Raw genomic sequence first — 144,179 nt, 5'->3', positions numbered from 1 at the left:
ATTCTGTTAGTAACGTCCTCAGTAAACTCCAACAGGTTTGTCAAACATGATTTTCCCATTCATAAATCCATGTTGACGGTGCCCAATCAAATCATTATTATCCAAGTGTCCATTTATCACATCCTTTGTAATAGATTCTAGCATTTTCCCCACTACTGATGTGAGGTTAACAGGTCTGTAGTTTCTTGTTTTCTCTCCCTCCCTTCTTAAAAGTGGGGTGACATTTGCTACCTTCCAACCTGCAGGAATCGTTCCAGAATCTATAGAATTTTGGAAAATGATCATCAATGCATCCACTACCTCTACAGCTACCTCTTTCAACACCATGGGATGTGGAATATCAGGTCCCAGGGACTTATCAACCTTCAGTCTCAATAATTTGTTCTATACAACCTTCTTACTAATACTAATTTCCTTCAATCCCTCATTCTCCCTAGCCCCCTGGATCTCAAATTCTGGGAGATTTCTTGTATCGTCCTCAGTGAAGACAGGCACAAAGAGCGGAATCGTCCCAGATTTGCACTAAGTGCGGTAGCGGGTGGATAAAATGATGTTTTATGATGGCGAGTTTTCACACCGTATTGTCCCACACCTGCCACATGCACTCCTGGGAATCACACTTTTGATGGCAGGCAGGGTCTCATTCACCTGCCCGTCATCACCTCGCCGCTTCAGCATGCCGGGCGCCATATTTAAAGTCGAGGCGTGCGCATCGCATCTCAGTGCTTCCAGCCCACAACTGCTGCAGGGAAGATGTCCATGAAAGGCAAAAAGACTGCAGCCCCCAGGTTCAGCAACGCATCACCGGACTCCTTTTGGATGCCTTGGAGGCCTGCTAGGATGTCCTCGACCCCTGCTCTGGCTGCAGGCTGGGCAGCGGTGTAACTAACCAGGCTTGAGAGGCAGTGGCAGCGGTGGTCAGTGCCAATGCCCTGCAAAAGAGGACAGACACCCAGTGCCGCAAGAAGGTGAATGATCTCCTCCGTTCCACCACAGTAAGTCACTCTTCTCATCACTCTCAACCCACACACTCACAAACCCATCACAAATCCACAGGGCCCTCACTCACTGCCAGTTCAAGGGACATCACCATTCACTCTCTCACACTCACCTTCATTGTCCTCATCCTATCCATGGGAACACTCACCACCCACACAAGCCAGGCATATACAACATCTGGCCTGGCAGGCATCCTGCTTACACTTTCTCCATCTCTATTCATGCAGGACAAGCTGGCACACAACAAGAGGGAGAATTCGCAGACCGGTGGAGTAATGCCTGAAATCAAGGTCTTCACGGACTTTGAAAACAGAACCATCCAGCTAGCCAGCGATGATCTGGACCGGTCCTGTGCTGACGATGAGGTCGACACTGTTCTTCCAAGTGAGGGTCCAGCAATGCAACATCCATCAGACAACCGTGCTGTGAGTGATGTGTCCTGTCTCACAGACCACTGCTATGCACTACTTATCTCTCCTTGCTTCCGCAGGCACATCTGGGAAACAGTTGCCGGAGTCAATGATCCAGGGCCTTCCATCAAGCCCCAAAGAAACCACTGAAGAAGAATCTGGAGGAACCCTCCTTGAAGTCCCATCAAAGCACTCACTCACACTCTACACTAGTGCAGAGATGCACACCTTGGTGGGACCTAGCTTTAGAATAGACTTGGGATCACAATCTGGTGAGCACATCACACTGTCTGATCAACAGCAGGAGGCGGCAGGGACTTTCCAGGTGTCCGGCACTCGGAGGGCTGCTGGAGGTCAGAAATCAAGCCTCTGGACTTGATCATGTCACAGTTGCTGGAGCTGCAAAGGCAAGCTCGGGAACATCAGGAAGGGATGTCCGCTGCACTCCTCAGATTGCAAAGCACAATGGAGGAATCCATTTGCCTTCACTCTGAGGTGATAGTGCTGGCACACCAATGCACTGAGGTCAACACTGGTAGGCTGGCAGCCACCATGGAGACCTTGGTCCAGGATGTCGCTCCTGCACTGCTGTGCAGGCTCAACTCCATTCCTGATACCTTAGTTGGCCTCCAACAGTGTCAACGCGAGGGGGTTGCTGGGTAGCTAGATCTCACTCCAGCTACCCCTTCTTCTCAAGGAGTCAGTCTGGGGACCTCGGGCACCCATAGGGAGGAGGATCAACAGGTGCAAACCCCGGGGCCATCCATCCAGGTGACTCCAGGAGTGTCCGGCCCATCCGAATCCCCTCTTCCTGTGACCTCAGGAGCTCCAGCTCCAGCCTCAGACTCCCTGGACACATTACTGATGCCTGCACCTCAACAGTGCTTGGCATTGCTGCCAGAATGTAGTGGGCAGGCATCACAGAATTCCATCATTCTCTCTGTGTGCTCTCAGCACCCTTAAGATGGGGCTGGCCCCCATCTCTTCAGCATCTATGAACAGTGATGCTGTGCTCCTGAAGGGTTCAGGTGCTGAAGGCGGGCAAAGACTCAGATGCTTTTAAAGTTTCATGGCTGTGTCTCTATGATATGACCCTGATCACAGACCGCAAGCGATCTGCCCTCGGCCAGACAGGTGTCAGACATTCTCAGAGGCTATGTGAAAGTCTATGGAGTGTCCTCACTGCATGTCATGATCATCCTCCTGCAATGGATTGACTATTAGGACCTCCACTGCGTCTTCTTGACAGGAGCATTATCACAGAGGGTATGCGATCTGCCATAAGCCAGACTGGAGTCAAATGTTCACAGATGCAATGTGAGGATCTATGGGGTCTCCTCACTGCATGTTGTCATTATCCTTCACAAATCTAGCAGCTATGAGAGCCTCCCAAGTGCGCCTGTCTCATCTGGCCAATGTGACGGCCCCATCACTGTCATTGTCGCCTTCGAGGACCTCCTCATTGGAGGAGACGTCTAGCTCCTCCATCTCCTCCTCAGCCAGCTCCTCTCCCCATTGCAGTGCCAGGTTGTAAAGGACGCAGCAGACGATGACGACACATAACACCCTCTGTGGACTATATTGCAGGGCTCCACCAAACTGATCCAGGCACCGGAACCTCATTTTCAGCATCCCGATGGTTTGCTCCACCAAGGTACGAGTTGTTGCATGAGTCTCGTTATACTTTCTCTTTGCTGCAGTCTGAGGCTGCCACACAGGTGCTGTGGGTAGCCCTTGTCCCCAAGGAGCCATCCCTGTAGCCTCTGTGGACCCTGGAAGATTTCAGGGATCCGTGACTGACTCAGGATGTAGGAGTCGTGCACACTCCCTGGAAACCATGTGCATACCTGCAGAATGTGTTTCTGACGGTCACACACCAGCTGCAGGTTCAGTGATTGGATCCCTTGCAGTTGATGTAGTTGACCGCGTGTTGCAACGGAGACCCGAGCACCATGTGAGTGCAGTCGATGGCCCCCTGCACCTGTGGAAAATCTGAGGTCAGGGCAAATCCAATGGCTCTTGCATCCTGGCTGTCCTGATCCCGGGCTAAATGCACAAAGTTGTGTGCCCTCGCAAAGATGGTATCTGTGACCTCATGGTTGCATTTGTGGGTGGAGGCTTGTGAAGTCCCACAGAGGTCACATGCGGAGCCCTGAAAGGAGCCAATGGTGTAGAAATTGAGCGCCGCTGTCACTTTCACAGCCACTGGCAGTGGATACCCCCCATGTCCCTGTGGCGCTAAATCCTGCAGCAGCTGGCAGATGTGACTGACAAGTTCCCTAGACATGCGCAGTCTTCAGCGATACTGGTTCTTGGTCATCTGTGGGAATGAAAGGTGGCGTCTATAGACCCTGGGTGTCGATAGGTGCCGACCAGCGACAGCTCATTGTGGCTCTTCGGCGGCGTGTGCAAGAGCCCCAGCTTGCCGCTGGTGCTGCTCCTCCCTCTGTGCAGCCAGGAGCCTCATTCGCTCTCTCCTCCATCGTCTTCGCTCTCTGTAGGCCATCAGGCATACAGCTACTTCACCAGGCTCCATGCTCCTGATATATTCCTGCAGGATGAAAGAGAGAGATGCGTGGGTTAGCATGGGTATACTAAGAACCTGTCCTGGTTAAATCTGAAGGCCCCTTAAAGCTTCCTGGAGAATTCTGGCCACCACTTGGATGGCCAGAGGTTAGTGTGCTGCATGGTTGCCCGAGATCCCACCCACCTTGGACCCACTCCATCCGGCCGATCGGCTGCAGATTTGCCCATTGGACTGCATTGGACTGTGCTCTCAGCTCAGGCACAGTCATTCTCCTAACCTGCACTGCAAGGTTGCACAGTTGGTTTGAACCATCGGGGAGACTTGTCCAAACCGGGATGATGACGTTGCAAGGGGCTGTGAGCGCCTCCACCAGTGACTGCTCCATGGCCAGCTTTAGTGAGGAGATTGTACAACACGTGCAGTCGTACAACTGTTCTGTAGTACACTAAACACTCATGACTTTGCAGTTTGTGCTGGGGGGTGGGGAGGGGGGGGTGGGGGATGGTGCGTGAAAAGCTCTGGAGCACTTGGTGGCACTTTAATGTCTCTGCGTTGCTTGAGTGGGCAGATAAGCTAGAAGCCCAACGCCAATCATATCAATGGCTGCGCTTGAACTGTCTCAGTTGCAGAGGAATGGTCACTTTATATAAGGTGTCCCTAATGCATGGCCGCTTCCCTCGCCCACCCTATCCCCATCCCGAATGCTTGCGCGCTATATTCAACCACAAGGCAGCCCTTGCCCTCCCCATAACAAATTGCCTCAATGGTAGGGCTGCCCTTGCCCCCCCCTCCGCCCCCAACAAGCTGTCTCAATGGCAGGCTGCCCTTGGTACCCCCCACAAGTCACCTCAATGGGCGGGGCTGCCCTTGCCACTCCCCCCACAAGTCGCCTCAACTGTAAGGCAGTCCTTGACCATCCCAAACCCCTAACGCGCCTCAAGCTTGAAGTCCAACAGGCAACCCTGGTGATGCTGCACATCATTGCTGTGTACTCACCTCTGAGTGCAGCCCACCAAGTACAAGCCTTTTACATGCTGCTGTGAAACACGTCAGCGGATGGACGATCCAGCAGGGGGGAATAATTCCAGTGGGCTGGCCTAATAATGATATGCAGATATATTACAATGAGGTTCCCAATGTCTGATGGCGGAAAATGCGGATGATCGCAAACTGGTTTCACACCATGCCACCAAACACACCCGATACTGGCAGGCATGGAAAATCCCGGCCAAAGGAATCATTTAGCTTGTCTTCCATTTCTCTATTCCCCATTATAAATTCTTCTGACTCTGCCTGTAATGGGCGCACGTCTACACTCAGTTGAGTTTTTTCAATAGCAGGCATTGACTCAATCATGAAAACTAGTGGTATCATTTCTTGGTACTTTGTTTATCTCCTCCTGATATGATCCACATGTCTCCGTATAACTCAGTCATCCACTTTCATATGGTAAGAAAGAGGTCCAGTCACTGCACTTATTTCGCCCAATAACCACTTGGGTCCTTCTCCAAAATTCTTCACATGTTCAGTTTTCTGACTTCCCTGACTCCTTTCCACCTTCCCCCCTAAATTTGGCATTATTAAGATCAATCTCGTCCTGAGATGGTGTTTCAGCAACAATTCCTCAGGTGTGACACCTGTTGTGTGAACGGTGGTCCTATAATGGAAAAGAAAACGTGCTAGTTTGGTTGCTATTGAATCTCCAGTTAATTTCTTCATGCCAGCCTTGAACGTTTGAACCTCTCTCTCAGCCAGTCCATTTCAGGAAGGGTGGTACGGTGAAGTTTTTATAAGTGATACCGTTGCGGCTTATAAATCGTTGAAACTCAGCACTTGTAAATACCATGCTGTTATCTGGTACAACCACTTCTGGTAGTACGTTGATGGCAAAACTTTAACATGGCTTGTCAATTGTAGCAGAAGATGACAGTGACTTCATCTCATATGTGTCCATCTATTTTGAATGTGCATCAACAATAAGCAGAAACATTGTTCCCATAAAAGGTCCCATGTAGTCAATGTGTAATTGCACCCATGGCCTTCCTGGCCACTCCCAAGGGTGTAACGGAGCTGCTGGAGGTAACTTTTGGACTTGCTGACACTGCATACAACTTCTCACTAAGCTCTCTATTTCTCCATCCTTCCAAGCCACCATAGATAGCTGCATGTATGGTCTTCATTTGGGAAATTCCTGGATGTGCACTATGTAGTTCAGTTAACTATGGCTTTTGTCCTTTCGGAGGAACAATCTCTTGAGCTCCCCACAATTATACCCTCCTGGCTGGTTATTTCATATCTTCTGTGAAAATACAGTTTCATTTCGTCGGATTCCTGCTCTTGTGACCAACCATGAAGAACTTGTTCATGTACTTTGGATAAGACTGGGTCTCGACTTGTCCAATCTCTGATCTGTCTAGCACATACCGGTGATGAATCTAAGAAGTTCAATAATAAAATGAGTTCTTGAGGGACTGAGGTGTATTTTTGTAGTAGCTCAGGTAGCCCACTGACTCTCAGCTGGAAGATTTCAGCTCATTCCAATTTAATTTCCTTTAGCCGATTTTGTCCAAGGAGGCTTGGCCTCTCGCCTGCTACCACCATCAAGGGTTGTCTTACCGATTGGCTTCCATACTGTACAGTAACCTTGCTTATGCCTTTGACTTCTTCTGTGTAAACTTTCAATTTGGCATCTGTTCCTTCCAAGTTTAATTTACATTCCCCATAATTCAACTATTTGAAAATATGTTCACCAGTTACCGTAGTGGAAGTTCCTGTGTCCACCTCCATTCTAATAGGTCTAGCGTTCACTCTCACGGTTACATAGATTGGTTCTGTTCTCCCCACCTTCAAATTATACAATGAATAAATATCTGAATCTGTTACTTCAGGCTCTTCTACATTGTAGTTCTCACGGGGTATTTTCTTTTGTTTGGAAGTCTGCCTGATTCCATCCTTGCAATGTCTCATGAGGCGTCCATTTTGATGACAGTAAAAACATTTGATTTTTTTTAAACTTCCATTCATTATAAGGTTGTCTGTTTCCACCTCTGCTACCATTATTCCATGTTTTCGCTGCTAAGTCATTTCTTTTTATTTGTTTGCTAGCGGTGGCTGCTTCCCACTTCTCAGCAGAGCCTTGCATTTTCACGCCCCTTTTGGCTGGGGCCTCCTGCCAAACGTGGAGGCTGGCACCATTTTGCACTTTCCATGGCCAGTGCTATCTCTAGCACCTTCTTAAAATCCCAATTTGTTTCAGACAGTAACCTCTTCTGAATTATATCTTAATTTACACTGCACACCAAATGATCATTTATAGATGTACAAAACTCACAATGTTTTGTTAACTGTTTCAGACTTGCCACATAACAAGCAACTATCTCCCCCAGGACTTTATTTCTTGAGTTAAATTTGAACCGTTGCATTGTTACAGAGGGCTTTGGCTGGTAATGACTCTTTACAAGGTTTACTAAGTCATGAAAACTTTTGGGTGCCGTCAAACTTCGAATCAATCCATAAGTCTTACTCCCACACATGGAAAAGAGGATCGCTTGCCTCTTCTCCTCCCCCTCAATGTCGTTCACTTGGAAAAATAATGCGAGGCGTTCAATATAATGAGACCAATCATCCGCAGCTGTACATTAGTAAGGGAGGATCTCAGGTCAGAAGAACAAAATGTGGAATCGGTTTGGGTAGAGCTAAGAAACAGTAAGGGCAGCAAACATTGGTAGGAATTGTTTATACGCCACCAAACTGTAGTGGTAGTGTGTGGCATGGATTTAATCAGGAGATTAGAGAAATATATAGCATGGGTGACTTCAATCTGCATATAGACTGGGTAAACCTAATGAGTACTAATACTGTGGAGGACAAGTTTCTGGAGTGTGTTAGGGATGGTTTTCTAGAGCGGTATGTTGAGGAACCAACTAGAGAATGGGCTATTTTAGATCTAGTATTATATAACGAAAAGGGGATAATTAATAATCTTGGGAAAGAACTTTTAGGGATGAGTGACCATAATATGACAGAATTTTACATTATGTTTGAAAGTGAGTGTGGTAATCTGATGTGTAATATACCTTTATGAAGAATGTTATAATGGAAGATCACATGATCTTAGTATCCAATAGCAGAGTAGCACAGATTGGCAGTATTATAGCAACATTTTAAGTACATTATTATGAAACGTTCCTTGTATATCATTTTTATCATTTTTGCATTTTGGTGAAAACTTGCGCTTATCAAAGTGAAAGGTGTTAAAACTTTGGCTCTGAGTATTAGCAGTGAGAATACATATTTCCCCATGTCAGGTGTAGGATGGATTAGAGGCAGGTTAAAATTTCCTCTAAACTGTCCCATCTGGTCAGGTGTAACAGGTTAGGTTGGCTGTGGAATAAAGCTCCTCCTACTGTCCTTCAATAATTCAACTTTACATCAAACCTTAGAAAATCTCCCCTGCTTATTGAGTATGTTATTTTCATATCCTGCTCATGTTTTTTGGCCTCACTGGGTGACTTTAACTTTGCTACCATCCTGGTTACTTCTTATTCTTGAAGCTGACTCTTCTTATTTGTTTCACTGATTTTCCACCCATCAGCCACTATCTTTTTTTCTCCTTGTTTTCGTTCCCTAATTTTTGCTGAACAGCGACTATGACTCATTCCTGCTGCTTTATTTTTCCTCTCCCATACTGTTCATCACCACTGAGGAATTTGGATTCAGGTAGAAGAGGAACTTATGTGAAGCCAAACTCTTTTTTGAGCATCCCATGGAAAAATCTCCATTCAACCAAACTAAGTTTTATCTGCTGAAAGGGAAATTACCACAGAAACCTCAGCTTGTGTCTATACTTTGTGAGATGATAGCAGATGCTGCTCAACAAGGCTCCCCCACACATAAAATAACATTTGTTCAGACAGATGGCCAGAAGCTTTGCCAAAACTTTTACATCTCAATTTAGTAAATGGACTGGTCCAGAGGAGCCAAATTGGAATGGTACCTAATTTTTTTGAGAATTCGGGGGATAATTGATTCCCACTTGTTGGATATCAAAAGACGTGGAGCTGAGATGGAAAATGGAGTTGAGGTACAGATTAGCCATGAGCTAATTGAATAGCAGAGCAGAACTGAGGGGCTGAATGAACTGTTGCTGTTCCTTTATTCTGATAACCTTGTGGTTATCAAATAGTGAATGAGTTTGAGGTGTAAGAGATTAGGTGATGAGTTGTTACAGAAATCAGTGAGGAAACATGTAAAACATGGGTCTTGCTCACCAGTAATGTAACTCGATGGTTTTTAAAATGTTCACCAAGGGGTGGAATAAGTACGGTAGCGGGTGGGAAAAAGGACGTTTTACCCGCTGGCTGCAATGGCAGCTTTTCATGCCATATTGTCTCAATCCCGCCTCATTAATCATACATTTCCGGGAAACATGCCGTTTCAATGCCGGGCAGACTCTCATTCACCTGGCACGCCATGACCTCACCGCTTCATCACACCGGGCACCATATTTAATGCGCAGCCGCACGAACACCTCTCAGAGCTTCCAGCCCACAGAAGACATGGCCTTGAAAGGCAAGAAGATTGCCGCTCCCTGGTTTAATAGCGCCTTTTGGATGCAGTGGAGGCCTGCTGTAATGTCCTCTATCCATGCTCTGAATGCATGATGGGCAGCAACATCACTAATCTAGCATGGGAAATGGTGGTGGCAGCAGTGGTCAGCGCCAGTGCCCTGCAAAAGAGGACAGCCACCCAGTGCTGCAAGGGGATGAATGGTCTCATCCGTTCCGCCAGGGTAAGTCACTCTTCTCATCACTCTCACAAATTCATCACACATCCACAGGGATCTCATACCTCAAGGGACAACACCACTAACTCTCACACACACCCTCACATCTCCATCAGGCTCATATCCTCTCAAGCTGGTGTCCTCACCCCATGGTTCCATTCACCATACAAACATTCCACGCAGTGCCATGTGTCCTGCTCACACGCTCTCCCATCTGTTTTCATGCAGGAGAGGCTAGTTCACAGCAGCAGGGAGAGGTCCCAGACCATGGGTGGAGTGGCCCAATTAGACCCCTCACTGACATTGAGGGGCATGCCATCGTGCTGACTGGTGAAGACGTGGTCTGTGCCTGCGGTGATGGTGAGGTCGGCAGCCAACACCCACCTGAGGATCCTGCATCATATCATCCCTCTCTCAACGCAAATGTGCATGGTCTCTCTCCTGATTTTGCCTCTGCTGCCATGCATTAATTATCCCTACTTTAGTTCACAAGGAGCTTTGCCAAGCCACCAACACCCTCAGCCAGCCAGTCCCTCGGCTAAATCCATGTCCTCACCTCCAGCCAAGGTGACTCCTCCTCCATTGAAGGGCTGGAAATAAGCAGCATGGAAGCCCCATCACAGCGCTTACCCATCCTCTGCACCAGTGCAGAGAGACACAGCTCACTGGGGCCTAGATCTAGATTAGGTTCGGGTTCAAATCTGGTGGTCACCGCACGGACACATGTCTGCAGCAGGAGGAAGCAGGTTCAGCCAAGCTCCCTGGCACTCAAAGGAGAGCTGGGAAAGAAGCATCTGTGAGGTCTGTGTCAGATGACAAGCCTCTGGATGTGGCCTTCCAACTCATCCTGGAGAGTCAGCAGAAGGTGGGGGAACATCACGCAGAGCTGTTGGAAGCTCTCAACAGAGTGGCATGTGAGTGGGAGGAGTGTGTCCATCTGCTCTCTGATGAAGTGGTGCCTAGATGTGTGAGTATGGAGGTCTCCATGGGAAGGTTGACGGATGCCATGGAGAGCCTGGTCCAGCAGAACGTAGAGATGTGCGCAGACCTGCATTCCATCACAGTAGCCATGGATGAATTCCTGCAGTGGCAATGCGAGAGAAAAACGGGGCAGCTTGACATCCCTTCAGGTGCTCCTTCCCCTCAAGGAGTCAGGCTGGGGTCCTCGGGCACCCGAAGGGAGGAAGAGCAGCAGCTGGACACCTCTGAGTCATTCACTCAGGTATCTCAGAGGCTGTCCTCTCCCCCTGAGTCCCCTTTGCCTGTGAGCCCCTCAACCTCATCCTCTGTCATTGCAGAGGGAGCAGCTGGCCCACAGGAGGACAGCCAAAGCAAGCCAGGGCCCCCAAGGCTTTGGTTCTCCAGAAGACCCATGCTGTAGTCATCAGAGGCATCTGGGCCAAGCATTGCACAGGCTGTCTCCACCCATCCTGCGGATGTCAGAGCAGCACCTAGCAGTCTAAGACGTTCAAAAGTTAAGAAATTCTGATCACAGTTGGTTGCATGGGTGAACACATTTTGTCACTTTACAATCTGAAAATATATTCACTTTCACTGAATAATGTTTAATGGTGTCTTTCAGCTTCATTTACAGGCTTCTCGAAACCTCCCAGTGTATCCCCCCCTCCCCCCCGGCCCCACTAGCAGTTCAGCTGCACGCAGCCAGCCCATGCATGATTCTGGAGGGAGAAATGTGTGTGTGTGGCAGGGCCTTTCGGAGCCTTGTGCAAACACTCTCCCAGGCATGCGGATCCTTCACGTTTCACACTCATCTCAATGTCCTGGGAATTTTGAATGCTGCCTGCTGGGGTTCACTTTCAGCTGTCCATCTGAGCTGACCTGCATTTCCGCCCACCCACTGATCACACTCCCCATGCTTCACCTGATCTCACCCACCATGACTCTCGTTTCAGTTTTGATTTAGCAAGCATAGTAGTGCTACAGTTTTTCTTGAGGTCCCCCATTCTTTTCCTTTCCCCAGTCACCCATTTCCTTTCCCCTATCATGGTTGCCCCCACCCCCGCCGATATCACCTTCTACCTCCCCTCTATCAGCCACAACCCTTTTCTTTCAGTGGTGTCGAGGTGAATGTACACGTTCCCTTTCTTTGCAAAAATCCCATCCCCATCCACATTAATCTCCCCAACTTCCTCCTTCCCAACCCCAGGGTCCATGTCTGCCTCCAAGTTCCCACCAACCATCCTCGCTGTCCCTTCTACTGATACCATCACACCTTCACCTTACCATCCTACCACCTCACTCTGCCCACGGTCACTCTCACTATTCCCTCCCACCACACCTACCCTCAGTTTGCTCCCCAGGAGGCACTCATTGACTCAACAAACCCCTCCCTTGCACGTTCGCCTGGACATCATCCTTCCGAACTCCTTCCCCTCTTGGAACTCCTTCCCCTCTTGGAACTCCTTCCCCTCTTGGAACTCCTTCCCCGCCCAAACTCCAGCTCCCCCACCCCCCACCCTCCCCACAACACTGAACTCACTCTCCCCTTAGTCCTTTTCCATTCCTGACTCCTTCCTCCACCCATGCTTCTTCTGCCACCCTTATTCTTACCCCTCTCTGGACTCCTTCCTCCACCCTTGGTTCTTCCTCCAGTCTTACTCCTTCCCCCTTCCCGACTCCTTCCTCCAGCCTTACTTCTTCCTCCACCCTTACTCCTTCCCCTTTCCGGACTCCTTCCTCCCCCTGGACTTGTTCCCCACTCCTGACTCTTGCCTCCCCTGGACTCCTTCCCCTCTCCGAAATCCTTCCTTGCAACCTGGACTCCTTCCGCCCCTCTGGACTTCTTCTCCCAACCCCCACCCCGGACTCCTTTCCCCACCACCCCCCCCCCCGAACTCCACTCCATACACCTTCCTTCCATCTTAACCTACCTCCCCAGTTGCCGTCTTCTCCCCTGTTATCCCCTCCTCCCCACATACTCCCACCCCCACTCCCAACATCACCCCCCCCAACTTCTTCATCCCCCCCTCCCAACCTCACACTCCAACACACCTTCCTCTCCCAGGCGAACCTGGACCTTCCTCCCCCACCCCCAGTACGTCTTCTTCTACAAAACACAGCTGGACCTTCCTCTGCACCCCCTTGACGATCATCCATTGTGAGCAGACCCTCAACGGTGACTTTCCACCTTTCGTGAGCTGCTTTACAGCAGAGCCATGTCCATGAGAATCCACCCAGCATGCAACGGATGTTCCTCCAGGGTCCTGTTGCTGTCCAGCATCTTCTGTTCCTTGGATGCCTGTGATGTGAGCAAGGCCCTGACGATAAGTCCTGACTTCTGCATGTTACACTTGTCAAGACATGTTCTGCACTGGTGTGTTTTCCTGCTGACATGGGTGGATGATCCAATGTGGAGGGGTGATTCTGGTGGGCTGGCCTTATAATGATATGCAGATGTATTAATGAGTTTTCCGAAGTCCGACGGCAGGAACTGTGGCCTGCCATTGATGGGAAGAGTGGACGATTTCAAACTGGTTTCAAACGTTGTGAAACCAATTTTAGGCCTTCTCGCTATATTATCTGCTCACGCCCGCCAAACATGCCGGACATCACCGGGCATGGAAAATTCCATCCAGAAACTGGATAGCCTAAGATTGGCTTTTTTTGATGTTGGTCCTTTGACATTAAGATGATATGTCCATCATTTGGGGTGTTTGGTAGGGTTCCAGTGGGTATATGTAGGTGACTAATAAGGCTGATCTGCGCTCGGAAGCTTCTGCTGCAAACAGGACAGGATATTGCAGGCAATTGAGTTTTGGACAAGTTGCTGGCTAGAGATTTCCTCTCCTTGAGATTTCCTCTCCTTCAGCTTTCTCTCTGCCTCTGATATGCACTTGCTTTCGGAGGAGGTCGCACCCTTTTTTATTTGGATGTGCCAGATGCAGTGATCCTGGGTGAGCTTCTCCCAAGATTCAGGGTTGACATCAAAACTCCTAAGCAAAGCCTCCAGAGTGTCCTTGTGGTACTTCCTTTGACCATCATGAGAGCACACCCCAGATTCAAGATCCCCATAGAAGGTTTGCTTTGGTAAGCGAGTGTCAGACATTCTGGCCAGATGACCAGCCCAACTCAGTTCAACTGTCTCAACATGGTGTGGATGCTTGGCATAACAGCTCGGGTGAGTACCTCAGTGTCTGGTATTTTGTCCTGCCATCTGATCTTCAGAAGCTTCTGAAGGCAGCTCAAGTGAAAGTGATTGAGCTTCCTGGCATGATGCTGGTACATAGTCCAAGCCTCGCATGTGTAGAGCAGAGTGGGCAGGACTATTGTTTTATGGACTTGCAGTTTGTTTGGCAAACTTACTCCTCTTTATTCCCAAATTGATGTTTGAAGTCTACTGAAGGCTACACTTGCTTTGGCAATTCTTGTGTGGTCTCATCTTTGATATAGACAGCTCAAGAGAGTGTGCTACCAAGATAAGTGAACTTATATGCTGACAAGTCTGGTCATGGCTTGAAACCTTGGGGGCTCAAGATAGGGCTTTTCTGGAGCAGGTTCCTACATTATTTCAATTTTCTTTGTGCTGGTCATTAAGTCAAAAGTTGTCACATGCATTGGAGAACAGGTCCATGCGACGTTGCATATCCAACTCTGCAATGGCACGAGTGCACTGTCTTTGGCAACCAGGAAATTGCAAAGTATGTCCTTGGAGACCTTAGTCTTTGCCCAGAGATTGAGCAGCTTCCCATCCAAGCAATATCTGATTTTGATGCCAGGATCACCATGGGTCATCATCGATGTGGAGAAAAACATGCTGAAGAGGGTTGGCACACAGTCCTGTTTAACTCCATTAGTGACTGGGAATGGGTCAGAAGAATCACATGGACATGTGCAAGCATGACGTCATGGAACTGTCAAACCCTTGTGATGAATTTCTCAGGGCCGTAGAATTTCTCGATTGTCTTCGAAAGGCCCCCAAGGCTGGCTGTGTCGAAGGCCTTGGTCAGGTCAACATATGTGACATGGAGGTCCATGTTCTGTTCTTTGCATTTATCCTGGAACTGTCTAACTGTGAACACTATATCAGTGGTCCCATAACTGTTTCTGAAACTATACTGACACTCTGGCAGCAGATCATGGTATAGATGTTGCGCTAAGTGGTTTGGAAGGATTCTCATGAAAATTCTGATGGTGATGAAGAGGAGTGAGATTCCTCTATGATTGTCGCAAGATTGATGAGTTCCTTTCTGCTTGTACAGTTGGACAATGGAGGCATCTTTGTATTCTTGCGAGATGGTTCCTTGCTCCCACATAGACTGAAACAGTTCAATGAGCTTCTTGATCAGACATTGACCTCTGGCCTTGTAGGCCTCAGCTGGGATAGCGTCAGCTCCTGTAGCTTTGCCACTAGACAGGAGTTTGACAGATTTTGTCGTATCTAACAGCGTGCGAGGGTCATCAAGAGTATACTTGATGGTAACCTGTGGCAGCCTGTTGATTGCTTCTTCATTGATGGATGAAGGCTGATTGAGGATGTGGTTAAAGCGCTCTGCCCAGCTTTCTAGAATTTGGGCTTTTTCTGTGAGCAGTTTTAACTCGTCCGCATTCAGGATTGGTAATGAACCAGTAGACTGATGCATGTGGATAGATTTCAAAGCATTGTAGGATCTGTTCCAGTCTTTGCTGTTGACATATGATTGAAGTTTGTTTGCTTTCTGATACAGCCAAGTGTCTTGCATCTCTCTGAGCTTGTATTGGACAGTCCTGCGGATGTTTTGGTAGGCATTGCGCTTAGATAGTGATGACTTGTCATTGAGGTAAACCCTGTAGAGGTGATGCTTCTCTTCCAGTAGTTTCTGGATCACCTCGTTCTTTTCGTCAAACCAATCTTGCTGCTTATAAGAGGTAGGGACGAGGGCTTCTAGAGCTGTGGAGTACACTGTATCCCTGAAGTTCGCCTGGTCATCCTCAATGCAGTGGGTGTCCATTTGCACTGTACACAGGCAATTCCTAACTTTCTTTGAGAGAGATTCCTTCATGATTGCCTGTTTGAGCCTTAAGACATTGAAACATTTCTGGACCTTCATGTCTGGGGGCATTGTTGGTGATTAGGAGCTCATTCTTAGCACACATCCTCAGCAAGAGAAGACAATTGCTGTTACAACTGCCAATAGTGTTGTTTCTAATTACCCCTTCCCAAGCCTGGTGATCTGGAACAACTCTTGCATTGAAGTCACCAAGAATGACAAGCTTGTCTGACTCTGGTACATCAGCAATCAAGGAGTGGAGATCATCATGGACTTCATCAGGGTTGATCATGGTAGGGGCATACACACTAATGCAAGTTGCTTGCCTTTTGCCATGCTGGCGAGTTTAAGCACCATCAGGTGATCTTTAGCACTCTTGGGAAGGCAGGTCAACATACTAATGTGATGGTCCACGACAGCAAAGCTTATGCTAGTTTGCACCATTCTTCTTTTCTATGGCCCCTCCATAGGCATGTGTAACCTGCATCCATTTCCTTGTGGTGACCTTCCTCAGGCAGATGAGTCTCACTGAGGGCGGGGATCTGGACATTGTACTCTCTGCCAACAAGAACAGCTCTTCACGCAGGTTTGACGGTTATGGTGTTGTTCATGCGCATGCTCAATGCACCAATGGTTACCAGTGCTTTATCTAGCTGAGACATAAAAACACAGCTCAAAGAACTCAACTCTATCTGGCATAGAATACTACCTGATGAATAGCCTCTGTGAATTCTGAGTGCATTTCCAACTGTGCACCATTTGGATAGCTCATCTAACCTGCTATTACAATGATCTCACTGTTGTATTCAATTGTTCAGTGTTTGATCATGTATGTCTGTGTATTTGTGTCCGTTGACTCTTCTCTGTTCTGTGTGCTATTAGTCAAGCCTATGGGTGTGGTTAGAGAAAGAGAAACTGAAGCAAGAAGCTTTAAGTATGAGAGCAGACATTTTAAAAGCATTATAAATAAAGCTCCTATTTAGACAAAGAAGAGATCACAAATGGTATAAATCAAACCTTACTTCCTGCTTATTTAAAAATAGACTTTGCTGGACCAAAACATGGCTGCTACATTCAAGTGGGTTCAGCTGGTTGAAAGCAGGAGTTGCCAAATTCCTTCAAAGATGGTGATGACGCAGAAACATGAAATTGGTATACAGAGACTTGGTCCGCTTTACAGGCGATGGGAAGAATCTTCCAGAGAACCAGGCTTCAAAGAGGTTTAGACTTGAGGCAGGCTTTGTTCTCAGTCTGGAGTCCTACTAATTAACAGACTTCCCTGGGAGTCCAGGAATGTAACATTAAAACTTTCCAAAATTCAGAGGAGCTTAGGTCATGTAGTGTTGCCCATTGATGAGTCAGTTTCAGGTTAACAAACAGTTTCTATGCCTCTGGTCCAAATCCACTGTTCACCTTAGGAGTTACAACAATTGTAAAACTCTTTTCTCTCCTATCACTTTCTTGTGCGCTTGAGTATGTGTATGTAGTAGCTATGACCATTCCCCAGGTTTGAATGTATGAATAAACAATACTTCTGATTTAACCCTAAAGAGAGTTTACTTTAAAATTGTCCCTTTAGCCCCTTTAATAGTCCCTTTAAAATTGACATCACAAACTGAGGGTTTGGGGGAAAACACGCCACTGTTTCTTCCAAAAATTAAAACACGTCTACTTGTGGATAGACAGCGAGAAAAGTAGAGCAGTTCAGTTTATCTCTCTCCTCCATCCATAACATCTGCATATTTCTGAGGCATAAAACAAAACAATTAATGAAGAGATGGAGAACAGTTTAAATTTACCAGCTTCAGCATCTTTCCTTTCTTCACCGGGAGATCCACCCATGCCATGGGATTGATGGATTTCGGAGTTCAAGAACACTTTCTCGCTAGAGGGATGGACTGTCTGGGTATAGCAGTGACTCGTAAGAAGGCAATACTTGTACATTGTCTTGGAGCAGAAGACCAGAGAATATTCGAGTAGCTCAAGAATGACACGTCTACGTTTGATACAGCAATAAGTGTTCTCGAAAAATACTTGGGGCCGAAGGAAAGTGTAATGATCAAATGACATTCATTCCACCAGAGATGCCAGGGAAATGGTGAGCCCATAAAACAATACGTGACAGCATTACAGCAGTGGCTTCCACATGTAAATTTGGCACACTAACCAACAAACTAATTTGTGACCAATTAATTGAAAAGACTTTCACAAATTAAGGAACACCTCAAGAGGATGATGATTTAACCTTTGGGTACTGTCATGCTCCTTGTAATACATTAATTCTACTAATTTCACAAAATTTGAGATGCCATTTGCAATCCATGCTGAAGTGTCACAGGAGCTGAAATGACTTGAAGCAGATGGTATCATTGAGTGAATCACTCAACACCATAAAAATTGAACCTAGTCATTGCACAACGCAAAAATGATGAACTTAGTATGTACACTGACTTTAAGGCAGTCAACAAATCAATCACTCCAGACAACAATTCCTACATTCCAAGAACTATCAGCATCATTTCATGACCTCACAGTATTCGCAAAGCTTGACATGCAACAATGCAATCTTCAGATACCACCAGCACAGCAAAGCCAATATCTTATAGCTTTGGTTATTCATGCAGGTGTGTTTCAGTACTGCAGAATGTTCAACATCTAGCACATTCCAGAAGATTATTTCTTCAGTCTTGTCAGACGTTGAGGGGATGCACAACCTACTTGATAATGTCATTGTCCATGGAAGGGACAAAGCAGAACACAATCAGTAGTTATCAGCAGTGCTCACTTGACTCGCACAACACAATTTGGCACTCAACATGGACAAATGCATATTCATTGCATCTGAGATTGACTTTCTAGGGTACAGAGTGACAGCAGCTGGACTAAAGCCTACACATGACAACATCAAAGCCATTCATGCACTTCTAACCCTGTCTAATGCGAAAGAGTTGGCATTGTTCCTCAGTGCTACCAACTTTTATCAGAAATTTGTTCCTAAGTATGCAGAGATCGTGGACTGTCTTTGAAAGATGCACATTGGGAATGGACAATCCTACAGCAAACAGTATTTGACATGTTAAATGTGAAGATAGCGTCTCCTCCAGTCCTCATGCATTTTAACCCACATATGGAAATGTGGATGCATCAGGAAATACAATGGGAGTTGTGCTCTCACAATACGTTGGAGAAGCGAATGACCAATTGCTTATGCATCATGCTCAATGTCAGAAGCCAAATGTAGATAGTTTACTAGAGAGTGGAAGCACTAGGCTGCATCAATGCTTGTGAACATTGACACATGTTTATCTATGGTAGAAAATTCACTGCACTAATGAACAAGCGCTGACTATGTTGTTACACATCAGGATCTAGCCATCGACCCCTACATATCTAAAGATGGTCAGAACATCTTCATCAGTACAACTTCAAGGCTGAGTATTGAAGATGCAGAAAATTTGGATTTATTTTAAAGTGCTAGCCAGGACCAGCAGCTAAGGCACCAAAGCATACACAGGCAATCCCAGCCTTACAAGAAAGCTATAAACTTGTACAAAGGGCTCAGCTGTAAATTTGCAATTAGGAAATGGGAGACACACGGGCGGGGACATGGGATAACTTAATCAAGAAATGGGGAAGGCCATTTTGCACCGTCTGATAGCCATCTTCAAAAAAGGCAATGCTTAGTCTCTGCACTGCAATTACTATACAAGAACACAATTATCAGCCCACCGGGGGGTCATTGTGCTGTGGCCTTTGCCTAACTAATACCATTAAGTTGTAACTGATAAGAAAAGATACATAAACTCTGCTCATTTGAACCTCGGTGGAGAAGCACCTGGATTGCCCAGTGTTTGCTCCCCGCATGCGTAATAAAGGAACCACTTAAATATTGCATCTGGACTCCGAGTGTTGAAATTTTGTACCAGAGTATTCCTCGGACCTTTCAATTGGCGCTTCGAGCAGGGTACAAAGGACGCAGGACACCGAATGGGAACCGGGACGAGTCACAGTGTGAGTACGTTTTTATTCATACTAAATCCAACTCCGTCTGGACCCTGGAAGTGTCAGGCACCCCACGTATCCGAAACCTAGGCTCCAGGCAATAGTTCAAGGGGTGGTAAGGGTGGGGTAGAAACGCTTGTATTATAGATTGTTATAATTACATCTGGTATTAGTCGCAAGTAATGAGTTCGGTCAGAAAGGACCCAGGTAAGTACCGTACCGCTGACAACAACTATACCCTGACCGTCTTACCCAGATTTGGCCAGCAGTGACAAACTCGAGAAGGGACTAGAGGGATCCCTGACACAGCATTTAGCTGACAAAATAAGAAATTGATAGACTAAATGAAAAAGAACAATTGGAACTCATTTGACTCACCCACTGATCAGAGAAAATGGTGGGATAATCTAAAAAAAAGACAAAGATGATAAAGCATGGATCCTAATGTTAAGGCAACACTTAGAGTTAAGTAAGAAAGTAAATAGAATGTTGGCCAACAAATTCCAAAATGAAGAGCCAGTTCAGGCAAAAATTCTCATGTCAGTTTCACCAGCTTTAACACAACTACCAACAGCTCCACAATACGCAGATAATGTAGATTGGAATGGGCTGGTGGAACAGACAGCAGGATATGAGGAACAACGGGAAGCAGGTTGGGAATCAGCACCCCCATATCCCATGGCCCCAATCAAGATAGAGTATGTGCCACTGGTGCTTGGACAACCAGGTAGACCAGGCACAGGAGCAAGCCAATTTCTGAGCCTTTAGAGCAGAAATAGCACAAGTCTTAGGGCAAGCCCCAGTTAATTGGAATATAGCGACTGGCGTAAAACAAGAAAAGGGTGAGGGTGCCCTTGAATATGGCAATCGGAAGTTTGAGGCATATTGTAACTACGGGGGTGTAGGTGCTGCGCTGAACCGAGACAATGTGCAATTTATGCAATTGTACAAGGATGGCCTTAGCCTGGCCCACCAGGCAATCCTAAACACCGGGCTAGTAGACAAGAACACATATGATGAGCTAGAAAGATGGGCCACAGGGGTAGATAACCACATAGGGAAAACTAAGATAAAGGTGTCGACAGTGGAGGTTACAGACCCCACTGAAACGGTGGCCACGGCGACAGCTGTCCCTAAACCCGAGGTGTGCTTTAATTGTAAAAACCCAAACATAAAATATTTACAGTTTTAGATGTAGCCAACAGATTTTGGTCGATACCACTGGACCAGGAATCCCAAGATAAATTCGCTTTCACAGTGGGAGGAAGACAGTATACATGGGCGAGGCTCCCACAGGGATTCCACAACAGCCTGAACATCTTCCATCGGGCCACGAGTGAGAAGCTGAGTCAGTGTGACATAGAGTCTTACAACAGTACAATCTTATAATATGTAGATGATATCCTAATAGCGTCAGGATCAGAAAGGGGCACATCGGAGCCATCTAGGTAGTCTTAAGGACACTGAAAAATGCTGGATTTAAGATAAGCCCTAAAAAGGCGCAAGTAGGGCAAACACTGGTTAGGTACTTAGGGCACGAGATCAGTCAGGGAAACATGATTCTACCACAGGACAGGAAAATGGCCCCGAATTGTATACGATACATGGTGTTGAAACTGTATCACGAATCAGACCACAGCGGAAGGGGCAGTATGCTCAGTAGACTGCTTCAGAACTGGTGGTGGACTGGCATTGGCAGGGATATAGCCAAGTATTGTCAGAGATGCATCATTTGCACCGATCAAAGTAAGGCTATCACACCAGCCGCGCCCCAAGGGCCCATGGGAAAACCTACAGATAGATTTTACGGGGCCCCTTCCCGACAGCAGGGGAAAGAAATACTGTCTGGTCATAATTGACCAGTTCACTAGATGGGTGGAGGCTTTCCCCACCAGGGACTGCAGCGCCACCACGGTCGGAAAGATCCTCACTTTTAAAGTAGTACCAAGGTGGGGAATCCCTTTACAGATGGATTCGGATCAAGGAACGCATTTTACGGGCAGTGTTATGAAAAGGACGTGTGAGCTGCTCGGGGTAAAACAGAAATTTCACATACCTTATCATCCACAAAGCTCAGGAATGATAGAACATATGAGCCGCACATTAAGAAACGCTATTGGAAAGGCAATCACAGCAACTGGTAGGGGATGGGTGGATGTGCTCCCCTGCATATTGATGCGACTGAGAGCTACCCCCAATAGGACAACTGGGTTAACCCTTTTATTAGTTAATGACCAGGAAGGCATAGCCACCGGAAGCGAGGATATGGGACCCATCAGAGATAAAATTAAAAACTATATTAAGCAATTGGATAGACAGCTAAAGGAATTACAACAGGAAGTGAAGGACCAACAGGCTATCAGGGATTTAGCAGAGAGGACAAAACGGGGGCCCCCGTCACCACTGGCTGAGGTCGGAGACATGGTGTTTGTTCAAATCACCCCGAGCCAACCAGGTTTTGCCCCTAAATGGACTGGACAGTACGAAATTATTTTGACCAGCGATTCGTGTGCCTGCATCGATATGAAGGGAAAAGGTAGGTGGAAACACTGGTCCCAACTGAAAAGGTATGATGTAAGTAAGAAAGACTGAATTACCGGGCAGTGGGGGGAAAACGGGCAACGAGCAGTCCATACTGTGTCAAAGGGGGAATCCTCAACTATGGGGAGGGTCACTGTGGGCTGTGCACAAGGAGGGGTGAAAAGGTGAAAGCTGCCTCTTATATACGACCTAACCCCTGGTGATCACCAGCAGTATACTTCATTACAGAAATAGCAATAACCGGGTAACCTCCACGCCAAGATTGAAAAAAGCTGGGAGTCGATAATCATTACCAGGGCCCTGGCTATCGCAGCCACCGGCATGCAGAACATAAACCACAAAGCAGCGGCCGCTATGGGCTTATACTACAAGAATGTCAGCGACGGATATTGCGTGAAAGGAGGTGTGAATGTCACAACGGAAAGGTCAATGCTCTTCACGTGTGGCACTGGGCTTATGCAACTATCCGTTGGAATGAACGATGGAGAACGCCTAGGGCAGAGCTCGGATATGGGAATGGAACTCCGATGGAAAAATGAGGGCCCAACATGCTTCCAGATCAGCGATGGTTCGGACAGACCCTGGACATGTGCGAAGGGGGCACAGGTCCAGATACAATGTGTGAGGGATTTTTCGCAATTTACCTTCACACCCGGGACAACAACAACTGTAGTCACTGCCCCGGGGTGGAGGGAATGACAGATACCTGGCATTGGATCTTGAGGCCCAAACATGTGGAGTTGACTACAACGGCGGACCCTGGTCCGACACCACCCCGCTATCATAGGACACAACGACACCACAGAGACTAGCTTGCCCAGACATGACCCCTGGGCCACAGAATGGACTGGTACTGTATACGGATGGTGAACTATTGTATGATTAACGTTAAAAATGAAATTGTACCGGTAATTGTGAACCTGGCAGGTATACAACTGCCTGAGTGTTGCAGTAACCAAGCGCCCCTACGAAAACTATACAAATTACTGAGTAAGACTGTGATTAATCAGGCGGCCGACGCCATGGGCGCCACTAGATTCAGGGGACATGCTGCTTTCCACAGCCAGAAGACAGGGTTAGTTAACAATGTATTGACAGGGGTGAACACAGGGACTTCCCTGATAAACTTTCTCGACATTCAAGGAATCAACTCCGAGATCACGAATCTTAAAGGGATCATGAGGCAGTTGCTCATAAGAGCAGCGAGGGGCAGAGAAACGGCAGCGGCCCTAGGGGGCAAGAGTGTGGCATCTCTATTGGAAAGCATACACGTTACAGAGGCCCATGCTAAAACCACCAACCAATTAATAGAAAGGGAGGAATGACAAGAGGACAGCACCCAAAAAAGCCAGCTGTGCCACGCTTACGGCCAGTGGATGATCAGGCAATTAAGATACAATCTGGCCCAGATCCAAAGGGGGGAGGTACTGGGCTGGATCAACAGTACTCGGTTGCAGGGATGGCCAAGAACCTAGGCGTCATCGACGCCTGTACGTTGAAAGGAATGACCAGGGTGTATCTGGTGATTCAGAAGTGCATCACAAACCAAATGAACGTGATAGGCATGGTATTGGCAATCCCCTCAGTCACAGCAGACATGGGCCCGTACCCCCAGTACCAAGTGGAGAACATTGGGTTAATCCGAGACAATGACTCGCTCCGGTACTACCCCGTAGACATGCATGCCATACGCAAGAATGAGGGCATACACAGGGTATCACCGAGCGGGTGCAGGAGGAATTATAGCCTCACGATTTGCCCCCATCCAGTCGGAACGGGGGGGGGGGGCTGGACGAATGCGGGTACAACCGAACGGAGGGTTGAATGTTAGAAATTACCCACAGAGAAAACCATCACACCCGCTCAGGATACAAGGGAAAGGGGGAATACTGTGTGACAACTACTGAGCAGTCATACATGAACGGGAGCCTACATTGCAACATCACCACCCCAACTCCTGCTTTAAACTCCAGCTCCCAGTTACTATCGGACACACGCGAATGGTGTGCGTCCAACAAAGGGGTCAGGTCTTAGTCAATGCCTCTGACACACTCCACTATACCCTGGAACAGTATGAGGAACCTAAGCAGGCCCCAATTCCCCACCTTCCCGAAAGTATGACAAAGATTAAAGGTGACTTACAAAAGGTGATGAAACAGTATTACGTGTTACTGGCGGTGTTTAAAAGGCTAATCAATGATACGGAAGAGCAATTGAGAGATCCGACATGGTGGGAGCAAGTGTGGGACTAGGGGCTGAATGTGGATATACACCCTTGGATAAGAATAATCTCTCTTATACTTGTCGCTGTGCAGCTAGTGTTAGCATTGGTGTGGGGAATTGCAGCAAGTTGCACCTGTAAGAAGAAAGCCCTTAGACATAGGACAAAAATAATGTTAAAGGAGCATCAACGGCTGCTGGGACAGGACACAATATTAATGTAGTAGGGTCCTAGCCTCCCATCTTGGTGGCCGCGCACCACCGGAAAGACAGGAGTATCGGACATTAGGAAGACCATCGGACGCAGATTAATTGGCTAGCTTAACCTAACGGTTATGCACCCAAAAGGGAGTACTGAAGATGCAGAAAATTTGGATTTATTTTAAAGTGCTAGCCAGGACCAGCAGCTAAGGCACCAAAGCATACACAGGCAATCCCAGCCTTACAAGAAAGCTATAAATTTGTACAAAAGGCTCAGTTGTAAATTTGCAATTAGGAAATAGGAGACACACGGGCAGGGAAACGGGATAACTTAATCAAGAAATGGGGAAGGCCATTTCGCACCGTCTGATAGCCATCTTCAAAAAAGACAATGCTTAGTCTCCGCACTGCAATTACTGTACAAGAACACAATTATCAGCCCACTGGGGGGTCATTGTGCTGTGGCCTTTGTCTAACTAATACCATTAAGTTGTAACTAATAAGTAAAGATATATAAACTCTGCTGATTTGAACCTCGGTGGAGAAGCACCTGGATTGCCCAGTGTTTGCTCCCTTCATGCGTAATAAAGGAACCACTTAAATATTGCAACTGGACTCCGAGTGTTGAAATTTTGTACCAGAGTATTCCTCAGACCTTTCAGTATCATGTAGGTTCACACAATCGTGTAGCTGACATGCTTAGCCACAATACTATTGCAGACAGCATTGGTGATAGCGAAGCGACTTATGACATTAAAGATTATGTGACCACAGTGATCTCACACACGACTGCAAATCTTGTCATACAAGAGTTGTTGGAAGGCAGAATCTGTGACAGATAGTGTATTGCAGAAAGTAAGCCGGTACCTAAAAACTGAGTGGCTTCATGAAATATAGAAAGAACTGGTCCCGTACTATAGAGTATGCAATGAACTCACATCCTTCGGCGACAACTGTATCACATATGAAACTTGAGCGGTTATTCCAAAAGTACTACAGCAACGTGTTTGCACCTTTCTCATGGAGGACATCTGGGTGTTGTTGAGATGAAACAACAATCTCGTGAAGCAGTCTTGTGATCATCAATAGATCAGCACATAGAAGAGTCAATTAGAAACTGCGTAGCTTGTACACCCAAGTGAAAAATCTGTTGAACCATGTCCTGCACCTCTACAACTGACCCCATGGTCAACAAAACCATGGCGACAACTCCAAGTAGATGTTTTTGGAGAAGTGCAAGCAGCCTCTAGCAATCAACGTTCTTTGCTTGATGTTCATGATCTACATAGAAAATGGCCAGAAAATCACTACGACAAATTCCATAACCACCACTTCAGTCATTGACACTTTAGACAAGTTGCTTGCAAGAGACCATCACTACAGACAATGGACCGTAGTTTGTTTACAGTCAGTTCAAGGAGTTCCTTGCAAGCTATGGAATTCACCACTATCTGACATTGTGATACAACCTGCAATCGAATAGTGGCATTGAACGAATCAACAGGGTAATCAAGGAGAATCTGAGAGCTAATATGTCAGAGGAAAGAAACGTTTGAGCAATCCATTCATATCCTATTTCGAACATACTGATCCACCCATGCTCTCTGACCAGAAAGATACCGGCTGAACTTATGACTGGTTCCTACAACGTCACTATGCATGCTGCTGACCATTCTTAAGCTATCGCCACTATCCAACGAGAATGTCAGAGTGAAGATGGACGAAATCGCAAAGTGACAAGGTAAATTGAAAGCATATTTCAACAAGCAGACATGTGCAAGGGAACCACAATTTGATGTTGGAGATTGGATTTGCGTCAAGCTGCCAAATTGTGACCACAACCTTGCATCATCTGGATCAGGACCAAAGCAGATCAAGCGGTTGCTCGGTACCAACGCTTATCTGTTGGATGACAACACAAAGTGGAACATGAGACTCTTGATAGGGAGAAGAGCAGGATATTTTGAGGACAGCGATTATGAGAATACATTTCCTTTTCTAATGAGCTAGGTTGTATCCGATTGTTCACTCAAGTCAAACTGTCACACACTTTGGCCTCTAGTGCCATGTGGTCCTTAAGCTAATCATGCATTCACCTGCCTAGCCTAGTTGCACACTCGCACAATACAATGCCTGATGCCCACATGAAAGACAATCCCATGTCACCATGACACTTACTCAGGCAGATCGAAGGAGGTCATTGACCCTTTTCCAGCACTGTACCCATGATCTTCGGTGGGCCCACGGTTGCCAACCTCCTCTGTGATCTCTGTCCAGGCCGCCTTGGTCAGGCAGGAGGGTCTCCTGTTGCCATCACTCAGGAAGAGCACTTCCCATTGGAGGAGAATTTGCAGGGAGACATTGCCGAACCACGGGACCAGTCTATGTCTTTGCTCTGACATTTCCAAAGTGACGTGTAAGGGGCTTGTATATGATGGGGGTTGGAGACCCAGGACAATAAAGATTAATGGGGGGGGGCAGTGATGGGGAGAAGTTTCAGAGGGGCTTAGGGGGATGAAGGGGTGCACAGAAATATGGCTTAGACTTCTGACAAAAAGGAGGTAGACAAGAAAGTTGGAACCTTGATGCAGAGCCTCCTGACTTGTCCAGGTGGCTCTTTTGTAACATGCCCAGACCTCCTGAATTGTCACATGACAGAGATCCTCCAATGGAAAACTGCCCCTGTCATGCAACTGCATTTGTTTCACCTGCCCCTCGCCATTCCCAATACAAAAGTGGAAGTGCCACCCACCTCTGTTTTCACTATCAGGAATGGCACGTCACTAATGAAATTCCGGCCCCAAGCAAGGAGCTATAACCATGAGAGCAGACATTGCAAAAATATTGGAAATAAAACTCTTGTTTAGACATTGAAACTGGTGTCATCTCTGCATATCTCTGAGGCATAAAGCACAACATGGGCAGATTCATTCGGTCCCACTGGCATCGGGCATCATGGCGGGCGGGCTTTCAATGCACTGTCAGGGCAAGGGCTCCAGTGCGGATCAAGCCAGGGGTGGGGCGGTGGGGGCAAAGCAACACAGACTGAAGGAAGTACACAAGCACATGCCAAGGGATGGGAGGTAGGGGGCAGTGAGGGAAGCAGTCACGCACTTGGAAAAGCTTGACAAAAGTGAGCATTCTTATGCAGCTGAGGCGTTCAGCTGCAGCTCCATTGACATGTTTGGAGTCAGGCCTCCGAAGCTATCTGCCTGCTCAGCCAATGCAAAAGCATGAAAGTGCCACCAAATGTTCTAGAACCTTCCCCCCTCAGGCACAGACTGCAAATTAATGTGCATTTTATGGGGCAGCAGAACAATTGGCCAACTGGGCAAGTTGTACAATCCTCTTGCGAAAGATGGCTGATGGCGCAGTCACTGGTGGAGTCACTCACAGCCCCTTGCAATGTCTTTATTAAGGTTTGGGCCAGTATCCCTCATGGTTCAAGCAAACAGTGCAGCCTTGCAATGCAGGTTAGGAGAATGACTGTGCCTGAGCTGAGAGCACAGCATGCAGTCCAGTAGCCAAAGCTGCCGCCAATTGGTCAAGTGGAGTGGGGCAGAGGTGGGTGGGGCTTCGGACAGCCATGAAGCACGCTACATACTGGCCATCCAAGTGGTGGCCAGCATGCTCCTGCATACATGAAGGGGCCTTCAAATTTAACCAAGAGAGATTCTTAGGACACCAATGCTAACCCACGCATCTCTCTCTTTGATCCTGCAGGAGGAGAACATCTGGATCATGGAGCCTGGTGATTTAGCGGCATGTCTCCTGGCTTACAGGGAGCAGAGAAGAAGAAGAGAGTGGCAGAGGTGCCTGGCTCGGCAAAGGGAGGAGCACCACCCTCAAGATGAAGGGGCGGCAGGACCTGCTGCACACACAGCTCATAGGTACCTCACCAGACCCAGGGTCCATTGACGGCGCTCGCCATTCCTGCAGATGACTGAGAACCAGTATTGCCGAAGACTGCACTTGTCTAGGGAACTGGTTGGTCACATATTCCAGTTGCTGTAGGATTTGGTGCCACAGGGGCTGGAGGGCATCCACTGCCAGTGGCCGTGGAAGTGACTGTGGCACTCAATTTTTACACCAGTGGCTCCTTCCAGGGCTCCGCAGGTGACCTGTGCAGGATCTCATAAGCCTCCGGGTGCAAGTGTATCCAGGAGGTCATGGACACCATCTTTGTGAAGGCACAGAACTTTGTGCATTTTGCCTGGGATCAGGAAAGCCAGGAAGCAAGAGCGCTGGGATTTGCGCAGATCTCTGGTTTTCCACAGGTGCAGGGTGCCATTGACTGCACTCACGTGGTGCTTAGATCTCCATGGTAACAAGCAGTCAACTATGTCAACCACAAGGGCTTCCAATCGCTGAATGTTCAGCTGGTGTGCAACCACCATAAACATATCCTGCAGGTCTGCGCATGGTTCCCAAGAGTGTCCATGACTCCTACATCCTCAGCAGGTCTCAGATCCCTGACGTCTTCCAGGGTCCTGAGAGACTGCAGGGTTGGCTCCTCAGGGACAAGGGCCACCCACAGAGGATATGGCTGATGATGCTCATGCAGCGGCCTCAGACTGCAGCACAGCAACGGCACAACAAGTCTCATGCTGTGACCCAGTTTTTGATGGAGCCAATGATAGGCATTTTGAAAATGAGGTTCCGTTGCCTCGACAGGTCCAGTGGAGCACTGCAAAACAGTCCACCGAGAGTGTCACGTATCATCATAGCTTGCTGCGCACTCCACAACCTGGCAGAGGAGGAGATGGAAGAGCTGCACGTCTCGTCCAATGAGGAGGACGTCAAGGGGGTGATGGCGATAAGGTCCTCGAAGGGGAGGATGCCGGCGATGGAGTCGTCGCAGTGGCCAGATGAGGCAGGCGTGCTCAGGAGGTCCTCATACCCACAAGATTCATGGAGGATGATGATAAGATGCAGTAAGGGCAGTCCTAACATCCTCACCTTGCATCTGTGAACACTTGACTCCTGTGTGGCTGATGGCAGCTCATATACCCTCAGTGCTCAGGCCCTCAATGGAGGTCCTAATAGTCACCAGATTACAGGAGGATGAGGACGACATGCAGAGAGGACACTCCATAGATCTTCACATTGCCTCTGTGGACATCTGACTCCTGTGTGGCTGAGGGCAGCTCGCTTGCGCTCTGTGAACACGGTCATAAGATGGAAATGCAGTTGTGAAACTTTAAATGCACCTGATCCTTTGTCACCTTCAGCACCTGTCCCCTTCAGGAGCACAGCATCATTGGTACGGATGCTGAAGAGGTGGGGACCAGCCCTACCTCAAGGATGCTGAGAGCACACAGAGAGAATGATGGAACTCTGTGCCACCAGCCCAGGACATTTGGACAGCAATGACAAGCACCATCGAGGTGCAGGTATCACTACTGTGTCCAGTGAGTGTGAATCCGGACCCTCATTTTGGTCTGCGGTTTCACACTGCAGAGGGAAGAGGCCCAGTACTGAGACACCTGCCTTTGTCTTGTGCAGAATGGTTTCACATCTGACTGACATGAACACTGCTCATCATAACAAGGAGCCAGAGGCAAGGAGGCATTCTTGGGAGTTTATTTACAATGGTGAACATAATGAACAAGTGATTAAAACCCAGGCCACGCAACTACATCTCCTTAACCTTCCTAGCCCTGCCGCTACATCTTGGTGCTCCCCCGACATCCACAGCAGAGGTGGAGGCATCCTGCTGACTGCTGGCCCTATCTGTGATGTCCTTGGTGGGTGTCTGGAGGTTCCCGGCCTGCATTGGGTATCCTGCTGCGGGCCAGCTTTGCCCTCATCAGCCTGTTGAGCTGGAGCTGCGGGGCCACAGGAAGAGGGAATTTGGATCGGCTGGACATTCCCAGAGTCACCCGGGTGGATGACCCGGAGTGTCAAGCTGCTGGTCCTCCTCCCTACGGGTGCCCGATGGCACCTGGCTGACTCCTTGATGAGAAAAGGAAGCTGGAGTGAGATTGATCCACCCCGCACCCCTCTTGCGTTGACACTGTTGGAAGCCAACCAAAGTGTCAGTGATAGAGTTCAGCACACACAGCAGTGCAGGACCAATGCCCTGGACCAAGGTCTCCATGGCGGTTGCCATCCTGCCAGTGTTGACCTTAATGGGTTGGCATGCCAGCGCTATCATCTCAGCCTGAAAGCAGACAGACCCCTTCGTCACGCCTTGTACTCTGAGGAGTGCAGTGAGCATCCCTTCCTGATGTTCCTAAGCTTGCTCTTACAGCTCCAGAAACTGAGGTATGACCAAGTCCAGAGGCTCCTCATCTGACCCAGACTCAGCAGATTTCTGGCCTCCAGCAATCCTCCGAGTGCCAGAAACATGGGCAATCCCTGCCGCTGCCTGCTGTGGATCAGACAGTGCGATGTGCTCACCAGATTGTAACCCCTAGGGTACTCTAGAGCTAAGTCCCACCGAGGTGTGTGTCTCTGTGCTGGTAGAAGGTGGGGGTGAGCGCTGTGACAGGTCTTCATTTAAGGTGTTATCAGATTCTTCTTTGGAGGTGTATTCAGGACTTGAGTCAAGGACCTGGCTTGTGGATCCCCCTCGGCTGCTTCCCAGATATGCCTGCAAAGCAAGGAGAGATAATTAGTGAATGGCAGGGGACTGTGGAACAGGGGAACTCATTCACAGCATGGTTGTCTAATGGGTGTTGCACTGCTGGACCCTCACTTGGTTGAGCACCACCGACCTCATCACCAGCACAGAAAAGGCCCAGATCATTGCCGGCCAGCTGGCTGACTCAATTTTCAGTCTGTGAGGACCTTGATGTCAGGCTTTGCTCTGCCAGTTTGTGACCTCTCCTTTTTGTTCTGTGCCAGCTTGTCCTGCATGAATAGAGATGGAGAGAGTGTAAGCAGGATGCCAGCTAGGCCAGGTGAAGGATGCCTGGCATGTGGAGGTGGTGAGTGGCACCATGGACGGGGTGAGGACACAATCCACAGAACAGATGAAGGTGTGTGTGAGAGAGGGAATGGTGATGTCCCTTGAGCTGGCAGTGTGAGATCCCTGTGGATGTGTGATAGGTTTGTAAGTGTGTGAGATGACAGTGATGAGAAGAGTGATTTACCCTGGCAGAATAGAAGAGATCATTTATCCTCTTTCGGCACTGGATGGCTGTCCTCTTTTGAAGGGCGTTGACACTGACCACTGCTGCCACTACCTTCCACGCTGGATTGGTGACCTTGCTCATTGGTTTTCACCCAGAATGGGATTAGAGAACTTCAGAGCGGGCCTCCAATGTATCCTTTAGGTGCCCAAGGGAGGCATCACTAAATTTGGGGGCAGCATGTTTCCTCCCTTTGGCAGCCATGATTTTCCGGCAGCTTCCGATTCCTTAGAGAGTGCTGGCTCTGTGCAGGGGCGCCCTTTAAATATCACGCCTGGATTATTGAAGGCCTGAGATGATGGTGGGGTGGATGAATCAGAGGCTGCCCCACCAGCCATCTGCAGTGTTTCCTGTGAATGCATTATTAATGAGGCAGGATGCGCTGGGAATGGGACAATACAGCACGAAAACCTGCCATTGCGGCCGGCGAGTAAAACAACTCTTTTCATGCCCACTACTGCACTTAGTGCAAATCTGGAATGATTTCACCCTCAGCATCTTGAGCAGCCACTGTGCATCCCCCCCTTAAGAGATGAGGCTAGCTTTAGTGCTAGGCACTCATGTTATTGGGTCCCTTGCTGATGTGTGTAGCCAATGACCATTGTGGGTAGCGCTGGTTATGTGCAGGAATCACTACAATGAGCATAGAGTTGGCATGTTGTCTGCATTCTACTGAGCAGGTTCTGGTTCATCACACATTTTGATTCTGTGCCGGTTTTCAGGGGTTAACTAATTTAATCCTCATCAAATCCAAGACTAACATCAAATGAAACATCATAAAAAACTGAATAAGCAAAAATTGTGAAAACAAGAGCATTAGCACACCCTTAAATCAGATGAAGTGAAGCAAATACATCAATGACAAATACTTGTAAGTGCATAATGCTCCCCAAGTCAGAAAGACACCTCATCAAAAAAAGAACAGGAAATCACTGAAATGCAGTTCAACCCTTGCTGCAAGCCTAAGTACGTCTTCCCCATCCTCAACACCTGGATACGCAAATATACACTGGTGTGGATCCTTTGCTGCTCTCTCACTCCAACACAGCCTCCCCATTCTTGAGTAATTTCTCTGGAATAAGTGGGCAGTCATTAACACAAGTAGTTGATCCTGCTTTAATTCCTGTACATGGCACAATGGCTAGCTGGAAGTCCATGGATTACCAACACTTTGGAAAGGTGTGTCTGATAAGTCCTTTACTCTTGGGATTCTCTGATATTTTCAGCTCTTACTTAGTGAAGAGACTACAAGGGCCCTACTTTATGAACAGCAAAGCTAACAAGGATCCAACTGTTGGCTCAGAGTGACTGCCAATAAATATAACTCCAAGCCAAATCCAACCCCCAAATCTTCCCTGTTCATGAGCCATTTTATGAGCTTTTCATGAAGGAATCCAGTTTTCATTTGCCAGAAAATCTCATACCTGAAAAGCTAAGTAGTAAAATTAAGTAGTGAAAAAGAGATGCAAAAGAGAACATTAAAAAAAAGAGAAGGCAAGAAAACTGGGATAAAAAAAGTCTATGCCTGATGATCATTTATGACTACTGCGGGATTTTAAAATTTCTTTCTTGGGATATTGGTGTCGCTCACAATGGCAGCATTTAATGCCCATCCCAAGTTGCCCTTGAGATGTTGGTGGTGAGCCTTCTTCTTAAACTACTGCAGTTCATATATTGAACGCACTCACACACCACTGTTAATTAGGGCTTTCCAGGAATTTGACCAAGTGACAATGAAAAAATAGCAATATATTTCCAAGTCAGGATGTTGTGTGACTTGCAAGGGAAATTGGAAGTGATAGTGCTCTCATGTACTTGCTGCCCTTGAGCTTCTAGGTGCTGGAGGTCATGAATTTGGGAGTTGTCAAAGAAGCCGTGGTGAGTTGTTGCAGCCATCCTATAAGTAGTGCACACACCTTGCATCGGTTGTGGAAGGAGTGAATGTTTAAGATGGTAGAAGCATTGCTTATTAAGTCCTGGATTGTGCTGAGCTTCTTGAGTGTTATTGCAGCTGAATTCATCCATCTCACTCATGACTTGAGATCTGTAGGAATCTGCAATGTTAATGGTTCGATGATTAAATGTGTGCACTAGATGTTGGAAAGCTGTAAAGTACCTTGACAACTGGCAGTCTGAAAATAACAACTTTAAACAACTTGGACCTGATCAGGAGGGAATTCCTCTTTTAATAAAAATAGGATGATGCAAGTTTCCACTGCAATAATGATCTACATAAGACAGTTTTGAAACATTTAACTTAATTGGTGGAATTTTTAGCTATAGAGAAAAGGAATCCCTCCCCAACATGCAGAAAAACAAGAAAATACTAAGTTAGTATTTAGTATACAAGTCACTTTTGTATTTCACTTTAGGAGTATCCAGCCTCTATCTGTGCTTTTACTTCTTTGGAGACTTATATTTATGATGCATGGAATTAATAAGCAATCCTATGTGGAAGGGTCTTGTTTCAAGCAAGGTGCACAAAGTGGGGTGTTTCTGCATAGTGCTTGTACCCCTTTCCAACTTTCCCAACCATGACCTCACAAAAGTGCTTGTGTGAGATCGCTCTGCAAACACAATTGGGCGACTCATTTCTACTCATCAGCCAAAAGGATAGAATTGAAATGTCAACGTGATGCCAGAGGCTTTTGCTGTTTGCTAGACTAAGCAACTGAAAAGGATGACATCATTAACAGATTTTGAAAAAAAAAATTCTGTACAGGCTTTTCTTCAAAAAAATTACCACAGAACTTTCCTCAGGTGATGAGGTGGATGTCATGCAAATGAGAAGCAGAATCAGCTGATGAGATGAGATCTGGAACTTTATCTGACGTGAATAATTGCCAGAAAATCACACGTCAGCCCCTACATTTCCTCTAAGTTCTCTCTCCACCTTCTTGATTCTAAGGATTACATTTTATACAAAAATAGATGCATATAAATAGGGGTGCAAGGCCAGTTAAAAAAAAAATTGTGATAGACATTTGTCTGTACTGGTGCTCTAAGTAGTTTCCAGCTTAAAATAGGTTCAAAAAATAGGTAGAACGGGAGCTTTTTGCATGCTAAGGGCGAGTTAAAGAACAATCACGTGAAATACATGCAGGATTAACAGGGATGCAAGTATGAGGGGGATAAAAAAAAACTAGAATGATTATTGAACTCCAGGTCAAAACTGGTGTTAGTTAGGAATTATTTGGTCCATGGCTTGGGTGCAGGGGCTATTGTCAGGTATCAGTTAGTGTAGTGGGAGAGGGTGGCCTGAGAGCTCAGGGGGCAAATGTGCCACGTTACTCCTATTGCAGGCAGCCATTGTGCCACAACAGAGCCAACTACCTGGGATGAAATGAGAATGGCAGGGCCAATGCAGAAGCTGTGGCCAAAGTCATCTATCTGATCCATGGTGCCTTTCAGAGACACCATCTATCTGCACTGCTGTAGTGAAGGCTACTGCCCGCAACCTTTACGCCAAAGGATCCTTCTAGACACTTATTAACGTCACTACAGAAGTTAGCTGCTTTTCTGTGTATAATATTCTATTATGAATGTAACTTGAGGCTCTGTTCCATCAAGCTCCAACTCTTATTTATTTCCACCGTGACCAGCTGCAATAAAAGGGAAATAAGGAATTGGACTAATTTGGTTTCTCATCCAAAGTCCAGTGCATCATTGGCTTTAGCACAAAGTGCGGAACTTTTAATTTCCACAGTGGCATAAATTGGGTGTAGTATATCAGATGGTAAATTGGTGGTAGTGGGTCAGTTGGTAAGTTGGGTGGTAGTGGATTAGTCAGGAAGTTCAATAGTAGTGGTTGGTCAGTAAGTTGGATGGCAGTAGGTCAGTTGGTAAGTTTGATAGTAGTGGTCAGTCGGTAAGTTGGATGGCAGTAGGTCAGTTGGTAAGTTTGATAGTAGTGGTCAGTCGGTAAGTTGGATGGCAGTAGGTCAGTTGGTAAGTTCGATAGTAGTGGTTGGTCGGTAAGTTGGGTGGTAGCGAGTCAGTCGGCATATTTCACACCCTGCTTGACTTTCCTTTCCAGTGAAGTCAATGATAAAATTTCTAGCAGTAGACTTTGATTTATTTACCAACAATCCTATAATATGGACATATAACCAAGAAGGGTTATTATTATGTCAATGTATGTCATATCTTCCCAAAACCATGTAATAATGCACATCAATTGATGCTTCTAACAGAATATGCCTGATATTTACATTCAACCTCCCCCTCATCCCACCATCTCTTATTTACAAGCTGCCGATGGAGTAAGCTTGTACCTCTTGCTTTCCCTGCTTCCCTCACCACAACCCTACCTTTCTGACTTTCTCCTTTCAGATAGCTGAGAACTGCTTGCTGGTCAGGCAGCGGTGCAAGCACAAGAAGTGTGTTATAAAATCCACGTTTAATATCAAGAATGACTTTATTTATTGAGTGAGTTGAAACCACCCGATAAGTAACAAAACAACAACAGCATTTCAAATGACTAAACAGCAGCTTCTAAGATGGCTGACCGTTTGCATAATTGTATCCTACAAATACCAAAGCCACTAGAATAAGGTCAGGCTGTCTAGAGATAGCCCACCAGAGACAATCAACTTAGATGAGTGTGAATGATCCATCCCCTGACCCATTCACAAAACATTGAGGCATCACCTAGCTGTATTTAGCTGGGTGTGGAACAAGATTAGACTCAATCATTTTGGACAATGGACCCTGACTGAGAGAGTAACTGCTTTTCTCCAAGCTAGTCAGAAGAAGAACAAAGAGTGCCTGAGTGTGAGACCAGAAAGACCCCAAGTTGGCACTCTCTCTCCAGTCATCCTGCAAGCTCGTGCACTGTTTGTTGTTTGACCAGCCACACGCTATGAGCAGCATCTTCAAAAATCAACTCAGCAGCTGCTGACTCCAGAAGAAAAGATGCAAATCAGCTGTCAACTTATTTGAATTGTCTCAATGCAGAGTTCATCAACTATCAACCCAAAATGCAAAACCCTGCTATTGATTGTCATATGCCTGGTGGCAAGGGCTGTGTATTTCTGTTGTCAAGGTTGTGCAGCATGGATGGATCTTGACATGCTCTTTGCTGAGTACTGGAGGACAATTCCAGAGCAGTCCAGGCACAGGGAGCATTATTGTCGCATTTTGTGAGGCAGAATGGCTCTTGTTATATGCATGCTGCCAATTTGTGTGTGGTTTGTGTATCAGAATCATGCATCAGTGGATGACCCTTGTTGCCGATTCTTCTTTTGCAAAACAGAATGAAATGTATTCAACTCTTACAGAAAACAAAACCTTGTAGTGACCTCCCCTATGCAACAGTGAATGGCAAACAGTGAGATGTTGCAAATATCACGAGCCTGGAAGGAGCCAGATGCATAAAAGGTCATGGCTATGATCAGATTCACAGCAATTGTTAATGATATCCTTGCCTCACTCTGAGGCTGCAGCTGGTGGCAGATTTCAGTGAGCATCTCCTTAGTGAAGTGGAGATGTCTGGCAAACTGTTCCTCACTGAGGTTCCGGTAGGAACATTACTCCTTGAAGACTCTGGTTGCTGGCCTCCTGCTGCCAAACTTTCTCTCCTGACTCCTCCCTTATCCAGCCACTTTTCCTGCTCTGTGCTGCCTCTGCTCATTTTCTCTGACGTACAATAGGCCAAGACATACTGCAACCATGGCCAGAATTTTCCCGTTGGCATGTGGGGGCGGACCCCTCATGCCCGCATGTTAAATGACGTGCGGTGACGTCAGGCGAGAGTCCCGACGTCACCGCACGCAATCATGATATTTCGTTGGGCGGCCGCGCATTGATCTCCGATGCGCGCCAACCATTAATTAACGAGCCACTTAAGGCCCTTGAGGCGCCAATCGACGGCGATTTTTCGGCGCCCGTGCGATCTTTGAGTCGGCGCATGGGCGCAATGGACAGGCAGGTAGGACACATTTGCATAAACCTCATCCACGGGTGGGATAAGAGGGCTCAGTGGGGTCGCGAGTGTGCTCTGTCAAATATTGATTTTTCAAAGTTACTGATACTTGCCTGTGTGATCTGCAATACTTCAAAATGCATACCAGCTGCTTGGTCTGGACTCACAACCTTCAGGTCAGCACTCTGCAGTGAAAAATCTTTTTTGGGCCTACAGGTTTCAGGAAGCCTTCCCTTAGCCTGGGAATGGGAGCTGAACTCTCCACCTGAGGCAGTTCCTCTGAGGAGGAAGGGAGGGCTAGAAGGGGGAGGGGGAGGAGGCCAAGAGTTCACATTCAGCCTCCAGGGGAGCCACCTTTGGGAGGACAGGCACAGGCTCAAGGGGTGCAGGGCCAAGAGGTAGCCCAAGGTGGAAAAGGCTGCAGAAAATGCCACTATCCTGCTGCCAGGGTAGACAGACAGCGAAGCAGCTACCTCAATATGTCTGAGGTGCAGTGCCGAAGGAGGCTCCATCTCTCAAGGGAGACAGTCAACTATATCTGTCAAATGATTGGGCCTGACATCTCCGCTAACTGTGTGGGCGGACATCCCATGCCAGTGGCTCTGAAGGTCACAGCTGCCCTCAGTTTCTATGCCTCTGGCTCCTTCCAGGGCTCAGTGGGTGATCTTCGCGACGTCTCCCAATCAGCTTGTGTCAAGCCGGTTACAGACGCTCTGTTCAGGCGTGCATTGACCTTCATCCACTACCGTTTGGATCAGGCCCGTTGCCTTCATCAACAGGAAGGGCTTCCACTCCATGTACATGCAGATAGTGTGTGATCAAAGGATGCAGATTCTACAAGTCTGTGCAAGGGACCCAGGCAGCTCCCACGACGCCTACATCCTCAGGCACTCCCAGGTGCCGGGGCTCCTCAGTGCTCCAGCCCAGCTTGATGGATGGCTGCTGGGTGACAAGGGCTATCCCCTCAGAAGGTGGCTCATGATGCCTCTCCGCCATCCAAGATCGGAAGCTGAGCAGTGATATAATAGGAGCCACGTCGCCACAAGGGCTATGGTGGAGAGAGCTATCAGTCTTCTCAAGATGCGTTTCCGATGCCTGGACCGCTCAGGGGACGCACTCCAGTACCCCCGCCAGATCGTGTGTCACTGATAATGGTAGCATGCTGCGCTCTTCACAATCTTGCGCTGGAACAGGGGGCGTTGTGGACGATGAAGACGTAGACGCAGTGGCTGCGGCTGTACACGATGAGTCCAGCAGTGTGTCCGAGGATGAGCACACACAGGAAAATGCTGAGGGGGAGACACTGACCCGGGCATAACCCAGGGAGGCAGGGACACCCGGGAGGCTTTAATCCAACGAACCTTCAGCTAGCACAACACATATGGACCTCCAGGACAAGCCTGGGCTGCAGGCTCCATACTCGATACCTAAGTGCAAAATCTGCCGGATAGGATCATTAACTAAGGGCCTTGTTAATAAAGCTGAATGTCCCACAAATCACTCATAACATTTTTGAAAACCATCCACCTGCAGGAGAAGAAATGGTGACATGTCTGAATTTAATATTACAACTAAAGAAACTTAAGAAAACAAAATGACAAAGATGTTAAAAATCACACCAACTCAAAGACCTCATTGCGGGCCAACACAAAAGCACCAGTGATAAACCCATGGTGTGCCTAAGGTGCCTTACGTTTACATTTTTGGGTGCTACGTCTTGGTGCTGCCCCCTCGCTGGGAGTGGCATCTGAGACAGCCTGCTGACTCTGTTGTCCTTTTGGCCTCGATGGCCTTGGCGGTTGTCCTCTGGCCCGTGGAGCCTGTGCTGGCCCCGCCTGGGAGGGAGCTGCCAGTTCCACAGCTGGCATTTCCCCAGATGTCATAACCTCACTGGATGCAACGGTCACTGGCAGAGGGGCGGAGGAGCTGCCAACCTCGTCCAGAGCGCCCTGAGAGGAGCCCACAGAGATGACAGGGAGCTGCTGTGCCGACATGAGGTTGCTTCAGACCTCCCTGCTCACCATGCATGGATGGGCACCGAGCTGGGAAACTTGGTGCCCAGACCATCTCCCACATTGGCAATGATCAGCTGAGGTCAATGCCGATGTGAGGGCTTACTGATCAGAGCGCATCCCCAGGAAACCCTGATTGGTCTCCTGCAGGAGCCTCTCCACGAGACTCGCCACTCTCTCCATGGAGGATGCATGGCGCTCAGCCATAAGGCTCATTGCTTCGGCAATAGTCCACGTAGACTCCTCCACCATGGACACCAAGCCAAGCATTGCCTCATGTATCTCTACCAGGTGCTCCCGCACACCTGGCCACATTTCCTGCGTTTTCTGTGACGCGGACGACTCCAGAGGCACATCATCAGGCACCGACTGTGCATGTGCCTGGTCCCCTGCAGTTCTCTGACTGCTGGCACCATGGGCACTCTCTGTCTCTGCCAGCTCCTCCAGCGACTGTGAAGTGCCCTCACTACTGTGCCCTGGGACACTAGCCGATGTTCTAACTCTCGCCGAGGTGCTAGTATCTGCGCTGGTGCCTGCCTGACAGAGATGGTGTGACGCTGGTGAGTCCGTGACTTCAGGGCCCTCAGGTGTGAGAGGGGGGCCCTGCTGCTCCTCCTCCCAGCTCTGCTCCGCTGATGCTGAAAGGAAAAACAAGGGCTTTTGATCAGTTAACATGGAGACAATGTCAATGTGCATCTCTGTCCCCAGGATCGTTATGTGCTCATCCTTCCATAAGCAATGGTCAAGCCATGTTGCAAACTCCAATCACTGAACATTCAGCACTGCCATGGCTATTGGGAGAACAATGGTGACCTCACTGCTGGCCAAACATACCTCCCCGTGGCACCCCAGCCTCACCGACACTGGTGGACCTGGGCACATGGCGTCTCTCCAAATCTAGGGCCTCCTGCTCGAAGCGGCTGAGAATCACCAACTGGGCCAGCCTGCTGCCAGATCTCACCCACTCTGCGGCATTATGTGTATTCTTCTCCTGAAAAGGAGAGAAGAGCATTGATTAGTGCTACTTGTACCTGGACTCTCTTCACATCGGCCCACCTGAATCAGAGTGGGACATTGCAGGGCCCCAGTACCTCCTCACCCCGCTGCTGCCGAACACTCACACAAAGATGCTAGGCCTGACCCCAACCCCCCACCCTCTTGGCCAAATGCTGCCTACATCACATTAGGCATCACACTGTCCAACCTTCCATAACAAGGAGGCGCAAACACGTGGAGCGCAGAGGACAGCAGATCGATCGGTGCCACGACACCTTGAAGCTCCCCTCCCAGCATGTCATCACCTTGACTTAGACATGTCCTGGAGTTCCAGCTCTGCGCCTAGGTGCAGCTCCTCCAGGTTGCCCCCAAAACAGTCATGTGGGTCTCAGTGTACCACATGCTGCGGGTGCAGAACCCATCTCTTCACCACCCTCTCAGGGTCACCTCGTCATAGGCAATATCTGCTGGCCCACCCCGTGAACGACACATGCCGTCAATGATTCGATGCAGTCACTACACTCAGACTTGGGGGGTGGCGGTGGTGGGGGGGGTGAGGGAGGGAGGGGCAGGGGGGATAGCCTACCTGCTGGGTTAAATGACCAATGCCAACATTGTACTCACTCTTCCTGAGCACAACAGGTCGTTGAAGCGCTTGCGACACTGGATCCAGGTGCGCCGCACCACGTCTCAGGAGCTCACTACCTCCGCCACCTCCTCCCAGGCACTTTTGGTCATCTGGGGGGGCCTCTTCCTCCTGTCCTGGGGTACAAGGACCTCCCGCCGTGCTGCCACCTCATCCCAGAGGGCAGCAAGGCAATCATCAGAAAAATGAGGGGCACAGTGCTCCCCTGCCCTACCCTCCTGTCTGGCCTGCTCACTAGTAGTGCTCAGGGGAGCCCTTCCACTGGCCATGATTCTCAGCCTTTGAAAGGCTGCAGCAAATTATTAAAACAGGCCGTCGGGCCACCATTGGACCCGGTGGTCATTGCAGTCCCGCTGCCGCCCGCCCACTCCCGCTGTCTTCGGGAGCCGCGATTCACGCTGGGCGGACCTTAATTGGCCCGCCCACATAAAATGGCAGCGCGGACCCGATCGTAGGCAGCGATTGGGTCCGTGCCCGCTCCCGTACTGAACACCTGACAGGCAGAAAATTGTGCCCCATGTCTGGGTGCAAGTGATTTGTGCAGGATCCTTGAAATCAGGACAAAGTCCTTCAGCATGTGCCACACCACTCTCTGTAGACTTTAGCAAATTTAAACAACCCTAGAATCTTCTACAATCAAAGCAAGGACCAGCAGAAATCAGTCAGCAACTAACCTGAAATTAGTTAATGATCAATTTAAATAACATTGGTGGGGTTTGAGTGATGTGGTGATGGGGGTCCTTCCTGTTGCTGAATGCAGCTGTGAGAGAGGACATTAGCTAAAGTATTGAGGTCCAAAATATTTGCATTGGCTCCAAATCAGCTTTCCAGGCTGAATGATGTCATGATCCAATTACTCTGCGTACTTCTGGCGAACTCTCCCTTTGTGTGCACTAACACCCTCACCAAACTGGCATCAAAAGTGGCTAGTACAGGAACTATGCATGCGCACCACTTTGTAGGCATTGTGGCACCCATAATATTGAAAAACTGCCACCTATAGAACCTAATTTTGTGACCTCTATGTGTAAGCTGCTTTGTATTTTTAATGTGTATTTTGAAACATATTTTGAATACTATAAAAACAGCTGTGGGATAAGGCATTACTCTTGTTAGTAACAAAATAAATGCATTCATAAGCAGCTCCTTTGGTCGGGATTTCTGGTAAAATCATACATCTTTTTGATCATGGAATATCCAACTTGTATATCCTTGGACACAAAAATAATGGACCAGATCTTGCTGGAAAAATAACAGCGGGCTAACTACATATCGTAACTAATACGCAAATCGGTCAGCATATTCAGTCAGATTAACATATAAAACTGAATTATGAATCTCCAGAACTTTCTGATTGATTTATGCCACTGCTGCTTTGCAAAACTAGCATCTCACCCTTAGCATCCCTGGGGCAGAATTTTCCGCTCGGTGTGCGGGCACGCGCCTGACACACTCGAGGGTGAAATAGCGCGTGATGACGTCAGGCGAGCGTCCCATGTAAAATATGAAAGGTGGTTTGCCCACTGCCTTCCTGGCCATCCTTGACCCAGTCTCCATAACATGTTCAGTGGGTGGGTGCTGAAATCAGCAGCCCGCTGATTAATGCTGCCCATACTATAGGACAGTTGGTGTGAGTATGTGTGAGAGCCTAAGACCTCACACTGTACATTTTTCATGAAATATATATATAAATATATATCCCCATTGCTAGTTCTAAAATTTTAAAAACTGAACAAAGATCCTTAAAATAGCTGACCCTATGTCTGTCTGTGACCCCTGAACAAAAGAATCCACATTGCCATTTCAGGGAAACTCACACCTTGTTATCTCTAAGAAGCAACTAACGACCATCTGCAGACTGCATAGCCCAACTTCAAAGGGAGCTACACAAAAGTGTTGTATTTGATAACCCAGGCTGGCCAGTGGAAACGGAACATCTACTAAAACAATGGCCTCTCAAGGAATACTTTTAACCCATAGTGACTGAGATGTTATCAGCCTGGAACACAAAGCCAATTTCTGGACACTGGATAAACATCCTTTGTTGAAGACATCATGGAGAGGTAAAGTCATGTGACATGGGCCTCTGGCTTATGGTACAAGTAATAATGCGTTGCTGAACTGCATATAGCTCAGTCTGCTGTTTAACATCTGACCAGCAGGCCACATCGAAGGAGCTCTGGCCCAGATTGGACACCTGGCCTCATCTACCTTGCTTTTGCTGGAAGTCTGTGCTATTGCCTACAAGACTGATTCATTTCTGCATGCCTATCTCATTGTATGAAGTCAACACCACTGGAAAAGTGAATTATCTAGCATTGGTTTTCAACCCACCAACCTCCGTGAAGGAATACCTCATTGGGACTTTGATTCTGGACTCTGGAAGCCACATGAAACAATATTTATTTTCTCGATGGTCTCTGTACAGTAATTCTTTCTTTTCTCCATCCCTCTCTTTACTATCTGAATATGAAGGGGATGTTGCGAACTCTCTTTCACGCTTTGAATGTGTGCAAATAAAAAACCCTTTGAATCCATCCTATCTCGAGTTTACTGTGGGGTTATTAATAGAAAATTGGCTCACACCAAAACCAAGGGGTTGGGAAATACGCCACTGCTTATAAAGAGGAAAACAAATCAAAACATCTTTCTGTTTACATAAGAGTGGTAAGAGGAGAAATTAGTGCTGTTTAAATTAATCCCCCACCCTCCATCCCCCACCCCGTCCAAAACAGTGGGCCATTTTTTAAAGAAAATTGTTACAAGGCGGGAATTAAGGGGGCCTACATCCTTTGGGGGGTGCTGCATGCCAATTTGGGCACTCCCCTTCAAGCTGTTGCCCCCACTCTGCTCCTCCCCACCTGACCTCCAAAACCTGCTTCCCACCCTCTCCCCCTCCCTAGGCCACCCGATCCCTCCCTGTCCAATATCCTCTTCATCCTGGGAACTATGTGCAGTCCCAGCAGCACCCACTACTGAGTTTTAGTGCTGCTGGGACTGCTAGAGCTGATGGCCAATCTGACTGGCCAGCAGTTCTCGACAGCGAGACTTCCTCCCACTAAGGAGTGGAAGTCCCATTCTCACTTCATTCATTCCACCAGCAGCGCTTTATTGCTGTAGGGCAGCCTCATCACATTGGACTGCAATGGTTCAAGAAGATGACTGACTCCACTTTCTCAAGGGCAATAAATGCTGGCCTTGCCAGTAGCGCCCACATCCTGAGAATGAATTTTTAAAATCCCCTATCGTATTGGTTGATGGTTACAATTAGACATTAACATTCAGAGGTGGCAGCAGATATAATGAGGCCTATGGAACAACTGGAACAATACTTGAACAGACCATTGAAATCTCAACATCTTAATGTGCTGCAATTGACTGCCACTTGCCTACAAAACAACAATGATGTGACTTCAAAAGTGACAATTTGGCTGTGAATTGCTTATGGTGTTTCTGATGGTGTGAAAGGTGCAAGTTTGTTCTTCATGTGCTAGCATGAAAAAGGGCTGGAAAGATGAAGGTTCACTGTTATGACCCTAACAAACAGATTCATCTGAATTTTTTTTTTTTGCAAAAATATACTTTATTCATAAAATACCTTCAACCACATTCCAAACCATTTCAAAAGCACCATTACAAAGGTACAATCAGGTTCAACTTTTACAACATGTATCACCAGGTGCATCAGTACAAACAATATTACAATCATTTGCAGACATTCATTTTGAGTTGTACAGCCCGAGGGGATTTAAACAGTTCCCAGTCTCTTGGTGCACTGTGGCAGAAAGGTCTTAGACAGCGACCCTTCCCCATTGCGCCTTTGCGGCAGCTGCCCCAAGCTTTAGTGCATCCCTCAGCACGTAGTCCTGGACTTTGGAATGTGCCAGTCTGCAACACTCGGTCGGGGACAACTCTTTGCGCTGGAAGAACAACAAGTTTCGGGCAGACCAAAGAGCGTCTTTCACCGAGTTGATGATCCTCCAGCTGCAGTTGATGTTTGTCTCGGTGTGTGTCCCTGGGAACAGCCCGTAGAGCACAGAATTCTGTGTCACAGAACTGCTCGGGATGAACCTCGACAGAAACCACTGCATCTCTCTCCAGACCTTCTTCGCACAGGCACAATCCACAAGGAGGTGAACAACGGTCTCTTCCCCACCACAGCCACCTCGAGGGCAACGTGCCGAGGGGGTGAGACTCCTGGCGTGTAGGAAGGATCTGACGGGGAGGGCCTTTCTCACCACCAGCCAAGCTACGTCTTGGTGCTTGTTGGAAAGTTCTGGCGATGAGGCATTCTGCCAAATGACTTTGACAGTCTGCTCGGGGTACCATCCCACAGGATCCACCCTCTCCTTTTCCCTCAGGGCCTCTAAGAGATTCTCAAAGGGCTCTCAAACAGATTCATCTGAATTTCAACCTGTCAGGGCAGGTGGGTTTCTGTGCAGACAGCAGTCTAAAACACTAGAAACTGCTGGTGACCTGCTGACTTCCACATTTAAGTTGAGCGTGTTTGTTCATAAATAAGAAGCCCCCTTGGGAAGGCGGGTCTGATGTTTACATATGTTAAAAGGCAACTGAGTGGAGTTTTAACCCTGAATTCTGTCTTTAACTGAGTGCCTGGGTTTTTGGCCTTCCTGGCACTCGCCAGGCTGAACAAGGTGAGAGGACAGCGGGGATTAACGGTGCTGAGCAGACACGCAAGAAAGCCTTTAAGTGCTGAGATTTGACAGCTGCTTCTTTGCCTACGTGAAAGGCCTTTGCTTATAGGACTTGTTTTGACTGTACTTTCACTGCTTTGGAGGTATTTTCCCATATGTTGGAAGTCATTTCTGTTACCTTGGAGTTTTTGACTTTGATCTGCATGTCCTTGCTGTCAGTCCTCTCATCAGCATGAGAGCAGCTTATGCAGGAGCAGCAGCCTTCTCCTCAAACCCCTATGGGGGGATGAGCCAATGGAGCTTTCAAGCTTATGGTTAATAAACATTAATTTGAAATGTAATAATGTAGCACAGTGTTTAGTGCAACTAAAAATGATTTTTCTTCCTTTTCTTATCACACCTATTCATGACAACACCTGTGGCTTCAGCAGCTAAAATCAGGCTGCTTGTTTCACTACTTCAACTGCTCAGATGCTCTTGGCTAACGTCCTTTGGGTTTTGGAACCCATGAGGGCCTCACCAAAGTCCACCCCACCTTTATGTGAGCAGGGGCAGATTCAGCCATCAGGATAGTAAGCAGAATGTGCGGCTCAGACTGAGGAGGGAGCAAGGGATGAGGAGTGGAAACATCCTGAACAGAGGCCCCACTTTCAAGTGCCCTTTCATAATCTTCCTTCTCATGGCTCATCCACACTTCCCTGCTTAACCAAGAGCTGGAGGGCACTTTACTGCTGAATGGCTCAGGTGAGACTAAGGTGGCAGTGAGTGTGTAGGTTATTGGTGAGGGCCAACATGTGCAATGCCTCTGGAAAAGCTGACAGAACCTCACTTTTTCCATTGCTGCTCCAGAATAGTCCTCTTTGTCGATGACTCCGGAGGATCAGCATCTGTGTCCAGCTAAGCAGTGCTTGAAGCGTCCTGAGTTCTCCGACTCTCCACTGCTGTACCTGACTCCACTGCTGTACCTGCTGCTGCTCACTTGTGTGATACAGCGTATGATAACCTGTATTAGAGGTCCCACCAAGGTGTGTGTACCTGAGCTGATGGAGAGTGCACATGAATCATGTGACAGTTCTTCTTCAAAGTGAGTGACCTTTGCTGAGCAATCTTCATCCTCCTATGTGGCAGCTTCTTAGAGACATTTGCAGGAGTTCCTTACAGCCTGCAGCATAATGTCCAGGGTATATCTAGAACCTTTGTACATTGAAACTTCATTTGCCCAGTTGCTGGCTCAGTTCTAGAACTTCTAGAATGTTCTCATTCTGACCCCTGGAGAGTCCCTTTAAATAGCACAGCTGAAAGAGATTGCAGCAGGTCGTCAGATCACACCTATCTGTTCTATTTGGTTGGGAAATCTGTAAATCAGATGCAAATACTGTGGCCGGGTTAAAAGGCCACTGGCAATTCAGCTGCTGAAACCTCCGAGTTCCCAATGTGCTGTCTGCCTCCCCAGTTGCAAACAGATCACAATGTAAAAATTCATCCCATCATTACCACACCTTGCAGCTCATTAGGACTGGTCATGGGCTAATGATTAGCGTGATAACAATCTATATAGTCCCAGTTAAGTACTGAAACCTGTGAAATGGTCCTACTAAGTCTATCCCTTTAAGGCACTGAAGTAGTTGTAGCTGCCACACCCGAAACCGCTACTGTCATTAGAAACTTCTCCTGATGATTTGTTATTGCAGATATTTCGTGAACTGTAGAACTGAGCAGATGATTTTCACAGCCTGGCATGCTTCCTGCATAGAGCTGCAGATGTAGGAACTTACTCTTTCAATTTATCCACCAACCATATCTCAACTGGCAACAATTTCCACAGCCTGTAAATGAAATCAATACTCACTTATCATAATTTTAAAAATTCTTTCATGAGATGTGAACATCGTTGGCAAGGCCAGCATTTGTTGCCCATCCCTAACTGTCCTTGAGAAGGTGGTGGCTCACCATCACCTCCTTGAACTGCTGCAGTCCATGTGGTGTTGGTACACACACAGTGGAAGCGAGTTCCAGGATTTTGACCCAGCAACAGTGAAGGAATGGCTATATAGTCCTAAATCAGGATGGTGCGTGGCTTGGAGGGGAACTTGCAGGTGGTGGTGTTCCTATGCATCTGCTGCCCTTGTCCTTCTAAGTGGTAGAGGTCACGGGTTTGGAAGGTGCTGTTGAAGGAGCCTTGGCGAGTTGCTGCGGTGCATCTTAAAGATGATACACACTGTTGTCACTGTGTCGGTGGTAGAAGGAGTGGATGTTTAACGCAGTGGTTAGGGACCCGCCAAGCAGGCTGCTTTGTTCTGTATGTGTCGCGCTCCTGGAAGATTTGGTCCTGGGAATCTGGGTTCCTACAATTCCTAATATGATGATTGTCCACAGGAGCAATGACTTTCCCAAAGAGCTTAGCATTTCTTTCAAAATAACTAAAATTGAACTAAAGAAATGGCCAACAATCTACAGATTATATCGCAACCTGAGTAGCTGCTAAGCATATTCCTGTCAATCATCAAGACTGTTCACAATTAGTCCATTCCTTTAAAGAATTCACTGGTTCTTTCTTAAGACTGGTAATTATAATAATTGCTGTCACTCAAAGAGGAATGTGTTGCAGCTTGTTACAGTTAGTAGAAACATTTACTCGGTCATGTGTGAGGACAAGATTGTTGAAGTTTCCATCTGGTGTGACACTTCAATGTTGAATCATGGGTAATGAGCTCTGTTTCCTCTCACTGTGGCAAATGTGTACAGGATATCATTTCATAAAACTGAAATACTAGCCAGACAACTTAGACCTGATTATAATTTGTTTACGGGCAATAACTTCAAGTCTTCTTTGAAGCTAATTGCTAATGTAAGAGAACATTGTTTAATGCTTCAACTGCAATTCTAAGGCAAAAGAAGTTATTTCCGAAGTACAGCAACAGCATTTAATTAAATATTTACAATACTTGGCCGAGCTGAAAGTTCATACAGTGTTATAAGATATATTTTACAAAGTCTCATGCTATATTGATTTCCCAATTGTTACAAGAAAGATTTTAAAAAATCTGTATTAGACTTTCTATTGGTTCTTTTTTATGCTGTCCACAATATAAGTACAGGGTTCATATGGTTTATGTGAACTACAGGAATACACATTACAATCTGGACAGAAGAGGATCAATTCAGATGCAGAGGATGTCATAGTTCAATTTGATCAGTGAACAGACAGTGGGAGAGATATCTTTGTACTTGAATGGTGACCCGTTTAAGAACAGGCTTTATTATGTTAGCATGTTTAAATGGACAAACTATTTAGTTCATGTTTACTGACCCACAGGAGATCTAGCCTTGGTCTACAGTACTGTCTGTACTTGATGCCTGAAGATATAGGTTAATCTAATGTATTTATGAAGCATACAGTACTTTAACATTCTATCGTTTCTATGTATTTTAAAGGAATTTGAATGGCTGACTTTGTATGCCACTTGATTTGAAATACAGTAGCAATATTTCCCTGTTTAATTCCTTGATCTTGCTACACTTTATTCGATATTGCACAAATGAAAACACGCTATACAGGACATAAGGTCCACTTACTGGTGGTTACTGATACCAAATTAAATTGAATATCGAAACTCCAAAATGTATAATCTACACTGACCGTGAATGAGACTCCAATGACAATGTGGAACCTTGCAAAATTCACCCCAAAATAATACACAAATTTTATAACATGAAATTGATGGAGCTCCGAATCCATCACAATGACACCATTATTACTTTTACATAGGAGACTGAACTTGGTAAAGAAAGTTGTCAACCCTAAGTAAAATGATATGAGGGAAATAATCAGAATGCCACTAACAGAAGATGTAAAATCTTACCTAAAAATTGGCCAGAGAAAAAGGGTGAGCTGTGGCTTGGATTGAGAGTGCTGTAGGCAAATAAATTTCGTAAAGCCTTGAACATATTTGAAAAGTTGATTAAGAGAGAATGCAGATTCCAAATGAATCACAACATGTTGAGAATTGGGGTCTTATGCCAACTAATTTATATTAAGGTTCCAGTGAAAAGCACCCTTGACCTCATAAGATATATGATGGTAGCAGCATATGATTTGTTGGATTGACATTAGTCTTGGGTAAGTTTAATGAAATACCTAAGGAAAACACTTGCTGAAGAGAAATGCTGACTGCTTCTACCTGAGGCATCTGCAGGTACACGCCTTAGAAAGTCTTCATGTCTTACTCTTAAATCCACAACTTTGACAGAATTGAAAAGGGCATGGAAGAACATTGAAGAAAAGCAAGTAGGGAATGGTGAAATAATTTGATTGTTAAAGTTTTATGTGCACAAAACCTTTTATTTAGAAGATTAAAAAATATAAAGAAAAGAACTAATAATGTATTCTTCTTCGAAGCTTGTTAATAATTTAAGCGGTTGCAGGTTAAGATGCAATTGTTGCAATGTGCTTTGATAGCAAATGGTAAGGAGGAGATCAGGTCAATATTTTGTGATGTTAGTAGTTCACTATTTTGTTTGTAGTATATAAAACCTGTGTGTGCATTGAGATTAAGGTCAGGTTTTGGAGGTAAAAAAATCTCATTTCTTGAATGTTGACAAATTTTGGATTTGTCCAATTGATGCATGGAATTTCAAAAAGCTCAACTCAAACATTTGCCTTTGATAAACTGAATACTTAAACATTTTGGGAAATACTTGAAATTATTAATCATGGGTCTTGTCTGGTGATTTTAGACAGCATAGAATAAAATAAAGCTTTTAGACCCATCAAGCATAGTCCTTCTACAGGTCATGTGCAATACTAAATGCATTTAATTTACTGATGAAAAGTTCTACAAAACTCATTAAGCAAAACATCAAAATATTTATCTATCCCCACAGGTCCACTATTCATGTCCCACTGTCACCCCAGACAAAGTTCCCACCAACCCTGTCGCTGGCAGTAAAGTATTATTATGTCACTCAGAGCATTCGACCATCTCGGTCTGTCCCTATAATGTTCAGCCTCATTCCCAATCAGGTATTTATTTTTCTGCTTCTTGAACAAGTTAATTAATATGTTGACAACTGATTTTGCTGGAAGTTTGTTCCTCAAAAAAGAGCTGCTTAGCTGTCATGACTATAACAACAACTATGAAGTGAAATGTTCTTTGACTCTCATTGTGCCTCTGTTTTAATTTTTAGGAGGACTGATTGCAGCAGTTAACAATTAAGAGAAATAACAGTATACCTGTAACATATATGTGAACCACATGGAACACGTTGATTGTGCTGTGCTTGACTTTATATTGTCATGACGATGTGATGTGTGAATGTGGAATATTAATCTTTAATTTCATTGACTGGTCAGATATATATTGAACTTCTTTAACAGGACTTTTTTGCCAAACAAAGATGGTGACTTTAAAATGGCTGCAGAAGCCACCTGACCCACAAATTGGCCAGGTCTGGAAGCTTCTGAACATGGATTTGCCAGTAGAATAACTATAGGAAATTCCCCTGATGGACCTCAGACTTGCCATTGTCTAAAATCTCTACAAAACATAAGGGCAATGGGCCTCTAGACTTTATGACTATGGAAACTACCAGGAACAGTGAAGGACTAACAAAGCTATTATGCAAAGACGGTGCTGAGAACCCCTATCTGTTTCGATGGCATCGTGATAGCTTTGACAATGGGAGATCAAAGCTCTTTCGTTAACATGGGTCACCCTCCATTGTGTATCAATAGCAACTGTCACATGACTGAAACCCCCTTGTAAAAAGCTGTGATTATAAGCTGGTCTGTGGAAGAAGTAGTTTGCAGGATGGAGCAGTAACACCATCTCTCTCCCTGCTGTCTCAAGTTTGGAGTCCTTTCTCTGTTACATTTTGGAATACATCATAGAGATAGAGCATTTTAATCGAAAGGAACTCTGCCTGCTTACATCACAGTGGGATATACAGACAGAGAAGTTCTGAAAGATACTTCAAAATTCCAAAGCAGCATTTCCAGGGGAAAAAAAAGACAGGGCCATTGTTTAAAGAACTGCCTCAACTACGAACAACAGCGAAGGACTCATTATCAGTGAACTCTATTATTTTTATCATTGTATCTTAATTTGGCCAAAAGTTAACCTTCTCTACTATATAACTTATAATTTTGCATGTTGTGTGTTTGTGTATGTGTGTGCATGTGTTGTGACAGTTGGGACATGTGTTTACCTTTTTAAATAATTTTATATCTTTACCTGGGTTATCTTTTTTATACTATGAACTAACCCCTTTTATGTTTAAACTCAAGAAAGCCTGTCAGACTGAGTTCTTTGTAATCAGCAAATAAACAATTAAATACATACACTGAATTGGTGCATTCATCCATATAACTTTCAAAATCCCTATTATGATCAATAAAGGAGTGGAAAGAAAGGACAAGTCCTGAAATTTGCCCTCGCCCGGTCGTAACAATATATCTGTGGAAGTAGTATACATTATCAGAGTACTCAATACTCACTGTTATCTACCAAATTTGATTAGACCACCTTGAAAAGTACATAGCACACAGTTGCACACTAATTTGATGCCACAATATAGACAGTATGAAGTTCTGTTGAATAGCCTGTTACACAAATGCACAAACAGCATTGACAGTACGTTAGGTGCTGTGCTTGATATTAGGTGCTAATGGTACAGATCAAGTGAATATAGGACTAGAGGGAATGCTGTTGAAATTTGCAGTCGATACCAAAATAGGACTTCTCTTAATTCTCTACAAGGCCAAAGGAAACTGCAATGGAATAATGATAAGATGACGGAATGGATTAAAAAATGGTACATGGAGTTTAATGTCAGTGAGCATTTTTGTAATTATATTCTAAATGAAAGTAGGTTCGATGCTGTGGAAGAGCAGGGGGTCTGGGGTACAAGTTCACAGAGCATTAAAGGCAGCACCTTGGCTTGATAAGGCTGTTAGAAAATGCTAATGGAATTCTGGGTTTCATCACAAGAAGTAAGAGACCAGGGAAACTACAAAACAGATGTTTGGAGTGCAAGTTCCTTACTTTGTAAATGTGGGCAGAAAATAAATTGTACTTGTAAATTTGGGCCATGGTGTTGTTAGTGACCAAAATACAATTGACTCGTGAGATGCTAATTTTGCAGATGGACAGTGAGAATGTGTATTTGCTCAGCATTGTGTGAGCGGTGTAGATCAATACTGTTTAATAGAAATTGCTATCACAGGTGGGGCCATGGTGACACCATGTTAGTCACTTACATTAATTTTAGTAGAATTCTTTTGTATCGCATGCAATATAGATAAATGTATCTCTCATGTGTATGTTTACTTACCAAATATCTGCCACCATTCTGCCAGCAAGTTAAGCATTCACAACAATCAAAAAACACCCTCACTCTCTGCTTTTCACCTTACCGTTTTACCAACAAATGCACAAAAGGGTTAAATTATATGCTCACACACTATGCAAATGTGAGTATTTAAATCACATGTCCAACTACCATGTCTATTATTTATTTTTTATTTATTAATCAGAAATGCAGTTGGCCACATCTGGATTCCAAATTAGCCACATGTGGCTACTGAATGGGCAACACTGGTATAGATTGCACAGACTAGGCTGTACAAAAAATTAAAAATGAAACAATTCATCCTTTAGAGCTTCGAATGTCAGCTTGCCTTAATCAGAAGTTGTGGGTTCAAGCCCCACTGCAGAACTTGAGTGCATAAACCAGGCTGATACTCCAGTATATTATTGAATTGATTATCAATAAGATGTTACACTGAGCTCTCAGCTGCCTGTTCCATTGGTTCAAACAGACATTACATAACAACTGAGATGCTCTGAGGTGTTTCTCAGATTGGATAAGGTGCTAGGTAAATGCAGGTTATTATTTTAACTAACTCAAATAAAGCATATTTAAACTTTGAAATTTGATTAAATAAACTCATCTGCATATCACTCGTTAAGATGGAGGGAAGTGAGTTGTTATGAGAAATAGTTTCAGTCTTAACAAAAAGAATTTCATTTTCTGAGAATGCTTTTTTGATTGAGTCTTGCAATACTTTGATGCCAGTTGATCTTGTGATTTTTTAAAATCTAAATTATTGGTTTTTATTTAAAAACATCACCCGGGAAATTTCTTTCATTTCAATCAATCAGGTCATAAAAATTCCAGTTCATTTAAAAGAAAAGAAAATTCCCCAACTGTAGTAAAGTACAGCCAGGATTAGTGTGGTCGACTTGCCACTTTCTAATAGGTTGAGTGCTGACTGGGCTAACAGAGGGGAAAGTGTCGGGAAATGCTCCAGATGAGGTGACTTTCAATTCCACAGCCTCCAGTTTCATGTCAGACATACACAATCGTGATATGAGCAGTGTGGGGCTGTAGGCACGTAGTGTCCCAGAGTGACTGGGGCAGCCCCAGCACTGACTAACAGCATTTCAGCAGCCTTTGAACAACTCAGGGGCTGAACCAGGGGATTTCACCCAGCTACAACTGACGTATTAATAGCTTGACTCAGGGCTGTTCAGAGAGATTGATGTACAGTAGAACAGCAGTCTGGCTAACGGCTGCTTAGAGAGAAAGACATAAGACAGTATCTCTGTTGCCTCCTGCTCTGTTCTGAATCAGGCTAGCTTGCACCTACTGAATACTCTCTAGCTCCTGCTCTGGGCTTGGAGCTTGCTTGTCACGAGTGAAAGATCGAGCTACTGCTTTGCTCAGTGTATGTCTAGATGAGAGGCTCATCACTGGAGTCAAGATTGAAGATGCCATCTCCAGCTGAAGACAACTAACGCTGAACAGGTATATTATAATTCATGGCTAATATTCTTTCAAAATAGCAAAAATGTAAAAATTTACTTCAAGTAAAAAGGCACGCATCCAAGTTTTAGTAAATGGAGGTTTTGCTAAAAATGAATTTGTTCAAGGTGACCTGATCAGTTTTGTTTCATTGTTGTCATCTGGTAGGTTATGGTAGACTATTTTTCTATTTGTAATGTATAAATATAATTTTTAACTTAGCTGCTTCAGATGTATTATTCATTCAGTATATATGACTATCTGTGTGACATACTGTTCCGTCTACACAGCTTTCCTGTTCAGTCCAAGACTTCAATTGCTTGACAGACCTTTCAGTCTGCCTAGTTCTTCAGTGTAATACCTTTTAGTCCATACTGCTTCTTTGTATAAAGCATTGTCCAGTCTTTACACCTACCTTTCCTATGAGTTTTCCATATGTTTGTGAGCTTAGCTCTATGTAACAGGAATAGCTCATTACTTATTAAGCTGCCCTGATTTAAACATACAGATAAAACGGTTAAGAATATTGGTACGATATTAAATCAGAAGGGTAAACATGGGCAGCTGTTTTCTGTTTGTGCAGTAAGTTCAGGAAACAGAGGGGAAGCATTTTCAATGAAGAACTATATTACACGTCTGCCTCAGACAGCCACATAAACCACAAACAGCATCTCGACACCTGCTGACATAAACAAAGCATTCAGCAGGCTAGCTTCATGCCTGGTTAATGAGATGCTGTGCAGTCGTGTATCAAAATAACTAGAATGCAATCCACTGTCCCTTCTGAGCACATGCAATTTCTTTCTGTTTATCAGGCACCTAGCAAGTTTACAATGAAGAAAAATATAGAAATAGCTCCTGGTATACTAATTCATTGATCAAGAAATTTCACTGCATCAGTAGCTATGGTAGTTTATGAATAGTTATTCGTCAAAAGTGCCAATTATATTCGTTAGGTGCCAGTTAATGAAGGATAATAAAATGCTAAACTGGCTCCTGAGATGAACAACTATTGGGGATTCATATTGCTTAAGGAAAAAATATGGAAAAAGCTTTTTAATGATGTTGTATCCAATTATTATTTTGCTACACAATAAGCTCTTTAGATGGAATGATGTAAATGACATTCGAGTTTCCAAACACTGGGGAAATATATTGCTTAACAACTGTTTTGAGCAATACTCTCTCTTTAAGAGAGTAAAGTCATTCCATGAATCTTATGTTGATGTGTACTGGGTGCTTTAAAAAAAATAGGTGTTGAATTATATCTTTAGGGGAATGAGATAATACTTATGTCAGTTATACTTTCCAGAGTTTCTGCAAATATGAAAAGACTACATTAGTACAAATGTTAACTAGTCAGTAATAGCAGCCCTTAAACCCAACACAGTGGGCTTAGGACAGCATTCCTCATCCGTGCCACTAGAGTAAAATTTCATATCTCATTGGGAGACATCTATACAAAAGATCAATTCCCAAGATCGATCAAACCCATTCACTGCAATAACAATGGGGTGAGGGGAAGACACCCACCTGGTCCTGACCAAATTCTGCACCTTCCTGCACTCTCAGAGTTATAGTAAGACATAGTGACCAGAACAATGCTTTTAGTACTGAAGGGGTTTTGGGAGGGTCTTGCGGAAGGCAGAGAATGGTGGAAGCAGCAGATGGCAGGGGAGATCTAAGCTTTACTCCTGGCTCCATATGAAAATTTTTTAAAAAACTTACCTGTTTGGACCTCTTCTAGTCTCAGGTCTTATTTTGTCTTCACAACAGTTTTCCTGCACAGGCCACTGTTCAAATTGCAGTTGGAGCTCAATGTTATCATCTGCGTATTTGTTGACGGTCTCTACAGGCAGTCATCCTTGCCCCTGCTCAGAAGGCCAGGTTAAAGTCGATGGTGAGATCCATGCGATTTGTCAGTGGTTAACTCATCTTGATTTTAACTACCCAGGCAGGTAGGGCTAAACTTGCTCCTGTAATTGATTATTTTCCTCCGCGCCTATCTAACGTATCCATGTAAGGTAACTGTCAGGCTCCGCCACTGCTGGCATCCTGTTTTCATTCTTTTTTTTATTGACAGCTTACGAAACATATCTTGTTTTCTAGCTCTCATTCTTTTGATTTGCAGTGGCTCATTACAAATATTGCAGTTATGGCCAGAAAAGTTCCTTTGTAGCATTTGCTGTGGTAAAATCAGTTTCTGCGAATAAACAAGAGCACAAATGTAATAAATAATTTTTTGTTCATTCTCATTGGAATTTACTGGGCTTCCACAGAAAGTGAGGCAAAAGCTGAGTAAAACTATAAATTAAAGAAGGGAAATGTTGCATTTCAATTTGAACCTGGGAGCTAACAGCTGGTTCAAACTCTCAGGCAATTGCATTAAACTGGCAGAATAGTGCTCTTCTGTGACTGCAGGCTATCCGTGAATGTGACATGTGGCGGTATCTTTATGCATCATTCAGGGGTCCAACTTTTGCAGCCTGTATATAAGCTGGTAAATGTTGCATGTGCAATTACATACAGGAACTGCTTTGTAGGCTTATTTTGACAGTGATCTTCCAACATCTGTCTCACTTTGATCCCAGCGGCCTCAGTTAGCCATTTAACTTTGCTTTGTTACAATCTATTCATTGTTCCTTATGTATTTTCTATTTTTATTACAGGGTTACATGAAACCCCAGCCTGGTTCTGCGGAATGATGATACCTAAATGCTGGATAAAAGATGTCAATCAGTTGCTCAGTAGCTAGTGTAGGATCTGTTCCACAATTATTACAGCTACATCTGGTTACTGGGTCTCTGATGACATTGTCAAACTACAAAAATTGTTTATTAGGAATGAGGAGTCAATGGAGACCTCACAACAGTGTTGGGCAAATGGCAGTGCCAGTTTTCTAAGTTCAGTTTCATACTTGTTTTTGCCAGTTTGAGAGCATTTAACTGCATTTTATAATCTGGCATTCATGCCATGAATCATGAGGTTTGTCTCCTTCTCATTGTAATCAATGGTTCAAACACCAATATGTTCTGACTCGAGTATGCCAAATGTGCAACCTATCCCATGAACATCATTAATTATTAGAAGCTTAAGTCTTCTCATTATCATACACAATTGGTCAGATTATGTTACAGTATGAATGCATTAAAGTATGATATAATCAATGAACACTGACAACAAACCTTATAAATAGAATTTAAATATAGTGGAAAACTAAATAGAGAGAGAAGTAAGGAAATGCAGGAAAGGAAGACAGAATAGCAGAAATATTCAAGAAGTGTGAAGACAGTGAATATATTTGCATCATTCAGTGTTATCTAATTAACTTTCAGGGTGCTGACAAGTCATGATGACCCAGGCCTTCATAGAATATTCACAGATGCGGGTTTATGAAACATATACATTTTGTTTGCTATCAGCTGAGGAGCTTTCAACCAAGCCAAAAATAAGTCAAATAGCAAGTGCTATTTAAAATATAAAAACAAAGAACAGGACTGCAAACATTTTGATGTTAGAAACTTAACATTAAGAATGTTGGAAAATAAGATGATTTGCTAAAGAACAAGATTTATTCAGCTCCTGCAATCCTGCACTGAGCTCACTAACTCCTGTAGAGTTAGTGATTCACTACAATCCTGCACACATTAATCCCCACGGTGTCACATCCTGCACCAAGCTCTCTATACCCCAAAGGTCAATGTATCAATCTAATATTGTACTAAGCTCCCTAACCAACACAATTATTACTGTATTCTTGCATCAAACTTTCTTAACTCTACAATACCATTATGTTGCAGCAATCCTGCATTAAGCTCTCTAATACCCACATTTTCACTGTATCACTGCAATATTGTACAAAGCTCCCTAACTGCAACACTTAATATGCTATTGCAGTCCTGCAGATAGATATTAATTTCCCATACAACTTAAGTTATGTTACTGTGCCCAAACATCTTTGCCTTGTGAGCCCAGTAGTGGCCATTAGACCTCGGGAGTATTCCCTGGATAGACTTCTCTGATTCCTCCCCAGTGCTTACTCCTGAGTTCTGATGGGATGACTCTCCATGTTGTTGGGCCACCTCCATGTTTGGCTTATGACACTTCATGTTATTAGACAGACACATCATTTACATACAAACAGGAGAATTTAAAACTCGTATTGCATAACAGGATGTAACATTTACCTAATAACAAAGACACATTCTAGATCATGACAATTCATGTGCGAACAGTCATTGTTTGCTGATATAATCAGAACTCCTCGGTGCCAGAGTAAGGAAAACACATCAGTGGGTAAGAGGAGACAAAGTGATAAAGTTTATAAGGAAATATATTCAGAAATGTTTTAAAACCTTATTCCTTAATAAATATTCTTAGAAACCAAACATGCTTTGTGATGTTGATCTTATTTTGAATAAATTTTGAAAATTCATAACTTGCAGTACACATATGTATAGTATAAAATTCTTGTTGTCGCTCCATTCTCCCTATTGGCTTCTGTCTCCCTGTTGCAATCTCAGTTTCTTTGACTGCCTTCATTTCCCAATTATAACATTGTTGGCAAATAGTGCAAAGGACTATAAAAATACAATAATTCCTGAGTGCACAATATTACTCCAATGTTCACTGGTGCTCCTACATTTTCTAAATGTAGGAAACAAAATGATAGATGTGAGCCTTCTCCACAGCTTCATTTCATCATCAGAAACACCAAAATTCTTCACAAGATATATGAAATTATCAAGCCTTTTCATTTTTATTACAGGTCATACAGAGGGGCAAATTGAGTAATGGAGCAGAGATCCGTCTTAAAGGATCCTCTCCTATTTTGAGACTGACAAGCCTTTTCACTACAGATTTCTGGAAGCACTGATGAATTCAGCCATAAATAGTTAGAAGCTTCATTATAATATTATGTGGTGAATGTGACCTTGTGTAGACATTCATTTATTTTCCAGACTTTATACTCAAGGATACATTATCAAAATTTTACCTATTAAATTTGGTCATCCAGAAACTCGCAGAAGAGATTATTAATAATCTTTAGTTTTGCTGTTTTTTTTTTGGAATCAAATCTGTTGGTGTAGAAAGTTTGTAGGATGACTTCAGTGCATCTATTTTTCAAAGCAAACTAATCTTTCAGACAATGGACATATCTAATGAAATCCCTCTTTATCTGTGATAGCTAGATAAAGAAGACTGGGATGAAGAGTGCAATGAAAAAAGCAAGTTAATTAAATCATAGGAGCATTACATCTGTCTGTTATTGCTCTCATAATTGCTTATATAGACAAATGGTAGATTTACATGGATTACTGTTCCATGAACCAACCTTCCAGCCATTGGAGTCTAACATTCATCTACGTTTAGTGCTGCCAACCTTGCAGTGATCTGGAGACAGTCTGAAAGTCAGTCAAGGTAACCAACTTCACAACCAAGATCTACAGGTTAAATATTCATCATAGCCAGCTTGTTAGCCACATGTATACAATCAGAAGAATCAATCTTCCACCAGTTGAAATTAGCGAACTGCCAGAAGTTGCATAAGAAATCAACATTTTAGTTGTTGGAGACAACCAGGATCTAGTGCTAAAGTAATTAATCTTTTACTAAAATCTATTCCCAGTTTAGTTGTGTTTCTGTTCAGCTGAGTCAGCTAGAGTAATTGACCATTCACTTGTTGCACAAGGTAGCTGGCTGAGATCTATAACCAGAGGGACCAATATTCCAGTTACTGGAGCCGCACTTTTATTCTTGATGTACAACCAGAAAACCTGGCTTTCAGGCATTACAGTCAGCTTGAAAATCAGCAGGGCAACTGCCCTTCAAGCGAGTCAGTCTTTTGGCTATGATCCACACCTGAGCTAATTAATTGCAGTCAGCTTAGTAACTATAACCTAAACTAAAGGAACCAACTTGCTTGTAGGATCCACAACCAACCAGAATCTACAACTTTAAAATCAAAATTTCCAGCTACTGAAATCAGCCAGGATCAACACCCAGAGGAATTAACTTCACAACCATTACATAGGGCCTACAAATAGGATAGCTAACCTGCTGGTCATTGACATAAGCCTTACAATAGTTATTAATGCATGTGGAATTACATTTCTAACCAATGAAGTCGGTTAAGATTTTCAACTAAAGTAACCAACATTTCAGTCATTACAGCCAATCAATCTTTCTTCTAAACCAGATCTATATCTATGGTAATTATCTTTCTATTCATTCCTGATATCTTGTCTTCATATCAATCTTCCATCTATTGAAGCTGCAAGGTAAATGGGGGAGACATTAGAGGAGGATGATGTGGATGGTTTAGGGATGGGCAACAAATTCTGGCCTTGCCAGCGATACCCACATCCCATGCAAAAAATAAAAAAAATCATGTCAAAAACTGCAGAGAGGTTGAGGAGGGATAGTGCACCATGATTGAAGAGAATGTAATTTGTGACTTTTATTAGGGCTGTCTCAGTGCTGTGGACCTGAGAGAATCCATTTTCCAGTGGGTTTTTAGTGCTTGGACCGGGAGCCCAGTGGCTGGGGTTCGTTCACTTTCTTGACAATTAGTTCATAGGTTTTCAGGTTGGAAAAATTACTTTAAGAGGAAGACTTAGTTACTGTGAAGGTTACTGTCTCCCTCCCACGTCAGGTAAAGCAGCAGGAATAGATGGGATTTACCAAGACTTCCTGAAGAACATTGGATCACAGGGAAGGAGATTGTTGGCAAAGCTGTTTACCAAAATCCACAACACTGGCACCTTTCCAAACATCTGGCATCAATCCAAGATAGTGGCTAATGCCAAGCCAGGGAAGTCACTTGCTGACCCATGGAGTTACCACCCCATCGCCCTGCTCTCAATAACATATAAGGTCCTGGAATGCATCCTGCTAAACAGGCTGAGCCCCTCCCTGCCACACCCACATCCCCACCCTCCCACAACATAAGGCAGGTTTCTGCACAGGCTGCAACTGCTCCAAGCAGGTCCTGACAATGATGTCACATATTGAGGTCGGTTTCCAGAAAGGCCAGAAGATGCCCTTGCTGACTTGTCCTGTGCCTATGACATAGTGTGGCACACAAACATGCTGCTGAAACTCTCCAAAATAATCTGCTGTGTGAAAGCACCACAACTAATCAACTTCATGATCAGCAACCAACAGTTCTATGTGCACCTTGGAGATGAAATCAGCTGCCCACGCGTAACCAAAAGCGGGCTCCCACATGGATTATATACTCACGTATATACATGTGTAAAGTCAAGTTTTTAGACCAAATTTTAGGCAAAAAGTAGGGTTTTACTTATACATGAGTAATGTTTTCAAGTGATTGAAATCCATGTATGTTGGAGGAACAACTGTTACCTTAAAACATGAAAAACATTTCCCAATTACTGGTAAGCTATGCCATGCTTTCAGTAGGCTAAGCAGCAATAGCCATAGCCTCAAACTCTTCTTGGGCATGACGAGGGCAAAACCACATTCAGTTGTCATATTCCACTTTAAATCCACAAATAAAGGTTTATCTCACACTTAAGTTAATTGTACGGCCATCCTCTCCCATCGTCTCTTGCAGTAGAGGAAAATGTGAGGAAAACGTACATAATCCAGAAGAATTAGTAGATACGTTCATAAAATCAGGAAATTAAAATTACTGGTATTTATTTATCATAGCATTGGCTGGTTTAGAGGGCAGGCTTGATGGAAATACAATTTCTGACCTGGCAACTTTGTTGGCAGCATCTGCTGTTGTTTTGCCTTTGAATGGATTCCTATCTGATGGTATTTCTCATCTCAAATAGCTATATAAGATATAACATGGAGCATGGTACCAGGGGATATTGTAATTAAAGTGTAGGTAATCCATTAGTATTGGCAGTATGACAATGACATCAGGATATTATAATTACTGGTAGTAACTTGTGTTTACACTATTCTGATGTAGCGTCGTAGACCAAAACAAAAAAAAACGTATTGCTCTATTATCCATCAAAAACTAGGATCGACGCACAGACAATATGAAAAATTAAGGATTTTTTGGCCAAAAGTCAGGAGTCGACTTTGCATGAGACCGACTATTACTCAAGTATATACGGTGGTCCTTGCACTGACTCTCTTCAATGTATACCAGTGACCACGCTCCCACAAATTCATGGCTCTTCACATAACTTGATGACTTAGCCCTGGTTTTCCAGACTAAAGAACTTCTGGACATTGAGGAAACACTGTATGTTCTCTGGAAACCTACTTCAGAAAATAGACATTTTGGCCAAATGCAGCAAGACTATAGTTTCAGCCTTCTACCTGAACAACACAAAGGCCAGGGAAGAACTTCATGTCCAGTTCTGTGGTTGACCACTCACCCAAGACTCAACACCTTGGCATCGGTCTTGACTGTACATTGACCTACCAGCAACAGATCCAGAGCACTGGAGCTGAGGTCAAGACAAGAGTGAATCTCATACAAAAACTGGTGGGTGCCACCTGGGTACAGTAAAGCCTACACACAACACATTGCTTCATTCACCCTGGTCCACCCAACAGCAGAGTACTGCTGCTCAACCTGGCTCAGGAGCCACCACATAAACGAGGTAGATATCCACCTCCAGGAAGTTGTGAGGATTATTTCTGGGAACACAGCTCAAGTGACTTCCTGTGCTAGCACATATTGAACCTCTTGACGTTCACACAGACAATATTCTCCTCAAAGAACACCACTGGCTGACAGTTAATGAAGCAATTTTATTGACACAGGACCTCAAAAAAACTCCATCCACTCATCTGAAATCTTATAGTCCCTACAGGAAGACACTCCACACCCTACAAACTGACGACAGCCCCACTTCTCGATGACACACCTCCTGATTGACTGCAAACATCACCAACTGCAACCTGGTAACTGACCCAGCAGTGAAGTCACAGGTTTCAACCTTTCACAGAAAATCTGGACAACTCTCAACCGTTTGAGGACAGACCAGGGAAGATGTGGCCACTTGCTCCACATGAGGAGCAGTTCAGATTGTGACTGTGGCCATACAAGTCAGACCAGTGCCCACATACTGAACTTCTACCCTGAGAGATCCATTCCCAGTGGCATCACAACCAATTCACACTGCGTCAGCTGAAGCCGTTGAATGGATTATTAATCTTGACGTTGAACAATAATTGCTTTCCCAGCCATATGAATTTTTAAGGTGTGCCGTGGCAGTGGTGGAAAAATAATTAGAAAGATTCAAAGGTGGAATTGTGAAGGCACACTTGGGAGGGGAGAGTAGCTGTGGAGGAGGAATCATCTGCAGCATCAGCGGGCAAGATAGGTAAACATTTTTATTATTGGAATTATGACTGATCCCCTATTTATAACACAAATCCTGAGATCAATGAGACTAATTGTTCTTTGCCATATCCGCAAATCAATTGTGGCTTGTGAACTTGCAACTGTCCTAAGGCCAGAGGATACCACCACAGTATAACTGGCAGTTTTCCAAGGGAACTTTTTTTCAACTAGAGTAGAAAATTTGAATTTGTGCCAAATAAATAGTAAAATATTTGTACATACCATATCTTCTCCAGTATTAGTGATAGTAAATCAGACAATACAATACTTCTGAACCAAGGCTGTAATGGTCTCTGGAGCTGAGTGATCCCGGCACCAGTAAGCTGGTTATTGGTGAGTAGATGCAGCTTCACAGCTTCATTGATGGCACTTCCATCACTTTGCTAATGATTGAGAGTAGACTGATGCGGTGGTAATTGGCCAGATTGGGTTTGTGCTGATTTTTTTGCGGGACAGGATATACCGAGGCAGTTTTCCACTTTGTCGGGTAGATGCCAGTGGTGTAACTGTACTGGAAAGCTTGGCTATAGGCACAATTAAATCTGGAGCACAAGTCTTCAGCTGGACGTTGTCAGGAGCCATAGGCTTTGCAGTATCCAGTTATTTCTTGATATCATGGGCAGGAATCTACTTGGCTGAAGACTGGCAGCAATAAGGATGGGGACCTGAGGAAAAAGCCAATATGGATCATCCCCTTGGCACTTCTGGCTCACGATGGCTGCAGACACTTCAGCCTTGTCTTTTGTACTGACGTGCTGGGCTCTGCCCTCAATGAAGATGGAGATTGTCCACCACCATTCATGACTGCATGTGCCAGGACTGCAGAGCTTTGATCTGAACCATTGTTGTGGAATCAGTTAGCTCTATTTTTAGTATGTTTTGTGCTACAGCTTCACCAGGTTGGCACTTCATTTTTAGGTATGCCTGGTCTGTTCCTGGCATGTTCTTCTGCACTCTTCATTGCAGATGGTTGGTCTCTTGTCTTTATGGTAATGGTAGAGTGAGGGATATGCTCTGCCATGCAATTACAGATTGTGGTTAAATACAGTTTTGCTGTTGCTGCTGATGGTCCATAGCACTTCATGGATGCCCAGTTTTGAGCTGCTGGACCTGTTCTGAATCAACCTCAGTTAGCATGACAGTAGTGCTACGCAACATGATGGAGGGTGGCCTTAGTGTGGGAATGGGGCTTTGTCTTCTCAAGGACTACGTGGTGGTCACTCTTACAAACACTGTCACTGATAAATGCATCTTTGACAGGTACATTATTGAGGATGAAGTGAATTGGGTTTTTCCCTTGTGTTGGTCCCTTCACCATCAGTCTGGCAGTCCTTCAGGACCCAGATAGCTCGGTCAGTATCGGTGCTACTGAGGAAGGAATGTCTTCTTTCTTCCTTAGTCGAGGTTCCCCCCACACTGTGGTTGACAGGTCCTTCAGCCGTGTCCGACCCATCTCCTGTGCCTCTGCCCTCACCCCTTCCCCTCCCTCTCGCAGCCATATTAGGGCCCCCTTGTCCTCACTTTTCACCCCAACAGCCTCTGCATTCAAAAAATCATCCTCCGCCATTTCCGCCAACTCCAGAATGATGCCACCATCAAACACATCTTCCCTTCATCCTCCCACCCCTCCATCAGCATTCCATAGGGACTGTTCCCTCCTTGACACCCTGGTCCCCTCCTCCATCACCCCCAACATCTCATCCCCTTCCCATGGCACCTTCCCATGCAATCACAAAAGGTGCAACCCCTGCCCCTTTACCTCCTCCTTGCTCACCGTCCAAGGGCTGAAACACTCCTTTCAGGTGAAGCACTTCACTTGCACCTCCTTCAATTTGGTCTACTGCATTCGCTGCGCACAATGTGGTCTCCTCTACACTGGAGAGACCAAACGCAGACTGGGTGACTGCTTTGTGGAACACCTTCAGTTTGAGCGCAAGCATGACCCAGACCTTCCTTGCCATTTCAACACCCCATCCTGCTCACATGCCCACATGTCTGTCCTTGGCCTGCTGCAATGTTCCAGTGAAGCCCAACGCAAACTAGAGGATTAGGCACTTTATAGCCTTCTGGACTTAACATTGAGTTCACAATTTCAGAGCATGAACTCTCTCCTCTATCTTCACCCCTTTTCTAATCCCTTTTTAAAAATTTATTTTATTTACTTACTTTCATTTTTATTCATTGTTTTATCCTTTTTCCCCAACCACCACCCCCTCCCTTCACCCTACCCCACCCAAAAGGGCCATCTGTCACTTGTTCTATGTTGTTCCTTCACAGAGCGCTGGCCCTTGTTCTGCTATTAACACATTCTGCTTTCCTACCTTTATGCCACTATCAACACCTTCTTTAGTCTTCAGCATTACCATTAACACTCCATTTGTCTTGTGTCCATTACATCTTTGTCTATCTCTCCTTAGCCCCCACCTATCATTGACCTTCTATCCTGCTCTACCTGCTCCACCCCCTTAAACATTATAAATTCCATTACATTTTTACTTCTCTTTAGCTCTGAAGATGTCATACGGACTCGAAATGTTTCTCTCTCCACAGGTCCTGTCAACCTGCTGAGTTTTTTCAACATTTTCTGTTTTTACTATTATTATTGGTGCTACTGAGCCATTTTTGGGATGGACATTGAATGTCCTCCCCACCCCACCGTGAGTGCATTCTGTGCCCTTGCTGCGCATAGTGCTTTTTCTAAGTGGTGTTGCACATGTTTGCACAGGATTGTCGATCATGTTTTTTGTGCTCAAGTGGGATTTGAACCCACAAGATGGTTAGATAGGTAAATACAGATGATGACTGGTTAGAAAGACAGGTAGATACATTTTCAATAAAACAGATGGTTAGATAGGCAGACAAAAAAATACATTGTCAGATAGACAGAAGGTGCAGGGCCATTTTCCAAAATGGAATTGGCTATGTACTGAAAAAGAAAATAATTTATAGGGCTGTGGTGAAGAGAAAGGAGTGTGAGTGTAATGGGAGAAGTATTTCAAAAGAACTGGCATAGGTATGATGAGCTGAATGGCCTCTTTTGCTGCACAATGAATCAAAGAATTGCATAGGAATTACCACACGGAAACAGGCTATTCAGCTTTTTGCTACAGGCATTTTAATTATGTGCATACATATCTTATGTAGCATTGTATATCAACAATGTACATCACTAACAATACTGTATTATATATATAACAATACTGTGTTATATATTGTGCATCACTATCATTATATATGTATATCTCGCAATATATATTAACAATCAACGTAACCGATAACTTATGGAGGTCTGATTCTTTAATCAAAATGTATTAGATGTAAGAAGAAAATTGCAAAAACTGTCTCTGTTCTTCACCCACTATCTGCAGCTGCAGAGTGACCCTAGCAGACCAGCCATAGCCGATTGACCCTCAGCCTGGAGGATTAACAGCGCGTGCGCCTGAACGCGAACCAGGGAAAGGTTCGATTACATAATTTCCGCTGGCGTGGGTGGACCGTTTCCGGGTGAGAGGGCAGAGCAGGATGGCGGAGGCGAAAGGTGAGAAAGCGGTACGATAGCTGGGTTAGGAAACTGACGTTCGTCACACGGACAGAGAGACCGCAGGGGGTAAATGAGAGGCGGCGGGTAAAGATCAGAGGGCAGGAGGCTGACAGTGTGGGAGTTAAGTTAAGGTTACACCGGCAATCTCACCATGGACAGGCCTGGTGTGGACTCATGTCCATGTCATGTCCACTATTAATATATAAAAACTGTACAGTAATGTCAGTTTACATTATAGTGTCTGATACCTTGTAATAGTGTCAGTGATAAACATTATTAATCTATAGACGCTGACATACAGTAATAGTACCTGATCTCCAGTGGGCAGTATTCTGCGATTAGGCGTTAACTGTTAAACCTGTTGGATGAGACATTAAAGCGGGGCCCTTGTCTGCTATTTCAGGTGGAATTGAAAGATCTCATGGCACTATTTTGAATACGAGCTGGAGAGTCAATCCAGTGTCCTGGTCGATCTTTATTCCTCAGCCAACATCACAGAAAACAGCTTATCTGGTCATTATCACATTGCTATTGTGGGAGCTTGCTACGTGTATTGGCTGTTGTGTTTCTTACATTACCACAGTGATCACATTTCAAAAATACTTCATTGGCTATAAAGTGCTTTTGGAATGTCCTGAGGTTGTAAAAGACACTAATCAAGTGCAAGTTCTATCTCTCCCTCGCAAATGATGTGTACCATTTAGTACAAAGAAGAATTGATTTATTTGGCCAGATAATGTCATCAGTCTTCAAATAATCAATTCAAGATATTGGTGGGGAAAGCCTGAATTATAATGCATGCACCTCTAATTTTTCTTCACTGCTTATTGCACTCTGCAGTCCCTTTGCACAACCATGCACACAAGCATCCTAAATGGAAAACAAAAACAGAATTACCTGGAAAAACTCAGCAGGTCTGGCAGCATCGGCGGAGAAGAAATCAGTTAACGTTTCGAGCCTTCATGGCCCTTCGGCAGAACTGAAGCATAGTTAGGAGAAGGGAGAAATATAAACTGGTTTAAGGTGGTGGGGGGGGGAAGAGAAGAGAGACGTTGAGGGTGTGGTGATTGTGGAGATAAGCAGTGATAGGAGCAGATAATCAAAAGATGTCACAGACAAAAGGGTCAAAGAGGTGTTGAAGGTGGTGATATTTGTCTAAGAAAAGTGCCAATTAAGAGTGGAAGACAGAATATTCAAAGTACAGCTCTAGTGGGGGTGGGGTGGACAGACTAACAAGGTTTTAGTTTTAGATTTAAAAATAATGGAAATAGGTGGGGAAAGAAGAATCTATATAAATTATTGAAAAAAAAGGGGGGGTGGGGATGGGGGGAGGGGGAGTTTAAGATCTAAAGTTGTTGAATTCAATATTCAGCCCGGAAGGCTGTAAAGTGCCTAGTCGGAAGATGAGGTGCTGTTCCTCCAGTTTGCGTTGGGCTTCACTGGAACAATGCAGCAAGCCAAGGACAGACATGTGGGCAAGAGAACAGGGTGGAGTGTTAAAATGGCAAGCAACAGGGAGGTTTCTCCACCCCCCCCCCCTTTTTTTTTTCAATAATTTATATAGATTCTTCTTTCCCCACCTATTTCCATTATTTTTAAATCTAAAACTAAAACCTTGTTAGTCTGTCCACCCCACCCCCACTAGAGCTGTACTTTGAATATCCTGTCTTCCATTCTTAATTAGCACTTTTCTTAGACAAATATCACCACCTTCAACACCTCTTTGACCCTTTTGTCTGTGACATCTTTTGATTATCTGCTCCTGTCACTGCTTATCTCCACAATCACCACACCCTCAACGTCTCTCTTCTCCCACCTCCCACCTTAAACCAGTTTATATTTCTCCCTTCTCCTAACTATGCTTCAGTTCTGCCGAAGGGCCATGAAGGCTCGAAACGTTAACTGATTTCTTCTCCGCCGATGCTGCCAGACCTGCTGAGTTTTTCCAGGTAATTCTGTTTTTGTTTTGGATTTCCAGCATCCGCAGTAGCTTTTAGCTTTTTGTTTTCATCCTAAATGGAATGTTGATTGTGGGTAGCCTGTTTGTGGCACTGCACCACCCTGGATTACTGTGCAGTTACACCACCATGCAGTTTAGAGAGAATATCGGTTATAACAGATTGGTTGTAATAAGAGATTTGTGAGCAGCCAGGTGCTGTCTGACCTGTTGTATGTTTCCAATTTCTTTTGATTTTTAATTTCAGATTTCCAGCCTCTTCAATATCTTGCCTTTTGCCTATGTTCTTTGTTGACTTTACAGGAGGTTGATTGGTCCTTTGTTAGCTTCCTCAGAACAATTGAGAAAGAAACCTGACTTCAGGTCAAACAGAGTTCATTAATTGGGCTACAATTGGCTTTTGTAATAGACTGGTTTGCATATGGGTATTTTGCCTGTTTCTATGGTCTGATTCTTTAGGCAATCATTTGTTCTGATTGGTTGCTGAACAAGCTTTTGTGTATAATTTTAGGATAGTTAAATGCTGTAGATCCTGAATAATATATGCTGCTAAACTTTGTAGGCCTGTACTCAGTTTAAGATGAAACCAGTGCTCTTTCTAAGGGAGTTGCATCCAGTGGTTAGTGCATAGTTGCCTTCATGTCACTTATAATTGCACATCCAAGGTACCAACAGCCAAGCCTTTGTCCTTCCATTTTCCATATTTCTGCAGCGGTCAACCTGCTTAATCAATCCCTCATCTCCATTTATAATGCCCTTGTACCCAATAAAACCTTTACTCTCTCCCATTCTGGTTGTTTCAACTAACATTGCCAACATCAACCCCCAGTTCTGTATTGAGAAGATTGAGTCCAATGCCATCAGATCCACCAAAAACTCCATACCCTTAGCAATGACTCTATCACCTTCCTCGACCACTACCTTGAGTTGAACCAGAATGAGTGCAAACTCTCTGCCCTATTAGACAATGAGGTGAGCTTCTAATGCTTTCAAAATTGGCTATTCCAATACTTCCCTCCTATCCTCTCTCCTCTCTAAACTCCATCTCACCCAAAACTTTGTTGCCCATATTGTATCACAGGGGGATGGCAGGAATGTTGCATGAGGAGAGGAGAGATTGATTCAACTGGGCCTGTATTCACTAGAGTTTAGAAGAATGAGAGGGAATCTGATTGAAGCGTATAAAATTCTAACAGGGCTAGACAGACCAGATACAGGGAGGATGTTTCCCCTGGTTGGGGAGCCTAGAATTAGGGGCCACAGTCTCAGGATACGGGGCAGGCCATTTGGCACTGAGATGAGGAAATATTTCTTCACTCAGAGTGGGGGCAACCTGTGGAATTCTCTACCACAGAAGGCTGTGGAGACCGGGTCACTGAGTATATTCAAGAAAGAAATTGATTTTTTAGGATATTAGGGGCATCAAGGGGTATGGAGAGAAAGCGAGAATATGATGTTGAGCGAGAGGATCAGCCATGATCATATTGAATGGCGGAGCAGGCTCGAAAGGCCAAATGGCCTACTCCTGCCCCTAGCTTCTATTTCTATACATAACAGGTCATATTGCTGTTGACCTTGCTGGCTGACATTGGCTCCTATCTCCCTAAAGAGTTTAACTTAAAATTCTTACCCTTGTATTTAAATCCTTATGTGGCCTCATCCCCCTGCCCTTTCACTATAGCCTCCTTCAACCCTCTAACCCCTTCACTACCAACATCACCACCACCCCCATGCTCCCACCCCCCTGCTTTCCCCCCCCGATCCCCCCCACCCCTGCTCTCCCCCCCACCCCTGCTCTCCCCCCCACCCCTGCTCTCCCCCCCACCCCTGCTCTCCCCCCCACCCCCCCTGCTCTCTCTCCCCCCCACCCCCCCTGCTCTCTCTCCCCCCCACCCCCCCTGCTCTCTCTCCCCCCCCACCCCCCCTGCTCTCTCTCCCCCCCACCCCCCCTGCTCTCTCTCCCCCCCCACCCCCCCTGCTCTCTCTCCCCCCCACCCCCCCTGCTCTCTCTCCCCCCACCCCCCCGCTCTCTCTCCCCCCACCCCCCTGCTCTCTCTCCCCCCACCCCCCCGCGCTCCCTCCCCCCACCCCCCCGTGCTCTACCCCCACCCCGTGCTCCCCCCCCACGCTCTCTCCCCCCACCCCACCCCCACCGCTCTTCCCCCCCCCACCCCCGCTCTCTCCCACCCCCGCTCTCCCACCCCCCCGCGCTCTCTCCGCCCCAGCTCTCCCCCCCACCCTCGCTCTCTCTCCCCCCACCCCCGCTCTCTCCCCCCCCACCCCCGCTCTCCCCCCCCCCACCCCCGCTCTCTCCCCCCCCCACCCCCGCTCTCTCCCCCCCCACCCCCGCTCTCTCCCCCCAACCCCCCCCCGCTCTCTCCCCGCCCCCCCCCCAAAAGCTCTCTCTCCCCCCCCCCCCCCAAAAGCTCTCTCTCCCCCCCCCCCCCGCAAAAGCTCTCTCCTCCCCCCCCCCAACAGCTCTCCCCCCCACCCCACAGCTCTCCCCCCACCCCACAGCTCTCCCCCCACCCCACAGCTCTCCCCCCACCCCACAGCTCTCCCCCCACCCCACAGCTCTCCCCCCACCCCACAGCTCTCCCCCCACCCCACAGCTCTCCCCCCACCCCACAGCTCTCCCCCCACCCCACAGCTCTCCCCCCACCCCACAGCTCTCCCCCCACCCCACAGCTCTCCCCCCACCCCACAGCTCTCCCCCCACCCCACAGCTCTCCCCCCACCCCACAGCTCTCTTCCCCCACCCCACAGCTCTTCCCCCCCGCCCCCCCCCACAGCTCTTCCCCCCCGCCCCCCCCCACAGCTCTTCCCCCCGCCCCCCCCACAGCTCTTCCCCCCGCCCCCCCCACAGCTCTTCCCCCCGCCCCCCCCACAGCTCTTCCCCCCGCCCCCCCCACAGCTCTTCCCCCCGCCCCCCCCACAGCTCTTCCCCCCGCGCCCCCCCACAGCTCTCTCCCCCCCCCCCACAGCTCTCCCCCCCCACCACAGCTCTTTCCCCCCGCCCCCCCCTCCCCACAGCTCTCTCCCCCCCACCCCCCCCTCCCTAGCTCTCTGTTCCTCCAATTCTGACCTCTTGTAGACCTGTGCCATCAGTTATGTAGGCTCCATGCTATACAATTTCTCCCTAAATGCTTCACTCTTTCATCAAACTTTTGATCACCTCCCTAATATGTCCTAATTTGGCTCAGGATCCGTTTTTGTCTGATCACAATTCTGTTAGTGCTCTGGCCTAAGGGAGAAAAGTCAGCTGAGGTTACTGATCTTGATGACTGTCAGATGATTTGTACTATAAAGCGTAAAGGATTAGACTTGGTTTTCATCTCTTCATTGTCTTGCTTACTAACACTTGTCTTCCTCATCTGCTTTAAAAATGGGCACATGGGGAGATGCTGGATTCTAGGATAAAGGGATCATTGGTTTGGAAATAAATGGAGCACTTTTTGTAGCTTTTTTGGAAGGAATTCTGGAGCTGACACAAGAATTTCCCAAGAAACATTTTCACCCTACCCCCATCCCCACATTTGATAACATACAAACATATGTTCAAAAAGCAGCTGCGAATGTCTGTCACTTTACAGTTGCTGGATTGAAATCCTGCAAGCATTCCTTTCATGGTTTGTGCGTGTTGAAGTGACAGCTAATGTGGGTGCAAATCTTGGATCCTGATTTATGATCTTTCCCTTCAGTAGACCGAAATGATTTGAGACAGCTGTTTGGTTTGTGAACTTTTAGAAGTGGAATGGATGACATGAAGACTGTAGGGTCAGTGCACCTCAGGCTCACTCAAGTGGTATCCTGTCTCTAACATGTAAATGTTAGCAGCTGATCAATAAGTATAATTGCCTCATTATTTTTGTTTTCCTTGTTCAGTAATTTTACTGAATAACAATTTTCCACATCTGTTGCAACCTCGGTTCTTTTTTGTTGTCCTACCGTTCAATTGCAATGTTATGTAGTGTCATGGTATGATACCCTAGCTGTGTCTGTGTGCTCAAATTGCAAGAAGAATGTAAGAAAAATTAGCAAATATCCCAGCTGATAACCCATCAGCACTTCTGAACTGAGATCCACAATGTGACTGCCACCAAGCTGGCCTTTGTGGCTATTTGTTTCTCTTTTGATGTAATTTTGTTTTTGCTTTCAAAACTTTGAAAAGCTCAGAGTTAAAAATATGAGACTGAAAATGAATTCTTGTGAAGTGTATTAATATCTCTGGTTTTATTCCATGATTGTGCTGTCCTGGATTCAATAACCTGTGAGTCTATTGTGACGACCATGGTGCAGTATTATAGTAGTTATGGCTCAACATGGGGAAGTTGTTTAGAGCGGGCATTCCCACGAAGGTTTGGGGGTTTATTGGCTGTTAATTATCATATATTCAACTAAAAAGAAAAACTGGTTTGCTGTGCAAATGCCACAGAGTTTCTGTCACGTGTTCCGCTGAGCACTGAACCATGACTCAACGACGCAAACACTTCTCAAACAATTATTAAGTAGTTATTTTGGCAACACTGGAAGTTAAAAATGTGCTTCTTGTATCTCCTCAAATTTATATATTGGGATGTTGCACCTTCAATGTTCCCAACACTTTTTGGGTATAGGAGAAAATGTGCCTTTAGGCCTGTTTGTAGTGACTTTGTACAATGTATCATGATGGAGAGAAGGTCAGACACATAATATTAGAAGGGAAGAAATGTACAGTTTTAAAAATTCTTTTAGGGGATGTGGGCGTCACTGGCTAGACCAGCATTTTTACTACCCATCCGTAATGGCCCTTGAGAAGGTGGCGGTGAGCCTGCCTCTTGAACCATGGAGTCCTTCTGGTGTAGGTACAAACACAGTGCTGTTAGGGAGGGAGTTCTAGGGATTTCACAGCGACAGTGAAGGAATGGCGATAAAGTTCCAAGTCATGATGGTGTGTGGCTTGGACGGGGACTGGCAGGTGGTGGTGTTCCCATACATCATCTGCACTTGTGCTCCTAGGTGGTAGAGGTCGCTGATTTGGAAGGTGCTGTCAAAGGAGCCTTAGTGAGTTGCTGCAGTACATCTTGTAGATGTGACACACTGGTGCCACTGTGCGTCAGTGGTGGAGGGAGTGGATGTTGAAGGTGGCGAATGGGGTGCCAATCAAGCAGGCTGCTATGTGCTGGATGATGTCAAGCTTCTCGAGTGTTGTTAGAGCTTCACTCATCCAGTGAGTATTCCATCACACTCCTGAGTTGTGTCAAGTAGATGGTAGTTGGGCTTTGGAGAGTCAGGAGGGGAGTTACTCTCTGCAGAATTCCCAGCCTCTGACCTGCTCTTGTAGCCACAGTATTTATATGGCTGCTGTAGCTCGGTTTCTGGTCAATGGTAACCCCCCAGGATGTTGATAGTTACTGTGTTCTTTGTTCCCTTCTAAGATATCTGATTCACTAGGTCAAATGATCTTATGGGCATTTTGTAAATTTATAAACCAAAATGCATTTTTTCCAGGAAGTATTAAATCTGAACACCATGCCATAATAATTAAGGATGTGTCTATTGACCTGAGGAGTAACATCATCATATAGCGTTTCTTTCCATTGTTCAGAATGATTGGCAGCATGTGCAGTGGTGCTATCTGTACCAATGAGAAGACTGTCCATTCAATAATGCATGTGAGAGGATAGCAACTATCAGAGTTGCTACGTTCATTCATCATTGTAATGGATAACTGTGCAGCCTTGAAGAATATGCCTCAGATAGTGGATGACATATCTGGATATGCTCTGCACAAAAAAACTAAGGTCTCCTTGTTTCTTTTCAGATCAGGGCAATGATAATGGACAGTTTGAAGTGTTGGATTTAGCTGAATATGCCAAAAGACAAAGATGGTGGAACCGATTCTTTGGAAGAAACTCTGGGCCAATTGCTGAGAAATATACAGTAGCAACACAGCTGATGATTGGAGGAGCCAGTGGTTGGTGAGCTTTCCATTTTTAATATTGGCCTTAAGCAGAGGGTATTGTTTTGCTCATTGCGTATCGCATTAACAATTTGAGCAAGGAAAGTAGGCAGAAGTTGTGATGTTGCTGATTGTATTAGAAAACCCATGTCGCCTGGTAGTAGATTAGTGTACGCTAATTGTAAAGAAGTATCATTGTTACCAGATGAGGTTGCTTACTTTTCAAGAAACATTGAGACCGAACCTATGTAAATTCATTCTGATGGTGAAGTGAAATGAGAGATTTCCTTTCCACTGCAATATCCCAGTGAATGGATTGCAAGTGTAATGAAGTATTAAATCTGAACACCATGCCATAATAACTAAGGATGTATCTGATGACCTGAGGAGTAACATTATCACATAGGATGATTGGCAGAATGTGCAGTGGTGCTATCTGTACCAACGAGAAGACTGTCCATCCAATAATGCATCTGAGAGGATAGCAACTATCAGAGTTGCTACGTTCATTCATCATTCTAATGGATAATTGTGCAGCCTTGAAGAATATACCACGGATATTTCCTCTTAAGTCTACATATATTGAAGAAAGTGCCGAGTATCATATCCATTGTGATCTGCACCAATAGAAATGAAGATCAAGGCAGCTCAAACAGCTATTGGCTATGTGAATTGAATGGAAATAGATTTTAATGAAACTGAGAACTGCACATCCCCATTTGAGTCCCTAGCTGTTCCTTAAACCACTTCTAAAAACTGGTGTGTTCCCAGCAGATTTCATTGGTGTAAGCATTTAGAACAGATTCTGAATTACTAGTTGAAGAGGAGTGGTTTCAATACTTTTCGTATTTAGTATAAACATGAAGTACTCTCAGGTCAAATGCCCAACCTCAATCGCCTCCTCTAGCAGCCTTCCTTATTAACTCTGAGTGAAGCTTCAAATTTGTGTCAACCTTTGGATAGTTGGTGTAGGTCCATAGTGTTAGATCCCCAGCTGAAGTTATCACTGGACAAGCCTGAACCCAGGGCGGAAGCCAGCTTGAGAGATCCTAATGTTTATTTGTTTATTTAGATGCGTGTAGAGTAGCTACTGAACAGTCACAGAAGTCAGCTGATGAATTCTTAACAAAAGAATAAAACATTTATTCAACAAGAAAAGATGAACTATATTACAAAACTCCTTCACCCACAACTATACTTTTACAGACATATACAGATTTGTAAGGATTACACAAGTTACAAAAGCTATCTTATACTTTAATGTTCACAGTAAATATACAGTCCATGTAAACCTATGGCATCCTGTGGTCAGACACACCACACTTTGAAACCAAGTGACACATGCCACCTCTGCCAGATTCTATGAATATCTCCTCAACTCCCCCTAGACGCTTGTTACACCGTGAGCCAACTGGTCTTGCTGCACTCCATCTTTCACACGGGGTTTCCAATCTCCACTCTCCAAGACCTTGCCTTGGAATCTTCTCCTAAACCGATGCTTTCTCTCAGATGCCTTCCGCAAGGGTTCACCTCCAGTGTTTTGAACTCTCTTTCCGATATTCCTCTTCCCTGGGTCATCACAAGCATTCAAGCTGTCTTCCACACACTCTCTCCCACCGACTCAGCTGGCAATAGTACCACTGCTTCACATGCCCATAGCAAAGAGTTACAGACCTTCAGCTATCTCCTTGAGCCTTCTTGCCTTTTGCGAGCTGTTCTGGCTTTAAATCTGTTTTCTGCAGCTTTTGTCTCTCTAAATTTGAAGCTTGGAGCCTTTCTCTCTGCCTCTCACTCTTAACTTCACTTAACAAGACCTTTTCCAGGTTCCTGTCCTTTTGATTAGAAGGTCTGCTTGGGACTTTCCCCTGTTCCAATACCCTGGATTTTGGGGTCTTTTCTTTAGCCTGGGACTGGCTCTCTGTCCCCTTTGTTCTAGTCACTCCTGGCAGCTACTTTCAGAAGCAACTGATCTCAAACAGCTTCCAAAACAAACTGCTGTTTCTCTTCTTCTGTGTGTCTGTGGGAGGGACCTGTCTCTCTGGACCCCTGTTGCTAGGCAACAGCACTTTTTTTTCTACTCTTGTTTGCGTAACTTAGCTTACAGTCGCAAAACTCTCATTAGAAATGCAAGCTGTGAAACTAAAACTCCCATTTGACCTTTTTTAACACACAGATACAGAAATACAAATCAAAGTTAAATTTTAAAGCTAAAACTCATTCCTAACACCCACAACTACCAAAACAACTTAAAAGCTATCTCCATTTCCTAACAATAGGAACTAGGCTGTTTCTATTCAATTCATTTCACTTGGGGTCCTTGTAGCTGTTGGCTAACCCTTTCATACTATTGGTCTAAGCTGCATTCAGACTCATTTTCAATTTTGTATCCAATTGCAATACACAGAACTGTATTTCCTTGATTTCTTTGTTAGTTACCACCCTCCTGTAACTTGTAAATGTCCAGTTATTTTACAAGAAGCCCTCCATTGTCAACTGAATCTAAAATATAATGCAACTTCTTTTAGGAAGAGATGAATGTGTCTGTCATTTCCTCCATCTGCTTGTAATTTTTAATAATGAATTTCTGCCACTTCTCTTTTGCAGGTGTGCGGGATTCCTGTTTCAGAAGGTTGGAAAATTAGCTGCAACAGCAGTTGGTGGAGGCTTCTTCCTGCTCCAGGTGAGACTTGGTTGTTGAATTGGTAAATCAAGAATCTTCTGAGAGTGGTGAAATGAGAAACTTCAGGAAGAGCATACAACCGTGGAGAGGGCCTGAAAAGCTGAGTCAATACTCAAACTGGTGGTGGTCCATTATGATCCATGCACCGAGTGCATGCATATTTTGGGCTGTATATGTATTAGTTGGTCTAGAATTTTAATCCTGTAGAAAAATAAGCAATTTTAATACTTTGATAGTTTTTTTTGGCGGAGGAAGTGATAGAAGTTGGATTTGGACTGATATTTAACAAATATGTAAGCATAAAACATGCACCAATTAAAGCATTTTCATTAGTTCATCTCTGGCTGGCTGTGTATGAAAAGTATGCAATTCATTCACCTGTCTTTAAAAGATGCCTCGACTATGCCTCCTCACACCCTGCTTTCTGTAAGGGCTATATTCCATTCTCCCAGTTCTCCGTTTCCGTCCCATTTGTTCTGATGATGCTACCTTCCACAGCGGCACTTCCGACATGTATTCCTTTTACTTTAATCAAGAATTCCCCCTCAACTGTGTCTGACCCATTTCCTGCACTTCTGCCCTCATCCCTTCCCCTCCCTCCCAGAACCACGATAGGGTGCCCCTTGTCCTCACTTTCCACCCTATGAGCCTCTGCCATTTATGCCACTCCATCATGATGCCATGACCAAACACATACTCCCCTCCCCTTTCCTGCCAGCATTCTGAAGTGACCGTTCCCTCCGTGACACCATTGTCCACTCCCCTATGACCCCACAACTCATCCCTTTCTCATGGCACCTTTCAATGCAATCGCAAGAGATGTAAAACCTGCCCCTTTACCTCCTCCCCCCTCATTGTCCAAGGCCCCAAACACTCCTTCCAGGTGAAGCAGTGATTGACTTGTACTTCTTTCAATTTAATCTACTGTGTATTCGCTGCTCACAATGCAGTCTCCTCTAAGTTGGAAGACCAAATGCAGACTGGGTGACCGCTTGGCAGAACACCTTCACTCAGTCCCCAACCTTCCAGTCGCTTGCCATTGCTTGTTCTCATCCTCATGTTTCTGTCCTCGGCCTGCTACAGTGTTCCTGTGAAGCCCAATATAAGCTGGAGGAACAGTACTTCGTTTCCCGATTAGGCACCGTACAGCCTTCTGGAGTTAACATCGCATTCAACAACTTTGGACCATGCACTCTGTCCTCCATTTTGAATGTTTTCCTGCCAACTGCCAGACTGTATCTGGTTCTCATGTTTTTGCTTTCAGACAGCACTGACCTTTAGTCTGCTAGTCACAGTTACTCTGGATGAATCCTTTGTTTCATTAATACTACCATTACCTTTGCCCTTGGTTCCATGACATCTTTGTCATTTAATCTCCAAAACCCTCTAACCTATCCCTGCCTTTTCTTCTGCTCCACCTGCCCCTCCTCCCTTTTCAACAGCATAAAACCCATCCGATCCCAACCTCTGTCCAGTTCTGAAGAAAAGTTGTATTGGACTCAAAATGTTAATCCTGTTTCCTTCTCCATAAATGCTGCCAGACCTGCTGAGTTTTTCCAGCATTTGTTTTTATTTCAGATCTCCAGCATCTGCAGTATTTTTCCTTTTATTTTAGCTTTGGTCCAAACGTGGACGAAAGAGCTGACTGCCCATGATGTCATGGCAGCATTTGACTGAGCGTGGCATCAAAATTGAAATGAATGAGAATTGGGGAAAATGCCTACTGGCTGTATGGAGTATTACCTAGCACAAAGGAAGGATGTTGGAGGCCAGTCTTCTGAGCCCTAGGACACTGTTGCAGAAGTTTCACAGGGCAGAGTCCTAGGCCCAGCCAATCCTCAACTGCTTCATCAATGATCGTCCAGCTCTGCAACACCAGGAGCATCGGAACACCGCCACCTACATGTTCTCCTCCAAGTCGCACACTATCCTGACTTGGAAATATATCACTGTTCCTTCATTATCACTGAGTCAAAATCCTGGAACTCCCTCCCTCACAGCACTGTGGGAGCACCTTCACCGTCACTTTCTCAAGGGCAATTGTGGATGGGCAATTAATGCTGGTCTTGTCCAAGTTTCATGAATGTCTTGATAAGCTGTGACTTTACATGCCTGCATTTATCAATCTGTACACCTGTGTATACTGTTTATGCTATTCCCTCTCCGGGCAGATTGAGAGCTGTTGAGCAAAGAAATTAATCCAGTTTTCAGAATGCAAGTGAAAATGGGCCCACTTTCGCTTCTGCTATGGGAATGGTGAAAACCAACCTCCTAAGAACATGTCCTTGTTTTCACTTGGCATGGGGAGGAAGAGAAAAACCATTTTGACAATAGTGTACAGCAAGAAAAAAGCATACAATCACATTTCAAATGATTCAGAACCAAATAGTGCATTCATCCTCTAGGAAAATCTTAAAACTGAACCTTGTGAGAAGTAATGCTTATTAAAGCCTCCCCAAAGGTGGATGTGGTGATACTCTAGCTTTTTTTTCCAGATTGCCAATCACACAGGATACATCACTATTGACTGGAAGCGAGTGGAGAGGGATGTGAACAAGGCAAAGAAACAGTTGAAAATTGGCAAGAATAAGGTTGCTCCAGAAGTACATGGTGCAATTGATGAGGTAAGGAGATGATGACAGAGTGGAATACTTAGGTTATTGCAGTACAGTTTCATTAACCAAATAAATCTGCAGTGGCAAAAACAAATGATTCTCTTGGCACTTGTTTTATTTTCAGTTGCACCATATGAAGTTGCGTGCTTTAATTTTGGTTTAAGTGAGACCTTTGAACTAAAGATGAGAAAAACTATAGGTTGCTGTAATTGTGCACCATACCTAGCAGCAATGACATTGTTTAGGTTCCTGATTCCAAAATGGTGGCTTTGCTAAAGCTGGGCAGCTAGTTTATTTTGTTTCTGTTAATAGTGTGATTTCTTTAAATTATTGCCTGAATATCTAAGTTTTGTTTCAGCATTAAGCTTTGATTATGTAATCTTTCCCAAGAGCACTTTGCCCTGTTAGTTCTCTCCTCTCGACCTTGTTTTAAAAAAAATCATTCCTAATCTGTCAGTCAAGCTCCCATCAAACAGTCCCTGATCATTTTTAACCTCTCCTGTCTAGTGTCCCATCACAATAAGAACTCTGATATTTTTGTGTATGCGAGAAGCAATTATATAAAAAGAAATTTGCTGTCACTTTTTTTTCTGCAGAGAAGGAAAAGCTGGAAAATGTGATGCTATATTTGTGGTGTAAATGGATTCGGTCACAGTCAGTGTCGAGAGGGAGAGCTATAAACGTTTCATGTACAATATAGATACAGAAACCACAGTGAGGATATTTATCCTGTGGGAAGACTTGAATAGATTGCTATAATGTATTGAATATGTTTTAAATGCAAAAATCTGGAACAAATGTAGTTAAGGTGCAAGTACTGATGATGAGCAATATGTGTGCGCAGCTTTTGTTTCGAAATTGATGACATCGTGTTGACAGACAATTAGTAAACAGTAATTCAAGCTCCTTTTTCAAAACACTCCCTCCTACACCACAGTAATTGAGGACAATAGAGATTTAACTTTTTTTTTCTGGTTTCCTTTTCTCTTGACTGATTTCATGCTAGAATACTTATTGACATGTATTGCCAGTCCTCCAGTAATGTGTCCATTTTGCACTTTCACATTCACTTTTCAATAGTCTTGAAATTTCTACTTCCTGAAGTCTGCTACTATCCTCACTGTTTACATTTCTGAGTTCTGTGTCATCTGCAAACTTTGAAATTATAAGAACATAAGAAATAGGAACAGGAGTAGACCATTTGACCCTTCAAGCCTGCTCCACCATTCAATAAGATCATGGATGATCGTCTTGTGATTCGATTTCCGCATTCCCATCTACCCCTGATAACCTTTTGATTTCCTTGCCTAACAAGAATCTTTGCCTTAAAAATATTCAATGACCCCACCTCCACTGTCTTCTGAGGCGGGGTATTCCTAAGTTGCACAACCCTCTGAGAGAAAAAATTTCTCCTCATCTCTGTCCTAAAAGGGTGACCCCTAATTTTAAAACAGTGCCCCCTAGTTCTGGACTCACCCACAAGAGGAAACATCCTTTTGATGTACACCTTGTCAAGGCCGTTCAGGATCTTGTGTACTTCAATCAAATCACTGCTCACTCTTCTAAACTCCAGTGGAAACAAGCCCAGTCTGTCCAATCTTTCCTCATAAGACATCCCACTCATTCCAGGTATCAATCTAGTGAACCTACTCTGAACTTCCGCTAATGATTTACATCCTTCTATAAATAAGAGACCAAAATTATACCCAAGTTCAAGTGATTAATGTGCATCAAAAAGATCAGCGACCCTAATACTGACCCCGAGGGGACATCACTGTCTACTTCACTCTAGCCTGGAAAACCAACCATTCACTACTGCAGTACTCTGCTTTCTGTCCCTTAACCAGTTTTGTATCCACACAGCCACTGCTCCTTTAATGCAATGGGTTTCAAATTTGCTAACAAGTCTATTATGTATGTTGTCAAAGGCCTCTGTGAAAGTTCAGATACACATCAACAGCACGGACCTCCACAACCCCCTCTAGTTCATCAAAGAACTCAGTCAAGTTTGTCAGACCTCATTTGTCTTTAACAAATCCATACAGGCTGTCATTCATCAACCCATTTCTTTCCAAATGACAATTTTGTCTTGGAGTATTGTCTTTAGAAGTTTCCCTACTGCCAATAAGTGGGATAACTGGCCTAAAGTGGTCAGATGGAATCCTCCAGTCTTCTGACACCACTCCTATATCCAAGGAGGGTTGAAAAATTGTGGTCAGAGCCTTTGCCATTTCCCCCTTTACTTCCCTTAGCATGCCTTCCATCTGGACCAAGTGACTTACACTTTGAGCTCTGCCAACCTTTTAAGTACCCATGAGGAAATTATGCATCTAGGTCGGATGTTGACTGAGCAATTCTGTTTCCCAGCATGAGCAACCTGTCAGTCAGTCTGATTGCTGTCATTGCTGCCACCAGCACACCAGATACAAAACTAAACAGCCACTGCATCAACACATTCTGTCCCAATATCTGACAGCCAACTGATCCCACCTCTGCACAAGCTTGAAAATAATTAACAGGTCAATAAGTGATTGTTAAAATGGTGCTTATTTTTTGCAAATAGAAGGGATTGTCACAGGAAGAATGATCTGTATATGACTGAGTGGAGAGCACAGCCACTGCAACAGAGGTGTAAAAACAACTGTTGGATTTGTTTACAACAGGTCTAGGGGGCATAGTTTAAGAATAAGAGGTCTACCTTTTAAGACAGAGATGAGGAGAATTTTTTTCTGAGGGTCATTGGTCTGTGGAATTCTTTTCCCCAGAAAGTAGTGGAGGCTGGGTCTTTAAGTTTATTCAAGGCTGAGTTAGACAGATTCTTGTTAGATAGCGGAGTCAAGGGTTATGGGAGGCAGACAGGAAAGTGGAGCTGAGACCATCAACGGATCAGCCATGATCTTATTGAATGATCGAGCAGGCTTGAAGGGCCAAATGGCCTACTCCAGGTCCTAAGTCCTATGTTTCCTTTATCTATTCTTATCCTATCCATTTTTTCTACTACCTCCTCCTCTTTTACTGTGATTTTGCCAACATCCTCTTCTTTTGTGAAGACAGGTGCAAAGTACCCATTTAGCACCTCAACCTTGCCCTCTGCCTTCCTTTTACTCTTATGTTTCTTCTGTGCCTGAACTATGTCCTCTTTGAAGGTTAATGCTCAGTTAATGTTTTACCTATTAATTTTTGTTTCCAATCCACCTGGGCCACATCCTTTTTGAGTTCACTAAATTAGCCCTCTTCCAATTAAGTATCACCTTTGTTCCTTGTCCCTTTCTGAAACTACTTCAAACCTATTGATATTTGAGGGATTTATTTTTAATTTAAACTTGATTGCTAAGTTTTGCTTGATTAAATACTGCCAAAACAATTTAACAGTCTGGCATTGAAAAGTAAATCAAGTGTGTACTCGTTACAGCTCTAGACCATGTCAATCAGATAGATTTATGGTTTGCACTGTTAGAAATCACTGTTTTAGGAACAGTTTAAACATGGAACTCTGTTGCATAAGGTAGGGTGCCCTTATCTCTCTGTTGATGCTGTGAAATGTTAAAAATGCTAATCATTCTATCCTTTCATTCTCCCCCACAGGTGACTGTGTTTGTTAAGAAGAACATCGTCCTCACAGGGGGTTTTGTTGGTGGATTCCTACTTGGACTTGCTTCATGAGGATTAGTTGAAAATTTTACTTCAGTTGAAGAACTACACTCCATTATTACTTCCCTCTCTGCCCCTGAAACCATTGATAGATTGTTTGTGCTTGTTATGTAGGGTATGAGCACCCCATAGACAGTGCTGAGTTAGTAACTTCAATATACTGTACTGGAGGGGATTTGCATTACTGAATTGACTCTGTGGCCTCAATATTCTTAATATGTGACTCAGAAGATTATCAACATTTGCTTTTGCCCTGGTTTATGACCATAATCAAAATTGTGGTACAATGTTTTAAAATGGTTGGTTGCACTGATTGAGGAATGAGACTCACATTTTAACTTGACTTGCTACATAGTATAATCACAGATCTAAGTGATCTTTCCCTACCAAATAAAAATCTTGTCACACTTCATACTTGACATCTTGCACGTTTTATCACCATGTGTGAGTTCTGAATTGACATTGCCCCTATGTTTTGCATGCTTGTTGGACTATATGCTGCATATTGCTAACAGTATGTATTTTCTAAATGTGGGGATGTTTACGAAGGCTGGACACTCCGCATAATGACACTTTAGAAGGACTGGAACCTATGCCACTTGTTTGTGTTACATCACCTGCTGTAGTTGCCAACATGACACAGGTATAACAACAAATTCAATGTAATGTTGAGTTTCAAAATTGGATTCTTGAGAGTATTGTAAGGTTAAAACAATGTCTTAAGAGTTCAGGTGACTTTTTATAAGCACTCTTGTTTTGCTTTGTCCTTTGAGCATCTTGATTATATTCTAGCTATTAAAATCACTCCTGGATGTCTTCTTTCTCAATTGCTTTGCTACAATTGTTTTCAGATCATGTTGCTTATAAGCAAAACCTGAATCATCATATGCCTTTCTAGCGGTTGATGTTTATGGTTCAATTGCTGCAGTGCACCTAGGGGTTAGAACTTTTTTGGCTTCAGCAATAGGCAATAAAAGATTCGTGATGCTTCGACCTCAAGAGCCTGGTGTCATGGTAAAAGGAAAAGTACTTTAATATATTTACTCTGGAGCTATGATTATCATAATACTGGTTTTTATGATGTCTTTCCTTATCCACACTTACACTGCTACATTATCGCTTTTAAAGTTAAGACTTACTTTTGATTCAGAAGGTCATATGTTCATGTCCCACTCCAGGTACTTCAGCATAAAACCCAAGTTGACACAATGTGGTACTGAGGGAGTGCTGCACTAGTGGAAGTGGTGTCTTTCAGATGAGATATTAAACTGAGGCCCTGTATTTCTTTGGATAGATGTAAAAGATCCAGTGGTAGTTTTCAAAAAAGAGCAGGTGAGTTCTGGTGTCCTGGCCCATATTTATCTCTCAACCATAATCACTTAAACATCTGGTCACATTGGGACCTTGTGTGCAAATTTGGCTTCTTGTGTTTGACTCCTTCAAATTTTGTCTTTTGTTTTTGCAGTTTCCCTTTAAGGGGCTGCCTTTTAATTTGTCCCGGATTTGTTAATTTAGTTTGTTTGATTTGGACTCAAAAGAGTTACAACAGTGACTACGTTTCAAAAGTACTTCATCGGATGTGAAGGGTTTGGGACATCCTGGGAACATGAAAGGTGCTGTATAAATGCAAGTTTATCTTAAAAAGTAACTTTAAAAAGTGAGCTAAATGGAAATTTCCATTTGCTACTTGTGAAAATGGAACAGTAACATGTATTTTTGGTGTAGGCCTATAAAACCATTTAAATCCTTTAAACATTTACACACCTAATCTTTGGGTGAACTAGTGAATTTGTTCTTTAAACAAAAACCCTGCTATCCCCTTACAGCAGATAATAGCTTTTGCCTGCACTATTCAAAATAGATCCCAAACATAATTCTTTACAATCTAAATTCTTCAGGTCTGTTTTACTGAATATGAATTTCTAGTATTTAATTTCTCATTTATTATTTGACAAAAAGTTAGATGGTCACTTTTATCATAATGGGCATAATATATTTTTTGTCCTCGGTTAATTGTTTGTGTCCCACCCTTGCCACCAACCACCCTTTTCAGAACTTGGATTGAAATGCAAGTTCTGTCATGGGAGCTTGATTGTTTGCATCATTAATTTATTACCTGTTTGGGAATTGTATCTTCAATTTGAGGAAATTAAGTAAACATTTAAGGCCACAAGACAGCTATATCTGCACCTTCTGCCCACCAAACAAAAATTGCTGACTGCAATTACAGTTCTTAAGTTGAAGACCTTAACCTACTAGAGAATGAGAAGATTTGCTAACAATATTTTTGAAGATGCTTATCAATTAGTCAATGTGATACATGATCTGAGATGGGGAGTCTTTTTCTTTAAAATTGATGCACCTATTGTCCTGATTCTTTGAAAAAACCCAGAGGAGAGGAAGGATCACTACAGTAAGAGTGCAGAATGTGTCCTAGTCTTCAATCACTGATTCTAAAAAAAAATCTGATGTCTTTCAAATTAGTGTTAAAAATTTGTGTAAAAAAACAGTTGTTTATTTCCTCTCCTACATCTACACCAGTTAAATTTCTGTCCGATTCACAGATAAATATAATGGGGTGGGGTGGGGGGTGGAGGAGGGAGCTGGTACTCATTCAGTAAAAATTCAATATAGTTTTTCATTTTTAAACTGGTATTTGCTTGTCATTCTAGCCAAAAGGCAGTATTTTTAGAGGCAGTATTTTGCTTGAAAAATTAATGCATCAGAGATTTTGTTAGATTTGTCTCCCTGATTTGAATTTAAGAATGCAGCTGAAGGACATATATAATAAAATAGTGTACTATATTTAAATGCATTTAAGTGTGCCAAGGTGAAGGCAGTACTGTGGCCTGCAATCTGATATGTGTATAAGAAACTTGATAGTTTGCATTAAATTCTCATGTATGTATAGATTTATTTTTAAATGTACACAGTTGCTTCATTTGCTTAGTACAGATATGTTTTACTGAATATTTTGCCACTTTGTGCCTCCTATTTACATTATGTTCACTTTATTTTATGATTGTACTTTAAGTATTGTATTGTTTCTTGAAAAAGAATGCACTACTCTGATAACTTGGTGTGGAGAAAGTGCCGCATAAAGAAGTTTTACCAAATGTTGTGTATTTCATTGCCTTTTGTATTGATCTCCATCTACAGTGAGATCTCATGGCAAGAACCCATGCCCATTCATAAAGACAAGCTAGTGCCAGGTTTTACCAATGTAGGTTCTACACCTAACCAGGTAACACCTAATATGGACATTAACCAAGCTGTGAAGTTATTGCGGTGGTGCTGCATGAAGTTTTTGGACTGTGGTATATTAGGATATTCTGATGGGGTTGCCACTGAATGGCAGATGTGCTTATTTCAGCCTCATTTTACAGAGGACCCAGTGAGCTATAAGAAGTGCCAGTAAGTGCAGCCAATCCCTGGGATGGTAACAGGGTAGTTTAAACAAAGTCAATACCAATTATAGTAAAAACACAGTCATACTTCCCTCCTGTGGGGGAATTATAGAATGGTACAGCACAGAAGGTGGCCATATAGCTGATCATGCCTGTGCAGGCTCGTTGATACAGCTATCTAAATACCAGTAATCTCTTTCCCCATAGCTCTCTTTTTAACTTTCAAGTATTTACCCAATGTGCTTGGGGATCCAAACATCCTTGTTTGGAAGGCTGGCAGGGGCACTTTTCCCTGATGAGCTCCTGTTTTTTCACTCATGCTTATAACCTCCTTAGTTGGATAGGATGTCTCCATTTCACTGGTCCTTTTCTCCAATTCAAAGTGATTGTTTTCTTTGGCTAAAGATAATTCACAGGAACTACTTTGTGACAAGACGTTGGTCGTTGTGGATATTGGAGAGGTTTGATCAGACCTAGAGGTTTTTTTTTGTAAATCAAAGCACTACGGTGAACAGAACACTCGTCTTATGTAGATAGGATAGTTTTGGCAATCTGCAATTCTTAAATTTTCTTTGTAAAGGATATTTGGATAAAGCCATTACATGAGATTAGATCCTACTGATTCCAGGTGTAATGATCCTCTGGAGTTCCAAGCAGCTTTAGTCCATTCTTGGGACTAGGTATTTGCTGGCCATGCCAGCATTTGTTACCCTAAGAAGGTGATGGCAGATGTGCTTAAAGTACAAAAGGTGGTGCAAGTGCTCTCAAAATGCTGTTGGGTAGTGAAATCCAAGATTTTGAACAAGTGAAGAGGAGGAACATCCATACATATCAGATTATGTATGATGTGTGGCTTAAAGGTAGTGGAGTTCCCATGCACTTGTCTTTCTAGGTGGTACAGGTTATGGGTTTGAGAGGTGCATCTGAAGAAACCTTGGTGAGTTTCTGCCTCATGAACATGACATAATTCTTGCAATATTTGTCTTCAGTGCCGTTGGCCTTTTATCCTTGGTGGAAAGAGGACGAGAAATGTAGTTTGAGATGGAACAGATGGAAATAATGTGCTCCGAGGCAGCTGTCTATTTGCGGAGAAAATTTATTGTCTGACAGTATTTCCTGACAGTACCACAGGCTGCTGTCACGAAATTCAGAGTAAACGCCACATGCAGTGAGTTCTGTATACTATAGTAGAAGCAAAAGACTTTGAGCCATTTGAGAAGCAGCTGGAAGCTGTGATGGCAAGATAGAGAAGATAGACCAAATAGCCTTCCACATATCTTAAGCCTCCTTCAAAGAAGATATAAGAAACTGAAAAAGAAAACCTGTTTTGGAGACAGGTCTATAGTAATATGGAGTCTGTTCTACAAAATACTGTCCAACAGGAGGTTTGCACATAGAGCTGTAGATATGGCTTTTCACAATTGTAGCAATGACAATCAGACACATGACCCTTCATGTTTCCAAGAATCTTAAGCTCTGTTACTTTTGCTTCACTACAAGGCCCTATTTAGTGCTTGAATATACATCAAGGTGTTCATGGAATGCTTCCATTCTCATTTCATGCTATGTCCTATACAGAAACAAATTTTCAGTGCTGACCATAGACAGTGTTCCAGTGCACCTTAATGATTATTGTCTTTGCATATAGAGAGATGGTACCAGCAAAGTAAATACCGGTGGTGTCACTGGAAGTTGAGTTTTTCTGTCATCACTAAAAAGCATACTTTAATAATACAGGTACAATGTCTCAATTCCAGCAATGTCTGAAAAACACATCTTTTAAAGCTGCCCTGCATGAATTTTTATTATTAGGTGAGTAAAATAACTTACCAGCTTGTTGGGCTAGATGCCGTATTGGCAGTGGAGTGCCGACTAGTTTTTGATTTCACGTGCTTGCCTATATGATGAGCCTAGCAGATTCAAATGGATAAATCTAGTGATATAATAATAGTGCTTATTATTCTGTGATGGGTTGGGAACAAGAGTCTGGCATTGGAATCAAGACACATCCAAACAATGATGTCTAGTCGGGGTTTAGATATGTAATTGCTATATTGTATCTGTGACAAATACAGACAGCCCAGGAAAGTAGTGTTGGAGTGTGTAGGACTATGGCAAATTACTTTGAAATATCAAGCTATACCAGGCATTAATCTTGGGAAAGGTATGATCCCAAAGTGAAAGTTAGCAGTCATGACACTTCTAATGTAATAATTTCTTAGGCAGGGTGAAGAAGGTTCCTATTGAGAATTCCTTGTAAGAAAGCAATCTATAGAAGCATTTTTACTAAGCAGGACTGAGTGGCCTGGTAGAGATCAATGTTTCAACATCTTGCTCTAATAAGTTCATATTGGCATGTGACTTTAGGAAGTGATGGCTATTTTATAAGAGAGTTGGTGAAGCTGTCTTTCCTTGCACTTAATGCCTCTGGAGGGAGCCAAGAAGCAAGTACCTCCTTGCTAGTGAATGCCACTGTGACATTCTGACCAGGGAGCAAATTATATTAATTATAGAATCATAGAATGCTTAAAGCACAAATGGAGGCCATTTGGCTCTTCACGTTCATGCCAGCTCTCTAAGAGCTACTCAGTTAGTCCCACTTCCCCAGTCTTTTCCCCATAGTCCTGCAAACCTTTTCAGATAATTAAATAATTCAAATATGGGAATTACACAATTCCCTTTTGAAAGCCAATTGATTCTGCCTCCAGCACATTCTAGATCCTAACCACACTGCATAAAAAGGTTTCTTCTCATGTTGTCACTGCTTCCTTTGCCAATCGCCTTAAATCAGTGTCCTCTGGTTCTTGACCCTAACACCAACTGGAGCAGTTTCTTCCTATCTATTCTGTCCAGACCCCTCATGATTTTGAACACATATTAAATCTCTTCTCAACCTTCTCTAAGGAGAACAGCCTCAACTTTGCCAATCTACCCCTGGAACCATTCTTGTAAATCTTTTAGAGCACCCGCTCTAAAGCCATCACATTTTTCCTAAAGTGAGGTGCCCAGAACTAGTCACAATTCTCCAGCTGAGGCTGAACCAGTGTTTTATAAAGGTTTGCCATACCTCCTTGTATTTGTACTATATGCCTCTGATTATAAAGCCCAGTATCGCATATGCCTTATTAACTACTTTCAACCGGTCTTCAATAATTTGTGCACAAATACCCCTAGGTGCTGCTTTTACTTCTGTTTAAATCCTACACAGAGAGTTTGCCTTCGTCATTAGGATGCTCATGTTTCAAAATGATATTCACATTCTGAGATTAAATAACTGTGATACCATTAATGACAGTTTACCAAGAAATAATGTACAGTTGATGGCCAGAAAATTGTCATGTAAAGCTTTAATACATTAATTCATTTTTGTGCCATTCTGTACACTTCCGATTTAACATTTGACTGATTTAAGGACATCATTGCACTCGTTACATCCTCTTTCCAATTCCTCGTGGTCAGTAGTGATATGACTTAGAGTCAAAGTCTTATGCTATAGCATGACAATTTCTAAAGATGAGGCATGAGCAAAGGGTTTGCACTCACTGGCAATTGGTGGATATCTGTAGGCTTTTCTTTTCTTCTTCTTTCAAAAAACCTGAACAGCAAACAGATGTCTTTGCATATGTCTTACAGCACTTATGCATTTCTTGGATCACATGCTGACATTTGCTCTCCTGATAATTATGAGCTGTAAAAGAAACATGGAAAAGTACGAATCATCCCAAAATCATAGGTGTTCATCCAATTCAGCTTTCATACAGAAGCTTCTACCACTGACCCCGGCTGGTCCTCTCTGGCAGCACGGAATGGAGGGGGAAAACATTGTTCCTCCAGGAGTTACTCTAGATTATTGGTTTAACTTCTCAGGAAGTAGAATATTTGAAATGAACAATGTGTTGGAGGTGAAACTGCAGCACCCACGTGTGTTTTTTTTGCCCACCAGTTTCTTTTTGCTCTTATGAAGGCACTGACTGATGGTTCTGTGGATTCAAGTGGCCAGTCTTCTTATGTGAATCTAGGTATTCCAGGCCATTGGATTGTGGAAATATTAGGAAATAGAGATAATTTAAGTAAGTTATATTTGTAATTGTGGGTGTTAGGAATGAGTTTTAGCTTTAAAGTTTAAGTTTGATTGGTATTTCTGTATTAGTCTGTTAAGGAAAGGTCAAGTTGAGTTTTAGTTTCACTTTAAAGGGTGCCTGCATTTCTAATGAGAGTTTTATGACTTTTGTAGCTAAGTTAAACAAACAAGAATAGAGAAACTGGGCTGTTGCTCAGAAGCAAGGGGTCCAGAGAGGCAGGTCCCTCCTACAGACACACACAGAGAAAACTAGAAACAGCAGTTTAATTTAGAAGCTGTTTGAGTTCAGTTGGTTTTGAAGACAATTGCCAGGAGATAATGGAGCAAAGAGGACAGATAGCCAGTCCCAAGCTAAAGAAAAAACCCCAAAATCCAGGGGAGTGGAACAGGAGAAAGTCCCAAGCAGACCTTCTTGTCAAAGAAAGGACAGGAACCTGGAAAAAATCCTATTAAGTGAAATTAAGAGTGAAGGGCAGAGAGAAAGGCTTCAAGCTTTAGATTTAAAGAGACAAAAGCTGCAGAAAGCAGATTTAAAGCGAGAACAGCTTGCAAGAGGCAAAAAGGCTCAAGGGGACGGCTGAAGGTCTGTTACTGTTTGCTATGGGCATGTGAAGCAGTGGTGTTCTGTTGATAGCTGAGTCAGTGAGAGAGAATACGTGGAAGAAAGCTTGAATGCATGTGGTGACCCAGGGGAGAGGAACATCGGAAGGAGAGTTCGAAATCCTGGAGGTGATCCTTGTGGAAGGCGCCTGAGGTAAAGCGTCAGTTTGGGAGAAGATTCCAAAGCGAGTCCTTTGAGAGTGGAGATTGGAAACCCTTGTGTGAAAGACGGAGTTCAGTGAGACTGGTTGGCTCACGGTGTGACAAGCGTCTGGGGGGAGCTGAGGAGAGATCCATAGCATCTGGTTGAGGTGGCATCTGTCACTTGGTTTCAGAGTGTGGTTTGCCTGACTACAGCCAATTGGTTTACATGGATTGTGTACTTACTATGAACATGAGAGTATAAGATAGCTTTTGTAATTTGTGTTATCCTTACAAATCTGTATACATCTGTAAAGGTATAGTTGTGGGTGAAGGAGTATTGTAATATAGTTCATCTTTTCTTGTTAAATAAATGGTTTATTCTTTTGTTAAAAGTTCGTCAGTTGATTCCTATGACTCTGTTCAGTAGCTACTCTCCACGTATCTAAACAAACAAATTAAAAATTAGGATCTATCAAGCTGGGTTACACTCTGGGATCAGGCTTGTCCAGGGGTAACCTCCGGTGGGTTCATAAAAAAGTATTACAGCAAAGCTTGAGCCTGCTCTCAGCCAATATGCACATGCACAAGTTCCAGCAGGAGGCACGGGAAAATGATTGGAACAAGACTACCCTTTTCTTTGTAGGCAATGGGTGCTGAGATTGATGGCACTGTCCCAAACACTGCCTCAATTAAGGCACTTTATACTGATGATAACATAGCCCACTTTACTACACTATCAGGCCCATTAACTTCTCCAAGCTACTGACCTGGAATCAGGTCTCAGTTACAGGGCATTTGCAGCCTGATAAAGACTAGAAAGGAGGAAAAACTGGCTGAATATGGAGGACAGAATAAAGATAACACCCTATAGAAGACATAAAATTCTGACATTTACACTGTGTAATACAGGATTTGCCAAATAGCTGGTACAATGGATCAAATCTTCCATGTCCTTGCCCCTCCCTATCTCTGTAAATTCCTCCAATCCCACAACTCTCATATTTTTGTCATGTCCTAATATATAATGAAGTTTCAGTCAATACTTTCTAAACTGGTCACACACAGACTATTAACATAGCTGCTGCAAAGCATTTTGAGCTTCAGACAGTCCTAAGTCTCATGTAAATACCTAATTAAAGATGCACATTGACAGCCATCCAGGGCATTCACACATCCCTTTGGTAAGGATGGATCAACACAAAAGGGCTATAGAGTTCCAGCCCACCTGACTCTCTGTTTCACCCTGGAGTAGACATTGAAGCTCAATGTGTGTAAGAGAAACGTGAATGGATCCTACCAACCTTCCATTGTATTATGATAGTTTCCCTCATCCAAAACTAGACTTGATGAATCTCATGGTGTTCAATTTTTTTCTTTATTCTTTCATGGGATGTGGCTGTTACTGGCAAGGCCAGCATTGGTTGCTGATTCCTAATTGCCCTTGAACTGAATGGCTTGCGAGGCCATTTCAGAGGGCAGTTAAGAGTCAACTGCATTGCTGTGGGTCTGGAGTCACATGTAGGCTAGACCAGGTAATGGTAGCAGATTTCCTTCCCCAAAGGACATTATTGAATCAGATGGGTTTTTACAACAGTCAATGATAGTTTCAAGGTCACCATTACTGAGACTAGCTTTCAATTTCAGAATTGTTAACTGAATTTAAATTCCACAAGCTGCCCTGATGGGATTTGAACCCATGTCCACAGAGCATTAGCCTGGGCCTCTGGATTACTAGTTCCAGTGACAACACACGAAGATTGGAATCAACATATACATCTGCCTTTGTTTGGAAAAAGGGCTTTGCACTTGTGGAAGTCACAAAACATTTTGTTGTCTGCTTTTAGAATCAGCAAGAAGCAGCTTGCAGACAAAGAGTTCCACCAAAAGCCATCAAATTAACTGCAAGTCATCAAACAGCCAAAGTAATCAACAGCAATATCTCGTATATGGGGAATCCCAAGAGAAGGACTCCCCCAACCTGTTCCAGCATTGAGTTCACCTAAGAACCAACCTCTTAGAAATTTGACTACAAGAAACCTCACAGCCTGCTGAGAATTCTACACTTTACAAGGCCTTCATTTCAATTTAAGCATCGACTTCATCAAAGAAACTACAGGCCTGCCATGAAAGGGATTGAGATAATTATAAACTGTAACAGTGTATTACCTTCATCTGTATCTAATCGCTGTGTGTGTGAGAGTGTGTGTGAAACCTTGCCTTTTTCCAGGTTGAATGAGAATAACTAACCTTTATTTTAAACTCACAAAAGCTTGCTGCTGAATTATTTAATTGGGACACACAAATCAAGGGTATGAAAAACACACCCCATTTACACAAACATATTGATCACGGCAGTAAAAGGAAAATCATAAATTCTGTCCATGACATTTTGCTCTTCAGTTTTTTGGAAGGGAAATGAATAAAAGGGTGAAGTTATTTTTTAGTGTGGGTAGGTGGACTTCACACCAGACCAGTGTTGCAGAGTACATCTCAATTTATTTTATATTCTATCATTTATAAGGTCACCATTGCTGTCATCGGCTGTCCCTCCATCGGAGGATGACGTCTACTCAGGGTTATGGGTTTCTGCCATGAGTCTTCATGTGACTGAACACGCTGTTTTTGACCCGCAGATCTTTGGGCATATGGGGCAGGACATCCCACGCGATAGCGGGATCCAGAGTGCAGGATTTGCATCCTTTTCTTTCCTTCTCTGCTGCCGCTCTGTTTCATCATTAAGGCACTTGGACTCAAAGCTTCATGCAGCTTGCTGAACAAGTCGTTGCTATTTTGAACAATTAGTAGCAAGCTCCTCTCCATCATTAATGTGAATGCTGGTGTGCTTCAAGGAGAGCTGCAGAGTATCTTTGTAGCGTTTTCTTTGTCCACCCCTGGAATGTTGGCCATTTGAGAGTTAAGAAAACAGGACCTGGTGGGGAGACGCTTTTCGGCCATCCGGACACAGTGTCCAGTCCATTGAAGTTGATTTTGTGGGAGTTTTGCCTGAATGCTTGTGGAGCTGGCTTCAAGAAGGTCACTAGTGTTTGTTCGATCATCTTTCCATTGAGTGCTGAGAGTGTGGCTGAATCAGAGGAAACTTCGTCACAATGCTGCAACTGCTTCATTATGATATGACTGCAACTGACTTGAGTGAGAGATCTTGAAACAGACCTTCAAAATCCAGACCAATGTCAAGTAAGGCTGTGTGACAGTCCCCATACTATTTACAATCTACCTGACGTGACTATTCACTTCATCAAAGATCAATTGCCCTCTGGTGTGAGTGTTAATTACCAGCTACATGGAAAACTCTTTAATCTCAGTTGCCTCTGTGCCAAAAACTAAACTGACTGCCATTGACATGCATGATCTACAGATCACGTGGATGACTGCAGTGTCGTTGCCTACTCTGCATCAGATTTGCAAGCCACTCTCAATCTCTTCAATTCTGCATACAAGACACTAGGCCTGTTCTTGAACCTTGCTGAAATAAAACTTCTATATCAACCCAGAGCTGGTCAATCAAATATTCCATTCCCATATTATCGAAAGAGAGACTCTGGAATATGTTGAGCACTTTCCATTCTTTGACAGCCACCTCTCTCAAAAGACCACAATTGATGAGGAGGTCCAACACTGGATCAGCTACGCCAGCTCAGCCTTCTGCAAACTATGACAGTGAACGTTTGACAGCAAAGACCATTGCAAGTCAACAAAAGTCCTAATGTACAGTGCACTTGTCATCACCACACATCTGTGCTACAGTGAGGCCTGGACTGTGTATCAGCGACACTTAAGAGCGCTAGAGAAAATGATATATTGTATAGTAGTGCCACTGCTACAATTTCACTCGGTGAATGTTCTGGAACCCAGTTACGATGCCTGTTTTTCACCCGGCAAACACCATGTGAAGCATAGTAAAAGCCTAGTTGCATTACCTTGGTGTCTCAATAAAATTAAACTAATTTATGACAGATGATATAGATATATAATGAGTGTCAGACTGAGATACTTCAAACTTAAGTACACTGAAGAAAATGGGAAAATCCTAAATTTTACCTTGTAAGCACTTCTGTATTTCACAGGCCTGTTTCTGGCAGGGGTCTTTGGTAGACATAGCAATGTGCCTGAAAAAGAAAGGAACATATATATGACATTTTATTTCTTTTTTTTGCATTTTTGTACAGTTGTCTCACTTCCCTTGGATACTCTAAAAGGAAAACTTGATCCATATGGAAGTAATCTGTTTATCAAATCTATGTTAGACAACAGACACAAACACAATTATAGATACCAATATGCCCAGTATATTAAACTGGCCAATGCATCTTCAGAACATGCTTTTGAGACCAGTCCAAACTGAGTTGAAACTCTCCTCTGTTAGCAGACAGGATTCTGGCACCTTACTGAGAGGGTTTAAAAGTCTTATTGAGAGAGTTTACAAAAACTATTGAAGGGATAAGTGATAATTTGTGTATCAGAGGGTATTTTTTTGTTCTTGCAGTAAAGATATGTTGTTGGAAAAGAATAGAGAGAACTTCATCCTACAGCTAACCTGTGAATACATGGTCTAAGTGGAACAATTACCCTCCTTTAATTTTTACAATTGCAAATATTGATATCCAAATCATAAATTATCTTGTATGATATTTGAGGTAATCAGCTGCAAGTTGTGACTCATATTTTGCTTGTCTAACATTTTCATATGTGACATTTTGAGTTGCGATGGCCACATGCAAAACGCAAGACTTTTACGCAGATATTTAGAGAAACAATAACTATCCGCAAGATGATAAGAAATTGTCTTACTTCATTTGTAACTAAATAAGGTCATGACCAGCGCTGCAGCGCCAGCTGCAACAAAGTTGTCAGTGCTGAAGCCAGATTTCTTGTTTACATTAGAAATAAGAGAGTTACAATTAGCAGTTGGTTTAGTCATTTCCACATTCTGTTTAACTCCAAAAAAAGCGTAAGTTGCATTTATACTACAACTTCCTCATTTTTGTTTCGCAGACATGCTGAATTCTCTACATCATTTGAGAGGTGAGGCATGAACTGACTCTGATATGGGACTCCCCAGATAAGGTACTTTATGATGAAATTTTTTTGAAAATTTTAAGAACTGGTGTCTTCATCATCATACCACACAAGATGGGAAGTTCTGTTTCAAGAAGTGAATTTTGGGTACCTATGTTATATTTTCAAAATTTCCAGACAAAATTCTAAAACCTTAAAATTCAAAAAATGAACAGTTTTGTTCCAAGCTTGAAAGCTATAGTGCAATTACCAGTTCCAACCTGTTTACACTGTCTAGCAGGAACTTTGTTCCCTTTTCTGACAGTAGTTAAACATTTAAATTAGCTGCATATAGCTTTAAAAAATGCCCCATTGGTTTGACACCAGTTTCACTCCGTGTAGTATCTACAAAGTTAACAGTAAAACCCTAATTGACCTTATCCCTGCCCACTACTGGCTTTGGATATGGCAAGAAGTGTCAATTCTATCTTGAACCAGTTTCGAAATCTTTATAAAAGCAAAAAACTGCGGATGCTGGAAATCCAAAACAACAAAAATACCTGGAAAAACTCAGCAGGTCTGGCAGCATCTGCGGAGAGGAGCACAGTTAACATTTCGAGTCCATATGACTCTTCAACAGAACTAAGGAAAAATAGAAAAGAGGTGTTTAATTGTCTGCCACTTCTCTTCAAGGAATGCCTACCTTGAAGAAGTTTTGCACTTCTTTCCGTCAGGATTTTCGTATCTCTCTTTTGCCTTGTTCTCTTCTTGTTCTCCCCCCCCCCCCGCCCCCCCCCCCCCCCACCCCCGCCTCCCCTTAAACCAGCTTATATTTCACCTCTTTTCTATTTTTCCTTAGTTCTGTTGAAGAGTCATATGGACTCGAAATGTTAACTGCGTTCCTCTCCGCAGATGCTGCCAGCCTGCTGAGTTTTTCCAGGTATTTTTGTTGTTGTTTCAAAATCTTTATGACAGGTCTGCTGATGCCTCTCAAATTCTCACCACCCAAGATATTTTCTATCCCAAACACGCAAGTCTAGGTGCCGTTAGTTTAAAGATAGTCGCTTTGGTGTATCTCTCATCTATATAAAAACAATCTTTGTGTTTGCACTCAGCTTATTTCTTTGGTTACAGACTCACTAACTTTAATCACCAATCACCAAAATTAATATTTTTGTTCGACTTCATTTCTACTCCTGGCTGGGGGCGGTTTATGCAAAAGCAGCTTCCTTGAATGTCATGGTGCAAAAGTTAATACGATCTCTTCAGGAGTCTGATTAAAAACCAATACAACTAGCCATTTGAACTGTGATGTATTTTCTCACTAGGCTGACTTCACTCAAACATATCGCCTCCGGCCCTTCACCTGCTGGAGAGCCGGTGTCACCTTATAATCTGCTCGGGTTCAGCTCAGAATAAACCGATGAGAAGTAAATATTAACATCTTCCCGAACCTACGTTACAACGATCGGTGCGAATAATGCGGATTCCCTCAGCCTTAAACTTCAAACGCATTGTGTTTTCACTCGCTTTTTCTGCCACGGCTACAATTTCACTCGGCGAATGTTCCGGAACCCAGTTGCGACGCCCGCTTTTCACCCGGCACCGATTGTTGTCCATGTTGTCGGGAAGTGGGGAGGATCCGGTTTGGTTAAATCGAGTTTACGTTTGATTCCGAGAATAGGCCGGGCGGACATGGCGGTGTGCGGGGTTCATGTGGATTCGGACGCCTTCCTCGTCTGTTTAAATCACGCTTTGTCCACGGAGAAAGAGGAAGTGATGGGACTCTGTATTGGAGAGGTACTCGAACCCTTCCCTTAGCAACCGGGCCGGGAGACCGTCACCCTGGCAACTGTCGCCCCCCCCAACCAGGGTCACCCTGGCAACTGTCGCACCCCCCCCTCCCCAGCCAGGGTTATCTTGTTTAACGGGCCGGGAGATCGTCACCCTGGCAACTGTCGCCCCCCAACCAGGGTCATCTTGGTTAACGGGCCTGGAGATCGTCACCCTGGCAACCGTCGCCCACCCTCAACCACCCCCCCAACCAAGGTCATCTCAGCAACCGGACAGGGCACTGCTCAGTCTTTGCCCCCACGGACCGAGGGCCATCATTCTTAAGGCTGTCCCACCCTATCATCAGGACAAACCAGCTGGCATTGCCTGATTTTCTACAGGGATCCGTCGCTCCTTCAATGGGATGCTCCTTACAAATTCATAGAGCATAGCAAGAGGCCATTCTCCCTATCCTTGTCTGTGCTGGGGTTTTGAAAGAGCTTCTGCAAATAACCCCTTCCAAATTAATGTGCAGGGATTAATTATTGAGGGTATTGATACCTCAACAGAGCAAATCTCAGAACTCAAGCCTCAAACCCAATCTCTGCGGAAACAATACACACGTTCCAATAGGTTCCCTAGAGAGATGGCGGAAACTGTTATTGTTTCATTCAAATACAAATTAAATAGGCTTTTTTCCCCAGAAAATAATATTTTGGTATACGATATGAGTTATTTAATGTGGTAAGTGTAGCTTGCTTGGGAAGGACAAGTGATGTTGGATCTATACTTGCCCCAGCTCTCTACTACTTGAGTTTTGCTCACATCATGTTGTGGAGTAAATCACAGAATTGTTACAGCGCAGAAGAAAGCCGTTCAGCTGTTTAGGATGCTTTATTAATTGCTCTCTCTCAACATGTCTTGCCACCTCCAGTGATTTATGCTCATACATACTGGGGCTTGTCTGCTCCTGCGTCCCTTTTAGAATTGTACCCTTTATTTCATATTGTGACTCTGTGTCCTTCCTACCAGAATGAATTAGTTCACACCTCTCCATTAGATTTCATCTGCCATTTGTCTGCCTATTCCGCCAACCTGCCTATGTCCTTTTGAAGTTGCATACTATCCTCCATACAGTTCACAATGCTTCCAAGTTTTGTATCATTTGCAAATTTTGAAATTGTGCCCCGTACCCCAAGTCTAGGTCATTAATATATTACCGGGAAGTGCAGGGGTCCTAACACTGACGCTGGGGAACTCCACTGTAAAACTTCCCCCAGCCTGAAAAAACATCCATTAATCACTACCCTCTGTTTCCTGTCACTCAGCCAATTTTGTATCCATGTTGCTACTGTCCCTTTTATTCCATGAGCTAATTGATAAAGAGTGATTGCCATGATTATAGTCAATGACTCCACCATAATTGTATTATGCATCTACCAGGATGATAGATGGCAAACTAGATGGATCATTTATCTTTCTTCATCTGGCAATTCCTATGTTCCCAGCCTGGTCTGCTGTTCAGTTTGTGACTTGGGAAAGGTGGCGATCCTTGTACCATCACCTCTTAACAGCTGCCTTATCGCAATAGCAGGATTCCCAGGTCTTGATGGATTCTTAGCAAAATGTACTTGTGTAGTTAGTTTTGCACTTTTTTTTCCCTCCAAGCTATTTTTCTGTGTAGTGTCAAAAACAAAATGCAACCATAAAATTAAGTTTGGAAATGCTGGAAAAGTGGTGCTGTTTTGCTAAGCAATATATCAGCTTTGTACTTAATTATTCATTGTTCATTTGTATTGGAAAGCCACCCAATGCTTTTGAGTTAGAGCGATTGTATGTGCTTAAAAAGGATTGACAAACTGTAGGGGAAATGTTTGAATGGTATTTTTCTGTGTATAGGGAAATCTGTGATATCTGCGAGCCCCACCACAATGCATAGATCAAGGATTATATAGAATTACATTGGATATACAGCATATACAGGCGTAGTGGTACTGTCACTACTGTCGTAGGGTACCACGGGATTCGAACCCCAGAATTCAATTCAATAAATGAATTCAATAAAAATCTGGATTTAAAAGTCTGCTGATGACCATGGGACCATTGTCGATTGTTGTTCAGTAATGCCCTATAGGGAAGGAAATCTGTCGCCCTTACTTGGTCTGGCCCACATAATGTGTTTGACTCTTAAATGCCCTCTGAAATGGCCTAGCAAGCCACTCAGTGTAACAAACCGCTACAAAGTCACAAAACTTGACAGACCTAGGCACTGGAAATGACAACGGCAATCTCAGCCCTGTCGACCCTGCAAAGTCCTCCCTACTAACATCTGGGGGGTAGTGCCAAAATTGGGAGAGCTGTCTCACAGACTAGTCAAGCAACAGCCTGACATAGTCATCCTCATGAGAATCATTCCTTACAGATAATGCCCCAGATACCACCATCACCACCCATGAGTATGTCCTGTCCCACCGGCAGGAAAGAGCCAGCAGAGGTAGCAGCACAGTGGTATACAGTTGGGAGGGAGTTGCCCTGGGAGTCCTCAACATCGGCCCTGAACCCCATGAAGTCTCATGGCATCAGGTCAAATGTGGGCAAGGAAACCTCCTGCTGATTACTACGCACCGCCCTCCCTCAGCTGATGAATCAGTGCTCCTCCATGTTGAACACCACTTGGAGGAAGCACTGAGGGTGGCAAGGGTGCAGAATGTACTCTGGGTGGAGGACTTCAACGTCCATCACTAAGAATGGCACAGTAGCACCACCATTGACTGAGCTCGTTGAGTCCTAAAGGACATAGCTGCTAGACTGGGGCTGCAGCAGGTGCTGAGGGAACCAATAAGAGGGAAAAACATACTTGACCTCATCCTCACCAACCTGCCTGCCGCAGATGCATCTTTCCACGACAGTATTGGTAGGAGTGACCACCGCACAGTCATTGTGGAGATGAAATCCCACCATTGAGGATTCCCTCCATTGTGTTGTGTGGCACTATCGCCATGCTAAATGGGATAGATTTCGAACAGATCTAGCAACTCAAGACTGGGCATCCATGAGGTGCTGTGGGCCATCAGCAGCAGCAGAATTGTACTCGAACATAATTTGTAACCTCATGGCCCGGCATATCCCCAGTCTACCATTACCATCAAGCCTGAGGATCAACCTTGGTTCAATGAAGAGTGCAGGAGGGCATGCCAGGAGCAGCACCAGGCATACCTAAAAATGATGTGTCAACCTGGTGAAGCTATAACACAGGGCTACTTGCATGCCAAACAGCATAAGCAGCAAGGGCTAAGCGACCTCACAATCAACAGATCAGATCTAAACTCTGTAGTCCTGCCACATCCAGTCGTGAATGTTGGTGGACAGTTAAACAACTCACTGAGGATGGGGATATTTGTGGAGCTTCCTCCTTGAATGATGGAGGAGCCAAGCATATCAGTGCAAAAGATAAGGCTGAAGCATTTGCTACAATCTTCAGCCAGAAGTGTCAAGTGGGTGATCCATTTCGGCCTCCTCCGGAGGTCCCCAGCATCACACGTGCCAATCTTCAGCCAATTCAATTCACTTAGTGTGGTATCAAGAAACGGCTGAAGGCACTGGATACTGCAAAGGCTGTGAGCCCTGACAATATTCCGGCAATAGTACTGAAGACTTGTGCTCCAGAACTTGCCGGGCCCCTAGCCAAGCTGTTCCAGTACAGCTACAACACTGGCATCTACCCAGCTATGTGGAAAATTGCCCATGCATGTCCTGTACACAAGAAGCAGGACAAATCTGACCCGGCCAATTACCACCCCATTGTTCTACTCTCTATTATCAGTAATGGAAGGGGTCATCAACAGTGCTATAAAGCGGCATTTGCTTGGCAATAACCTGCTCACTGATGCCCAGTTTGAGTTCCGCCAGGGCCACTCAGCTCCTGACCTCATTACAGCCTTGTTTCAAACATGGACAAAAGAGCTGAACTCCTGAGGTGAGGTGAGGTGAGAGTGACTGCCCTTGACACCAAGGCTGCATTTGACAGAGTGTGTTATTGAGGAGCCCTAGCAAAACTGGAGTCAATGGGAATCAGGGGGGAGAATTCTCCACTGGTTGGAGTCATACCTAGCACAAAGGAAGATGATTGTTGTTGTTAGAGGCCAGTCATCTCAGCTCCTGGACATCTCTGCAGGAGTTTCTCAGGGCGGTGTCCTCAGCCCAACCATCTTCAGCTGCTTCATCAATGACCTTCCTTTCATTCATAAGGTCAGAAGTGGGGATGTTTGCTGATGATTGCACAATGTTCAGCACCATTTGCGACTCCTCAGATACTGAAGCAGTCCATGTCCAAATGCAGCAAGACCTGAACAATATCCAGGCTTGGGCTGACAAGTGCCAAGTAATATTCGTGCCACACAAGTGTCAGGCAATGACCGTCTCCCACAAGAGAGAATCCAACCATCGTCCCTTGATGTTCAATGGCATTACAGCACTGAATCCCCCACTATCAACATCCTGGGAGTTACCATTGACCAGAAACTGAACTGGACTAGCCATATTAATACTGTGGTCTAAGAGCAGGTCAGAGGATAGGAATTGTGCAATGAGTAACTCACCTCCTGACTCTCCAAAGCCTGTCTGCCATCTACAAGGCAGAAGTCAGGAGTGTGATGGAATACTCCCCACTTGCCTGGATGAGTGCAGCTCCCACAACACTCAAGAAGGTTGACATTGTCAAGGACAAAGCAGCCCGTTTGATTGGCACCACATCCGCAAACATTCACCCCCTCCACCACCGACGCACAGTAGCATCAATGTCCTTCCTTCTGTACCATCTACAAGATGCACTGCAGGAATTCACCAAGGTCCCTTCGACAACACCTTCCAAACCCATGACCAGTACCATCTAGAAGGACAAGGGCAGCTGATAGATGGGAACACCACCGCCTGGAAGTTCCTCTCCAAGTCACTCACCATTCCAACTTGGAAATATATCGCCGCTCCTTCACTGTCGCTGGGTCAAAATCCTGGAACTCCCTTCCTAACAGCACTGTGGGTGTACCTACACCACATGGACTGCAACGGTTCAAGAAAGTAGCTCACCACCACCTTCTCAAGGGCAACTAGGGATGGTCAATAAATGCTGGCCCAGCCAGCAAAGCCCACATCCTGTGAATGAATGAAAAAAAGAGAAACAGACTATTCAGTCCAACCAATCTGTGGTAGTGATTATGCTCCGTCTGAGCTTCCCATTCCTTCCTCATCTATCAGCATGATCCTCTTATTTCCTTCTTCCTCATATGCTTATTTAGTTTACCTTTTAAATACAAGAAAATTGAAGTTAAGAGGTTAAAGGGAGGGAGGAACTTAAAACAATCACCATCACCAGGGAAAAGGTGCTGGGAAAACAATTGGGCCTAAAACCCGACAAGTCTCCATGATCAGATGGGCTGCATCCTGGGTCTTAAAAGAAGTAGCTGCACATCATAACAGGATCAGGCAGTGTAAACATGGTTTTGTGAAAGGGAAATTGTGTTTAAATCATTTATTAGAGTTCTTTGAGGAAGTAACAAGGAAGGTGGATAGAGGGGGACCTGTAGAAATGGTGTACCTGGATTTCCAAAAGACATCTGATAAGGTGCTACATCAAAGATTATTAGACAGGATAAGAAGACTTGGTGTAGGGGGTAACACGTTAGCATGGATAAAGGATTGGCTAAAGTATGTAATAGCAAAGCATTTAGAAATACATAATATAATTGAGCAGAGTCAGCACGGCTTCATGAAGGGGAAATCATTCCTGACAAATTTATTAGAATTCTTTGAGGAGGTAATGAGCAGAATAGATAAAAGGGAACCAGTAGATGTAATATATTTGGATTCAAAATAGACGTTTGATAAGGTACCGCACATATGGCTACTTAATAAGATAAGAGCCCATGGTGTTGGGGGTAGTATATTAGCTTGGATAGAGGATGTGCTAACTAATGGAAGACAGAGAGTTGGGATAAGGGGGGCATTTTCAGGATGGCAACCTGTAACTAGTGGAGTACCACAGGAATCAGTGCTGGGGCCACAATTATTTACAATATATATTAATGATTTGGATGAGGGAAATGAATGTACTATCGCCAAGTTTGTGGATGACACAAAAGTAGATGGGAAGGCAAGTAGTGAGGATGACACAAAGAGTCTACAGAGGGATATAGACAGGTTATGTGAGTGGGCAAAAATTTGGCAGATGGAATATAATGTGGGAAAGTGTGAGGTTATGCACTTTGGCAGGAAGAACAGAAGAACTGAATATTATTTAAATGGAGAAAGACTGCAGAAAGCTGCAGCACAGAGGGATTTGGGGGTCCTCGTGCATGAATCCCAAAAAGCTGGCATACAAGTTCAGCAGGTGATTGGGAAGGCAAATGGAATGTTGGCCTTTATTTCAAAGGTAATGGTATTAAAAACAGGGAAGCTATACAAAGCACTAGTTAGACCACACCTGGAATACTGTGAACAGTTTTTGTCCCCTTGCCTAAGGAAAGATATACTGGCATTGAGGCAGTCCAGAGAAGGTTCACTAGGTTGATCCTGGGTATGGAGGGATTTTCTTATGAGGAGAGGTTGAGTAGGTTGGGCCTGTACTCATTGGAGTTTAGAAGAATGAGAGGGGTGGGACGTGCAGACAAGAAAGTGGAGTTGAGACCACAAGCAGATCAGCCATGATCTTATCACATGGTGGAGCAAGCTTGAAGGGCCGAATGGCCTACCCCTGCTCCTGAGCCCTGTGTTCCTACATCTGTACTATTTGTTTTAACTACTCCTTGAGGTGGGGAGAAACGGTGGCATAGTGATAATATCACTGGGCTAGTAATCCAGAGGCCCAGTCTAATGATCTGGGGACATGGGTTCAAATCCCGCCATGACAGCTGGTGGAATTTAAATTCAATTAATAAATCTGGACTGTAAAGATAGTTTCATACTATCATTGATCGTTCAGGGAAAGAAATATACTTGTGACTCCAGATCCACAGCAATGTTGTTGACTCTTAACTGCCTTCTGAAATGGCCTAGCAAGCCCCTCAGTAAAGGACATTTAGGGGTGGGCAACAAATGCGGCCTTTCCCATAAAGAAAAAAATGAAATTTCTTCCAAATTCTCTATTAGCCACATTGCACTGCACCTTTGGAGCTGGGGTGCCTGTTTTATGCCATTTTGTACTATTTGTGATTAGTCAGTAATAATGTATTAAAGTTCCAGGGAATGTCTGAATATAGCATTACCTCCAACAAAGGGACTTTAGCAACCAACATCACAGCAACAGGCCAAAGTTTTTGTTCTACTACTGACTGAACTCAGCCACTTAGTAACTCAGCCCAGAAACTAGCTGTTAGCCATCATAGTTCATAACGGGGGGAAGGGAGAACAGGGTCAGTCACCTAATACCAATGAAGCCTCAGTTTCAGTTCCGTGAATCACTTGGAGCTCATTGTTCCTTAGCAGTTTGCAATTCAGTACTTGTGTTGGTAGTTTCGTTTGTGAAAATATTCAGATATTTGACAAGAAAATATGTCGAGTTGACTGTGGAAAGTGCGTCTTTTAAAAATGAGAAATGAGGGTGTTAGTCATGTCTTGCTGTCCAACAGAATCATACGAAGATACAAATTAGGTGCAGGAGCAGGCCATTTGGCCCATCAAGTCTGCACTTGCTCTCTGAAAGAGCATTCCACCTAGTCCCACTCCCCTGCCTTATCCCTGTAACCTTGCACATTATTTCTTTTCAGGTAGCAATCTAATTCCCTTTTGAATACCTTGATTGAAACTGCCTCCACTGCCCTTTCAGGAAGTTCATTCCAAACTCCAACCACCCTCTGGGTGAAAAAAACTTTCCTCACATCACATTTACTCCTTTTGCCAATTATTTTGAACCTGTGCCCTCTAGTACTTGATGCTCTCTTGAGTGGGAACAGTTTCTCACTATTTACCCTGTCCATACCCCTCAGGATCTTGAATACCTCCATCAAGTCTCCTCCCAGCCTTCTTTTCTCCAAGGAAAAGAGTACCAAACTCTCCAATCTATCGTCATAGCTATAGTTCTTTATCTCTGGAATCATTCTTGTGAATCTCCTCTGTACTCTCTCCAATGCCTTCACATCCTTCCTCTAGCACGGCGCCCATAACTGGGCGCAGTACTCCAGATGAGGCATAACTAGTGTCTTACACAAGTTCAACATGACCTCCTTACTCTCATACTCAATGCCCCTATTATAAAGCCTAAGATACTATATGCTTTATTAACTGCTCTCTCAACATGCCCTATCATCTTCAAAATCCTATGTACATGTACATCGAGGTCCCTCTGTTCCTGCACCTCCTTCAGAGTCTCTCCCTTTATTTTATACTATCTCTCTATATTCTTCCTGCTAAAATGGATCACTTCATGCTTCTCTGCATTGAGCTTCATCTGCCACTTGTCTGCCCAATCCATCAACATGTCTATGTCCTTTTGAAGTTCAAGACTATCTTCATCACAGTTGGCAACATTTCCAATCTTCGTATCATCTGCAAATTTTGAAACCATGCCCTGCACATCACAGCCTAGGTCATGAACATATATCAGGAAGAGCAAGGGTCCCAACACTGACCCCTGGGGAACTCCACTACAAACCTTCCTCCAATCTGAAAAACAACCATTTATCATTACTCTTTGTTTCCTGTCACTAAGCCTATTTCTTATCCAAGTGCCTACTTTCCATGACCTAGAATTTTGCTCATATCTGTTGTGTGGCACTGTATCAAATGCCTTTTGAAAATTCATATACACCACATCAACAACGTTTCCTTTATCAACATTCTCTGTTACCTCCTCAAAAAAACTTCAGCAAGTTAGTTAAACATGATTTTTCCTTAATGAATCCATCCTGGCTTTCTTAATTATCCTGCACTTGTCTAAGTGACTATTGATTTTATCCCGAACTATAGTTTCCAGAACTTTCCCTGCCAATGAGGTCAAACTAACTGGCCTGTAGTTGCCAGCTTTATCCTTGCACCCTTTTTTGAACAAGGGTGTAACATTCTCAATTCTTCAGTCCTCTAGCACCTTGCCTGTGTCTAAGGAAGACTGGAAGATTTTTACTAGCGCCTCTGCAATTTCCACTCACTTCCCTCAGTACCCTTGGATGCATCTCATCCGGTCCTGGTACCTTATCTATTTTAAGTAAAGATAGCCTTTCTAACACCTCCTCCTTCTCAACTGTAAATTCTTTTAGTGTACCAGTTACCTCCCCTCTCACCTCGACCTGGGTAGCATCTTCTTCCTTTGTAAAGACAGATGCAAAGTACTCGTTCAATACTTCTACTATTTCTTCATCATCCGCATGCAAGTCCCCTTTTTTTTGTCCCTAATCAGCCCTAATCTTTCTTTTACCACCCTTTTATTATTTACGTGCTTATAGAAGATCTTGGGATTCCCTTTTATATTAGCTGCCAGCCTCTTTTCATGCTTTTCATGCTCTCTCTCCTTGCTTTTCTTATTAGTTTGGTCCTTCTATATTCTCCATTATATTTTCTACCTGGCATCTGTTGTACGCACACTTCTTCCTTTTTATCTTCACCTCTATCTTTCTCGTCATCTAGGGCACTCTGGATTTATTTGTCCTACTTATTCCCCCTTCAAGGGAATATACCTTGACATTGCCTGCAATGCCTTTTCTTTGAAGGTGCCCCATTGTTCAACCACCGTCCTTTCTGCCAACATTTGATTCCAACTCACTTGACTCAGATGCACTGTCATCCCATCAAAGTTGGCTTTACCCCAATTAATTATCCCTGCTTTGGATTGTGCCTGTCGTTTTTCCATGACCAACCTAAACCTTATGATATAATGGCCACTGTCACCTAGAGGCTCTTCCACTGATATTTGATCCAGTTGGGCCAATGCATTCCACAGAATCAGTTCCAAAAGTGCACGTCCTCTTGTTGGACTGGAAACATACTGCTGCAGAAAATTATCTTGAACACATTCCAATCAAGAACTCTCACCATCTTGTCCCTTTGTGCTATTCCTATCCCAGTCTATGTTTTGACAATTGAAATCCCCCATTATGATTGTTGTATAATTCTTGCACCTCTCTATAATTTCTTTGCAAACTTGTTTTTCCACATCCCTTCCACTAGTTGTGGTCTATATGCTACACCAATCAATGTTATTGCACCTGTTTCATTCCTTACCTCTAGCTAGAGAGATTCCATCCTTAACCCATCTAGAACATTCTCTCTATCCAGTGCTTTTATCATCTTTTATCAACATTGCCACTATCTCCCCCCCCCCCCAACTTTTCTTCCTTTCCTGTCCTTCCTAAACACCTTGTACCCAGGAATATATAACACTCAGTCCTGCCCTTCTTTGAACCAGGTCTCCCTTATAGCAATAATATCATAATTCCATTTGTTAGCCTGTCCCCGAAGTTCACCAATCGTATTAACCACACTGCGTGCATTCAGGTACATGCACATTACCCCTGATTTAGGTTTTTTATCTTCCCCCTTATTCTGACCCCATCTAAAGACTTACTATTGCCTACTCTAATTCTATCGAACTCTCTAAGTATTCTATCTACCTTGATACTACTCTCTGAAATATCCTCGTTATCAGTTAATACTTCTCTACTTCCCACTGCCAGTTTTTCTCCCCTCCACTCTGAATTTCCCCTCAGGTTCCCATCCCCCTGTCAATCTAGTTTAAACCCTCCCCAACAGCACTAGGAAACCACCTCGCGAGGACATTAGTCCCAGTCCTGTTAAGGTGTAACCCGTCCTTCTTCTACGGGTCCCACCTACCCCAGAACCGGCCCCAGTGCCTCAGAAATCTAAAGCCCTCCCTCCTACTCCATTTCTCCAGCCATGTGTTAAACTGTTCAATCTTCTTATTCCTATGCTCACTAGCACGTGGCACTGGGAGTAATCCTGAGATTACAGCTCTTGAGGTCCTGCTTTTTAATTCACTTCCTAACTCCCTAAAATCTGCTTTCAGGACCTCGTCCCCTTTCCTAACTATGTCATTGGTACCAATGTGGACCACGACCACTGGCTGCTCTCCCACCCCTGAAAGAGTGTCTTGTAGCCACTCTGTGACATCATTGACCCTGGCACCAGGGTTTCTCTTAGATACTGTGGCGTTCACCCATTCTCTCTCTGTCTGTGTACCTCTCAGCTGCGGTGTGACCACCTCTCTCAATGTACTATCCACGTAATCCTCAGCTTTGCAGATGCACCACAGTGACTCCAGCCGCCGCTTGAACTCCGCAACTCAGAGCTCAAGTTTCTGCAGCTGGTGACACTTCCTTCAGGTGTAGTCATTGAGAGCACTTTGTGCCTGCATGACGTTCCACATCCTGCAGGATGCATATTCCACTTGGCCGAGCTGCACTGACATACCTTAATACTACAGTATTTATTTACTAATTTATTTTAAATATTTTCTAACTTAATTTAGAATAATTCCTATGCATACTACAGTTTACTGTGCTTATTAAGTGCTAGTATCACCCATAAATACAACTAAAAGTTATCTGTTTCTTAATTACGCAGGTATGTGTTTTAGGACTCGTGCTGTTTTCAATCTCCTGACTTCCTCTCCTCTCACGCTGATTTCAATCTCCCGACTATCTTTCCTATCATGCTGTTTTCACACTCGTGACTGCCGCTCCTCTCGTGCTGTTTTCAATCTCCTGACTGTCTTCATTCACACTGCTTTCAATCTCCCAATTGCCTCTGCTCTCGCGCTGTTTCCAGTCTCCCAACTGCCTCTCTTCTCATGCTGTTTTCAATCTCCTGACTGCCTCTCCTCTTGCACTGTTTTCAATCCCCCGACTGCCTTTCCACTCGCGCTGTTTTCAGTCTCCCGACTGCTTCTCCACTCGCGCTGTTTTCAATCTCCCAACTCAGAATAGAACAACAAGAAATTAATTCAGGTGTTAGTGTCAAATAAGAAGGTTTAGGATTAGGGTTGGAGGAGGAAGAAAATTAGTGATTGCATTTAGCTTCACTTGTGATTGCACCAACAATTTGATTCATGGTTGGGTATCGAGACAAGTGCCACCTGTCAAAAAACTTGATCAAATTAGTTAAAACACAGTTTGCCTTTAAAAATCTATGCTAGCTTTCCTTAATTAATCTATCCTAATCCAAGTGATAATTTTATCCCAGATTATAATTCCTAAAAGCATTCCCACCACTAGGGGTAAGCTTATTACCTTCACATCCTTAAGCTGTGGGGTAACCACCTGTTGAAATGTGCTATCCGTGAAAATCTTAGTCTTCCGGTTGCATCACACTGATTCCAACCGCCACGCCAACTCCGAAATCTGGAGCTCGAGCTCTTTTAGCTGATGACACTTCCTGAACGTGTGGTTGTCCAGGACATGAGAATTTTCCTGGAGTTCCCAAGTGAAACAGATGTGCTCCTGACTGGACTGAGGTGCCCTTTATATCTTGGACTACGAACTAAAATTATAAGAAAGAAAATTTAAGATTTAATAAATCTAGTTCCATGCCTTAGTTCTGAAATCCTTACCTCCAGTATTTGTCCTTGATACTGATCTTAGTTCCCTCATGTTAAGCCGTTCATGGCTCCCTGCACTGACTCTGACCTCACTCACCCCATTTTCGCTTGTGCTGCTTCTGGCCATACCTTTGCTCTGCCATCATGACTTTTAGCAAGCTATGCTCACGCTCCTGCTCTGCTCTCGCTCAGCTCCCACTCCTCCTGCTCTCAGGCCTGATCTTTCCACTGCACCTTATATCTTGCTCTGTTCCTGCTCAGCTGCTCTCCTCCTGGTCACTGCTGTAGATATATTACCAGGCACTGCAAGATAACAATAGTACCCAGATTCAATCCAAAAGGTACAAACTATTTTCAGTATTTCTTCAGAGATTCTTTCAATCTCAGCTTCAAGAGTTCTCCCTCCCTGTCTTACTGGCACCATTGAACTGCTATTCTGGTTTAGGCAGTTCAGGGTGCATAGGGTGACAAGGTAGTGCCAGAAGCAAACAAATGAATGGGCTACCCCAGGGGCCTGTCTTAGCCCCAACTCTGTTCAACTCGTACACCAACAACTTACCCCCAACTCGGCCCTGGAAGTTTATCTATGCAGATGACATTTGCTGTGGCATACAGGCTCAGACTTACCCTGAGCTGGAAGGCAAAACAGGCCAATTACTGCAAGACATTGTGCCTAAAACCGAGCACCAGTAAAACAGTCTCTAGCACATTCCACCTTCACAATGCCGATGTTAAGAGGGAATTGAACATCAACCTGAATGGCCAGAGACTGAAACACGATCCCCACCCTGTTTATCCAGGTGTCACCCTTGACAGAACTCTCACATACAAACAGCACCTCATCAAGACCGCAGAAAAAATTAAAACCTGTGATTACCTCCTCAGTAAACTGGCTGGTACTTCAAGGGGATCACAGATTAAGACCTCTGCTCTTGCCATCATGTACTCAACTGTAGAATACTACACTATAATATGGTACTACTCTGCCCGCACCAAATTTATTGATGTGCAACTCAACAATGTGCATCAGGACAGGTACCCTTTGACCTACTCCCCTCTCCTGGCTCCCAGTCCTGAGCAACATTGCCTCCCCACATCAGTGGGGTAATTGAAGCAGGCAAGCTACTGGGGAAGGTCTACTCCAACCCAAGCCTGCCGTTAATCAATGACATCTTCAACCCACAAGTAATCTGCCTTCCCTCACACCTCCCATATGGTTAAACCCACCATACCGAGGAGTAACAGTTGAGGACCTACTGCAGGAGGAAACACCCACCAGAAACCACTCTCATCGTAGCCTCCACTGCTTGTCCATCCAGCTTTGATCTTTAACAGTGACAGTGGGCCATTTTAAACCATTTCTGGACTGACCAAGGCCTCTGTGCAGCCACCCAACATCAGTGGATCACCAAGACCATCCAGGCTACAGCTGTGGTGCAGTCCAAACAATAGTGTCCACTAAATAAACTTGAAGGTGGGCTTAAAGAGCTCCATTTAGCCACTGAGAATGCTATGCACACACTGAATAAATAAACTTCAAGATTCGCAGGAACCCACTTTTCACCACATGAGCAGCACATTTGCCAAATGATCGATTGAAGGAACACTGAGAAAATTCCCAGCATCCATCGGTGTTTTTGTGTTATGTTTTATTCAGTTTTGTTTTAGTAAGGTGAAGCATGTTACCACAAGGAAAATAGAACATTTTCCATTTTAGTTACTCAGTGTCAGCATTATGTATTCTCAGGTATAACATGAATGGGATGCAGAGGTCTCTTTATCTTGCTCCAATTAATTGGAATCTTAGTAGATCATATTAATCCACAATAGTGGATCACTATTGCACAATAGTCTCCAGTTTGATTGAAATTGCAAAATCACACAGTTAGCAAAGAGAGAGAGATTTTCATCTGTTCTTTCTGGCTGGATGTGAGACCAGGTTCAAGGGAGAGAGATAATGTCCTATTCCAGTGTGCTACTAATTCCATTTGATAAGCTAGGAATGAAATAGAAGATAATTAACCTCTTCATTTTTGCTATAGGTTGACACAAGCAGAATTGTTCATATTCATTCTGTCATTATTCTTCGCCGCTCGGACAAGCGCAAGGATCGGGTGGAAATTTCTCCAGAGCAACTTTCTGCAGCCTCTACTGAAGCTGAGATATCCTTTCCATAGAGATTACTTTCAGTACAGACTCTTGGACTCATATACAATCACGTTTTTGTTGGCGAGCAGTTGCAATGTTACCATAATTTTAAAAAATATTTTATCAATATGAGGCATCTAAACACTGGGAAATAGGTTCTTTTGGAGACAGCGTGTCCTCCTTTGGCAGCCCAAGATTGGATATAACATGGGCTAATTGGAGAGTATAGCTTCCTCCACTGTTATCTAGTGAAGCAGTCCGAGGTCAGTTAACAGTATTTGTTACTATATTTATTCACGTATGAGGCAATGAACAATTTCCATCCCAAAAAATGCATGACTTCCCTATAAATTGAACACTGAAATGACAAAGCTTCTGATACCCTAAATTTGCTGTTTCATGTAGGCTGATAGATCCACAAATACACTGTCCCTCACTTTTATTTCATACAGTGCATTCCCATTAGCTAATTGCTCTACTTTACTATTGTTGTGATATTTCACTGACAGTTTTGATTTCAGTGCTGGCTCCTGTTGCTGAATTTTCATTTTTCCCTGCATCTACCCTGCTTACTTTTAGAAAATCAGAAACAGAAGTCTGGACAGGAGGGAGAGGGAAAAATACTATTTAAATATCAGCACTGGAGCAGCAGAGCAACAGCTGACAGTAGTAGCGAAAAGGAATGCATTGGTAAACTGCTGCTGGATCCGTTGTCTCTAGAGAAGTAGCTCCACTAGAAGGAAACCTGAGGAAGGATGTGATTTTCTTCATAATGATCATCCCCTTCCCCACATCTGCCACCCCACATTCTTAGTTCTAAATAAGGACGTAAAATGTTAGTCTTATACATGAGTTTTGAAGTTGAATGCAGAATAAAATTGCCTGGAGGTGAAGAGTAAATCTCCCTCTGTTATATTTAAAATATTAAACAGACAAATTTAAACTTTGCTTACTTTTTTAACTGGAAGGTACTGGGATGAGACTGGAATTTTTTTTTCTTCATAATATTCCTTCACAAACTTATTTTCTGTATTCCTATTTAGATTAGGAAAAGTTCACCTTTTTTTGGTGTGCTTTGATGTCATAGGATTCTAGGGAGGATTAAATTATATAAAGTTTGTGGGTTTGCAGGATTCTGGGAAAGATGCATTGCCCAAAGCTTATGCGATAAAGGTTTCATTTACAATCTTTGACAACTTGCACAGGTTAGCTGAAATGACTGGTCGCCCAATGAGAGTGGTGGGATGGTATCATTCCCACCCTCATATCACCGTATGGCCTTCACATGTGGGTAAGTACATGACTGAACTGGGCATCATGTAACAATGGAGCTAAGGTGACCTATGGGAGCAGTTTAGAGAGTAGGTTGCTCTTGTTCACAATTACTTTTCTCCCCTTTGCTCCTTACTGCCAAAGTTGTTGACCTTGCTCAAATAGATTATTTTTACGTATGAGCCAAGATACTGCAAGATAGACTTTAACTTTCACTGGCAGATGTTGAAGTTGCCGTTGTAGATTGACTGCTCATTGTGCACACCACCTGAGTTTTCCCACCAACTTCAATGAAAAGAAAAATTGGTAGAGTGTGTAATAAATGGCCAATCCACAATGCCAACTTTACTGCCCGGATGGGAAAGCTATTAAAGAGATGTATGGATGCTTTGATAGGCTTCCATTTAAAGATAAACTTGATAAACCAAAAGGCCTTTCACATTTGTACTAAGCCAGACTGGCCCAACCTTTTCACTTGTGGGGGGAGGGGGGTCCACATTTCCATTTTTTTTTCTCATTCAAGGGGTCAATGAGCAAATTTTGGAAAGATAAGTTTTGGCACAGCATTAACCTCAATTTCAAAAAAAAGGCTGTGGTATTAAGAAAAGAAACAACTTGCTGAGCAAAAATAATGCAATGTCATACCATTAAATTGTTAAGTTTAAAAAAGAGTAATTAATCAAAATGATGAATGTGTGTGTGTCCGGCTCACTCCCAGGCTCAGGGTGCTCACGCACTCACCCTCACCCTCTGTGTGAGTATGTGTTGGTGTGTGGTGGTGAGAGCATGTGAGAAACCTGAGACTGGGAGTAAGGCAGACACACACTCGCTCACTCTCCCTCACTCACTCTTGCTCTCCTGCTCGCTATTACGTGCTCCCTTGCTTGCTCACTATTACACACTCACTCTCTAATTCGCTTGCTCGCTCCCGCTCTGTCCCCGGAAAACTTACCACCGCTGGTGTTCGCTGCTGCTGCAATCACAGACTGTTTCTGAGCAAACGCGGAGAGGAAGCAGCCTATGATTGGAGGTGCATCTCCTTGTGGAATCTTCCACTCCAGCTTACCCGTTCAGCCAGCATTTTGAAAACTGGCTCTGGAGACCGCAGAGACAGCAGACAGATGCAGGCTGCGGGTTGGGCAAGCCTGTACTAAACATTTGGATGGTTTTGCATTTACCCTTAAGTCATCAGCAAGCTTTACCCAGTGTCTTTAATTTGTTACAGGTTTTGTTATCTAACATTATCTTGCAGCATGAGCACCTGTGATCTCTCAAAATTTTGTTTGAGTCTGCTAAAAAGAGAAAAAATAATTCTTTGCTATTCACTTAGCAGGCAGTAGATATTTTCACTTAAGGGTTTTTTTTACAGTAACTCTGCAGGAGGGCTATTTCCTTGTTATGCTACCTCTTTTGATATTATGCATTAGATCACAATAAGAGTGGACCTTGCTAGTGAAATTTGTGTTCTGCCTCCTAATATACCAGTGCAGATCCTAACTATGTTAATGTTTTCTTGCTGGAATAGTTTGGGGTCCATTTAGTTTCCTTGCCAGTTCAGTTTGCACATGAGTGATTTGTTCAAGAAGCAAAACGTGATCGATTACTTTGTAACTTCTCTGTTATCTCTGACAGATGTCCGTACTCAGGCCATGTACCAGATGATGGACCAGGGCTTTGTGGGGCTGATCTTCTCCTGTTTCATTGAGGACAAGAACACCAAGGTCAAAACCACCTCTTTCTAATCTATATTTGCCCCTTTGGTGGCAGTCAGTGATGGTTTACTACTTCTGAAGAAGAGTCATATTGGACTCAAAATGTTAACTCTGTTTCTCTCCCCACAGATGTTGCCAGAGCTGCTGAGTTTTTCCAGCACTTTCTGTTTTTATTTCAGATCTCCAGTATCCGCAATATTTTGTTTTTATTTTAGCGGTTTACTGCTTCCTCAGAGGATGGGAGAGAAAATCATGAGACCTATTTTAGCCCTTTAATGGTTGTTAACAAATGACATTAATGCGGCCCTTGTTGATGCCGGATAGACCAAAATGAAAGCTTACTGAAGCAAAATCTCTGTTAGCCAATGAGATCCTGGAGGGAGACAGAAAACAGAAAACTACAGGCCAGTTAGCTTAACATCTATCATAGGGAAAATGTTAGAAGCTATTGTTAAAGAAGTTATAGCAGGGCACTTGGAAAATGTCAAGGTCTTCAGGCAGAGTCTTGTGAAAGGGAAATTGTGTTTAACCAACTTATTGGAGTTCTTTGAGGAAGTAACATGTGCTGTGGATAAAGGGGAACTGGTGAATGTACTGTATTTAGATTTACAGAAGGCATTTTATAAAGTGCCACATCAAAGGCAATTGCGGAAAATAAAAGCTCATGGCGTAGTCGGTAATATATTGGCATGGATAGAAGATTGGCTGCATAACAGGAAGCAGAGAGTAGGCATAATGGGTCGTTTTCAGGTTTGCAAGATGTAACGTGTGGTGTGCCACAGGGATCAGTGCTGGGACCTCAACTGTTTACAATTTATATAAGTGACTTGGATGAAGAGATTGAAGGGATGGTTGCCAAATTTGCTGATGACACAAAGATAGACAGAAAAGTAAGTTGTGAAGAGGACAGAAGGAGGCTACAAACAAACAAGTGAGTGGGCAAAGATTTGGCAGGTGGAGTATAATGTTGGAAAATGTGAAATTATCCATTTTGGCAGGAAGAATAAAAGAGAAGCATATTATCTAAATGGTGAGAGATTGCAGAGCTCCGAGGTGCAGAGGGATCTGGGTGTCCTAGTGCATGAATCACAAGGCTAGTATGCAAGTACAGCAAGTAATTAGAAAAGCTAATAGAACATTATCATTTATTGTGAGGGGAATTAAATACAAATGTGGTGAGGTTATGCTTCAGTTGTACAGTGCACTAGTGAGATCACACTTGGAGTACTGTGTACAGTATTGGGTCATCTTATTTAAGGAAGGATGTAAATGTGTTGGAAGCAGTTCAGAGAAGTTTTACCAGACTAATACCTGGAATGGGTGGGTTGTCTTATGAGCAAAGGTTGGACAGACTAGGCTTGTATCTACTGGAGTTTAGAAGAGTAAGAGGTGACTTAATTGAAACATATAAGATCCTGAGGGGTCTTGACAGTGTGGATGTAAAGAGGATGTTTCCTCTTGTGGAAGAATCTAGAACTGGGGTCACTGTTTAAAAATAAGGGTTTGCCCATTTAAAACAGAGATGAGGTGAAATTGTTTTCTCTGAGGGTCGTGAGTCTTTGGAACTCTTCCTGAAAAGGTGGTGGAAGCAGAGTCTTTTAATATTTTTAAGGCAGAAATGGATAAATTCTTGGTAAGCAAGGGGGTGATTGATTATCAGCGATAGGTGGAATGCATATTTCAGGTCACAATCAGATCAGCCATGATCTTATTAAATGGCGGAGCAGGCTCGAGGTAATGAATGGCTCCTGCTCCTTGTTCGTATGTAGGAATCAGATTGGAATTTCTTCGTCATCACTGGAACCACCTACCTGACAGCAATATGGGAGTACTTTCACCACACAAACTGAGTTAGTTTAAGGCGGCGAATCACCATCACTTTTTCAAGGACATTTAGGGATGGGCAATAAATGCAGTCAATGCCAGTAATGTTATAATATTTTGAATGAATTTTTAAAAGTCCAAACTAAAAAAAGAGCTGCAACAAAATAACATGTTCATTTCCAAAACAAATCCTCCTTGTTGCCTTGATGAGTGTGATTGCCAACTTGTAATGAGTCACCAATAGTTTTGTGCTGTAGGCTTAGGTTGATACTGATCCAAACTCATTTTACATCCATAACTTTGCAACCATCAGAGGGGAAAGTCACATTTATCACTTCAATCTGTCTTAGATTTGAATGCATGACCATAGAGAAAGGGTGATTTACTAACTAATTTTATGGCTACTTTCAAAGCAAGGTTAATTGAGGTATTGGTGCTCTCCTGGAAAATTATGATGATTCTAAGAAGCAGCATGATTATGTGAATAGTTAATGATTGAATTCCACCCAGACTTTTCTTGTAGCTCTTGCGGTTAAAAACTACCAGTTTGATGGACTTATTGGCTAAATTAAGAAGACATTAGAAAATTAGGTGGCAGGATTAAACAGTATATTTTGCCTTTTTACATATTTTTTTCAGACTGGCCGAGTTCTCTATACCTGTTTCCAGTCAATTCAGGCACAGAAAGGTTCTGAGTAAGTATAATGCAGTGTATGTTATTCTGGTGAAAATAATATAAACTAAGGGCCTTAGTTTTAATATGAGGTGATTAATCTGGTAATTATGGGAAAATGCCAAGTGGAAGTAATGGAAAAATCAGACAGTTGGCCCATGCATGCATATATCCCCGCGGTAGTTTCAGAGTACTTTTCACATAGGCTGGAAGCTGATTGCTTGCCTTCTCTGACAGGATTTGAACTTTGTGCGAGATAACCAATTAGTGGAGGAAACAATTTCAAGTTAGAGACTTGTGCTTAAAATGCATAGAAGTTAGTAGGGCTGTAATTTAACCTGGTGTCATACAAATATAAAGTACTTGAACTAAGCTTATAGGCTAGGATGTCATCAGAATGGCATTAACCTTTTGATAACTTGCTTACAGGTATGAACGCATAGAAATCCCTATCCACGTAGTGCCCCATGAAACCATTGGTAAAGTGTGCCTGGAGTCTGCTGTGGAACTTCCAAAAATTCTTTGTCAAGAGGAGCAGGATGCTTACAGAAGAATTCACAGGTAGAGTAAGAAATATAATGTAGCTTTCAGTATGACATTATTCAAATAGTGACAAATATTCAGATATTCAAATAGAAATAGTGGAGGCCTAAAGAGACTAGTGCTTCCATGTACACATATCATTAAAATGTCATGAACAGATGCAGAAAATAATCAAAAAAACTAATGGAATGTTGGCCTTTGTATCTCGAGCAGTGGGATTCAAGAGGGTAAAAGTCATGTTTCAGCTATACGAAGCTCTGGTTAGATCATACCTGGAATGCTGCGAGCATTTCTGATCATCACATCTTAGGAAGGATATATTGGCCTTGGAGGGAGTGCAGTATAGACTTATTAAAATGATACCTGGACTGTAAGGATTAAATTATGAGGAGAGATTACACAAAGTAGGTTGTGTTCCCTAGAATTTAGAAAATTGAGGGTTAATTTGATCAAAGTTTTCAAGATATTAAGAGGACCAGATAGGATAGATTGGGAAAAACAATTTCTGCTAGTTAGGGAGTCTAGAACTGGGGGTATTAGTCAAAAGATTAGAGCCATACCTTTCAGGAGTGAAATTGGGAAGCACTTCTTCACGTAAAGAGTGGTAGAAATTTGGAATTTTCTTCCACAAACTGCAGTTAATGGTAGTTCAGATAAGGCAATTAGCCATTGTCTATGAGGGACCATGGGCATCTCTCTGTTGGCTTGAGAGGCACCACTCCGCATCAAGCATGGGACAAAGCAAAGAGACAGGCTCCTATAATCTACTACAACCAGTATGGGGATTGTATGTGTGCTGTTGGCATCATTCTACACAACACCCTAGCCATTTAGCTAACTGAGCTAACCAACCCCCATAGGTAGATCAAGTATTAATTTTAAATCTGCAATTGATAGATTTTTGTTAACCAAAGACATTAAGGGATATGAGGCAAAGGTTGGTATATGGAGTTAAGTCACAGATCGCCATGATCTAACTGAATGGTGTAACAGGTTCGAGAGGCTAAATGACCTACTTGTGTTCCTATGTTTATGTTGTGTAAAAAAGAATATAGATTGTCAATGAAGTCCTGGAGTTCTGTTGCAACCATTTTATCCTTTAAGTAGACACACGATCACTATGGAGAGAAAACAGAGGTCAGTGCTGTAAAGGAATCTGCGTTATAGTGTAAACTAAAGGACTGCACTTTGTTCCCTCCTGCATGTCATAAAAATGGTTATGGTTTTGTCAATTGCATTATGATTCTGTTGATTTATTTTTTATATAAACATTTGCATTTTACTTATCAAATAGATGGTGCTACTGTTGAAATGTTAATGCTTCTCCCTTTTTGCAGAGAGCATCACCAAATAGAACTTGATAACCAAGTATGACATGGGTCACCTATAGATACCTTGCCACAACACTGTGCTAATCCAAATCTTTAAAGAGCACCCTGTATGTCATTTTCTCACATCAGTCATCTATATGATCTATCTTAAACTGAAATTAGTGCTGAATTAAATTTAAAGCTGCATCAGATTTATGTTTGAATGTTAGAACCCGAGTTAAATATTTTCTCCTAAAGATTCAAGCTCACACGTATGAGGTTGAGACTGCCAAGCCCCATTCACTTGAGACTTTTAATGGCTTTCAGACAGAGTGAACTTTGACTCCCTCTGAGAGTGAAAGAGCAGCCAGCAGCCTGACCACCTAGTCTTTCCCTTCTTCACAATAATCAAATGTTGTGATCCTGGTTCAGTTACACCTATTTTTTCTAAATTGATTCCATCAAAACCAGTATATGTTCCAGAGATAATACATGATGGTAACTAACTCATTGCTGTTCACATCAACAAAACAGTTCTCACTCTGAAATTCCATTGTTTTTGAACAGAATACTTCTGTTGAAACCATTATTTAGAAGCATTTGATTACACTAACGCCACTGTAACTGGCATGAGCATCAGTTTTATCCATCATCTCTTATACAAACAATCATGAGACATTCCTCCTCCCTGTAGCAGGAGGCTCAGTTAGTATGCTTTCTCTTCTCCCAGCTTATATTTACTTTTAGTTTATTGGCATTTATATTATTGGAAACTGAATAATCATTTTCCGGTGGCTCAATAGATTATACTGCGCTCTTGCCTGTTTCTTGTATGTTTAAAGTTTATTAATCTAGTTCACTTTCTTGCTGTCAATAGATGTTGGTATCCAACAGAAAGTTCTCCATAAGCTGTAACCCTCTATCATTTGTTTCAGCCTGACACACCTGGACCCTATAACCAAGATTCACAATGGATCAGGTAGATGATGGCTCAATGTCTGCAAAACCTTATTTTTAAAAAAATAAATTGCACACTGAGTGACATAATTGAAGAGTATAGTTGGAGACTTGCATCTTTGATCCTGATGATTGCTGGGGAAACAGAAAGAGTTGAAGAAGCTATAATAAGGTGGAGGGAACTTTTTGGAAATAAAAGAGAGCCATTTACAGATGGGTTCTTTTCTCCCCCCTCCCCCTCAGCTTACAAGGGTTTTCTGCAGGAAGAATGATTAACTATTTGCTTAAATGTCTAATCCTTCTTAGTGTCCACTATGCCACAAGACCTCCAAACTTCTATATAGAAGACACAAAATTACAGAGAACAGCACTGAGAGAGGTGACATTTGAAGCTTTGCCATTGGTGTTCTTTGAGTACTTATGCAGTGTTCAGAAAAATGTTCAGCTTTATGTTCAAGTGCACCTTGAAGAATTACTGCAGCCATAAGCAGACATGTTTTTTAAATTGAGGAAATGTTTAAGATGCTTCTGTGAGGTGCCTGATTTTCAGTGATATTGAAAATGTTATAGTGTTTGCAATACGCTTGGAGCATGTCTGGAGCTATGCCACAGATTGATTACAGATTACACAAGAGTGCATGTCATATTATAGTTGTGGAATTATAGTTGATCGGTAGAACTGATGGCGCTAGGTTAAAAGTGGAGTGTCTTGTGAAATTGCTACCCTGAATTAGAGCTCTATGTTACCCGTCTGTGTGTGTGCACTTCTTGCCCATTATTGGATATGCATTCTTCACTGTTGATTAACGTCTTATCTTAGTACAGCTGTTGATGTAAAGTGATTATAGTGAACAAAGCTAATCCTTTCTTTGAATGCTCAGCATTTTTAAATGGGGGGAAAAGGGAAGAGTGCTGTTGTACTGAGGGTGGTGGGAAAAAAAGCGCCAGCGTATTGTACGGAATACAGCAATATAATTTCTAACTGGAAGAGAAAGGATGATTATTAGGGTAGTTTCAAAAGTTCAAAATTTACTAGGCTATTGTCCCTCAGGACCCCAGCAACTCCAGCCCCAACCCACCCCACAAATGCATAGGCCAATAGCTGACCGCATGTGGAAGGAATATGCACAATTCTGAATTTTTTGTATACAGTTCTGGGTGAATTGCAATTTGTGAAGCTTGTACAGTGTTCGAGAAGTTGAGAGCCTAGAGTTAATAAAGACAAGGAAGGGGGTTTCATTGGCAATCAGGGCGATGAGATAGGGACAGAAGTAGGTAATGTTACCTGGATTGAAATAGATGATTTTGGTAATGGGTGAATGTAGAATGTGAGAGATTTCTGAGATTTTGTATCATAGGGTGCATGACTTGTGAGTTGTGAAATGTATGATTTTTTTTTCCACAAACAAATTGATTCAATAGATTATTTGCTTTTAAAGGGCAATGTTACAGAAATTACCTCTAAGTTAGTTTAAAACAGAGAAAAAGGTTGCAAATCTGCTTGAAAAATCTGACATCTAGCTAACTTTCTCGTTCTCTGCTGTTAGATATATGCTATGATGCATCTTAAACTGGAAGTCACCTGCTCAGAAGCAATCCTATTATTAAATAAATCCCAACAGGTGAATTAAAAGAGAATAAAAGGATGGGGAAGAGGTACCTTAATGTAATATTCCCATTTAATATGTAAAATTATGGATCCAATTAAAAATAAATGGTACAAACTGTGAATGAGCTCTTTGACTTCACATTTGCTAGATGTGAGCAAATCACTGAGTATGTGTAATTCTGAGTACTTTTTAATAAGGATGGGTTAAATTCAGGGTGTGACATACTTTAGAGTTTCATTTGTAGTACTTGTTTGCTCTGAATTAGTTACATGTTTCTTAGGATTCAACTGTTTTATCTTTTGGATACAAAAATATCCACCCATGTGGAATATACCCAATGTGGTTTTAAAATTCCTTGACTGACAATATTTGCGTTTCATCTTTTATTTCTCTAGTTTTCACAAAGAATCTATGTAGCCAGATGTCATCCATTAGTGGTCCTCTGCTACAGTGGCTGGAGGATCGCCTAGATCAGAACAAACAGCATATTCTGGAACTTCAGCGGGAGAAGGAACAGCTCCTCCAGGAACTAGCGGCCTTAAAGTGAAATGATTTGTAGGAACTGTTGGAAGAGGGACAGGAAATTGCCCACAAATTATTCTTCTGTTACTGATGAGCAAGGAAGCTATTGGACTGCAACCAAGATGTGTAGCAAAGCTTTAATGTCATGTTTAAGACCCCATTCCTTTTATTGCCCTTCATCTTACTTGCTTATCAACCCAGTCCAATGCCCAAACAAATGGAAGCAGACACATTACAGCTTTGGTTGGCTTTTGTGTCAAAGGGGGATTGTTCCAGTCATTACTGGACCTAGGTGTCCACATTTCAGGGGTCCAGCACTGGAATTGATGGCTCTATTTACGTGAAGTTGTTGCATAGACAAGTTTTCTATCAATGTTTTAATTAATCATTTTTTCAGTTGCACAATGTGGTGATAGAAGTTGGTTTAATCAATATTATTTCTCAAAACCAGGAAAAAAATTGTTGACTATGTGATAAATTTGTCAACAAAACAATGGCTGCTTGTGTTTTTATTTGTGATCTGCATATCGGACAGCTGTTAGCCAGCAGATGCTCTGATTTTCTTATGCACGCCAGATGTTGGAAAATTTTAGAACTGGAGGATATTGGAGAACAAATCTTTCAATGCCACAAGACTTCAGATATATCGAAAGAGGCTAGACAGTTTATTTCTCACTGTTCTCACTGTGAATGGATTTAGTGAGTAAGGTGGAGAAAATTCTGTGCATAAACAATTTTCTTCTCAACTCCAGATATATTTCGGATGCTTTGAGAGCTGGAGCAGAGTGTTAGCACGTCACCAATCCGCATTATATTGACTAATTCAACATTTTGGATCCTTTCTTTGACATCTGAGTGGATCATTAACTTAGGCAAACAGCATATCCTGGAACTTCAACAAGAGAAGGACCAGCTTTTTCAGCAACTCTAAAAGAAAGTCATTACAGGAGCTATGGGAAGAGGGACAGGGAATTTGCACACGGACCATTCTTCTGTTACTGATGAGATGGGAAACCATTGCCCTGCCACAAAGCTACATAGCTTGGCTTAATTGCATACATGTGACAGACCCACTTTGCAATCTATTATGTTGTCTATCCAATGCTTAAACAACCTTGAGTGTGCCTTTTATTTCTTAATCTAAGGCATAGTTTGAATTACCACTTTCATTTAGCTCTGTTTTTTGGTATCCAAGCTGTATCTGAATACATTTAGTTATTAATATGCATCTGGTGAGCTATTAGACTGGTACAGTAAACAATTCAGTCTGAAATGCACTGAGATTCTCCATAGGGTTTGAATGAATACATTGGACAAATAGTTCAACCATATCCCACAGTGACTGGTGCTGCACTTGCCAAACTGTAGTTTCCATGGATAATAAAAGTTTTGGCTTGCTTACTATAACTGCACTAACTGCCCATTTGTGACTTCTGGTAAAGTATAGTGACCTCTGAAAATAAACCAAAGCAGCCTTGTAGACTTCAGCCTAGATATGCACTGATGTGGGTATGGGTTAAATTGGATATTTGTATTTAAAATGTAATTTGTAATTAAACAGTATTAAGAATAAAATCTGCTTTCTACTAATCTGAAGTAAGATATCAAAGCATTTTCTGCCTTAAATACTTTCCATTTGTACATGTTCATTGAATCCTAAAAAGACTTCTGACTAAGGTGTGTTTAAAAAAAAAATCATAATTTGACTTGTTCATCATAAATCACTTGCCTTGATGCTATTTTGTACAGTTTATAACTGATCCCTTGTGAGCAATAACGCTTGAGATCTATCTGTAACATAAAAACATACCAATGCATGCACTATTCACCACACATCAGACTTATGTCACAGTTTCTAAACATACAAAAAGAATAATTTGTAAAGAATAGAAAATGGCTCCAGAAACAGAAAAAAAGCAGAGACTGAAGACTCCTGATTGGCCTTTCCACAAGCTAAGCCAGGATGCTGATTTCCAGTCTGAGTAAAAAATTAACCTTTGTTTACTTAACATCAGTTAGACTTTATAGCCAGAAAGGGACACACACACATCTAAACTTTAGTAAATGCATAAAACTTTGTGTTTTATTTGGTATGATCCTATCCTTATCAAAGAAAAAATCCATTGTCATAACCTGGGGAACTATTCTAGTAATTCAGAAATCTTCCATCTTAATGTGTGCAAAGTTTTGTGATATTTGAAGCTGATTATGATCAAATTTGATCATAAAGACAAGGAATTATACTGATTAATAAGGAATATACCAATCAAAAGCAGGAATGAAAACTACCAATTAAACTATACAAACGGATCACTCATTTTAATTAGTAGATCTTGAGCCTAGCAATAAAACAATAGCAAGAAGGTGAATGGAAACAGGAAAAATGGTTTTACCTGTTTTGCTTTTTTAAAATTAAACTAGGACTTTATATTGAAAATAAAATTTCTACCATGATAAAGATATAAATTAGATACAAAAACATGCAAAGAAGCAAAGTAAAATGTGAAGTTGGGAATTTGGTGAGTAAGGGAATTCGGTGGGGTAAGGGAGGGAAGAAGCAGGTAAGTGGTGAATAATTTGCTCATTTATCTTTCAAAACCCGGGTAATTTATTAGTAATTGTGAGGTTTTATTAGTATAGTTTACCAGTAGTAGTAAAGTTCATTGGGAGCAGTAAGGTTTATTTATCATAAATTACAAAATAAAGATGGCAGGGCAGGTGATGTGTTGCAATTGCTGAATGTGGGAGTTTCTAAACACCAGTGTGATCCAGAGCAAACATGCCTGTAGTAAATATCAGTGGCTTGAGGAACTTCGGCTCAGAGTCATTGAGCTGGAGGCCGGGCAGCAGACACTCCGATGCATCAGGGAGGGGCAAGTTACCTGGACACTTTGTGGAAGCGGTCACACCCCTTGGGTTAGGATCTTCTGATTTTGTCGGTGGTCAGGGACAGGACCGTGAGCCTGTGAGTGAAGCAGGTAAGGGGATTGAGAAGGTAGAATTGGAGGAGCCTCAGCCCTTGAAATTGTCCAATAAGTTTGAGGGCCTATGAGACAATGGTTGTCTAATCCTCATGTGTTTTCTTTTCCCCATCAACCCTGGTGTAACAATGGGAAGGGAATAAATGCACACACAAAACTAGCAATCCATCATCAGGAGCAGTGAGAGTACCTGTAACTGATTTTCTTTGCATGAAAGCATCAAAATAAAGCAAAACATTAACTTTTGAACTTAACCAAAATAACTAACTTGAAAAACAATGAATTAACTATGTATATTGTAGTATTATGGCTGAAAGAGTTAATGTGTGGAACTGTGTAAATAGCACCACCCATAATGATAATGTAAGAGACACATGACCAAGAGTTGAGAGGGAGAATGTTTCTAGCTTTAGCAGAGTAACACCTAGTCATGTATATCATGTATATCTGTATATAGTTCTGTTATATCTAATAAATCAGTTATTGTTTAGACATACTAATATCTCAGCAATCATTCCTCAGCCAGTCCAACCAGCATACAACATGGTGGCAGCTGTGAAGGACCCCAAAACTACAATACAATACTACAATATACATAGCTTTAAAGAAGTTTGCAAGTCTGACTGGAAAAGTGACGTCAAAATTGCAGAACTTGGTAAGGCACGGTTGAAGAACTCCAAGGTTGCTCCATACATGCAACGGAGGTAGAAAGAGTCAGAAAATCAACTGTTCAACTCATTAAGGGCTGCACCACAGTATGGTGGTGGTCCGTGAATAAAATCCTGATCCAGCAATAGAGTCGGAGAACTAAGCAAGATCGTGGAACTGGTGAGCAGCCCTTAAAAAGGGTAAAAGCTTCATTTTGACAGCACACTAGACAGGCAACACTGGGCAAATTGCATCCCTAACAGGCACAGGTTTCAATACACCCTGCAGTCCAGGTCTGAAGTTGGCGCCAAAACACTTGGTGACCACGAGGAGCAAATTAATAAAATAAAGTTTCAAATACTCAAAGTTCCATGGGAAGGGAGAGAAGAGAGTATTTCAATAACTTCAAGCAAAGAGTTAAAAGGCTTTTCAGAGTCTAAGAAATAAATACCGAATAGAGACAGCGACTGCAGCGGGTCTCAGGGAAAGGCTGATCAGCACGGGAAAGCAGCAATTACAAGAAAAGTTTAAAACTCAGGGCAAAGCACCTCAAAGCTTACATTACCTATGGGAGGACTAAATCAACCTCAAATTGGGCACTTTGGAGAAAAAGATTTATGAGGTTCTGAACTGCTTCAGGGTTGGACAATAAGTCTGAAGATGAACAAGTCAATACATTACTCCATATGAACAATAGGAGATGATATTGCAAGACAGCACATTGATGAGACCTCAGATAAATTCATTCACTCATCCAGGCAAGTGGAGAGCATTCCATCATGCTCCTGACTTGTGCCTTGGAGATGGTGGACAGGCTTTGGGGGGTCAGGTGAGTTACTCGCCACAGGATTCCTAGAATCTGACCTGCTCCTGTAGCCACAGTATTTACATGGCTAGTCCAGTTCAGTTTCTAGTTAATGGTAACCCCGCAGAATGTTGATAGTGGGGGATTCAGTGATGGAAATGACATTGAATATCAATGGGCAATGGATAGATTCTCTCTTGTTGGAGATGGACATTGCCTGGCCCTTGTGTGGCAAGAATGTTACTTGCCACTTGTCAGCCCAAGCCTGGATATTGTCCAGATCTTGTTGCATTTGGACATGGACTGCTTCAGTATGTAAGGAGTTGCGAATGGTGCTGAACATTGTGCAATCATCAGCAAACATCCCCACTTCTGACCTTATGATGGAAGGAAGGTCATTGATGAAACAATGAAGATGGTTGGGCCCAGGACACTACCCTGCAGAATTCCTGCAGTGATGTCCTGGAACTGAGATGATTGACCTCTAACAATCACAATCATTTCCTTTGTGCTAGGTACGACTCCAACCAGTGGAGAGTTTTCCCCTCAATTCCTATTGACTCCAGTTTTGCTGGGGGTCCTTGATGTCACACTCGATCAATGCTGCCTTGATGTCAAGGGCAGTCACTCTCACCTCGCCTCTGTGGTTCAGCTCTTTTGTCCATGTTTGAACCAAGGCAGTAATGAAGTCAGGGGCTGAGTGGCCCTGGCGAAACCCAAACTGAGTGTTAATGAGCAGGTTATTGCTAAGCAAGTGCCGCTTGATAGCACTGTTGATGACCCCTTCCATCTTTTTACTGAAGATCGAGAGTAGACGGGGTGGTAATTGGGCGGGTTGGATTTGTCCTGCTTTTAGTGTTCAGGGCATACCTGGGTAATTTTCTGGGTAGATGCCAGTAGCTAGGCTGAGGAGTCTCAAGTTCTGAAGCACAAGTCTTCAGTACTATTGCCAGAATATTGTCAGGACCCATAACCTTTGCAGTATCCAGTGCCTTCAGCTGTTTCTTGAGATCACATGGAGTGAATTGAATTGGCTGTAGACTGGCATCTGTGATGCTGGGGACCTTTGGAGGAGGCCGAGATGGATCATCCACTTGGCACTTTTGGCTGAAGATTGTTGCAAATACTTCAGCCTTATCTTTCGCACTGATGTGTTGAGCTCCCCCATCATTGAGGATGGGGCTATTTGTGGAGGCTCCTTCTCCTGTTAGTTGTTTAATTGTCTACCATCATTCATGACTGGATGTGGCAGGACTGCAGAGCTTAGTAGTGATCTGTTGGTTGTTGAATCGCTTAGCTCTGTCTATCGCTTGCTGCTTATGCTGTTTGGCACACAAGCAGTCCTGTGTTGTAGCTTCACCAGATTGACACCTCATTTTTAGGTATGCCTGGTGCTGCTCTTGGCATGCCCTCCTGCACTCTTCATTGAGCATGGATTGATCACCTGGCTTGGTGGTAATGGTAGAGTGGGGGATATGCCTGGCAATGAGGTTACAGATTGTGGTTGAGTACAATTCTGTTGCTTCTGATGGCCCACAGCGCCTCATGGGTGCCCAGTTTTGAGTTACTTGATCTGCTTAAAATCTATCTCACTTAGCAAGGTGGTAGTACCACACAACAGGATGTGGGTATCCTCAATGTAAAGATGGAATTTCATCTCCACAAGGACACTGTGGTGGTCACTCCCACTGACACTGTCATGGACAATGCACCTGCAGCAGTCAGGTTGGTGAGGATGAGGTCAGGTATGTTTTTTCCTCTTGTTGGTTCCCTCACCACCTGCTGTAGACCCAGTATAGCAGCTATGTCCTTTAGGACTTGGCCAGCTCGGCCTGTAGTGGTGCTACTGAGCCTCTCTTGGTGACTGACATTGAAGTACCCCCCCAGCCAGACTACATTCTGCGCCCTTGTCACTCTCAGTGCTTCCTCCAAATGGTATTCAACATCAGCTGATGGCGGGTGAAGCGGGGGGTGCGGCGGCGTTACTTGATAATCAGCAGGAGGTTCCCATGCCCATATTTGACCTGATGCAATGAGACTTCATGAGGCCCGGAGTTGATGATGAGGACTCCTGACTGTATACCACTGTGTTGCCACCTGTCAGGATGGTGATGGTGGTGTCTGGGGCCATCTGATTCCGTGAGCATGATTATGTCAGGTTGTTGCTCTCCCAATTCTGGGGAAGCCTCCAGATGTTAGTAAGGAGGACTTTGAAGGTCGACAGGGCTGTTGTCGTTTCTGTTGTCTAGGTCAATGCCAGGTGGTCCATCTGGTTCCATTCCATTTAGGCTTTTTAGCGATTTGATACAACTGAGTGGCTTGCTAGGCCATTTCAGAGGGCACTTTAAGAGTCAACCACATTGTGGGTTGTGGGTCTGGAGCCACATGTAGGCCAGACCAAGTACACATCAGTGAACCAGATGGGTTTTTAATGACCACCGACAATGGTTTCATGGTTAACATTATACTTTTAATTCCAGATTTGATTCAAATTCCATCATCTGCCATGGTGGGATTTGAACCTGCGCCTCCAGAGCATTATCCTGGGCCTCTGGATTATCGATTCAGTGACATTACCACCACACCACTCCCTGCCCTATGGGACAGGTGTGTTGCCTTTATCAGGCACAATGCCTGGAGCCAACAGAAACCCACCTTTATGGTCCAGGAGGGATCAAACTACAAGTCAAGGGAACATTACGCGTTATACTCCGGCACAGGGGAAAGCTGATACTGGACATATTGCATGTTCTACAGAATCAGGAATTCCCTATTTTAAGTCAAAGCGCCTGCAAAGACCTTAATCTTATAAGGAAAGTGGGTGAAGTCAGCCAACAAACATCCAAGGATGACTTCAGAACTGAATCCCTGAAACTCTCCAGCTGCACTGGAGATCTGGATTGGGATTTCAGCACTGATTTTTTTGACACCTGTTCACAGAGATTGATGATCCAGCCAGTTTGGAAGATGTCCAGGAGAGGGTGAGTGGACTGGCTCACACCGAAGGCACAGTGAACCAACTAGACCGGAGAATACATGAATAAGCCAATGATCATTCATTATTTTGTAGTACTGCTTGGTGACGGAATACTCTGTTCCAATACCACATTCATCCAACAGCAGTGATCTTTTGAAAGTACACCTGCACCTATCCATCCATCAAAAGTGGTAGTCAAGAATGCTAGCAGCCAAACAAGTCCAAAACTAGACACAGAACCAAGACATGCAATGTCCGCCTTTTCTACTTTGGAAGACCTTATTGCTATACCACACCTGCTGGGTTTTGAGGGAAACCAAGATATTGATCCTCACAGTTTCCCATTCTACCTAAACAATTATTTCCAGAGGTAGCTGTCCAGGATTATCTGAGAGTTTGAGAATGAGTGACTACAAGGAGTCATTATTGCTCCAGAAGTAAAGAAAGAAAAGACCATTCAAATGAACTAAGGCCACCTCAATGCAACGAGAGGGAAAACCTACAAAATCCAATCAAGAGAGAGAGACAAGTCGAGAACTGTATAACAGCAAAGAGAGGAAGAAAAGGATCAAGTCTAGATCCAGAAGCCAGTATAAAGCAAAGGAGTAATAATCCAGAGAGATGATAATCAGCAGGGATCTTATTTTGCACATACTTCAGAAGTTACTATATGAAGAAACAGGAGGAACCTTATCTTTATTCCTCAAAGATGCCAATCAGCCATACATTTGGAAGAACCAGATGTTGAGTCAGAAGTTGACAAAAAAACAAATACTGCAACTCTCAACGAAGACCAACCTAATCAAGAAAAAGTTCAAAGACAGACTGCTGATCTTACAAGTCTGACAAGAACATGATCAGGGAGAGTCATGAAGCCTCCTGACAGATTGAATCTATGAAGTCAGAGACTTGGGGGGGAGATGGGGTAGTATGTAAATACGAATGTAAAAAATAATTGGACAAAGACTTGGGGAGAGATGTAGTATTAGAGTTGAAAGAGTTAATGTGTGGGAGTGCCTAAGCAGCAACGCCCATAATGATGATGTAAGAGACACATGACCAAGAGTTGAGAGGGAGGATGTTTCTAGCTTTCACAGAGTAACATTTAGTCATGAATACCTATATAGTTCTGTGATATCTAATAAACCAGTTATTGTTTAGACATAACAATGTCTCAGCAACCATTCATCAGCCATTCCAACCAACATATAACATATATGGAATTGTTTATGCAACTACATCATGTTACATGCATACATTGAACTTATTCATTTTTTTACAACTACAATATGTAAGGGAAAACGAGAACAAACTTAAATTTCCGTAACATATCAGCTTCCAAAGGACTTCACAACTGGCTAATTGATTTTGAAATGTAATCAATTACTGCAGAATATGTCAGTTAACTTGCGTAAAACAGGGTCACACAAAGGGCAGAGTATGACCTGATAATTACTTTTGATGGTGGGAATGAGGGAGGAATTGTATGTCAGGATGCACGATAACTCCCTGCTCTTCTTTTAATAGCACCATAGATTCATTAATAACTGTGTGCTCAGGCAGAGGGACATTGGCTTATGAATAAATTTAAGAAGAACTGGTGCCTTTCGCAACTCAGGATGTCCCAAAGAGTTTTATAGTCAATGAAGTACTTATAAAGTATTGTTGCAGTTATTGTATAGGCAAATGTAGCAAACAATTTATACACAGCAAGATACCACAAAGAGCAATGAGATAAATGACCAGGTAATCTATCCTTCTAAATAATGTTGAGTCAGAGATAAATGTTGTTCAGGACACCAGGAGAACTCCTTTGCTCTTTTTAAATAGTGCCATGAGGCCTTTAATGTCAAGCTGACTGGATCAGGATTTAATCTCTCATTGAAAAGACAGCACCTATACCATTCCCTTGTTGCCTCACTGGAATGTCTGCTTAGATTTTGGCCTGATTTTGCAGCGGTAATGGCAGTGAATCTGTCAGCATTTATCATCATTACTGCTCTGAAACTGGTAACAACTTCTGGATACTGCAGATGCGCAGTTAAACTTAATGCTTCTCCTGAGAGTTCCCTGTTGAATTCCCTCCAGAATGTAATTAATTGGATACCCTTGAACTGACTTGAAATTCCATCTTAGACTCACTGAAAAATCCTTGATAAAATTAATCTTGTTGAGTGAAGTGTGTTAGGTTTTAACAGCGTACTTTAATAATTACTACTGAACAGCCTCATTGACCCCGAAAGAGTATTTTGTTATATTTGTTGAATGTCAGTTTTCTCCAATATGGTAAGAAATTCCATTTTAGAGGTTTATTTCTGATATTTCAGTTTCTAATTTAATCCCAACTCTGTGTTCCAATTTTTTATTTTGCTGTCTAAAAATTAAAAGTGAAGGGATTTAATGATTTTTACTTCCTGGTTTGCTGTCTGTGAGAATACTTGGCTACTCACCCTGCTTGATGACATAATTGATGCGGGATGCCTGGAGATCCCCTTGACTTGGCACAAGATTCAAACTGACGTTGGGCAAGGGGAAGTCTGTGCCACTGAGATTTCTTGATCTTAGTGGACAGCTTTCTTTAGGGTCAGCGGTGAGTGTCACTGCTACACTTGTTGACTGCAAAATCCAGCTCAGAATATTTCTGGCGTATCCCACTGGGCCTGATTTTAAATCACTCAAAACCCATTCACATACACAGAGTTAAAATTGGGCCCAGATTGTCCTGTGATTTATCTCATTTGCATTTTGTAGGGCATTGCTACATGAAAATTGGCTGCTTTGTTTGTCTACAGCACAACTGTGACTGCACTTAAAAAGTATTCAGTTGGTTGTAAAGTACTTTCGGATGACATGAGCGCATAATAAAGTCCTATAAACTAATTCATTCATTATTTTTCTTTGTTTTTTTTACTTCCTTCCCTCTCTCAAAGTGCACCTCTCAAGAATATTTTTGATTCCAAGTTGGACACAGCAGTAAAAAATGAAGGACATTGATTTTGAAAATTTCAGTGTCAATGAATGCTTTTTATTACAACATCTTTTGATCCAGATATTGCTAATCTTTAAGGCTCTATTTATGTATTATCAGCTGTCTCAAATCATAATATGAATTGGTAAAGCTGCACTGTAACATCTTCTGTAACGTGTTCATTGGATGTACAAATTGGTTCCCTCTGAAAAGAAAAATGTTTTTACAATAGCTAATTCCCTGTCCCCTGAGAAATAAAAATCACCCTGAGAAGTTAAAATGGCACGGTTATTATACATGGTCTAAGCAGTGTTGCCAGAATACAGTTATCGTATGCTCTCAACCATGTAATTTTTGAGGCATATGTTGATTCTCACCAGTAAAACATTAATATGCCTGATTTCTGTCTCTAAAATAGGTCAGTTACCTTAGATAGTAATAACAAAACGTTAATTTGCTTAACAATGATCTGAAATGCAGGTCTCTAAAGAACCTTAGGATATGGTTTAATTACCAGCTCTGAGCAAGGTAATTCTGATTAGTGTCTGGTTTTAGCCTTTCTCTGTTTTAGCCTTTCTCTGTTTTTAAATGTGATGTTCTGTTTTGTATATATCCGCATTAGATTTCCATTTCTGATTCTTCACTTGAAGCATTAAATGCATAACCTATAACAATGTTGTCAATAGTCCCTCCTCTTGAGCAGGAGACATCACACACACAGATAAAAGAGGTACATCCATGTCAGGCAGCCTAAAGCATGAACAGGTGCAGCTCAGACCATGCAAATGAACACTGGTTGATTTAGTTGCAGCCTAGAACCAAAAACCAACAAGTTGTAGAGAGACAGCAGAAATCAGTAAACAGCCACATCCAATCCGTCTGCACAAAAGACAGGTGTAAACAGACATGGAGAAAATGTCCAGTGGAAAACAAGACGTGATAATCATTGGCGGGGGCTTGTCGGGTGAGTTTCTTCATTGTTCTTCATTGTTTTTCAGTTTCATGCTTCTTCCCCTAGCAGAATGGGTTCAGAGCTGAAGTTATTAAAATGAAAAGCAGCTTATGCTTTATGAATGAATGGGTATTATGCTTTAGGACAATAATTCATTAATACTTTTACGAATATGTTAGAATTTATTCATCATTTCTGAAAAAAAGTTTTTTTTCCCAATTTATCCAAAGAATAGTAAAACGGAAAATGTTTTGTTTTTTATGAACATTGATTTAGTTTTTATTTAAAATTCAGACTTCATGTTTGTGTGAGCTGCACGTATCATTGTACTGAGTTGTCTGTTTCACAGAAGACATTTATATGCAATCTTTTTGCAGAGCTGTGAATGATTGGTGTGATGTCAGAGCCTGTTACAATGAGGGTGCTTTTTACTGCAGGCATTCTATATAGTTTTATTAGTCATAATTCCATTTATAATGTGTATTTTTGTTGAGTCTACAGACCTTCCGACTAATTCATGGTATGAGCCAATTTCCCCTTCCCCTAGTAAGGCAATCAGCTCTCATTGTTCAGACAGGCATTTTAAAAAATATAATCAACAGATGACTGGAAATAAAAAAAGGGATGTAAAACATAATGAGACAAATTTTGTTGAACTGGGGCATCTAGCGGGCATGCCCTGTTAGGTAGATCTTTTCCTGCAATCTTTAGCTCGAAAATATTTTACTCCATAATTTGCTGAAAATGCGGGCTGATGAATGGCTTAGTGAGGCAATGGGGGATCTCGAAACTTAGTGAATGACAGGATTGACGACCTAGGTCCTTAACTAATGAGGATTAAGAAAGAAACAGAAACAAAAGAGAAGAATGGTGAATTAGATTCAAATCAAGCACAAGAAGAAAAATAATGAGAGGGAAAGAAAGATTGGACTGAGAGAAAAAAAAGGGCCAGAGAGGAAAAGAAAAATCAAATATGACATTTCTATGAAGGCTTTACTGCTGAGACTCAGCAATTTAAATCATTCCCTTTCTCTGTAAGATTGATTTGTATTGTATTAACCAAGGATCATGCTGTTGAAAGAGCACTTACACTATTAACTATGAACCTATCATTCTGTGGTGAGTTAAAAGGGAAATTAATGTGCAAATGCATTAATTTCTTCAAATATTGGGAGTGTTGAGAAGGAGAAGCTGTTTCAACAAAGCAAACAGCAGAGCAGTGTAAATCAACCAGCAAATTATGAAGATTTGCAACTCAAGCCATATCTATTCATTCCCTGAACCTGGTTGCCAATTTGCAGGTTAATAATGGCGTATGTCATGAACACACTGCTATTCTTCCAGGAGGATTTGGCCCAATATATTTTAATAATGGGTTAAATTTTAATGGATTTTTTTGTTGTTTAAAGCAGAGATAATGGAACTAATTTTGTAATCCTTTGAGCAAGATGCTTGGAACTAGCTGTGTGTTGGCGTGGAGCTTAATAGGGTTGGTGGTGGTGAGCACATATAACACAGTGGAGACTTGGACACCTCCACTCACTCAACACATTGGACGTCAACATAAATGCCCCAAATGAGACTCGCTGAGTCCTTACCATTCTGGCATCACAGATGTGATACACACTCATTTTGGGCCTAATATTTAATGGTAGGGCAAGTTGATAAAGGTGTTACAAATGCATATAGGATCCTTAGGTTTATAAGCAGAGGCATGAATGCAGAAGTAAGGAATTCATTGCAAACTTTTATAAATTGCTGTTTGGCCTTAGCTGATAGATTGTATCCATATCTGGGCACCACACTTGAGGAAGGATTTAAAGACCTTGGAGAAACTACAGAGGAGATTTACTGGAATGGTGCCAGGATGGGGTGGATTCAATTTCCTTAGAGCAGGGAAGGTTAAGCAGAGATTTAGGGCAATTCAAAATAATGTTGGGTAGCTTGAAGAGCTGGTACAGAGAGAATGTGCCAAATTGCTTCCAATTTTAAGGGTTTTTCACAAAGGAGGAAGAGATTTTGCCAATTTTATAACGGAAACATCTGGAAATTTATTGGTGGTAATGAATTAAAACTATATAATTTGAAGTTACATGGTTGTCTTTATGACCTTAGCACATCCTAAAGAACTTCACAGCCAATTCATTACTTTTTGAAGTCTAGTGACTTTTGTCATGTGGGGAAAGACAACAGGAGATTTGCAAACTGCAAGATCGCATAGAAAGCAAGGAGAAAATGATGAAAATCTCTGATGTTTGTTGAAAGGTAACTGGTGATCCTGATTCTTCTCTTGCTCTTCTATGAATAGAGCATTGGGATCTCTTACACTCCTATGAGATAGCAGAAAGGGCTTCTCTTTAACATTGCAGCTGAAAGACAGCACCTCTGAAACTGCAGCACCCTATCAGCTTGAACTGAAGTGTCAGCTTAGAATATAGGCTCAAGTCTCTAGAGTAGAGCTTAAATCCAGTTTTCTAACTCAGATGCGAGACTGCCACCACTAAGCCAAGACTGACATGATAGATTAACTCTGATTTTGTGGTCTGCGACAAAGCGTTGTCACTTGTTGCTGGCCTTGAAGAAAGCTGCTCACAAAATCAAGGAATCTCTGTGACTTGGATACCCCTTTCCTGACATCAGTTTGATTCTGGCATCAAGCCAAGGGGATCTTCTGGCATCCAACAACAGTGATGTCATGAAGCAGGGTAAGTAGCCAATTACATTGAAGCATTCTCACAGACAGGCATGCCAAAGATTAAAATGCACCAAGTATGCTTCACTTTTAATTACATTTTACAGAATGTAAAATAAATAATTGGGACATTCACACAGGATTAAGGTAGAAACTGAACTATCATAAACAAATCTCTATAAAAAGTATTTTAAAAATTCGTAAAATTTATCATAGTGGATAAATGTGACATTCCACAAATATAAAATTAGTTTTCCAGGGCCAGAGAGGTTTTTCATCAGCAGTCATGATCTTAGTACATTTGTTTAAAACCTAGGTATGAATTTTTCCCGCATCGGGCGGACTCTTTGGGGGTGGGCGGGGGCATCTGTGGAGCCAACTGCCACCCACGATCGGCTCCGCACCGCCATTTAACCTGGGGAGGCCAATTAAGGCCCGCCTAGCGGACTACACGAGCGGTAGCACTCAGCGCTACCTGTGTGGGCGGGGGCAGGAGGGAGAGTCGGGGCCAGCTTCAATCTTCTTAAGGCACGGAGCTGCCTCAGGGAGATTGAAGCACTTTTGAAATAAATAACTAAATGGAATAAAAATGTAATGAAACATGTCCCCTCATGTGACACATGAGGGGACATGTTTTTATATTTCAGAAATTTTTTTTATTCAATTTGTTAAGGCTTTAGGAAACTTCATCCCGCTTGGCCTTTTCGCCTGCCTGCCAACCATTAGGTTGGACGGGCAGCGTAAATTTGAAATGAATTAGTTCCTTAATGGCCATAATAGGCCTTGTAACTATTGGCGGCCGCCGAGTGAAACATCATGAGACAGTGCGATGATGTCGGGACACATGCCCAGCGTCATCACACATCACTTTACGCGCCGGTGTGTCGGGCCCACCTCTGCACGTTGACTGAAAAATCCTGGCCCTAGTTACACTTCATTCAACAAGATGTAACACTTCCAAGGGTTTTTACAGTAAGTAAAAGGTCAAGTTCTTGTCAATTAACTGATTTCTGCTTGATTGCAGTCTGAGAGGACCTTAAACAACGCACCCTTTGGAGAAGCAACTTCTGGATTTCCATGTTTAACTGAGCATGAGCAGACTCCAGTAGTTTCTATCAGTTTACAGTTTACAGTTTTACCATCATTACTACCACAAAATCCTGACCAATATCTTTCCTTATGATTGGTTGACCATGGTATCATTGTATAAGACACCATAGATTGAAATAATTTTCAGACCTCCTTAGACTTTAATGGGAAATGCCCTAAGGGAAAAATTATAGTAATAAACCTTTTTTAGTCACCTTTAAAAGTATGAAATATTCATTGTTTATTGTTCATGGGGCTTTGTGAGGTTGGTAGCAGCTTGTTTATTCTGTTTCAATTCTACTTTGTATTCTGCAAACCATCTGATTAAAATCCTACCCCATCTCGTCCAGCCTCACCTCTAACAATAAGTACGAGGAGCTAATGAATTTCTTAGTCACTAAGATTGGGACCATCGATCTGTTGCCTCTGCCACACCCACCATTCCAATAGCCCACTGGGCCAAATTTCCTTTAAAGCTCCCCCATTCCCTAGCTATGAACCCGCATCTTTCTCCAGTTTCACTCCCATCTCCCCTTATGCCCTCTCTGAGCTCATTTTGTCCACGTCCTGTTCCTTTGATTTTATTCCCACTAAACTACAGATAACTCAACTTCTCCTGGTCCCCATATTAGCTGATATTGTAAATGGTTCCTTTCTTCAGGTGTTGCCCCTCTCTCCTTTAAATGTACCATCATCACCCCTCTCCTCAAAAAAACACCCTTTGTCTCCACTGCCCTTGCAAACCACCATCCCATTTCCAATCCAACCTCCCCTTCAATTCCAAAGTCCTTGCATATGTTGTTGCCTCCCAAATCTGTGCCCATCTTTCCTGGAACTTCATGTTTGAATCCATCCAATCAAGTTTCTACCCTGGCACATAACCAAAACAGGTCATATCAGCATCACAAATGACAACCTAACTGACTGACTGTGCAAAGTTTCCCTCCTTGTCCTTTACGACCTGTCTGCAGCCTTCAACGTGGTTGACCACACCATCATTTTCCAATGCCTCTCCACTCGTCCAACTGGGTGGGAATATCCTCCCTGGTTCATTCTTATCTATCTAACTATAACCAGAGGATCAGTTGCAGTGGCTTCTCTTCCTGCTCCCACACCATTATCTCTGGTACCCCCTAAGGATCTATTCTTGGCTCCCTATTTCATGCTGCCCCTTGGCAACATCATCTGAAAGTACAGAGTTAGTTTCCACAAGTTCTATCTCACCACCACATCTGTTGACTCCTCCACTGTTGCTAAATTATCAGACTGCTTGTCCGACATCCAGTACTGGATGAGCAGAAATTCCCTCCAATTAAATATTGGAAGGCTGAAGCCACTGTTTTTGAACCCCACTCCACATTCCGTTCCCTAACTATTGACTCCACCCCTCTCCCTGACAACAGTCTGACATTAAATCAGTCTGTTCGCAACTTTGGTGTTATATTTGACCCTGAAATTAGCTTCCAGCCACACATTTGTACCATCACTAAGACTGCCTATTACATTACCCAATTCCACTCTTGTCTGAGTTTATCTAATGCTGGAACCCTCATTCATGCCTTTGTTACCCCTAGACTCGACTATTCCAATGCACCCCTGGCTCGTCTCCCATATTCTACCCCCTAAAATTAACTCATCCAGAACTCTGCTGCCCGTGTCTTAACTCACAGCAAGCCCCATTTCCTTATCATCCCTGTGCTCGCTGACCTATGCTGGCTCCTGATCAAGCAATGTCTTGATTTTAAAATTTTCATTCTTGTTTTCAAATTCCTTCATGGCCTTGCCTCTCCCAATCTCTGTAATCTCCTCCAGCAACACAACCTTCTAAGATATCTGCGTTTATCTAATTCTGGCCTGCTCAAGCATCCGCGATTTTAAACCCTCCAACATTGGTGGCTGTGCCTTCAGCTGCCTAGGACCTAAGCCTCTCTACCCCATTTTCCACCTTTAAGACATTCCTTAAAACCTACCACTTTGACCAATCTTTTGGTCATCTGATCTAATATCTGCTTATGTAACTGTGTCATACTTTGTCTTTTAAAGCTCCTGTGAAGTGTCTTGGGACATTTTATTACATTAAAAGGTGCTATGTAAATATAAGCTGTTGTTGTTAATATTGGAATTTAAAAACATATTTTTAGGAGCTGCAAGCCTTGGCTTCAGCTTGCAGCTTCTGTGTAAAAGAAAGATGCGAAGAGAGCACTGAGAAAATGGAACAGCACATATACTCCAGAAGGGCTGATAGTGGCCAAGGAACCAGCTAGTGGAGAGTTGCTACTGTCTTTCTAGCTAGGATCATGAAAATTTTATATGGCATGTGGAAAATGTCAACATTTGTACTGGACCATTGTAGATAGATGGATTTACAATTCATAACTTCATTGTATATGTAACAAAGTTTAAAAAATTTGTACCTTTCGCTCTTGAATTGATGATTTAGAACAGTGTATTATCTTGCTGTGGAGAGCAGGGAGGTACAATATTATAACTTTAAGGTATTAAAGTATAGCCTAGATTGTTTCTCAAAGGTATCAGCTTGATTTATTATACAGTGCGAAGGGGCAGGGCTGTCGAATGCGACGAGCCATTCAAAAGTCCACTAACATCAGCGGGACCGTAAAATCCCACCGACATAAAATTCTGCCCCATGGAGTATCTTAATTAAAACTGTGATCAAAATATTTCTTGGGCTAGAATAATAAAAAGTTGCTCAGGTTTCTGATGAGATGGGATGAGCCAAATATGAAATCATGTTTTTCTCCTCGATGTTTTGCTTTAAATTATTTCACTGAAATCTCAGAGGAGATTTTTACAGGCATTGTCCCATAGAACTAGTTCAAAGGTGTCGAAACATTTCCTGGTCAAGAGATTGGACTCTGACAATGCCATTGTTGGGCTAGTCACAAGGAGTGCACAAGAAACACAAAGTGAGTTGCCTGCCAATTTTCCTTCATCCATTTGCATGAGCACTTGGGCCTTTGCCCTGATGACCAGCCTATCACTGAGAACTTGCATGTGAGAAAACATATCTTGCTACTCTGTAGCACAGTATATCAGTATAACGTATTACATGGCCATGTACATAGAGGAGGTTGGGGAGATCTGAGGTAAATCTTTTTACTTGAAGGTATATTAGGCATGTGAGGGGGAGACTATGTGATGTGCCCACCCAAGCGCATCAGCATCTATGCCATTATTGTGGTCAGGCCTCATTTACATTTCCCCAGATAACTGCGAGTATGGCATGTGTTCCCTAAGGCAGCTCACTGATCTGGGGGTGGGTATTCCAGCAGGGTGGCCAATTTTAAAGCTTCTGCAACAACACTTTAAAGGAGGCATTTGGAAGTATTAGGAGTAAAAGGAAGCAGAAGCTTTGAAGAGCCAGCAAAGATTTTGCAGCCCACACACCAGCAAGGACACTAAATGTAGAAACCTTTAAGCCTCAAAATCCACAAGTGACTGGCATAAAAATGTATGCCAAACCTGCATCTAGCTTCCTTTGCAACCTTTTCACTACCCCATCTCGCTCCTGTGAGATGCTGCTTTAAACCTACCTCTTTAACTGAGCGTTTGGTCCTCTATATCTCCTTCTTTGGCTTGTTGTTAGTTTTTGTCTGGTTATGCTCCTGTCAAGTGCCTTGGGACATTTTACTACTCTAAAGGTGCTATATAAATACATGTTGTTGTTGTTGACGTTTGTGACACACTATACGCCAGTATCTGGAGTTCATAAGTCTGTAGCATCATCAGAAATGAGGAAAGAAGGCATTGCGAAACATCATGCTCAGGCCATGACCATCCTGCAGTAGGTATCGCAGCTACAGTGAGAAGGTTTCCTTGCAGTGAATGTGACAGTATGGACCTGTAAAAGAGCATGTTTCAGTATTAGAGCATGGCTCAAAACTCCTCAGCACTCCATTAAAAGAGTCCACTGAAATTACTTGTAAGGGTAGAAGTTATGTACAAAATATATTTGATCATATTTCACATTTTTGTTAAATTCTTCACTTGCATTTTACCAAATGACAACACAAGCTTTCGACAATGCATAAGCAAATTTACTTTTGAAAGTTATGATTATAATTGAGCTACTGAAACAGGATATTGCATTCGTAAAATGAATCAAATTAAGCAAGTTGCATGATGTGTAGGTTCAGCAACAACAGCTGGTGTTCTGAAATCATTCCTGTTTAGTTGTTTACAATCCTTTCTCCAAGGCGTGTAATTTCCTGCTCTACTGCTGTACTTTGACATGTATTGATTTACACCTCAATAGCTTGAAGAGATCATCTCAGAAACCTTTATTGTACTGTCAGTGCATCGGAAATGAGTGGGAGGCAAGCGCTATACTGAATGCAGATGGATGA

General features: G+C 43.4%; 3 protein-coding genes across 7 annotated transcripts; 2 read left to right on the top strand and 1 right to left on the bottom strand.

Moving 5' to 3' along the window:
• The first annotated feature begins 67,640 nt into the window (after nt 1–67,640).
• fundc2 (fun14 domain containing 2) lies at nt 67,641–87,686 on the top strand. Its single transcript, XM_078547162.1, has 5 exons — nt 67,641–67,723; nt 75,487–75,643; nt 78,229–78,304; nt 80,800–80,928; nt 84,505–87,686. The coding sequence occupies exons 1-5, from the start codon at nt 67,708–67,710 to the stop codon at nt 84,580–84,582; spliced, it is 456 nt and encodes a 151-aa protein (XP_078403288.1). The 5' UTR covers nt 67,641–67,707; the 3' UTR covers nt 84,583–87,686.
• Nucleotides 87,687–91,307: 3,621 nt separating this feature from the next.
• Nucleotides 91,308–99,431, bottom strand: cmc4 (C-x(9)-C motif containing 4 homolog (S. cerevisiae)). 5 transcript variants are annotated; one of them, XM_078547158.1, is made up of 3 exons: nt 99,185–99,431; nt 96,862–96,929; nt 91,308–91,665 (listed from the first exon to the last, which is right to left on the bottom strand). In XM_078547158.1, exons 2-3 carry the CDS (start codon nt 96,917–96,919, stop codon nt 91,517–91,519), a joined length of 207 nt encoding a protein of 68 aa, XP_078403284.1. In that variant the 5' UTR covers nt 96,920–96,929; nt 99,185–99,431; the 3' UTR covers nt 91,308–91,516. The 5 variants fall into 5 exon arrangements, 4 of the variants coding, with proteins under 4 accessions (XP_078403284.1, XP_078403286.1, XP_078403285.1 ...); XM_078547160.1 differs by having other exon boundaries at nt 99,273–99,431; XM_078547159.1 differs by having other exon boundaries at nt 99,277–99,431.
• Nucleotides 99,432–99,485: 54 nt separating this feature from the next.
• brcc3 (BRCA1/BRCA2-containing complex, subunit 3) lies at nt 99,486–126,309 on the top strand. Its single transcript, XM_078547157.1, has 8 exons — nt 99,486–99,618; nt 114,172–114,292; nt 115,482–115,568; nt 117,182–117,270; nt 119,725–119,780; nt 120,188–120,319; nt 122,547–122,590; nt 124,574–126,309. Exons 1-8 carry the CDS (start codon nt 99,514–99,516, stop codon nt 124,723–124,725), a joined length of 786 nt encoding a protein of 261 aa, XP_078403283.1. The 5' UTR covers nt 99,486–99,513; the 3' UTR covers nt 124,726–126,309.
• Nucleotides 126,310–144,179: the final 17,870 nt, after the last annotated feature.

The sequence above is a fragment of the Cetorhinus maximus genome, chromosome 8, assembly GCF_964194155.1.
Source record: "Cetorhinus maximus chromosome 8, sCetMax3.hap1.1, whole genome shotgun sequence".
Taxonomy (NCBI): domain Eukaryota; kingdom Metazoa; phylum Chordata; class Chondrichthyes; order Lamniformes; family Cetorhinidae; genus Cetorhinus; species Cetorhinus maximus.
The sequence above is the reverse complement of the archived record's forward strand: the minus strand, read 5'-3'. Positions and strand labels throughout refer to the sequence as shown.

Coding starts and splice junctions, on each gene's coding strand:
- fundc2 (XM_078547162.1), top strand. Junction 75,644..78,228: donor ATTGGAGGAGCCAGTGGTTG/GTGAGCTTTCCA, acceptor TCTCTTTTGCAG/GTGTGCGGGATTCCTGTTTC. Junction 80,929..84,504: donor TACATGGTGCAATTGATGAG/GTAAGGAGATGA, acceptor TCTCCCCCACAG/GTGACTGTGTTTGTTAAGAA.
- brcc3 (XM_078547157.1), top strand. CDS start 99,514: ATGGCGGTGTGCGGGGTTCATGTGGATTCGGACGCCTTCCTCGTCTGT. Junction 117,271..119,724: donor TTGAGGACAAGAACACCAAG/GTCAAAACCACC, acceptor TATTTTTTTCAG/ACTGGCCGAGTTCTCTATAC. Junction 122,591..124,573: donor CAAGATTCACAATGGATCAG/GTAGATGATGGC, acceptor TTATTTCTCTAG/TTTTCACAAAGAATCTATGT.
- cmc4 (XM_078547158.1), bottom strand. CDS start 96,919: ATGTCTACCAAAGACCCCTGCCAGAAACAGGCCTGTGAAATACAGAAG. Junction 91,666..96,861: donor AATACAGAAGTGCTTACAAG/GTAAAATTTAGG, acceptor TTTCTTTTACAG/CTCATAATTATCAGGAGAGC.